At 40.8% G+C, this 144179-nt stretch overlaps 1 protein-coding gene across 3 annotated transcripts; it reads left to right on the top strand.

The window, feature by feature from the left end:
* Positions 1-32627: 32627 nt before the first annotated feature.
* Positions 32628-90320, top strand: LOC127656661 (EARP-interacting protein homolog). Of its 3 annotated transcripts, none has more exons than XM_052145080.1 (10): positions 32628-32758; positions 33219-33302; positions 38482-38614; positions 49610-49766; positions 56722-56821; positions 60804-60940; positions 81517-81684; positions 84399-84566; positions 86523-86702; positions 89918-90320. In XM_052145080.1, exons 1-9 carry the CDS (start codon positions 32711-32713, stop codon positions 86695-86697), a joined length of 1170 nt encoding a protein of 389 aa, XP_052001040.1. In that variant the 5' UTR covers positions 32628-32710; the 3' UTR covers positions 86698-86702; positions 89918-90320. The 3 variants fall into 3 exon arrangements, with proteins under 3 accessions (XP_052001040.1, XP_052001038.1, XP_052001039.1); XM_052145078.1 differs by having other exon boundaries at positions 89341-90320; XM_052145079.1 differs by lacking the exon at positions 89918-90320 and adding an exon at positions 88951-89333.
* Positions 90321-144179: the final 53859 nt, after the last annotated feature.

The following is a 144179-nucleotide window of genomic DNA, read 5'->3' as shown; positions in this document are numbered from 1 at the left end:
TCGCTGTTCCCTCAGCCTGGCTCAATATATCGTCCTCACCCTACTGATCACTGGTTCTGCATTCACTGTGGGGGAGGCGGACGCCGAGCCAGGGTTCCGTGCCATAGCCGCCACCAAACCAGAGTTCCACGTCATGGCCCCCGGCTCCAAGGTAACTCCACTACGTTCAACTCCCCTAAATACATGGACATGGGGAAACATAAGCCAATGAAAAACTCCCCAGCATTGCCAGCCTTGTTCATCCCATAGCCAGCGTTGCCAGCCTCGTCTGTCCCAGAGCCAGCGTTGCCAGCGTCGTCCGTCCGGAGGAGGAGGATCTGACCCAGACCCTGTTCTACAGCCACCTCCCAGGCCTCCCGACCCGGTCCCCACCTTGAGATCATTCCCTTGGTCTCCTGGCTGTCCATCTGGTCTGCTCTGGTTCCATTGGTCTCCTGGCTGCCCATCTTGTCTGCTCTGGTTCCCTTGGTCTCCTGGCTGCCCATCTGGTCGGCTCTGGTTCCCTTGGTCTCCTGGCTGCCCATCTGGTCGGCTCTGGTTCCCTTGGTCTCCTGGCAGCCCATCTGGTCTACTCTGGTTCCCTTGGTCTCCTTGCTTCCCATCTGGTCTGCTCTGGTTCCCTTGGTCTCCTGGCTGCCCATCTGGTCTGCTCTGGTTCCCTTGGTCTCTTGGCTGCCCATCTGGTCTACTCTCGTTCCCTTGGTCTCCTGGCTGCCCATCTGGTCTACTCTAGTTCCCTTGGTCTCCTGGCAGCCCGCCTGATCTGTTCTGGTCCCCTTGGTCTCCTGGCCGTCCGCCTGATCTCCTTGGTCTCCTGGCCGTCTGCCGGATCTGCTCTGGTTTCCTTGGTCTCCTGGCCACCTGCCTGATCTGCTCTGGTCTGGTCTCCTGGCCCCCCGCCTGATCTGCTATGTTCTCCCAGACCTTGCCTTGTTCCTCTGCACCCCTTGTGACCCCTTGAACTGCCTGATTGCCCCTGGTACCCCCTTGAAAAGCCTGTTTGCCCCTGGTACCCCCTTGAACTGCCTGTTTGCCCCTTGTGTCCCCCTGAACCACATCTTTTCCCCTACATGGACAATTTGCCTTTTATTTAAAAAAAATATTTTGGAGCGTATGGAATCCATTCCTTTAAGGGGGTGCCCCTGTCACATTCCCTGTTGTCTTTTGTTTGTGTACTTTTATTTTGAAATTCTTGTTAAAGTTCCTGTTCCCCAGTCATGTGATGTCCGGTTTTCCCGCCGTGTTCATGTGTCTTGCTTTCATTGGTTCATTGTTTGATTACTTTGTTATCAGTTCTAGTTTGTCATTGATTTTAGTTCATTGCCTTGTTATCTTGTTTAGAGTTTTGTTTTTTTCATTGGCTTATGTTTCCCCATGTCCATGTATTTTAACCCTCATGTTTGCCATTGTTTCTTGTCTAGTATTGATGTTAGCTTGTGTAACCCAGCTCTAGTTTTGATGTTAGCCTGTGTAACATAGGTCTTGTTTGTGTAAAATAGCTATAGTCATGTCTAGTTCATAGTCTAGTTCCTGTTTCGAGTTTTGTCTAGTTTAGTCCATGTGTCTAGTTCCTGTTCACAGTTTTTGATAGGGTTCCTTGTATTATCTTCATTTTTGTTAATAAATCTGCACTTGGGTCCTACACATCGTCTTCGTCATTGCCTTTGTCATCTACACTGCGTTACACGTGGACCATGCCTCACACAAAAAAAAAAGAGATCTCAGACGACCTACAATCAAGATTTGTTGCTTTGCATAATCTGGAAAGAGATACAAAGTTATCTAGAGCTTAGATATTTATACGTTCACAGTTAGACAAACTGTCATTAAAATGGAAACGATTTAGTACTGTGGCTACTCTCTCTAGAAATGTCCATACAGACAAGATTACTCAAAGGGCACATTGTAGAATTCTCAATGAGATAAAAAACACACTAAAGTGACAACTAAAGACTTGAAGGAATCATTGGAACTAGTTAACATCTCTGTTCATGAGTCTACTAAACGGAAAACATTCAAGAAGCATGATGACCATGGAAGGCCACTATGAAGGAAGCCGCTGTTTGCCAACAAAACATTGCTGAGCACCTGAAGTTTACCAACTTGACCACCTTGACACTACCGACGCTACTCAGTTTTGTGAGTACAGCAGGACAATGACCCTAAACATAAAAGTAAATCCACTACAGAATGGCTTAAAAAAAAAAAGAAAATCCACCTTTTGGAGTGGCCCAGTCTAAGTCCAGAACTTAACCCAATAGAGATGCTGTAGAACTATTTGTGTCCTTAATATTTTTATTATATAAAAAAGAAATTAGACAGACAACGCTGTGTTATTCTCTGCATGCTAAACAATATATTTTAGCCATGACTATATTCACAATATAGCACAGCCTCGCACATACAGTTGAAGACAAAATGATTAGCCCCTCTATGAAATTTCAATAATTTTTTTAATATTTCCCAAGTGATATTTAACAGAGCAAGGGGATTTTAGCACAGAATTTCTTATTATATTTGTCCTCTGGAGAAAGCATTATTTCAATTTGCCTGGAATAAAATAATTATTTAAAAAAATTAAAAAACTGCTAAGATCAATATTATTAGCCCCCTTAAGAAATGATCTGTTTGATTGGCTACGGAACCAACCACTGTTATCCAATGACTTGCCTAATTAACCGAATTAATCCCCCCAAGCCTTTAAATTGCACTTCAAACTGAGGATTAGTAACTTGCAAAACAACTAGTGAAGTAATATAAAACTGTCATCATGGCAAAGACAAAAGAAGTTTGTTTAGACTTGAGAAAAATAATTGTTAATACTCACAAAGTAGGAGAAGGATATACACGTTTATCAAAGCATTTGCAGGTGTCAAGAACTGCTGTAAGAAGTATTATCAAGAAGTTTGAAGAGACCCACACAGTGGAGAACAAGACTGGCAGGAAGCGAAACATTTCAAAAACCTTGGAAAGAAAACTAGTGAGAGAGGTTTCTAAAGACCCAAGAACAACTGCCAAGACACTAGTGAATGATTTAGCCAAGTCTGGGATTGATGTCTCAACGAAGAGCCCTGCACAGGACTGCGAGGTTGCAGACCACGAAAAACTCCACTTCTGAAGAAGAGACACCTTCTTGCTAGACTGAAAAATTATGCATACTGGAAACATGTCCTTTGGTCAGATGAGACAAAACTAGAGGGCTTTGGCCATAGAGGTGTTGCCAATCTTTGGAGAAAGAAGGGAGAGGGCTCAACCCAAAGAACACCAGTTCACACAGTGAAACATGGCGGTGGGAGCATAATGCTGTGGGACTGTTTCAGTGCTTCTGGAACTGGGAATCTCATCAGGGTCGAAAGAATCATGAAAAAGGAAGACTTTGAGAAGATTTTTGACCTCAGGCAATCTGCAACAAAACTTGGTTTGGGTCGATATTTCGTCCTTCCAGCATGATAACGACCCAAAGCATACCTCACTTCTGGTGAAGAACTACCTCCAATGAGCAAAGTTAAAGTCCATGACTGTCCTGCACAAAGCCCAGACTTGAATCCCATAGAAAATCTGTGGGCCACACTGAAGACTAGAGTCCATGCCAGGAAACCAACAAATCTGGAGGAGCTTGAGAGATTTGCTAAGGAGGAATGGGCTGCGACTCCTCAGGAGAAATGCCTAAAACTTGTTGAGAACTACAACAAACAACTAAAGGCTGTTTTCAACCAAAAGGAATACAATATTGACTATTAACATCAGAGGGCTAATCATTTTGACCTGTAGATTTTTTTTATTCTTGGTTATAATTTTGTTTCTATTTGTATTATAAACACTCTAAGTTGCCTAAATAAACTATTATGTTTAGAAATGCTATGTTGAAAAAAAATCTTTGCTCAATTAAACAGCACTTGGGAATTATTTGAAAAATAACTAAATATTTAATAGGGGGCTAATAATTTTGTCTTCAACTGTAGGCAGAGCGTGAATGATCTGTAGGGTAAGGCTATGTAAAATAAATAAATATGTAAACTGGAGCCATACATTTAATACAATATTTTTCAACTTGCAGGTACAACCTACTCTACAATGCTTATGCTCTATACAAAACAATCCAAATGACTAAATTGCTTTTTAGACGTTAAGATGGAATGTAGTGGAGAGAGTCTTCACCACAAGTTAGCAGAATGTGTCATTTAAAAGTAATTTCAGTGCTGGCTAGTTTCGCGTTTGAATTGGGAAGTTAACTGATTTAAAAATGAATGGATGTAATAAAAAATTTAGAACGTTACAAACTTTTTAAAGCTACAATAATCTAATAAATAAACCATACTGTATATTTTAGTCTCAGATTTACACTACTTAATTTAGAATTTGTTTTAAAAATATAATATTCTATCAGAAATTAAGACACTGTTCTTGCGCATGCATGCAACAATCTGCTGCAGGCGCTGAACCGATATATGATGAATTTGGCACAAGTAATTAGCCTCCTCTGGGATTCCTCTGGTCCAACGGCCAAGCAGCTTTGGCCCGCGATTACCCTTGGGCCAAAGAAGACCAACTGGGGATTGAGGCAGTGTCAATGTCAAAGGTAGAGGTTCACGGAGTCAGGTCTTGCTTTCCACCAAGCAAAGACCAAAATAAGCAAACGAATGGTTGCTTGAGCTTCCCTCTTGATTGTGAAGCCATTGTAAACCACTGACGGGCCAAATGAGGGCGTGCTAGTGCGTGCCAGGGCCAGTTGCATTCCCACTATCACTTCTGGGGCTTTATCGTGCCTCCACAGGGCTTACTCTGACCCAACGGCCAAGTGCCTTTGGCCCGCCAATTACCCTTGGGCCAACTGGGGATTGAGGCGGGGTCAATGTCAAAGGCGTGTCAGGTCTCACTTCCCACCAAGTGAAAACCAAAATAAGCAAACAATAGCAGCTTTAGTCTCCACCATGTACATTTTAAGGGCTAGCTAGTCTCCAGTGTCTGATACCTCAGCCTGAGCTTCCCTCTTGCTTGTAAAATGGACGAGGTGGGAATGCAGATCAATTTTGGTCTTGTGGCTCGAGGTTGGAGGCTAACTGGTCCCGACCAGTTGATATCCTTGCTCGCACTAATCTAGTGTCAGTTTTCTCTTCTCACTAGTGCTTAAGGTCTGAATTTGAGGAAATTGATCCCTGAACATCAGTCATGAGCAGCGCTATGCCAGAGTGGGAATCAGAATTCCGTACAGATACCTATATTTATTAATACACACATCACACCCATGGCTAGGGCAAACTTTCCTCCTTTAGCCTATCATACTTCAGTGTTTAATTAGTAAATTCCACCATCAATGCATTGAATTTTCATTATCAGATGAATAAATCACGGTACACCCTTGACTATCTAGAGGAGTTTTTCCGTGCAACTGTTGCCTTTGGCTTGCTCACTGTGAGGTTTGTAAAGCGCGTTGAAACAACTTAAAGCGCTAAACAAATTACCTTAACTGAATAGAAAAATTCAGTTGGTTTTAAAACGTGCTCTCAATGCTTCAGTCCCATGTCATGAAACTACATCTCCCATGTACCCCAGCTGTTTCACTCACCTGTAAGGAATCTGTGGTGTGGTTGGTGAGCTGTCCGCTTTTGCCGTAGCCTTGACCATGAGCTGTCAGCAGTCTGCCCGTCAAATCCACAGCCGCCCTCCAGTTTTTAGTGCTCTGTTTACCATGAGAGAAGATGAATGCATTAAACAAACAGGTGCTCACAAAGGAGGAAGTGTGACATCATGGGCATAAATAGTCATTATTGATAACCAATTCAAGCGCTGCAATAAGTATTTTAAATGATTTCTTTGATAACTTGATCCATACCTGTAACACTGTCAGTACTGGGATTTTGTTAGTTAGTGAATAAATACATGGATCAGCAAGGAATGAGCCAGAATGATTGATTAATCCCACTGTTAAAGTGTTTGCCTCTAGTACAAGGAATTCTGGGTTCTAATCCGCCCTTATATAATAATTATTTTACTTTTTTTAATAAACAAAGATTGCATCTGTACACCTCTGGAATATATATATATATATATATATATATATATATATAAAATGAGTGGGGACGCATCTGTTTGCATTTAGTTTTATGCTATAACTGGAAAGGAGCTCGAGCTGTGGAGCGAGTAGAGCCGATGAATCACCACTTCAAAAACTGAAGAGGTTTCTTCTGCACTAGACTTACCTGAGGAAATCTATTTAAAAATAGTGGTGGGGACAAAACTGGTGAAGGCAAAAATTGGTAGGGACATGTCCCACCGGTCCCACCCATAAATGATGCCTTTGCATGACAGAGACTCCTCAACCGGAATGATGACAAGTGCACTTTAAGCACTCACTTGACACATTAGTGGCCTTTATTACTCCATAAATCTATGGACTGCACTTTTTATATCAACATCAAGCTTTTAGGTTTAGATTTATATGAACGTATAAAGTGTATATTTTAGGTTGTGGACCCTTCTTAACTACGCAGCGCAGAACGTTATTAACAGCGATAAGAGAACCACAAGCTTGTCGTGTGATGGGGAACCCATGTGTATTCGGCACATAATTCACTGTTGAAAACCCCATATGAAAACCCAAAATGTTTTGGTGATTAAACTAGTTTAAACCAAATTAAAGTCCCGAAACTCTAAACAGCATTGACAAAGAAAGCAGGGGAAAACATTGATTCATGCACACTGCACAGATATAAATTAGAAAGAAAGCTTTTCAGTCCTCACATCACCACCATTACATATGTTTACCATACATTTACTAAAGTAACTGTTTTAACTATGGTATTTTGGTAGAAATCTATTCATACTGAATATCATCATATTATGAATAAAGTTTTATTAAAAGTATTTGGGGCATGAGGGAACATTATACATTTTCATTAGACCAGTTTCTAAATTGTATATTTTGTTTAGGCTACTGTTTTTCAGAAAAATGCCATTGTAATTGGATAGTAGGTTAGTGGATTAGGTGTTAACTTTTTACAGATGATATTGAGTTAATCAGTAAATGTACTGTATCCCATCTCAAAATTGATGCCTTATGGTCAAATGTGCATTTCACTACTTTATTATGTTTGTTCTTACATTTTTCATTTTATTGGCCCCAGACCCCCCCACCGGTGCTATAAAACTAGGTGAACTTTGGTTCTCAAATGTTAGTCTGGAGCCCTGCACTACATGCAGGTAAATTTAAGACGACCAACTTTTTAGATCGGTGTCTGATATAGGTCAAATTTAAAAGGTTGTGTGAACAACATTACGAATAAATGGATTTGAGCAGAAATTTGGAATTTTGGCATGCAGTGCGAGTACAGCCTTAGAGGGGATGCTGCACTGTAACAAATGTCTTTCTCTCTCCTCAGTCAGAGACCACAGTGGCTCTAAATCTTCATTAGAGGAGGAAATGAAGCCGAAGAGCACAGGCAGGAGGTGGGCAAAAGCACAGCCACCACTGAGATACAACAAAATAAAAGTCAATGGCAGGGGAAATGAGGGTGCTTCCTGATGTACTGCACATTTAGGCACTCCAAATGACCCCACAAAACACATCTTTGAGTTTCTGTTTACACATTATAAAGGACAAGCCTATACAAGTTGCTGCTACAATGCAGATCATTTTGGTATTTTTTTCCTCATTTAAAAAGTTTTTCTTCTAAAGAAATGAACTGTAATTTTTAAACATATGCATTACATCATGACCACTTAAATGAGATGAAGACTCCAGTCATATCAGTACATTTGTAGAAGCTGTTTTATTCTACAAGGAGAGCAGTGTAGTCCTACGATGGTTGATGTTAGTGATGCCCTGAGGTTAGTTACGATGATAGATACTGAGGCTAAACTAATTTTTAATCCAACTAACACTTAAAATAGTTGTTGTTTTCTGTCTAGATTGCTCGTTTCGGTAGTTTTTACATTGCTTATCATGGAGGCCAGAAACAGCTGCAATCAGAATCATCATGGTGCTGCCCGGTGATTGGTTCGAATTTTTGTGTGGATATTATCAAAAAGCAAGAGTTCATTGGTAAGCTCAGCAATAACAAACAATCTGCTGCACAAAAGACTGTAGCAGACCCTTATTAATTGTATGGAAAAGCCCCTCTTCAACTGTCAAACAGATCAAGAACACTGTCTGAAAGGAGTGTGAAGGACTACTTTGAAATCAAGACTGTGCCAGCCAAAACCTCAAATGCTCAAGAGAGTTTGAAGACAGAAAGTATAATGTCATTGACTGGCCAAGACAATCCAAACTTGACTTGAATCCAAATTCACTTGCAGTGGGTGAAACCCTGACCCTGAAGCAAAACCCTACAACAAAAAACTGCAAAACTAACAGGAACTTGAGACGGCTGCAGTACAGACCTGAAAATACAGTTGAAGTCAGAAGTTTACACACACCATAGCCCAGAGTGCGAATTACCCCACCATAATTGGGGGGTACTGCTCCTTCACTTCTTCTATGACCATCATGGTCCACTACCATATCAATCCCCACCGTGATCGCCAAGTGCAACATGTGTTGTGCAACACACATACAAGGTCTAAACATGCGACAAACTGATAATCAGTAGGCTACAGAATATCTCATTGTTATTATATATCCAAAAGAGAACTGTTTTGATCAACTCCCAAAAGTTAGAAGTTAAGTGCACTGAAATACCATTCTAATTACTAGTAAAAGTAATACCTTTACAAGAAGCCTATTGCCTATTTCATGAAATATTGATTTGGTTTATTTTTAGATTTCATAAGACCTGGAGGTAAGACTCAACCCTCTCATATACTGTGTAAACAGAAACCAATTTTCCATTATAGTCTATGGTAGTCAGTGTCAAATCAACACAATTACTTGAAGATATGTGAAACCTGAGCCATCTTTAATGTGATTAAGGAGCATACTATGAAAAACCATACTACCACAGAAGAACTACATAGCGGTAACACACAAGAATTAAATTTGAAACGATAATACTAACCGTCAGTACATTTTATAGTGGTTTATAGTGAAACCGTAATCGTCCCATCCCTACAGGTAAGTAGCCGGTAATTCAATATATGAAGACGTGACATGAGCTATGAAAGAACAAAACACGTTAATAAATGAAGGTTGTAAAATCAACAAGCTAGATGTCAGCTAGCAACTTACATTTATCCATGCACGTCAGCAGCAAACCGTTCTCTATCTCCATTGCTTCTAGCCGCCACGGTGGTTAAAAATGGTACAGTCCACAATAGGGGTGTCTGAAATCGCTTTACATTAAAATGTTCCTACAGTGAAAATAGGAGTTGACTTGTATTGTAACCGTAAATATATTTTTTCACAATATCAGAAAAATTATCTGACCCCCCCAAAACTGAAATTTCTGTCCCTTTGGGGGGTACTGGATCTTCATTGGGGGGTATAGTACCCCCCAGTACCCCCTGTAATTCGAACTATGCCATAGCCAAATACATTTAATCTCAGTTTTCACAATTCCTGTATTTATTCGTAGATAACATTCCCCGGTTAGGATTGATTTATTTCTACTTTTATTTCTTTCATCACATTCCCAGTGGGTCAGAAGTTTAGGCCTACATACACTTTGTTAGTATTTGGTAGCATTGCCTTTAAATTGTTTAACTTGGGTCAAACTTTTTGGGGAGCCTTCCACAAGCTTCTCACAATAAGTTGCAGGAATTTTGGCCCATTCTTCCAGACAGAACTGGTGTAACTGAATCAGTTTTGTAGGCCTCCTTGCTCACACGCTTTTTCAGTTCTGCCCACAAATCGTATTGAATACCTTGACATTGTTGTCCTTAAGCCATTTTGCCACAACTTTGGAGGTATGCTTGGGGTCATTGTCCATTGTCTCCAGGGAAAACCTATTTGCGACCGATCTTTAAATTCCTGTCTGATGTTTTGAGATATTGCTTCAATATATGTTATAATAACATAATTGTCCTTCCTCATGATGCCATCTATGATATGAAGTGCACCAGTCCCTCCTGCAGCAAAGCACCCCACAACATGATACTACCACCCTCATGCTTCACCCCTTTTCCTACAAACATAATGATGGTCATTATGTTTTCCCCATGTGCACTTCCAAACTGTAGTCTGGCTTATTTATGGCAGTTTTGGAACAGTGGCTTCTTCCTTGATGAGAAGGCTTTCAGGTTATATCGATATAGAACACGTTTTACTGTTGATACAGATACTTGTCCACCTGTTTCCTCCAATATCTTCACAAAGTCCTTTGCTGTTGGTCTGGGATTGATTTGCACTTTTCGCACCAAACTATGTTCATCTCTAGGAGACAGAATTCATCTCCTTCCTGAGCGGTGTGATGGATGCGTGGTCCCATGGGATTTATACTTGTGTACTACTGTTTGTACAGATGAAAATGGTGCCTTCAGCCATTTGGAAATTGCTCCCAAGGATGATCCAGACTTGTGGAGGTACACAATTTTTTTTTCTGAGGTCTTGGCTGATTTGTTTTGATTTTCCCATGATGTCAATCAAAGAGGCACTGAGTTTGAGTGTAGGCCTTAAAATACATTCACAGGTAGACCTCCAATTGTCTCCAATTAGCATATCTGAAGCTAATTAGCTAATACACTAAAGGCTTGACATCATTTTCTGGTATTTTCCAAGCTTCTTAAAGGCACAGTTAACTTAGTGTATGTAAACTTCTGACCCACTGAAATAGTGATATAGTCAATTAAAAGTGAAACAATCTGTCTGTAAATAATTTTTGGAAAAATTACTCGTGGCATGCCCAAAGTAGATGTCCTAAACAACTTGCCAAATCTATAGTTATAGTGTATTTAAACTTCTGACCAACTGTAGCATCACAAAACAGCTTGAAATTTGTGCTTCTTTGGTTCCACTTAAATAGGGTTGCAGAAAAAACAGAGCAGTAATTCTAACACGGTTCACAGTGTATGCAAACACTGGCGACATTTACGGTGAGATTTCCTCACCACATATTTGTTGTTGAAATTATTATTTTTTTTATATTTCTTATTGTATTGTTATTGTTTTTTTTTTCAGTTTTGAATTTTACTACAGCCCTTAAATAAGTTTTAACTCAAACTTTTTCTTTAACTCATTTATTTTTGGAAGTAAATAAAATTGTATTACAATACTGAATTATTATGGTGGGACCAGTCAAGTTTATCATTATAATTTAATACTGAATCGTTGTTATTGTTATTTTGATATTTAGATTTGTTTTATACAATAGTCATATATTTTTATAGTCAGTTTTACACTAAAATGGGATTTAATTTGTCCCAAAAAATATATACAATTTTAGTTGTTGATAATATGCAAAATGACAATAAACTAACAGACTAATCTTTAAACAATTATTCAAACATTTAGAAAAATTTATAAAACTTTATTAATTTAAACATGTATCAAACTTATAAAAGATACAACAAAATATACCCCAGCAGCCATATAACCCTGCAGCTCTTGCCTAGTTGCCCACTATAGCTATGCAGGGTTGAGCCTGGCCAGTTAGAGTGGATGGAGACCTCCTGGGGAAAACTAGTTATTGTGCTATTCTGAATTCTTCATGCTTTAGAGACTGAATCATTTTCCATGTTTTGGCCAGTTTAGGATATTTCATTGTGTGTAGCACATTTTTACAGAAACAGCATATTTACGCATTCTGACTAGCACGAAACTTAGTTCAAGTTCACCTGTTCATTGTCTTAATTGTCTATGCAGATGCGAGATGTAATATTACGTACATATACTGAATATTGTGTATATAGTGATCAATCTCATGTTGAAATAGGATCCGTTTGAGTGCAGTAATTAATATAACACATTAATAAATTGGTTTATTTAGCCAGTGTCCAGCTCTTTCTGTTCATGCAGCTCAAGCAGGAAAATACACAACATACAGGACTATTAGATTAGATGAATAAATTCTTTCTAGATACAGTGGAAAGAAAAAGTATGTGAACCCTTTGGAATTACCTGCATTTATGTATAAATTTGTCTTAAAATCTGGTTACAATAATGAACAAAAACAATCTGTTTTAATTAATAACACACAAATGATTGTATTATTGTATTGTCCTATTTCAACATGAGATTGGGAGTGGTGGTGGCGTAGTCGGCTAAAGCACTAATCTGTTAAGCAGAAAGGTGTCGGTTCGATCCCCACAGCAACCACCATTGTGTCCTTGAGCAAGGCACTTAACTCCAGGTTGCTCTGGGGGGATTGTCCCTGTAATAAGGGCTCTGTAAGTTGCTTTGGATAAAAGCGTCTGCAAAATGCATAAATGTAAATGTAATGTTGTACATGCTGAATACATCATTCAATGAATACATCATTCAAACCTTCATAGTGTAGGTTGGAAAAAGTATGTAAACCCCTAGGCTTTAACGTCAACAAAAGTTAATTAGATTCAGGAGCTGGCAAATCTGGCATCCAATTAATGAAACGATATTGGAGGTGTGGGTTAGAGCTACTTTGACTTATAAAAAGCACTCAAACATTTTGAGTTTGCTATTCACAAGAAGCTTCTGCTGATGTAGACCATCCCTTGCAAAAAAGAGACCTCAGAAGACCTACAATCAAGACTTTTTGCTTTGCATAAAGTTATCTTGAAAGCTTAGATATTCATCTGTCAACAGTTAGACAAATTGTCTATAAATGGAGATGATTCAGTACTGTGGCTACTCTCCCTAGAAGTGGCCGTCCAGCCAAGATGACTCAAAGGGCACACCACAGAATTCTCAATGAGGTAAAAAAGAACCCTAGAAGGAATCACTGGAACTGGTTAACATCTCTGTTCATGAGTCTACCATACAGAAAACAGGCATGTGTCCATGGCAGGACACCATGAAGGAAACCGCTGCTTTCCAAAAAAAAGCATTGCTGCACACCTGAAGTTTGCCAAAGACCAGCTTGACACTCCACAATGCTACTGAGAATTTTTTTGTGGACTTATGAAACTAAGGTTGAAATGTTTGGGAAGAACACAGAGAACCACATATGGCGTAAAAAGAGCACCACATACCAACATGAAAACATCATCCCCACGGTGAGTTACGGTGTAAGGAGCATCATGACTCAGGATTCACGTACTTTTTCCACAGCAATGTGAAATGTTTACTGCGATGTGTTCAATAAAGACATAAAAGATTATAATTGTTTGTGTGTTGTTAACTTAAGCATATATCTATACTTGTGGCTTTGATGAAGATATCATATTTTACGATCAATTAATACAGAAAACCAGATAATTCCAAGGGGTTCACATACTTTTTTGTTGATGTTTCTCTAGATGTTGCACTGTTAATATCTTGCTATATTAGTCATCACGATGCTTCTTTTTCATCTTTATGAAATAGAAAAAAACTCTTTGTCAAGGAACATTTTCATCAGGGAATTCATTGACGAGATTAACACTTGCTAAGCATTAGCCATTCTGTTACATCACAACCAACGTCTCATCCCTGTCTCATCATCTAAACCCTTATGGACTGCACAGAGAGCGAAATTAACAAGAAATTTAATATTTCTTGTTAATTATTAAGAAATAATTAATTAAGAAAATGAACAAGACAAACAGTATTTGCAATAGTTGTAGATGAAGACAGGATGGTGCAGAGAGATTTATTGAACAGGCATCAACAAACGGACTGATCCAGAGACAGAAATAATCACAGGAGCACAGTATTAAGACAAAAAGAGCCAGACAAAAAAAGGAGATGAAACAGACAAGAGAGAGCTGCAGCAGAATGAGTGTTGTCTCTCTCAAATTCAGATGAATTGCAGGTGCTGTGCTGTAACTGGAACTCTTTCCTCCAGCCTTCACTCTACAAACTGGCTGCACAGAGGATTTATTAACTGGATGTGCCGCTGCAACATTGCCTAAGTTGTGTTGGGGCTGTTATGGGGAGGCAGGCACATTATGTGCATATGTATACTTTAACATCAAACACAATGCGAAAAAGCGTGATGCGTATGGTGTGATCAGCGCCACACTTCACACCAAGACCAGAATACTTAATGTTAACACACTAACACCTTTACAATAGGTGCCGCTGATTGACAGTCAATTTTACTACGATAAGTGGCGTAACGCATATTTTAGCTGATCCACCCTCCATCTATCACTGATGAGAAGACTTTAAAATTTGCAAAGCACCATGGAATCACAGTACGAAAGACAAGCATGTGAGTTCTCTAACAAAAAAGGAAAACCAATGGCTAATAGCAGTTTTTTTTTTATTGATTTGCACAACAAGAAAGAAAATTAATTTCAATTCACCTGCTGGAAAACGTTTTATCAGATTTTAAAGGGATGACTCCAAAATTATTTTACATTAAAAGAGTTTGTCCATCCAAAAATGAAAATTCTGTTGTTCAAAACTAGTGACCGACTGATAAAATGTTCCCGTTTGGCCAATTAGTTCCTTAAGGCGCAAAGGCGTTGATAATAGCCTGCTTGCCCGTGAATTATATTGTAAATGACCAATCAATGTTTTTGTTTTTTGATATATAAACATTCTTATTCTAGTGAATATATGTAGGCTATTAAAAGCTTCATTTAAAAGGTAAATATTACACCCAGAGCATTGTAACAAAGCCATGTCTCTGTCATTTCAAAATAAGAGTCCCTGGTGTATTTCAGACTTGTTTATAGTTAAAAGTCCTGTGTTACGCACCAAATCTGAATTTGTCTGGTTATTATTGGGGTTTTGGTTGCAAACTGCTTTTGAGATTCTATTCATTTTGGACTCTTGTAGCCTTAATGTCTGTGTCTGTCATAGTAGGACATTATCACCTGATTAATTGGTTATAGTCCTTTTCCACCACCATAGTTTTCGGTATCAGCAAAAAGTTCTGATCCTGGATACTTGTAAGTCAATACAGCATAATTAAGTAATACACACTGATCAGCCACAACATTAAAACCACCTGCCTAACATTGTGTAGGTCCCCTTCGTTCCACCAAAACAGCACCAACCTGCATCTCAGAATAGCATTCAGAGGTGCTATTCTTCTCACCACAGTCGTACAGAGCAGTTATCTGAGTTACCGTAGACTTTGTTAGTTCGAATCAGTCTGGTCATTCTCTGTTGACCTCTCTCATCAATAGTATGTAAGGCGTTTCCATCCACAGAATTGTTGCTCACTGGATGTTTTTTGTTTTTGGCACCGTTCTGAGTAAATTCTAGAGACTGTTGTGTGTGAAAATCCCAGCCTGTCTGAACCGCACCCCATTGAGTGCGAGAACCACTCATCGCGACCACTAGGAGGTTACCCCATGTGCCTCTACCCTCCCTAGCAACCGGGCCAATTTGGTTGCTTAGGAGACATGGCTGGAATCACTCAGCACACCCTGGGTTCGAACTCACAACTCAAGGGGTGATAGTCAGCATTCATTCAGGGAAAAGAAATAAAAAAAGTCAAAGATACAGAAACAAAAGCATTCTACTGCAAATGCTGTGGAGACAAACAGAAACCCAGACAGTACCCAGCCTTTGTTAAAAATGTCTCCAATTGTAGAGGCCCGAATCATTATGCAAAAATATGTATAATAATTATAATAATAATAACTGGGAAAACGGAGTGCATGTAATTGATGTCACAGATGACAGACATGTTAAGTGATTTATTTTTGTTCAAACGGTGTCAAAACATGAGATAAAATATGCACAGGTAGAAGATTTTGATAAGTGGATTGCTCCTCTAGTTGTTAATGGGACTATTGTGCAAAGGCTAACTTAATTAGCATCAAGGATGTGAAAATGTTAAAAGAGAGACCTTTAATTCAAAGATGTATAGTCTCACTCAAACCTACAACGGGCAACCGATTGAGACACATGTGTAGGCTGAAGGTTCAAGTAAAAGGAAAGACTCAGAATCTGATATTTGTTGTAGTTCCTAATGAACAGGGCTTGTGAAGGACTTAAGATAGTCAAGAGAGTCTATAAAAAGAATGAGGGGTTGTGACGAAGTACCTGACATTGTGAAACAATTTTCAGATATTGCAAGAAGATGCTAAGCCAGTTGTGCATGTTCCCCGGCCAGTACCAGCACCCCTGAGAGCCAGTTAAAAAAATGAACTGGATCGAATGACACAGTTAGGAGTTATAAAGCAGACAGAACAACCTACAGATTGGGTGAACTCCATTACTTGTGTTAAAAGAACCAGTGGTGACTTAAGAGTGTGCTTAGACCCCAAAGACCTTAATGAGAACATCAAAATAGATCAGATTCCCACTTGTGAGGAGATCACTAGTGAACCTGTCCTTAATGTTTTTTGATCCAGCACATAAAGCTAAGATTTCGACGGATGTCTTTAAAGATGGTTTGGGAGCTGTGCTTCTTCAGGTCCATGGTGATGATTGGAAACCAGTAGCATATGCTTCTTGCTCCATGACAGAGACAGAAACGCTACTCCCAAATTGAAAAAGAAAGCTTGGGTTTGTTGTTCGGCTGTGATCAATTTAATGAATATATCTATGGATTACCTACCTTAACAGCAGAGACTGATCAGAAACCATACATCTCTATTATTCAAAAGAACCTGAATGATATGTCACCTTGAATCCAACGTATGATGATGAAGCTGCAAAGGTATGATATGGATTTAATTTATACATCTGGTAAATATCTATTGTTGCAGACACTTTTTCTAATGCCCCTGTACCCTCCACAGTCTGTGACATCTCAAAGGAAGTTGAAAGACATGTAAGCATGATTGCTGCATCTCTACCAGTCTCAGATGAGATGCTGAAACTGATAGCAGAAGAAACAGCTAAATATGATGTACTGCAGAAGGTAATGATATACTCTGCAAGGATGGACAAAAGGCAAGGGTCCACAGTATTTTCTCATTCGGGCAGAGTTGAGTGTGGTCAATGGAATGCTGTTGAGACAAAATTGTTATTCCAGGATCAATGTGACAGGACATGCTTCGCCGAATACATGAGGGGCACTACAATACATGAGAAGAGCGAGGCATGCCATTTATTGGCCTGGGATTACTCTTGACATTGAGGCATTAATCAGTAAGTGAGATACCTGTCTCAGACTCCATTACAAGCAACCCAAATAACCTATTGTAGCACCGTTCTAGTGAAGGAGGACAGGAAACAGGTCTTCCTCTCAAGGTAAGTCTTTTTAATTATATTTTCCTCACACTATTTGCACACACAATACAAATGACAAACACTGGGTCTGCTTGTGGTCTCTCTCCCCGTCTGGAGGCTCTGTGTCTGTTTTTATGCCGCTCTCCTCGTGCTCACTGGAATTAGAGACAGGTGTTTAGGCATAATTTAGCTCAGGTGTAAGCGCCCTTACCGCTTTCCTCTCCCGGACGGGCGCTTGACCACGCCCCGCTGCCACATACCCCCACCGCCCGACTCAGGCCGGGCACCATCTGGCCTGTCTACCACTCCCCCATTCCTGGAGAGAAAGTCGGCGACAACCATCTGCACCCCGGTCTGTGGACCACCTTGAATTTAAAGGGCTGGAGAGCCAGATACCAACGGGTGATCCGGGCGTTAGTATCCTTCATGCGGTGGAGCCACTGGAGTGGAGCGTGATCCGAGCAGAGGGTGAAGGCCCGCCCCAGCAGGTAATACCGGAGGGTGAGGACCGCCCACTTGATGGCCAAACACTCCTTCTCCACAGTGCTGTACTTAGTCTCCCTTAAGGAGAGCTTACGGCTAATGTACAGCACCGGCGCTCCTCCCCTCCACCACCTGCAGAGTACGGCCCCCAGCCCTCTGTCTGAAGCGTCCGTCTGCAAAATAAAAGGGAGAGAGAAGTCAGGTGCATGAAGAAGCGGCCCCCACAAAGTGCGGCTTTAACCTGCATAAACGCCTGTTGACACTGCTCCGACCATTGAACCGGATCTGGAGCCCCCTTTTAGTGAGGTCAGTCAGCGGGCTGGTGACGTCCGAATAATTAGGCACCGAACCTTCTATAATAGCCAGCCAGCCCCAGGAACTGCCTCACCCCTTTTTGGTCTTCGGTCTAGGGCAAGTCGCAATCGCCACGGTCTTATCAATTTGGGGCCGCACCTGGCCATGACCCAAGTGGAACCCCAGATACCGTACCTCCACACGCTCAATCAGCACTTCTTAGGGTTTGCCGTGAGCCCGCCCACCGCAGCGATCTCAGGACGGCCCTCAGATGTTGCATGTGCCGCTGCCAATCATTGCTATAAATGATAATATCATCTAAATAGGCAGCGGCGTACGCGGTGTCGCGGTCTGAGGATCCGATCCATGAGTCGCTGAAACGTGGCTGGTGCCCCAAACAAACCGAAAGGAAGCGTCACAAATTGGTGTAACCCAAACGGCGTAGTGAAGGCTGTTTTCTCACGGGACATTGGTGTCAAGGGGATCTGCCAATAACCCTTTGTTAAATCCAAGGTCGAATAAAATCGAGCAGTACCTAACCGATCGAGCAGTTCATCAACCCGGGGCATTGGGTACGCGTCAAATTTAGACACCGCGTTGACTTTTCTGTAATCCACACAGAATCGAACAGACCCATCACTCTTGGGAACAAGAACAACCGGGCTGGACCAATCACTGTGGGATTCCTCTATTACGCCCATATCAAGCATCGCATCTAATTCTTCCCGTACTATTTTCTTTTTATGTTCGGGTAAGCGATAGGGGCGGAAACGCACCACCGCGGCCGGCTCGGTCTCGATGTGGTGCTGTATGATGTTTGTACGGCCCGGTAGAGGGGAAAACACATCTGCAAATTCCTTTTGTAATTCAGAAACCTCTGTGAGTTGCCGCGGTGAGAGTTGGTCTCCACAAGTAACCGGAGTGTTGAGATTGTAGTTTTTGTTTACCTCCGGCCCTAGCTCCGCCCTCTCCGGAACTACCGTGGCCAACGTCACAGAGGCCGCCTCCTCCCTCCATAATTTCAGGAGGTTGAGGTGATAAATTTGACGTGCGTCCCCTCTATCGGTACGTTTAACTTCATAATCGAGATCCCCAACTCGTCGTGTGACCTCAAAGGCTCCTTGCCACTTGGCGAGTAATTTAGAGCTCGATGTTGGGAGTAATACGAGTACCTTATCTCCGGTGCAAATTCCGTAGCCGAGCACCCCTGTCATACAGCCGGCGTTGGCGTTCTTGAGCTTGGAGCAAATTCTCCTGTGTTAATCGCCCCAGTGTGTGGAGTTTTGCTCAAGATCGAGAACGAACTGAATTTCATTTTTACTATTAGAAGGTCCCTCCTCCCACGCTTCGCGGATGACGTCAAGGACACCGCGAGGCGTCGCCCGTACAGCAGCTCAAATGGGGAGAACCCGGTGGAGGCTTGTGGGACCTCTCGTACTGCAAACAACAGGGGTCTAGCCACTTATCCCAATTTCTAGCGTCCTCGTGTACGCAATTTACTGAATCATGTTCTTGAGCATTTTATTAAATCGTTCCACTAGGCCATCTGTCTGCGGGTGGTAAACGCTAGTGCTGAATCGATTTGATGCCCAAGAGCTCGTAAAGTTCGCGAAGTGTTCGTGACATAAAAGTCGTGCCTTGATCGGTGAGGATTTCTTTCGGAATCCCCACCCGGGAGATTATCTTGAAGAGTGCCCCTGCAACACTACGTGCGGAGATGTTGCTCAGAGGCACTGCTTCCGGATATCAGCGTCGCGTAATCCACTAGGACTAACACGGCGATGTCGCGTGCTGACCGTTCTAATGGCCCGACGAGGTCCATCCCAATTCTCTCGAAGGGGACCTCGATTAATGGTAGAGGGCGCAATGGCGCTTTTGGGGTGGCCGGTGGGTTTACCAGCTGACATTCACGGCACGCCGCACACCACCTGCGGACATCACCGCCAATGCACGGCCAATAGAAACAGGCTATTAGACGGAGAAGTGTTTTCCGTTCCCCTAGGTGACCGGCCATAGGATTGTAGTGAGCCGCCTGGAAAACTATTTCCCGGCGGCTTCGTGGAATCAATAATTGTGTCACTTCCTCCTTTGTTTGAGCATCCTGCGTCACTCTATATAACCGATCTTTAATCATAGCAAAGTATGGGTATGCAATGGCGACGCCCGGCCGGAGCTGTTGACCATCAATCACTCTCACTTGGTCAAGAGCATGTTTAAGAGTTTCGTCCCGCGACTGCTCTAGAGGAAAGTCCCCTTCAGGGAATTCCCTGAGAGGAGGGGCGGCCACCTCGCCCCTTTCCTCATCATTCCGAGCAGCCGAGGACGGTCCCGGCTCCGCCTCCCCTGCCAAAGCATCGCACACCGCACACCTCTTTATGCAGGACCCATCCGCACAAATACCCTCTAATATATCTTTAAAATTCGGCCAATCAGTACCCAAGATTAGCGGATGGGTGAGGCGGGAACTAACCGCTGCCTCCACACTATGTTTTTTCCCCTAAATATAATCGCCAACGTCACCATGGGATATTTGTGAACATCCCCATGCACACACCTCACCCTCACCAGTTTAGATAAACCCAAAGCCCGGGTTGAACCAAGCGTTGGTGGATGGTGGTCTGATTGCAGCCGGTATCCAGCAAAGCTTGGTAAATACCCCCTGATCCTTACCGGAATCCGGTATGCTCCAGCCCGATAGGGGGCAGCCTGCGGGACGTCGGAGACCCGCACCACCGTCCCCACCTCCATCAGCGGACACTGATCCCGGAAGTGGCCCGGGTCTCCGCACCTCCAACAGGCCGGCCCAGGCTTTGCGGCCGCACTTGTGCTGGCGGGCGCCCCCACCTGAGGAGGAGAGCGGCTGAAAGACGGGGAATGGGAGGGCGCATTCTCCCACGGCCGGGGAGCAGGTCTCTGGAACCCTCCACGCCTGCGAGGGGCAGTAACGGGCCCTGGAGCCGTTGGGCAAACGCTAACGGGCGATCGGACTTCTCCAACTTCATGCCCCGGAAGAGCTGGCGATTCTCTTCCGGGCTCCGACCGACCCGTTGCAGAATGGCCCTCTTCAGGTCAGTGTAAGCCAGGAGATTTGTCGCCGGCAGTTGTTGTGCCGCGAGTTGAGCTTCCCCGGACAGGAGAGGAATTAGATGGGCTGCCCACTGTTCGGGCGGCCAGCCCCAGATTTCGGCCGTCCGCTCAAACAAGTCGAGGAAGGCCTCAGGATCATCTGCTGCCCCCATCTTCTGTAACGTGGGCGGGGGTAGCGTAGCGCGGCTGTCCGGGGTCGCGGCTGTGGCCGGCTCCGTCTCCTGGCTGAGGAGGCTCCGGATGGCGAGCCGGTCCTCTGCCTGAGCCCGCATGATCTCAAAAAACCGCCGATCTTGGTCCTGCCGGAGCTCAAGCAGGGATTGCTGGTGGCCTTGATGCAGCGTCGCGAGGGATTGGAGGACTTCTGCCAGCTGGGAGGACTCTATGGGGCGACTTTGCTCCATAATATCCTGGGTTTCGGCACCAGTGTAGCACCGTTCTAGTGAAGGAGGACAGGAAACAGGTCTTCCTCTCAAGGTAAGTCTTTTTAATTATATTTTCCTCACACTATTTGCACACACAATACAAATGACAAACACTGGGTCTGCTTGTGGTCTCTCTCCCCGTCTGGAGGCTCTGTGTCTGTTTTTATGCCGCTCTCCTCGTGCTCACTGGAATTAGAGACAGGTGTTTAGGCATAATTTAGCTCAGGTGTAAGCGCCCTTACCGCTTTCCTCTCCCGGACGGGCGCTTGACCACGCCCCCGCTGCCACACCTATGTTGATATCTGATGTACCTGTGGAGCCATGGCAAAAGGTTGGAACAGATCTTTTTCATGCAAATGGTAATTACTTTTTGCTAGTAATCGATTACAACTCAAAAGATCCTGAAACTGCACAACTTCGCTACGGCAACTGATGTGATTCATCACATGAGAAGCATATTTGCAAGGCACGGAATACCAGAGATTGTGCAAAGTGATAATGGCCCAAAGTATAGTAGTCAAGAATTTCATCTATTTGCAGAACATTATGGTTTTAAACACACTACTGCAAGTCCTCTTTACCCGAAGGCTAATGGGAAGGCAGAGAAGGGTGTTAAAATTGTAAAAAGACTCATGAAAAATGGAGCTGAGTGTAACTCAGATCCGTATCTGGCCTAGTTAAGTTATCGTTCTTCTCCTCTGGGTTATGAATTAGCTCCTGTCGAACTCCTTATGAATCGAAAGCTCCGTAACACGCTGCAAAAAGTGGCATCTAAAAGAAAAAACAACAGCCAGGTGTGGAAACACATGCAGCTTTTGAAATGGAAGCAAAAAGTTTACCATGACAAGGCAGCTCAGAGCATGAAACCTCTTGCAGAATGAGATGTGTTGAGAATTGAAGAGTTGGCTTCATGGAAGAGTTTGCTTAAGACTCAAAAGACTTTCACAGAATCATTAGATTCTGAATTGCACCCTCTTGAAATACCAACCCCTGAAATGCAATTTGCTGAAACACAGTCTTTTGAACAGCAGTCCTCTGAACCTCATGAAATGCCATCTCCTGAACCTTCTCAATCTAAACAATTAAATTAAGTTCCAGTGTTATGCAGGTCTACTAGGGCTTGAAAACCCTTGACTTGTAGATAGAGGGACTATTAGTATATGAATTGTGCTTTCTACTTGTTGCAAAGATATTGAATACTTATCTACTCATTATTATGTTATGGAATTATGTATGTGTGTTAAATGATCTTGATGATATTCCTCATTTCTTAATATTTAAAGGAAAGGGGATGTAATGAGTATTGATGTCATCTAGTCCAGTAGAGGGCAGAAAGAGTTTATATTAAGCTAGGTACATTCCCAATGGAAGGGACAATGTAATTTACAAGTGCTGAGTGTGTGATATGAAATATATAACAGAGCACAATCATTTGAATTACTTTGATTTAACACAACCAAACAATGCACGTTTCATTTTGCACTGCACGTGCTGGCACTACTACTGGCTACAACACAAATAAACGGTTTAGAAAGGTTGTGTTGACGTATCCGGGGTTGACAGCCTCAAGCCTTTGCATCACGTCAATGGACGCTGTGCATGGTTTAAACAGGATGTCAGTACCATAAACAATCAAACAGTCGTGATATCTGAAATATTCATGAATGCAACAGTTAACTTACTGTTTTGCATAGAGTCCAAGTGTTTTTAACTGCCCCATCCTTCAATAACAGTTCCTTTGCCAAGCTTGAATCGTTCTATGACTGTTCACGAGCAATCCACATTGATATGGTCAGAATAAACATGCAATCTACAATGAAGACACATCCGCATCCAGTTTCCAGTATACTGGACTAAAATGCGCATCACTGGAACTGCATCGAAACAGTCAAAGACGTCCATCCAGTGCATGTTTTCATACACCAACAATTAAAAATAGCGCAGATGGGTGAAAGAACATGTCCATGAAACGTTTGTGCTCAAAACAGCAAGAGGCAGCAGCTGAATAACAGAGAATAGCTTCTCTTCAGTGTTGTAACTTGACATTGTGTCTTTCAAAATCGGCCTGAGATATGTATCAAGCGGTCAAAGACGTCTGTCTGTGCATGTTTAAATACAAAAATTATTTAAAATAGTCCAGATGGGTCCCCTTCGGTGTTCAGGAATAGTTCGGCCACAGCAGGCTTTGTTTGTCCCTCGCTCTGTGTTTACGAACTGAAGCACCAGTGGGAGGGGCCAAAGGTACAATGATTTTAAGTAGGCGTAAGTGTTTTTTCACTGTAGAGGTGGTCATGAATTAATGTACCCCCCAAATGAAGTAGGATTGTCACTGAAGTAGAGAATGAGGCGTTTTTGCAGCTTGGTTTCAATAAATGCTTTTATTGCATTGGGGATTATGTTTTGAGTTTACAGTATGTTTTTGTAGTAGAAAGACATGTTACATGTCCAATTATCAAGGAAAGTTTGATTCCTCATGATATGAACCCTTTAATGTCTTTCTCTCGAAAGTAAGTTTTGAACGGTGCAAAACATGTTAACGGTGCATATTATGGCCACGCATAGCATGCTAGCCTTACCATGAGCTTAGCTGCTTCGACCTTCTTTCTAGCTCTGAGCGAAAAACTAAGAAGTGTATCAGAGTCTTAACCCAGAACCTGAACCTACCCCTAAAAGGAAACGTTTTAGAATATCAGAAGTGAAATCCAAAATCTGTGACATTAAAGCTCATAATTCAACTAGCACTGCTACACTACAGGCTACTTCATTCTTCATGCTTACAAACTAAAGCTAGAGATACACATGCATGCTCTTGCACACACAAACACACACAATGTTTATCCTTCTATTTCAGAGAAGGACATGGGCACAGCAGTGTATCTTAGGCCTGTCTATGTGTATCTGATGAATGTGCTGAGAGGCAAATAAGTGAGGCCACAGCTACCTTCACTCTGCCCGACACAACACACACACACACACACACACACACACACACACACACACACACACACACACACACACACACACACACACACACACACACACACACACTTCAGCAGAGTAACACACACACAAACATCCCTCCTTTAGCGCAGATAATTTGATGATTTTTCCATTGTTTTGAAAAATTTGCTTAAAATTGTATTTATAAAAAACATTGGACATTCATGGAACAATTATTTAAAAATATACCTTTTGGTTGCATTGACAAGAGCATGGTCAAACAAAATGCAACCGTGTCAAACAATGATGCAGGCCAGATCAAAACTTGGGGGGAAAGGCACATGTCTGAAGAACGTAAAGAATTCTAGAGCAGATGAGAGATGAAATGTAACTCACAATTAGCCGTTTGAGACCCAGGAAGTTCTGCTCCACTGAATTGGCCGAAAGCACCTGTCTGTTCATGGCTGCCTGGTCACCCAGTAAGCGCTGCATCAGATCCTTCACAGCGTCGCCCTGTTATTAAGAGAGCTTAAGTTTGTTCCACACTGCCAAAAGTGACCATAAAAAGTATATTGACACTTAAGTAAGAAATGTCTGAATATCATTGCATTTGATAAAACATATGAAACCAGTACTTATTTTCAGAAGAATATTTCAGCTCTGTAGGTTCATACAATGCAACAGAATGTGTACCAACATTTTGAAGCTCCAAAAAGCACATAAAGGCATAAAAGTAATCCATACGGCTCCGGTTATTAAATCTGAATCTTCAAAAACAATATGATAGAGGGAGGTGAGAAACAGATCAATATCGAAGTCCATTTTCACTATAAATTCTCCTCCCTGTCCAGAAAGTGGCAATATGCAAGAAGAATGCGAATCGCCATAAACAAAAGAAGAAGAACGTGAAAGTGAAAGTGGAGATTTATAGTAAAAAAAAGGACTTCAATATTTATCTGTTTCTCTCCCAGAGCTCATCGCTTCTGAAGATATGGATTTTAACCACTGGAGTCAAATTTATTACTTTTATGCAACCTTTATGAGCTTCAATATTTGGGACACCATTCACTTGCATTGTGAGGACCTACAAATTTTAATTATTCATCTAAAAGTCTTTGTTTGTGTTCAACAGAAGAAAGTCAACTATCCGTAAATAGGAATGTTCCAGGTGCAATACAAGTTAAGCTCAATCGACAATATTTGTAGCATAATGTTGTTTGCCACAAAAATATATTTCAACTCGTTCTTCCTTTTCTTTTAAAAAAAGCAAAAATCAAGGTTACAGTGAGACACTGTAGTGAATGGAAGTGAAATGAGGCCAATTTTTTTTTATGTTAAAATAGTATAGTTCAAATAGCCACAACAAATTAAGGTTATGTGTGTAAACATGATCTTAGTGTGACAAAATCATTTATAAACCACATTTCTGTGTAAAGTTATAGCCAAATTGGATACTTCATTTCCATGACAATGTAATGTCTACAAATCCCTAAAATGACTGTAAAAATTAAAATTTAAACAACTTTACAGCTCAAATAATACACAAGTTTTAACAGAATAATTAATACAAGTAAAATTATAAGTTTCACATTTCTGTGTTTTTAAGCCCTCAAAAAATTGATGAGCACTATGCGATTGGGGGGAAGGGGAAGGGGATGGGGTTTGCGTGATATGAGCGCGAAGCGATCATCTGTGTTCAGCAACTGCTTTGGGTCCTTGAATAACGTATAACGTGCGAGTAAGGGCAGCCAGTGGACTTTCTGGTGCCCTCCAAGGGTAAGATGGTGCCCCCCTAGGGAGTTGGTGCCCTATGCTTATAGGGAGTGGCTGGGGTATGATTCAATGGAAGTCTTTTTAAGAATAAAGTAAATATTTGTATGATTATATTTAAATGCAATATGTACCATAATTAATCACGATTAACCACAGAAAACTGTGCGATTAATTAGTTGAAATGTTTTAATCGATTTACAGCTCTAATATATACACAGTCATTTATTGCAACTTAACATATCTGAAAAAAAATTTAACTGACCTGCAAGTTATCAAATTTGAGTCCGGGCATGGCCAGCTGCTCTTTCTCGATATGCACCGGGTTAACCTGCTGTGTGGCCACTGATATCAGCACTCTCCTGGTCTCCTCTGAGGGAAGCCAGGCATCATAACGCTTATCCACCTCACTGCTGCTCAGAGCACTTGCGAAGGGGTCGTCACCGCTTGAGAACACAGCCTGGAGCTTGCTCATGGACGCCGTAGTATCCACAGGACTCGCTTGAGGCTTCAGAACCGGGCTGAAGTATGTGCTGGCGGGCACAGCTTCCAGGGCTTCAGGGGTGGGCGCACTGCTGGCGCCAGACAAGAGCTGTGATTCTGAAGGGATCGCCACCTTGGGCGACTCTGCATTTGGGTTGCTAATTGATATGAAAGACGTAGAGGTTGTGAAAGAATCGAAGAAATCCGAAGCGGGGTTAACCGCGCTGCTATCCGTGAAGAACTTACTTAAGCTGGGACTGGGCTGGCACACCTGAGGGATGAGTTTGTTGGGGGTTTCTGTGTTGCCGATGGTAAAGCTTGGAGACTTGACCAAGGTGGGCTGGAAGCCGTCGGGTATCAGGGCTTGTGTTTTGGGTGGAACACCCTGGCTGAAGATAGTACACACTGGGATGGGCTCCTCTTTGGGGGTCGTACCTGTACCCACCTCAAGAGGTGTATCCTGAGTTTTGGGACTCTCAGGACTGGGGGTGTCTGGGGCATTATGGGCAACATTTTCCCCTTCATCTGTCTGATGAGCCTCCATATTCTTTTCTTCTTCTTTTTCATCTTTATATAAAAGTGCAGATGCCTCCTCGGGTTTAGCAGCATTGACAAAGGTGGCATTGTCAGTCTTCCCCTCTTCCTCCTCTCTTGACTCCAAGTTCTCCTCAACTTTGTTCTCCTCAACTTCATTCTGCCCCAACAGTGTGTCAATGGGAACAACGTCCTCCTCCTCGCTGTTGGGTGAATCTGAAATCATCACACTCTCCATCATCTGGTCGCACAACTTGTCTATGAAGCCCTCGGAGTTAGCGTTGTCATTCTGCTGTGAAGCAAACACTTCAGGGTCCAGGTTGATGCTCTCCTCTTGGAAGGGGGCGATTGTAGGTTGAGACTGGCCTGAGAGATCAGACTGGGGCAGGGCAGGTGATTCAAGCATCTCAGACTCACCTGTTCCATCTATATCGAGAGTAACAGGCCTCTTCGCTGGAGCTTCACTGCTGTCCATGACTCCAGCCTGAAAGTTCCCTGTGATTCAAGATCAAATGCAATCACTTTAAACAACCACTCTGACTGATAATTTGATCATCGATTAATCTGTTAATTATTTGTTCAAACAATCCATTAATCAGATAAAGAAGCCACATCTTCAAGATAAATAAAACATAAATTCAGTCAAATGTCCAAAAGTTTCTCTGGCATTGTACATATGCAATACATAATGAGCTAAATATATATAAATACATGAATTTGAATGTTTTAATGTAAGAGCACATACTCCACTGATGTTGTCAGTTGATGTTGAACATATGTTGTCAACTATTTTTATTATTAATTTATATTTCTATTGTATCGATTATTTGTCGCAACCCTTCTAACAGCCATTGCCGATATATACATTTTTTATATAGGGCCTACACATTTATATACATTGGCGGCCAAAAGTTTGGAATAATGTACAGATTTTGCTCTTATGGAAATAAATTGGTACTTTTAATCACCAAAGTGGATTCACAATGTATAGTCAGGACATTAATAACGTAAAAATATTATTACAATTTCAAAAAAAAATTCAGAACATTCTAGCTGTCAGTTTGTCCAGATACTCTGGTGACATTTCACCCCACGCTTCCTGTAGCACTTGCTATGGATGTCTGACAACTTTCTTCAATTAAATAGCAGTTTCTGATCGGTACCCCACACCAAATCCAGTCCTCCTCCCTCAGCAGTATATTCATTTTTGGTCATCACACCGCCCTGTCTACCTCTGTTACAAACCTCGGAATCAGATTTGACTCAAATCTCACATTGGACAACCACATCCGCCACCTCTGTAAGGTCTCCTTCCACCACCTTAAAACATTGCCAAACTCCGCCCTTCACTCTCCCAACCGGATGCTGAGAAGTTGATCCATGCCTTTGTCTCCTCCAGGTTGGACTACTGTAATGCCCTCCTCGTCGTGATCACTGGCAGAAGCCTGCAAAAGCTTCAGCATATTCAGAACTGCGCTGCCCGGGTCCTGACGAGGAGGCGCAAATACGATCATATCACACCTGTCCTGAAATTCTTACACTGGCTGCCCATTCAACACAGAATTCAATACAAAATCTGTCTCCTTACTCATCAGTGCATACATGGAACTGCCCCTGCCTACCTCACTGAACTTCTCACACCACAAAACGCCACACGAAACCTCCGCTCCTCTACCTCTACCTACTGCCTGTACCAACCAAGGACTAAACTATTCTCTATGGGAGACAGGGCCTTTCAGGCAGTCAGCCCCACTGGCTCTGGAATGCCCTCCCAGAGACCCTAAGGGTTCCACAAACTGTGGAGGTTTTTAAGAAGGGCCTAAAGACATTTTTATTTCAAAAGGCCTTTTAACTTTCATGATTTTTATTTTATCTTTGTGGTGTTTTATTGCTATTTATTGATTTTGTGATATTCCTCCTGGCACTGTGTTTAAATTCTTTGTTAATGTAGCACTTTGAGATTTAGTTGAAATGTAAAGTGCATTATAAATAAAATGTATTATTATTATTATTATTATGTGTCTGTCTTGTAGGGCACTTCTCATGCACCTTACAGTCTAGCTGATCCCACAAAAGCTCTATGGGGTTAAGATCCATAACACTCTTTTCCAATGATCTGTTGTCCAATGTCTGTGTTTCTTTGCCCACTCTAACCTTTTCTTTTTGTTTTTCTGTTTCAAAAGTGGCTTTTTCTTCCCATAAGGCCTGCACCCCTGAGACTTCTCTTTACTGTTGTACATGAAACTGGTGTTCCAACGTGCTTCAAGGCCACCACCATCGTCCCCATGACAAAGAATTCTTCAGTGTCCTGCCTCAACGACTATCGTCCCGTCGCACTCACACCCATCATCATGAAGTGATTCAAGAGGCTCGTCATGTGGCACATGAAGACCCAGCTGCCCCCCTCACTAGACCCACTGCAGTTTGCATATCGTCCCAACCGTTCAACAGATGAAGCCATCGCCACCACCCTCCATCTGGCCCTCACCCACCTAGATAAAAAGGCCTCATACATTCGAATGCTGTTCATAGTCTTCAGCTCAGCATTCAACACATTAATTCCTCAGCACCTGATTGGAAAGCTGAACCTACTGGGCCTGAACACCTCCCTCTGCAACTGGATCCTGGACTTCCTGACTGGGAGACCTCAGTCAGTCCGGATCGGGAACAGCATCTCCACCACCACCACACTGAGCATTGGGGCCCCCCAGGGCTGTGTGCTCAGTCCACTGCTGTTCACTCTGCTGACTCACGACTGTGCAGCATTGCACAGCTCGAACCACATCATTAAGTTCGCCGATGACAGGACCGTGGTGGGTGGGTCTCATCAGCAAGAACGACGAGTCAGCATACAGAGAGGAGGTGCAGCGGCTAACAGACTGGTGCAGAGCCAACAACCTGTCTCTGAATGTGGACAAAACAAGAGATGGTTGATGACTTTAGGAGAGCACAGAGTGACCGCTCTCTGCTGAACATCAACGGCTCCTCTGTGGAGATCATCAAGAGCACCAAATTCCTTGGTGTTCACCTGGCGGAGAACCTCACCTGGTCCCTCAACACCAGCTCTATCACCAAGAAAGCCCAGCAGCGTTACTTTCTTCGAAGGCTGAGGAAAGCACATCTCCCAACCCCCATCCTCACTACATTCTATAGAGGGACTATTGAGAGCATCCTGAGCAGCTGCATCACTGCCTGGTTTGGGACTTGCACCTTTTCGGACTGCAAAGCCCTGCAGAGGATAGTGAGGACAGCTGAGAAGATCATCGGGGTCTCTCTTCCCTCCATCAAAGACATTTATACAAAACACTGCATCCACAAAGCATCCAGCATTGTGGATGACCCCACACGCCCCTCACACAAACTCTTCACCCTCCTGCCGTCTGGCAAGAGGTACCGAAGCATTCGGGCTCTCACGGCCAGACTGTGTAACAGCTTCTTCCCCAAAGCCATCAGACTCCTCAATACTCAAGAGACTGGTCTGACACACACACACACACACACACACACACACACACACACACACACACACACACACACACGTCCTGAGTTGCACTTTAATTATTGTCACTTTATACCTGGCTGCTACCTCAATAACTGCTATGTCCATAGATCACTATCTCATAGTATGTTATGTTTACATTTGGCATTTTTAGAAACTGTCACCTTTTTGCACTACTGTGTACTGGTCGGCGCTGAACTGGCTCTCACTGTGTCTATTGTTCTGTTAATTTTTAGTAATTTATTGTACTGTCCCGTACTTTTTGCACACGTATGCCCGTGCACTTTATATAGGTATGCTATTTAGTCTGTGTAGTCTCATGTGGTTCTGTGTTTTCCCTAGGTTGTTTTATGTAGCACCATGGTCCTGGAGGAACGTTGTCTCATTTCACTGTGTACTGTACTAACTGTATATGATTAAACGACAATAAAAACCACTTGACTTGACTTGAGCAGGTAGAATTCAATGAAGCTGTCAGCGGAGGACATGTGAGGCATCTATTTCTCAAACTAGAGACTCTGATGTACTTATCCTCTTGTTTAGTTGTACATCTGGTCTTCCACATCTCTTTCTGTCCTTGTTAGAGCCAGTTGTCCTTTGTCTTTGAAGACTGTCGTGTACATCTTTATACGAAATCTTAATTTTATTGGCAATTGCAAGCATTGTATAACCTTCATTCCTCAAAACAATGATTGACTGATGAGTTTCTAGATAAAGCGGTTTCTTTTTTTGCCATTTTTGACCTAATATTGACCTTAAGACATGCCAGTTTATTTCATGCTGTGGCAACTCAAAAACAAACACAAAGACAATTTTAAGCTTCAGTTAAACGAACCAAATAGATTTTTAGCAGTGTTAAATATAATGGCAAGTGATTTTCTAGCACCAAATTAGCAATTTAGCATGATTACTCAAGGATAAGGTGTTGGAGTGGTGGCTTCTGGAAAAGGGGCCTGTCTTGATTTGATAAAAAATGACTTTTTTCAAATAGTGATGGTGCTGGTTTTTACATCAGTAATGACCTGACTATACTTTGTGATCAGTTGAATGCCACTTTGGTGAATTGACAACAAAAACCTGTACAGTATTCCAAACTTTTGTCCGCCAGTGTATATATTATATTTAATTGCCTGTAGCATGCTTTATTGTTGTGCATTTTATGGCATTGATGTAAGAATAACGTCAGATTTATGCAATATAACATAATATTTGACGTGAATATTTAATGTGTATATCATCCATCCTCTTGGATTAAGCTTAAACGTCACATAAATCTCTTCATGCAAGAAAATTACATTCCTGATTCCTGCACACCAAAACACTCACGATTAATAGAGAAATATAAATAGATAAATAAGCATTGAGTCGACACAATCAATCTATCACCCAATCAAGAACTTTAACAATGTAAATTTATATTTACATGAACATTATGAAAGGTCAATTTAACATGAATATTCATCATGTTTTAATCATAAATATCGATAAACCACATTGATTTTCTTAGCAAAGATTGTCAAGTCAATTATTTCAATCATTGCATTAACCATTATACAAGTCAAAACACTGGATGAGAAATTAAAAAGGATATATGACTAAAATGCACCTATTTAATCATCGACGAATACAGGATACATGTCCGGAGAGATCATTAACAAGATATATAGATAAATAAATAAATACAAAATAAGATGAATATTAAATTAACACTTATTTACTCCGGGGATTCAATGTTTACATAGGAATAAAAATACATTTTACCTTTAGTGAAATAGACGCAGGAATGACAGCAGTGTAAACATACGCATGCGCACTGACGTCAGAAAGGAAGCCGTACGGTGTACGAGAGGTGTCAAACATCTCTGGAACGGAAAAATTTGATATTCTCGAAAAGCAGTTACGTTCACGAAACCCACACCACGAGTTCACAGTTCTAAGTGTTACGCCATATTCGCGCGCTGTTTGCGTAAGTCTGATTTCGCTCTCGCGGAACTGTTGTACACGTCATTTGTAAATGATAAACTGGAGAATGTTTTTTTCCTCTGAATGTAAAGACAAATTTATGAATGCATGAAAATGGAGGATGATGCACCGGTTATTTATGGCCTGGAGTTTCAGGTACATTAACAAATACATTTTTATTCACACACACACACACTATGGCATTATATATTTCTAGATTGGCTTTTACACAAGTACCCGTGTTTCACTGGTAGGAATGTTTAAAGCTATGCTATCAGATGATGATAACATAGTTTTCAATTAATCATGACAAATTGAGAGAAAGATTTCAAATATGTAACATAATGTATAAGTAGGTATCACATTTGATATATGATTACAATATGGTATGTACCGTTTTGCTCTATCTTCTTAAAAAGCAATTTGGGGCATCTAAAAATTAGTTAAGGGTATTTAAATGAGCTGCCTACCTATCTTAGTGAGCTGACTTTTACTGTTGACCTAGAGCTCCAAACAGGCAGCTCAATAGGTTGTGAAACACTGACATTGTGTATCATCATGTATGTATTCAGTTATCTTGTTTGTTGACTATGCATCATCTGTGGTGTTTTTTCAGGCACGGGCTCTGACCGCTCAGACCGCTGAGACTGATGCCATCAGGTTTCTAGTGGGCACGCAGTCACTGAAATTTGATAACCAGGTGAGTGATTAAATGAATGGGCACATTGGATTGTATGTATACTGAAGGTATAGAACAGGCTGAGATGTATCGGATCAGTGTGTCTGGTTAGATTTTCAAGAAACCTTATATTTGGGGGCCTGGATGGCTCAGCAAGTAAATATGCTGACTACCAAAACCTGGAGTTGCAAGTTTGAAGGTCTCCTAAGCAACCAGGGAGGGTAGAGTCACATGGGGTAACCTCGTTGTGGTCAATATAATGTGGTTTGCTCTCATTGTGATGCATTGTGAGTTGTGCGTGGATGCCTCTGAGAATAGCGTGAAGCCTTCACATGCGCTATGTATCCCCGGTAACGTGATAAGATAAGCGGCTTGACGGTCTCAGATGCGGAGGCGACTGAGATTCATCCTCCGCCACCCAGATTGAGGAGAGTCACTACACCACCACGAGGACTTAGTGCATTGGGGAGACATTTTTTTTGGTTTGCTGGGTTTACTGTAATCACTGCAGCACAGATGTTATTGTACACATGTTGCAGGACTGTGGTGGGTTTGGGTTAGGGACTGTGATCCTTCTCAGATCTGATGACTGAGTGTATGTGCTTCACTCCATTATATCTAATCCTGTGTTTTTAGACATTAGCTCTTTCAGTCTTATATGCTAATATTAGCAGTCACTGTTTTCCAGAAGTACTTTTCATTTATGAGATTTTTGGAAAAGCCAAATAACTCCTAAAAGACAGAAGGGTGCTTAGCTACATTTACCCTAATTTAGTAGTTTTTAAAAATGTACTGCTACTGATGAGTCACACTAATGAAAATACATGAGGTTATGTACTTTTTAAGTACTACTTTCAGATTTGTGCTTTTATTATTGTATTAAAAAAAGGTGCTACAGTCAAACAAGAAGGTCGTGGGTTCAAACCCTGGTTGCCCCGGCCTTTCTGTGTGGAGTTTGCATGTTCTCCCCGTGTCTGCGTGGGTTCTCTCTGGGTACTCCGGCTTCCTCCCACCATCCAAAAGACATGCAGGCTAGGTTAATTGGTGTCTCCAAAAAAATTGCCCTAGGTGTGGATGTGAGTGTGAGTGTATGTCTGTCTGTGTGGCTCTGCGATGGACTGGCGACCTGTCCAGGGTGTCCCCCGCCTTTCGCCCAATGTTAGCTGGGATAGGCTTCAGCCCCCCGTGACCCTATACACAGGATAAGCGGTTGACGATGGATGGATGGATGGATGGATGGCTACAGTCAAACACTTTTGATTGTAAATGGCAATGCTGTGCTATGTAGAGACCTCAACAGCATTTCCTTTTTCATTTGGTCTTCTAAAATATAGAATAATGTATACATATAAATTATGCGATCCAAAGTGCATTTGAACAGCAGTGAAACACTTTCTTATGATGTGTTACATTCATACGAGCAGACAGAGAGTGGAAATGATGTCACTGAGGAAAAATATGTTGTTGTGTACACTCTGTGGTGTTTTGAAGTCAGTTTGGAGGAGCAGAAATAGTTAACCATGTGTAAATTGTCATGTGAGCATTTAGCTTTATGCTAAGCTAAAATGCTATTTTTCGAATCGTTTTCCTGTAAATAAAAAAAAAATAACTCAAAAAAATTGTTAAAACAAGATACATTTACTTTGCATGAGCTGTTTAGGCTTTTTGATTTTCTTAAAAAAAAAGTTTTTTTAAGATGAGTGCATTTTGTCTTACTATACTTGCAGATGTTTTGATTTTTTACTAATTCAAAGTATTCAGATTACAGTAATGACCTTGAGTAATCTAACAGAATACATTACAAATTAAATTTGACATGTATTCTATAACCTGTAGTGGAATACATTTTAGAAGTAACCCCCCAGCTCTGCCTGCATCACATTACTAATCATACAGGGCAAAACGCACTAAACAAAAAAATGCTAAAAGCTTTTAAAGTGAACTTTTTAATAGTGTATCATTATTAAAATGTGCAATATTGAAGATAGTTTTTTTTTGTGGTTGTTTTGTAATTACTTGCAAAAACAATTTGCAGTATTCCTCAATCTCTCTCATAAATAGTGTAATGTGAAAAACAAATATGCCAAAACTGCAACAAAAAAATTATTAAATAAAATGTTCTATAATGGTTTAAGTACCAAAAATGTATAGGGTCTCTAGAGAGTCGAGGCATGTAATAGTGTCTTCTTTTTTTTTTTGCACTTCCATAAATTATATTTTTATTATATCATATCTACTGTATATGCATTTACTATCAGAGGGTATCTATTTCTTTGTTTATTACAAGATAAATGAGTACTATATTCATACAAAAATACTATTACCTTGATTTTCTGTTATTAATTAGTAACTGAGCAATTATCAACAATGGTGAATTATCATTATTCTATATGCGTGAACAAATCCATATTATACATGATATTTCTTACTCAAGGTGGCACTGTTGTTTCATTGATTGACTTCCTTTACATTTGACTTTGCTATTTGATGAAGAAACAACATGGAAGTAAACTTTATCAAGTACAACACATGAAAAAAAAAAAGACAAGATTTGTCTCTTGTCATTTGGGTGTACCACAAAAATGATGTAAATTATATATGAATTATATATCTATTTAGACTCAATAAGTTCTTGAGAAATACTTGTGTAGCGTACGTGTTATATGTAGCTCAATATGTGTTTGACAGCCAGTTTTGTCTCATGAAATTTCAGTGTGAAAGTTTTGTCCTGATTTGCTGCAACTAAAACATAAAAATATTCTTTATTTTATTATTATCTAATTGTCTTGAAAATATTTCGAAAATTTGACATTTTCTGGGTATTTTGCAGATACATTTTTCATAGATATAAGTGCTGAATATGTAAGAGTAAATTCCCATGCATTTAAGGGTTAAATTGAGATCCTTATTCTTTTTAATATAGTGCTATAAATACTATATTAAAAATACATGTTTGTTCTTATGACAATGGGGTTATTGAACTGTTTTTTTAGCCTATGTTAGTGATAAACTTGCATCACATGAGCCTTCTCTGTCGTTATGTGAGATGAGAACCGGCTTAACAGTATAAATGACATTTTTATACATTTTTACAAACTTAAAGAAAAGACAAACACACACAGGTGTCGAAACAGCTGCCCATAACTCACTCACTCTCTCTCGAACTGCCGCCTTCAGTCACATGTATCCGTCATGAGGGCTTGATTAGCCTGATTAGGGGCCGGGTGTGCAGCATCACGACCCGACCCAGCCCTCCTCCTTGCCACACTCCTCCCTCCTTTCCTTCAATCCAGGTAGCCCCCGGCATGATGTTCTTTCTGTGCTTTTAGTACGGCAAACAATTCCCTTCACCCTTCGAGCTCCTGGGAGCCACACATACTAAGCTCTGTCATTACGGTGGCCTGTATTTGTCATTATAGTGCTACTTATATGATAGACATATTTCATCCCTGACTGATGCTCACTAGAGTCCTCTAAACTTAAGAGATTTACAACAGAAAAACAAAAGTGGAGGCCAATCCATTCTATACCTGAGCCCATGACATCACTGTGGAGTGATGGCCGTGGCTGAGCGAGATCTGTGAAAAGTGAGGCCGGGAGAGAGGGAACGGTAAGGATTGACACCTGGGGAAATGATCCCTGACAGCTGTTTGTATTAACAGTGAAAGCTGGAGGGAAATAAAAGAGGAGTGGAGTCGCAGTGAAGAGAGAGAGAGACTGGAAGCTGAAAACACTGTGGAAGGCAGCGTTTCTTTACGTTTATATGAAACCTTATAATAAGAACTTTATATTGAGTTTTGTGTGAGAAGGAGCTAAATAAATCACCCTGAAGTGTTTAAGCTTGTTCCTGCTTCCTTACGTGCCCTTTTAACTGACCGAGAGTGTCACACCCACCTTCACATAATCACTAGGGCAAGAGAAGAGGTCCATGTGATGAGTCACTCTGCATGTATACGAGAGGCTGATAAATCACAAGTGACTCTCTTCCCCCTCACGCTCATTACAGAACTTTCTAGCGCCTCCAATTATCCTGTCCAGCCATCAGAATTTATTTGTATTGCTTCCCTCCATAAAGTTATAACGTTGCCTAATAATTCTCCTCCAATGTGGTGCAACCCAAGGTTAATAGCTTCCTCTCCAACTTTCAGCAGCCTGAATGACAAAGTTGCCCTCATGTATGCCTGCGCTCTCGCTCCCTCTCTCTCTAACGAGCACACACACATACACACGACATACAGATACACAAGTGGCCAGCAAGACATGGCTCTTGGGCTATTTTTGGGTACAGTTAGTTGATATGCCATTAATTTCCTAAAAGATTTATTATATGTGGGGAATAATATGGAACACCTGCTGTGTCATAGAATGCACATAAAAAAATAAATTCTAAATAACAATGTTATTAAAATGTAACAATTACAGTTTTCTACCTAATGGCATGTATTCCTGACTACACTGCGACAAAAATGGTTCAGTAAAAATGTTTGTTATATTTAACTAGAGAATACATGTACTTTTTACAGTAAACTATTGTTAAAATTACAGTGAAAAACAATAATCACAACAAAGATACAGTACTTAGTTTTTAAGAATACGGTTTTCGTTTGTTCTTTTTACAATTTCTCAGAGTCATTTACAAGGTCATTTTTAATGGATGTAAGAAGTCAGTCCCCATCAGATTCACACAGGTGTGTTCAAGTTCATCACTTGAACTGTGGACATGATCCACTAATGTTTGACAACCACAAAGTGTCACAATACATCTGTCTTAATTGCAAAAACAAATATGTTTTATAATTTAATATCTAACAAACTTATTTTTGTGTAATGTTCTGCTTGAAAAGTGTGCTCGTGTTATCTTATAACTAGACTACACTTAGTTTGATATTTTGTTATCTAAATAAAATAAGTGACGCTTAAGTGTCCAAATATCTTTTGGAAACACTTTATAACCAAGGGGTAATAAAGGAGTCTACACATGAGGGGTCTCTCAGTACAACCAATAATAACTTTCCAACTGCCTTTTCGAACGTGTAATGCTTTTCTTAACTTGAAAGTTTTATATATATGCTTTGGAAATCAGTGTCAGGGGTTTGTGAATTTCATTTATTGTCATATTAGAGTAAATATGTGTGAGTCAAATCTCTTTGAACTGCAGTCAGGAGTCTCTCCTCAGTGCTGTGCGTTCTCTCTTCCACAGATTCACATCATTGACTTTGATGATGAAAATAATATGATTAATAAGAGTGTACTGCTGCATGATGCTGGTGAGATATGGCACATCAGTGCCAGCCCCGCAGACAAGGGAGTGCTGAGCACATGCTACAATAAGAGTGAGTCTTTTAATTTTCCTCTCTTTATGTGTATCCATATAGGATGTGTTTCTATGCCTAGCAAGCTGCCTGCTAGACTGCATTAATGGGCATTAGAGGCATGTTTAAAAAAAGCCACAACACGTTCATGATGCATTTCACCTTGACATAAAAAAAAAAATATATATATATATATTCAGACCCCCTTAAATGTTTCACTCTTTGTTATATTGCAGCCATTTGCTAAAATCATTTGTTCATTTTTTTTCCTCATTATTGTACACACAGCACCCCATATTGACAGAAAAACACAGAATTGTTGACATTTTTGCACATTTATTAAAAAAGAAAAACTGAAATATCACATGGTCCTAAGTATTCAGACCCTTTGCTGTGACACTCATATATTTAACTCAGGTGCTGTCCATTTCTTCTGATCATCCTTGAGATGGTTCTACACCTTCAGTTGAGTCCAGCTGTGTTTGATTATACTGATTGGACTTGATTAGGAAAGCCACACACCTGTCTATATAAGACCTTACAGCTCACAGTGCATGTCAGAGCAAATGAGAATCATGAGGTCAAAGGAACTGCCTGAAGAGCTCAGAGACAGAATTGTGGAAAGCCACAGATCTGGCCAAGGTTACAAAAAAAAATTCTGCTGCCCTTAAGGTTCATAAGAGCACAGTGGCCTCCATAATCCTTAAATGGAAGACGTTTGGGACGACCAGAACCCTTCCTAGAGCTGGCCGTCCGGCCAAACTGAGCTATCGGGGGAGAAGAGCCTTGGTGAGAGAGGTAAAGAAGAACCCAAAGATCACTGTGGCTGAGCTCCAGAGATGCAGTTGGGAGATGGGAGAAAGTTGTAGTAAGTCAACCATCACTGCAGCCATCCACCAGTCGGGGCTTTATGGCAGAGTGGCCCGACGGAAGCCTCTCCTCAGTGCAAGACACATGAAAGCCCGCATGGAGTTTGCTAAAAAACACCTGAAGGACTCCAAGATGGTGATAAATAAGATTCTCTGGTCTGATGAGACCAAGATAGAACTTTTTGGCCTTAATTCTAAGCGGTATGTGTGGAGAAAACCAGGCACTGCTCATCACCTGTCCATTACAGTCTCAACAGTGAAGCATGGTGGTGGCAGCATCATGCTGTGGGGGTGTTTTTCAGCTGCAGGGACAGGACGACTGGTTGCAATCGAGGGAAAGATGAATGCGGCCAAGTACAGGGATATCCTGGACTGAAAACCTTCTCCAGAGTGCTCTGGACCTCAGACTGGGCCGAAGGTTCACCTTCCAACAAGACAATGACCCTAAGCACACCGCTAAAATAACGAAGGAGTGGCTTCACAACAACTCCGTGACTGTTCTTGAATGGCCCAGCCAGAGCCCTGACTTAAACCCAATTGAGCATCTCTGGAGAGACCTGAAAATGGCTGTCCACCAACGTTTACCATCCAACCTGACAGAACTGGAGAGGATCTGCAAGGAGGAATGGCAGAGGATACCCAAATCCAGATGTGAAAAACTTGTTGCATCTTTCCCAAAAAGACTCATGGCTGTATTAGATCAAAAGGGTGCTTCTACTAAATACTGAACAAGGGTCTGAATACTTTGGACCATGTGATATTTCAGTTTTTCTTTTTTAATAAATGTGCAAAAATGTCAACAATTCTGTGTTTTTCTGTCAATATGGGGTGCTGTGTGTACAATAATGAGGAAAAAATATGAACTTAAATGATTTTAGCAAATGGCTGCAATATAACAAAGAGTGAAAAATTTAAGGGGGTCTGAATACTTTCCGTACCCACTGTATATACAACATTACATCCAGACGTTTTATTTGTGAGTTTCTTTAAAAATCCTATTATTCTCAATGGTGATTATAATCAAATTGCTGTTGCAGTAATACAGAAATTATATAAAGATCTGTCACATTAATAGAGAGATGCAGGACCCAAACACAGAGGCAAGAATGTGGGCTTTATTTACAAAGAACAAAAATACAAACCAAAACACCCATGAGGGGGAAAAACAGAATAATAAACTTGGAAAAACTCAAAAAGCAGAAACCGACCAAAGTATTCACAGGACCAGGACAAGACCGACTGGATACGAAACAGCACCACAATACAATAACAAACGATTTGACACTGAACTCAACGCGAGGGAAGCTTATATGGAGAGGTAATTCATGAGGGACAGGTGCCGTTGGTCCACTGATGAGCTAGGCAATCAGTGTTCCCATGGATATCCAGATCATCGATGAGCTGGCACTCAGCGTTCCCACAGAAACACCAATTACCCACCGGAAGCATCTGAAACACATGAGGGAAAACACAGACATGGCACACACTGACATGACACTCATACCAGACAGACAGACAGACAGTCAGGGGAGGCACAGTCAGACCCGAATGTGACGAAAAAGCTTTAATACACTTTCTTGGAATTGCGTTCAGGAAGAGAGGAGTGAGGGTCTGTTTTGGTGGGATAGCGACAACTGTGCTGTGACTGAAGAGGATGGAATTGGGTGGCTTTGGATGGAGAAGATAAGTCTTTACTCATAGATAGTGAGGAATGGTCTGAGTTCACACAAACTTTATACAGACAAAAATAGAGAATCGGATGACAACTTAACAGAAGCAGGAGGAAAAAAACAAGACAATGGAAGTTGAATACAAGGTTATGGTAACATTATCTATGATTGATTGATGAAAATAATAAAAAAAATCACTTGGCAATATTAAATCAGCAAGGTAAATGACAAACAATCGTGTCGAGTGCAGATTTAAATAGGATGGATCTTTAAAGTTGAAGGAGTAAAGAGGTGTAGCTATAAAATGTCCGTGACATACCGGGAGAATCTAATAATCTTAAAGGAGCGATCATGAGAGTGCCCATGTGTCTGTCAGATGATGTACTAAAAACACAAATAATGAATTAAATGTTGACAGAGTTGAGACATCTGTCCAATATAACTGGTATAAGAACCAAGTACTACTGTGATGATAACATTTAACTGCAAAAGTTTACCTGAAAGAATCAATATTGGATATATGTGCTATGCAGTACTCCCATATGTGCGATCAGCGTTAAGATGCTTTAATTGCCAAAGATTGGGTCATGATGCGGCAGTGGGCAAAGGGAAAATGAAGTGTTGTAAATGTGGTGGAGATCATGAGTACAGGCAATGTGGAGAGGGGGTTGAACCCAAATGCTGTAATTGTGGTGGGCCACACAGTGGAAGCAATAAAATATAAAACAATGTAATGTATCATATGCACAAGCTGTGAAGTAAGTTAAGGCTAATCATGGAGATGTTGGAAGAAATGGCTTGCCTCAGTCTAGGGCAGGTGTTGGCAACCCATGGCATGCGAGCCAGCATTGGCACGTGGATGTGTAATCACTGGCACGCCAGCAACTTCGAGAGAGGAGTTGAGTATTTTATTCAAATGAAATTCCACACTTGCATTCCAGTCTACATCTTGATGTCATCCTTCCTCATGATCACGCAGTGTGTTTTCGTGAGCTGAATGGGAGGCTAAACAAAAAGTTAAAATGTGACGAGACTGCAGTATACCCAACAGACTTGTGCAGCGTGTGCAAGGCATTCGCACATCATGAGCCGGCAGAGCTTCACTTTCGGTCAATTGCGGCACGGCCGGCGCTGAAGCAGCTGATCAGTGAGAGAGCGAGATAAAGGGGTGGCCTGAGACACTGGTTCGAGAGAGAGAGACGCTACGTGGCCGCACTGCACGGTTGTTCATGTTGGTTTTAAGTTTACCATTAAAGTTTATGTTTATGTTCAGCCGGTTTCCGCCTCCTTGCCGTCCTTATACTGTTACACAGTACAATTACAATACGGTTCCAGAAGCTTTGCTGCTTGTCTTCCAAATAAGTGCAGCAGAAAAGTCCATTCCTAAATAAAAGGGAAAGGGTAGGAGGAAGGTAGTTCATTGGGGGAATGATGAATGTTCTAAAGCTGTTAAAAACAGAAATGAGGCGTTCAGGGTGTTAAAAAGAACATTAGCATCAGCAACCCTACTAATATTTCAAAGGAAAAGAGAACAGGATTGGAAGATTATTAAACAATTTAAAAGGAAATACTGGTAAACATTTTGCTCTACAATACCGTAGAAAAGGAGACACAGTTAGGAGAAGAGTGGAGTGCTTTAAAAAGGATTTACCGATCATCCAAGTATTAAAAGAAGGGAGAATGGCAGTTACGGATGAGGAAAAAGAAGAACTGTTAGTCTACACCTTTCAAAAGGCACATGGTACAAATAATTTAGTTGAAGAAAATAGGAGAAAGGAAATTGTAGAACAACATCAAGGCATACTGTATATCATCAAACCTAGTGGTCAGTCAGATTTGCATGGCACTTTTGAAATGTGGGAATTAGAAAGCGTATTAATTCTGGTTAGGCATACTGCCCCTGGAAAAGACAGAATTTGTTATATTATGCTCAAATATATGGATGAAGTGATGCTTAAAACATTATTGGATCTTTTTAATAAAGTGCGTAGAAGGACAATTGTCCAGGACTTGGAAACAAGCTGTTATAATTCCTATTGGCAAACTATGGAAAGAGCCTGCAGTATGAGATACTTATAGACAGATTGCACTCACCTCTAACCTCTGAAAACTGATGGAAAAATGATAGTAAGTCAGCTGTATTATGTATTGGAGAGCAAAGGCTTAACAGCATTGTATCAGTATGGGTTTCACCCTGGATGGTCTACTTTGGAAGCCTGTATTTGAAATATTTAAATATTTGAAGGAATAAAGTCAGGAATCAGTACAGCTTCATACTCACTGTTTCAAAAGTATAGCCACAACAAATATAGAATATGGACCAAAGATAACGAGGTTCGCTGTCTTTTCTGCATATCGTGGCGCCTTTTTTTGGTCTGTTCTGCTTAACGCTACGGCTCATTTTAGCTTATTGCGGCCCATCCGGCCCGTTTCACGGCCGACCCCCTGTCCCGCTCAGTTCTTTAGATGGCCAGTCCACCCCTGATCGGCCCCAAAATGCATCGGCCCACCGGAAAATGCCCAGTATGCCAGATATCCAGTCCCGCCCTGAGCACAGATGCATTATGGGTGCTGTAAAACAACACCAATTGCAGCAATGCAGGTGTAGCTGGGAGAGACACCATTGAATAAAAGATGCTAGAAATGATCTATGGCTTATTTGGTTAACATACAGCGTCATAAAATAGATCATCCTGTAAGATCTGTAATAGAAGAAAGTTGGGAAACAACAAACCTACTGGGAACAGGATTTGTATGGAAAGCAAAGGAATGGGCTGTAAGAATGTAACAAAACATTTTACAATATCCCCAACAGTTATAATATCCACAATACCTCATTGGTTCTTCAGTCAACCTGAAATTGTTTTACAAATACATGATAGTATCCAAAAAGGAGAGATTGGAAATCATATTAAGAGTTACACATTAAATATTAAATCTGCCCACTACACATTTCACCCAGTGTACACAGATGCTCAAGAAACCCAGAGACAGGTCGAACAGCAGCAGCATTTTATATTCCAGAGTTTAAAATGGGAATTGATGGGAGATTAACAGATGGGACATCAGTGTTCTCTGTGGAAATGGTAGCGATTCAGATGGCACTTGGTTGGGTGGAGGAAGTGATGCCAAATAAAGTTTGATTCAGATTCAATGGCATAATTTCTCAGCCTTCAAACATCTCAAACATGCCGTTGTGATGTTTTTACAGAAATAATAGTAATAATGTATAGGACTAAGACAAGTGGGAACTATAGTTCATTTAGTTTGGAAACCAGCACATATTGGTGTGCCGGGAAATAAATAAAAAAAACAGATAAAATGGCTAATGAGTCACTTAAACTGGATTATCCATCTATAACAGTCACACTAATTAAAGAAGAAAATGCATAATTTTGGATGCATGTAACAAAAAAACCCACCAGAATTTTATTTATTTATTTTTTTTAACTAACCAAATATATAACCAAACAGCATTGGAGTTGATGTCAGAGATGTTGTTGGGTTTGGTAGATAGCTGTATTGCTTTGTAAGTGCTCTCTTGTTTGGTACACAACAATGTCATATTAGCCAGATAGCTAGCTGCTAGTTAGCAGCTAAAGAGCCTAATCTGGCCTCATTACCGGCTGCCTGCTATAACAGGCATTACACTAACTAACCAGCTGATTTCATGACTGTGATACAGTTGTGTGTATGACTTTGTCAAACTGCTTGCGTCTTTAGCGACACATACCTGACCCGACGTCTAGATGTAGAACAGTCTAAATATCTAAAAATATATTCAATAAATATCGATATTGTTTTATCGCCCAGCCCTTGTTTCAAGTGATGCTGCCTTAGTATTTGGCCTAAATGAGGTATCATAAAAGTCAGTATAATTGTACTACTTAATATTTGAAAAAGCCTTCACATTAGGATTATGCCTTTGATGCCTAAAATTGTTGTACAGTAGGGATATCCAATAACGATACTGGTATTTTAATCAGTTCCGGTATCGCACTCATAATCTTGTGCTCATAAACATGCTCCGATACCATCTGACATACGGATGTCATTCTATAAACATTCAGCACACAAATTAAAATCACATTAAGTCCTAGTGTGATTATTAAACTGCATAGGCTGTGATTTAATTTGATACATACATAGTTTGCATGTGCAGCATGCTTAAAAGTTAATGTGTGTAGTTGGTTTTGTGCCTACATGAAGTGCTCATTGGCTCATACACAGAAAAAAGTATCATTGCACACTTTGTTTGAAGCAGATGACAGCGACAGAGCACTAATTCACATTGGAGCACGAGGCACATACAGACTACATATTTATTTAATTAAATAACAGACTTTTGTGGTTTAATAATCACATTGGGTCATGCAGAAACATACTTTTCCGGAGGTGAGAAGCTGCTGTCAAAAACGCAGAAACGGAAAGGGATTTACTCCAAAATAAAAGTTTCACTCCTAAATAAAAGCTCCATTTAAATGGAAAAAAGTAGGACAGAAATATAGCACTACTGCTGCCATAGTCTGTCTGCTCCACGTTCAAGGACTCTTATTTTGAAGTTCTCTCCCTCACTACATTTCCCAGAAGTCACTGCCCTAATCACTCCATCATTAGCCCCACCTGTGTGTCATTCCCTCGTTTAGTCCCAAGTGTATACTGTATATACCCTTATATGTCTGTTTTCAGTCCTTGGATTGTTACCTTTGGATTGTTACGTTTGTAGTCATGTATTGTTATATTTAATATTCAATAAAATATTACTATTACTAAATAAAAGTAATATTAATAGTAAATCCATATTAAATGTATTATATTTAAGCAATATCGCACATCTGTGATGCTCTGTTTTGCAGCACTTTATTTGATAAAAATAACTAAAATGTTGTTTTTTGGATTGTGCTGTGAGGTTCTGTATAAAAGCACATAATTTGGGTCCAGTTTCTGTTGATCTATTTCTCATATTTGTCTCCATTTAGCGAGTGTACTCAGTCAAAAAAGCTTCTTTACATTAAAAGTTCTCTACATTAAGTATATTTTGCTATGGTCAGTTGCAGACCCTTGGAGAGGCACGAGACAGCTGATCCCTCAGATTGCTTTGTCCTTCTCTACATCCACAATTTTTACTATTTTAAATCTGGTACTAGGGCTGGGCTATATATGGAATACTCACGATATACTGTAATTATGATGATTTGGCTGATGATACAAAACTAAGCAATATTTTGAATATCATGATTTTTTTAATGTGCTTTTTATTTGGCTTATATAAGTTTAATAAAATCTAATTTCACTATCCTTCAGAACAGCACAATTAATTAAAATAACACCAAAATGGTAATATGGTGATATGTGATTCTAAAATTGCAATGAGCTTCAGAATGGGTGGTTCTGTGCACACGTGTGTGTTTTTAGTGCTTTTATAGCAGATCACATGCATTGTGAAAGAAATAAAGTACTGAATGTTCAAGAATTCGAGCAATTCCAAACTTAAGTAACCACTACAAATTATTATACAAATCTACAAAGGCTGCACAGTGAACAGAAAAGGAGTGGACAGCTGCGCTTCACCAGATGTTGAGCATTGTAAACTACATACAGCATTTTCAGTGTCAAAATAAAAGAAAATAAATAGGAAAAAAATATATTACATTTAAATGAAGCAAATCTAATTCTCAAAATAACAATGATAACTCAGTATTATAATAATAAACTTGACTGGGTCCCACAGTAATAATTTGATAATAATTTAAATATCATGCAATATTCAACTTATAGTTTTTGCACACCTTGCACAATCTTTTACAAAAAAGATTTGTAAAAATCTAAGAGGGTAAATAATGCTTTTTTTAAAAGCTACTATGTATCATTTTATATAAAATCAAAACATAAAAGTGCATATCAATGAAAATTATTAGATCTCATTCTCCTTTGTGTTCATTCAGTGCAAGGAAACATGCCTCTTTATTTTTAAATAGATTTTTATTTAATACCTATAAATATTGAATCTACTTGGTTACTGGCTGTTTTCATGAAATTATGGTTCCTCTGATTAACAATAAATGAACTTTTGTGCCATTTCAGAGCAAATACATATTTATCGAGATATATATATATATATATATATATATATATATATATATATATTGAAAATTGTCAATAGGCTAAAAAATATCAAGATATAATTTTTGGAGCCGTATCGGCCAGTCCCCAATCTGCAACCAGTTGGATCAAAAATTTCAAATGATTTTAGGGTTCCCACACCTTTAAAATGCCAATTTAACCCCTGTAGACATCTTATACAATAGGTGACTCTATACTTTCAATGTGGCTATATATGTTGAATCCACTCTAACATTCACACAAATAGCTGTTAATGTAATACTGTATATGACACATTCTAGTGCTCACGGCTCAAGGCAATTAAAAAACTTACAGAAACATGTAGAAACAATTGAAAGTAAAACATTTAATTAAGAATTGTGTTTATATGACTGGCGTACGTGGCCCCCGGCCAGATAGTTACAGTTCGGATAGTAACAAGCATTTCTTTTCCGAGTGAAAACTGGGATATAGCTTTTTTTTTTATTCATTTCTTCTTCCATCTTCATTATGATGAGGCCAATGTGCAAGATGTCACAGCGGAGTTCAAAAGAGGAATGTAATTACCGTGACATTCAAGCTAATGGAGTAGCTGAGCAGCGCAGAGTCTACCCCGCTACTTCCGCTCACCGCCTTCTGCCGCACTGAACGCTGAGATATCTGATCTGAGGACAGCTCTTATGCTGATGCTGCCATACGCTTCAACTCAACTAAACCAAAAATGTTACAGCAGCCTTATAGGGATAGTTCACCCAAAAATTAAAATAGTCCCATCATTTTCTCACCCCCATGCCATCCCATATGTGTATGACTTTCTTTCTTTCTTCTGAACACAAAAATATTTCAGCTCTGTAGAGCCATACAATGCAAGTGAATAGTGACCAAAGCTTTGAAGCTCCATAAAGCACATAAAAGTAGCATAAAAGTAATTAATTACACTCCAGTGGTTTAATACATTTTAAAGTGATCCAGTTTGTTTTGGGCAAAATCATAATGTGAAACTTGATTACACTTCGTAGTGCTTGATGTATGCGCAGAGAGCTAGATGGTCCTAGGAAGTGTAGTCGAGCTTGAAATCATGATCGCAAAAGAGACTGCTGTCAAAATATATAGTGAAAAGGAGTTATATTTTGGTCTGTTCTCACCCAAAACCGATTGGATCACTTCAGAAGAAATTGATTAAACCACTGGAGGCTTATGGATTACTTTTATGCCTTGTTTATGTGCTTTTTGGAGCTTCTAAGTTCAAATGTTAAAAACTCCTTATACTCATTACTAAAGTGCTAAAGAAGTCTCATTCTCTTCACTGTAATTTAGAAAATAAATATTGTTAAATACCAAATTTCCTGTAGGTGTGAGTGAGAGTGTGAATAGTGTCTGTGTGTGTGTTGCCCTGTGATGGACTGGCCACCTGTCCAGACAGCTGTAATAGACCCTTGAAGATGGATGGACATAATTACTGATGTTATTGTACATAATGGTTTTCATTTTTGTTCCGGATGTATTTTACACTGGATTAAATATAAAAAAACAACTTCAGACAGATGATTTTCATGGCTATATTATAATAATTGTCTTTTTTTTTCCTCCACATTACCATAATTAGGGGTATGTAATTGTGTGCTTAATTGTCTATAAATGTCACAATGGAAAATGTAATGGTCCTAAATTTGTCTCTATGCAAAATTTGATTTCTTATTTTTTCTTTTGATTTTGTTGTGAAATATATCCTGGACTTTTCTTGAGAGATTCACCCTAATGCATTTATAAACATGAGTGTGTAAATTGTAAAGTGTTATGAGGGATGTGGCCACTAGGGGCAGTATAATCTACTAGAGACTGAAGCTGCACACACCTGTACTGTAATTCACAATAATACACGTTTTATAATATTACTCCCGGAATCAAATTGAGTCCTATCATTGGCACAGTTGGTCCTCCAAACACACTCTGGATGTCTGAATTTAGTTTACTTAAGATTGCAAATGAGTTTCATCCATTCCTGTGTTTTTAAAGGATAGTTCACCTAGAAATGAAAATTGTATCATTAGTTACTCATTCTCATGTTGTTCCAAACCGTAATTTCTTTCTTCTTTGAAGATGTTAGGCAGAATGTAAGCTTCAGTAACCATTCATCTTCATTGTATGAAAAAAGATGTAATGAAAGTGAATGGTGACTGAGGCTAACATTTTTCTATTTTTGTGATCATTTAAAAAAAAAAATCATACAGCTTTGGAACAACATGAAGGTGATTAAATGGTGACAGAGTTTTCATTTTTAGGTAAACTATCCCTTTAAGTGTGTCTTCAGTGTGTGTGTGTGTGTGTGTGCACTCATGTGAGATTCTGACTGTGTGTGTGTTTTCTGTGGGCAGCGTCTGAGAGTCGGGTGCTCACATGTGCGACGGTGTGGAGGATGCCCCCGGAATGGGAATCAGGCAGCCATGAGTCCCCCGATGATTCATCAAACAACCCGCAGACCTTGGAGCTTCTCTGTCACCTTGACAACACGGCAAACAGCAGTGTGGCCTGGTACGGTGCAAGCTATCGATTTAACCCTGCAGCTCTCCCATCTGCCTTCCTCTCTTACTCGCTTTGTCTCTCTCCCAGCTTTTTGACTCGACCTCCTTTCAGTCTATTGTTCTGTTCTTTTCTTGATGTTACTGAAATCTATTTGCTGTGTGTTTTATCCACCCGTCTGTTTGGTTTTAGCTTTCACCCACTGCCTGTTTCTTTTGACTCGAAAGCTTCCTTTCATGCACCATAATTCACAATAGAGAATAAAAGGGAAACTAGATTGTGTTTTGAAACTTTTGGAATGAAAACCCAAATAAGTTGACTTTACTCAACTGACTGAGTAAACTCCTTTTCATCAATTGTTTCAATTTGACCAACAATCATCCATGTAATTATCTAATCAGCCAATCATGTGGCATTAGTGTATTGCATAAAAGCATAAAAGCAAGAGAGGTCAATGGAGAATGTCCAGACTGGTTCAAACTGACAAAGTCTACAGTAACTCAGATAACCGCTCTGTACAATTGTGGTGAGAAGAATATCATCTCTGAATGCACAACACATCGAACCTTGAGGGAGCTACAACAGCAGAAGACCACATCTGAATTTTTATAGGACCATAATGTTCCTAATAAAGTGCTAAGTTAGTGTATGTATATGTATAGGCTGTATGGATTCAGGGGGTCTTTCTGTATCTTTATGTGATGGAGTCTCAAAATGTGTCAGTTCTTCTGATATATGCTGTATAACATTTATTTACATTTATGCATTTGGCAGACGCTTTTATCCAAAGCGACTTACAGAGCCCTTATTACAGGGACAATCCCCCCTGGAGCAACCTGGAGTTAAGTGCCTTGCTCAAGGACACAATGGTGGCATCTTGGTGGTGCTGGGGCTTGAACCCCCAACCTTCAGTAACCCTGAGCCTCAACCACTGAGCCACCACTACACCCCTATAGTCTTTTCAAGAAACACCCTGGGATTTGTAATGACCACAGAGAGTGTCATCTGAAAGACGGTGTCTCCTTACAGTATTGTGTCCCTTGAGGCATTACGGTAAGACTCATACAGACTGCCGGGGGAGCACCCCCTCCTGGCATCACTAACACCTCTTCCAGCCGCAGACAAAGATTTCCCAGGAGGTCTCATATCCAGGTGCTGACCAGGCTCAACCCTGCTTATCTTCAGTAGGAAACCAGTCAAGAGCTGCTGGGTGATATGCTGCTGGCGGATGTTGAATTGTTGAAAATAAATGCACACCCCTAGCAGTGTAGGTTAGTAGATCGATTATTTTTATTACATTGCTCAGTAACAAGGTCGTACCATTGCTAATTTAAAATATACAGCAGCAGGTCCATCGCTGGCCAAATTGATGCCGTACGCAGTGTTCCAGGTGGACGGGCTATGGTTCGTGAGAAGTGATTGTCACGTGATATGAGCGCAAAGCGATCATCTGTGTTCTGCAACTGCTTTCGGGTCCTTGAATAACGTATAATGTGCAAGTAAGGGCAGCCGGTGTACTTTCTGGTGCCCTCCTAGTGTAAGATGGTGCCCCCCTAAGGAGTTGGTGCCCTACGCAGACTGCATAGTCTAACTATTTTAACAGGCTCTTTAAAATAACTGAAACAATTCGGTGAAGTGATATGGAATTGTAATACCTGGAACTAGTTTATAGCCACGCAGTTAGAAAATTAATCAACACCTTAGAATTAAAATAACTGTGGTTGATCATTTTTTGTGTCTGGCACAAAGCCAAATCTCACACAAGTACAGATACTACTGATTTGAAGACATTCCATTTAGAAGAATAATCCCCCTGAAGAGAACAGACAAAATATCAAAGGACAATGTACAGAAAGAGACTCAGCATGCCACAAAGAATGTAACAATGAGAATTTGTGCAGGGGATGTGCTGAGTGTGTAGTGAAGGCAGTGTGAGACAGTCTAATGGCTGTGTGATGGGTTATCAAAGCCACCGCTGCTAGATCAATTGGAGCCTGAGAAGAACCGAAAGCAAACTGTGTTATGTAGGCCAGTCAATACTTTCAGTAATGATGGAGTAATCTCTGTGCTATTCGGTGGCCAGTCGATGCTCACACACCTCTTGCATTGTGGACATTTGCTACACATGGGCTCCCTGCTCCTTTCTGACTAACCTCATCTTCCTCACCTAGCCTTCCTCCGTTCAGATCGAACTTAAAACATTTAGTTACCCTAGCATCAAAAATACATTTCTTTCTGGTTAGTTTTATATATTCAACATAATGCAGATTGTTTTAAATATTTAAACATTTACATTTGAAATGTCATCTCCATTCCTATAATGGTACATTGCTTCATTTAGGAGACATTTTATCCAAAGCAATTTACAAATGAGGTAGAATACAACACATGTAATTAATCATATGGAGCTAACAAAAATAGCAGTGTCACAATTTAATGTTGAAAGTTGATCTTAAGAGTACAAGATGTAACAACGATAGAGTGACTTAAATACATCATTGGACAATGACATTGTTGACTATATTTGGGAAAGTTAATTCTAGGTGCAGCCTGATACTGTAGTGGATCTTGCCCTTTGCTCTAGAATAAAGGTTAACTCTGCTAAATATTTGCAGATCTTGACCCTACTTGTCTACACTTTGTTTTTGAACCATCCTCTTTGTTTCATTCATTGTTCGTGTCCTAAATTATTAAGGTTCTGGGGGAATTTTTTATTTGGTGTTTGTAAAGGGATCAATGGAAAGGAGGAGGTGAGAACCGGCTTGATAATATAAATAATAGTTTAATATAAAACTAAAAAAAAAGACAAACACACCCATATGACGGACATGTCCGTTAACGATCTCTCTTTCCCGCACGATCCTCTGCAGTCGACCTTTATCCCTCTCGGGAGGCATGATTAGCCTAATACGGGACCGGGTGTGTAGGATCACGACCCGGCCCCGCCCTCCGCCCTGCCGCATTCCTCCCTCATTCTCTCAGGCTGGGGAGCCCCCAGCATGACGTTAATGCCCTCCCCCTCTTTCCCTGGGGGAGGGCGTGCCGTAAGCCCTGTCTGCTGGCAGGTCATCCCCGTCTACCTGGACGAGGGAGGGGACAAGGGGAGGGGGTACTTCCTGTAACAGTGTAGTACCCCCCAAAAAAACACTGTAAAATTTAAAAGAGAGGGAAAAGGCCAATGCAGAGCGGCAGTGAGAGAGAGAGATGGAAAAAATAAATAAAACTGTTACTCGCCAGTTCTCCGATACGCCGTAGCTTGTTCCTCGGCCATTCCTCCACCCTCTATCGGACGACAGCCGCGCCTCTCCAGGCGGACCAGAGGCAGACCTCCAGCCCCTGGCGGACGGAACACCCCGCCGCGTTCTCGGGGAACAGAAGGGGTCTCCCCCGCCCCTGGCAGCGGTTCTCCCGATCCAGTCAGTCGACAGTGAGCCCCTCCCCGCTCGCAGACGTCGGTCTTAAACCCTGCTGCGTTTCAGTGGCCGGTAGGTGACTCCTGCACCCCTGGCAGCGGCCCTGACAGCTCCAGGCAGTCGGTTAGGAGCCCCTTCTCCCCTCGCGGTCAGCGGCCATCGTCCTCTTTCAGGCGGCTGGGCTCCTCGTCCCCCGGCTGATGGCCGCGGCTGCTCCGTTGGGGTGGACGGTAGTGGCGAGAACTCTACGACGGCGTATCCCTCCTTCTTCCCGGGTTTCGGCACCAGTGTAAAGGGATCAATAGAAAGGAGGAGGCGAGAACCGGCTGGATAATATAAATAATAGTTTAATATAAAACTGACGGACATGTCCGTTAACGATCTCTCTCTCCCGCACGATCCTCCGCAGACGACCTTTATCCCTCTCGGGAGGCTTGATTAGCCTAATATGGGACCGGGTGTGTAGGATCACTGCCCTGCCATAGTGTCCTTCCCAGAAAACACTAAATGTACCACTTTACAGATTAACAATATAGCACTCTCCACGCTTTTGACCAATGAACTAATTGTCATAATTTGGATGTTAACATCTTCCCCATTCTATTGTCAATTTAGTTTTTGATGTACTGTTTGCCCTCAAGCTGGAAAATATCACATTTGGAATGAGACAGAAGTGTGGACTGGAATTCACAAAGATGTTTATCTTACCACTTGCAGTTCTCCAGAAAGTTCCTAGCTAAGAGTTTTCACCTAAAACCTATTCACAAAACAGCTAAGAGCAAGTTTTTCTAAGGAAATCTTAAGGTCAAGCGTAGTTGGCCTTGTTGCTATGGATGATGCACATTCTATGCATGCATTCTCTTTGCACAAAGTGATAGGTAGACAGGGATCCACTATTTTTCTACAAATGTATTATAGACAGACAGCGGGAAGTGACCATTAGTACATTTATTTATTTATAAACCAGCTTTTAAAAAGACTACTAGCATAAAATAGCTGTGAACAATACAGTACCCGCACTGAAGAAAAAGGAAGGTCATTGCTTCTTGCTTAACTTATATCGAAACACAATATTAAAGGGAAATTTTGAGGTATTATCACTGTTAAAGTGTAAAAGAAAGCATGGGAACAAATGTGTTTTCACATCAATGTGACATTTCTTTTGATTTTTTGAAATATCGAAGAGTGCGAGACACCCTCATATTGTGGTACTCTCTTCAGTCTCAGTCTTTAAGCGACTAACATCTGCAACAGGTAATTTGGTTCATTTGTTCTGTGTAATTGTAGTCATACACAGCATGTGTATGATTCAATATAGCCTATTTTCTGAAAATGAATATAGATTTATCCCACATTGGCTACATGAACTTTATGATACTTCACCCCAAATAGTTGGCTATGTTCTGTTGATATAATTGCTCAAATCCTTTATCTCCGGTGTAATTGGGTTGTTTCGATATGTGGGAGAGGTAATTGCATCCCTAACTAAGTTTACAATAATTAAAAACCCTCTTGATATTTAAAAGGTCATTGTTATTATAATACTCTAATACGGTTCTCAATTGTGACCCAATTGCAATTTGGATTGACAACAGTAGACATGCTTTGGATCATTTGTGATGAACTCTTAGGGATTTAGGAGTCCTCAGGACAGCTACATTGTTGTGGGTTTAGGAGTTGCTTTTAGCGGTAAAATGCTCCATAAATTACTCTTAGATGTCCTAAAATTAGGAGTGACATAGCCATAATTTTTGTGAATATGGCACTGAGCTCTTTACTAAGATATGTAGCCCTTTTAATGGTAGGGCTGTTTATTAAACACATGAATTCAGTACGATTTATTACATAAAAAATAAAGTGTAAAGTTTTTTACACAATTAATCATGTCCCCGGACCGTAATAAGGAATATTCCTTATATCTGAGCAATTTAAGCTTGTAGTACTACCTGTTTTCTCCAGGGGGCAGTAAGCAAAACTGCTACTGTATAGGCAATGCGCAGCTTATAAAGAACAAACTGCACTTACCTAGTTGAGAGTTCAAACACTTGATAGACTGCAAATCCAAATGGAGGGATCTCAATACGTGTTTTTCTAAGTTTCAAACGTAGTTTAACTTGACACAGCTACCTAAAAACGGTACGTTTATCACACGACAAAACCTTAAATAAGCCCTTATAATAAATCGGACTGATTGACGAATTCAGTTGCAAAATACATTGCTATGAACTGTAGGCCAATGATGGGCTTATGTTCAATAATATGCAAATAAACAATATATTGCATCCTAAAGACACTTTACGTGTGGTCTTTTTTTTAATGCTTGTGTGCCAAAATAATGTAATGCATTTTAATTATTTGTAGCCCTTTAAAATGTACAGTATAATCTACATTAAATTGGAATGGAGGGTGTTTGTGCACATTTTGTTCTGTTATATACATCTGTCATGTCATATGCTCCTCCACACAATTATTTCATGTTCTGTCCTGAGTTGTTCTTGCTATTATTCTACCATTTCTGGCTGGGAGTCAATCTTTACCAAATTTGGCTGATATTATCTTCAGACCATACTAGCAAAAAGTTGTTGAATAAACAGTTCTTGAGTTCTTGTATAACGCATTGAACGGCAAGCACAACAAACTTGGCAATGCTATGGCGTATTGTAATAAAAACATATTGTAATAAAATATCATAGCCGTCATGCCCTTAGATAACTTTTTGTAATTTTGGCAAAGTGCCACCTACTGGTCAAAAAATATGAAAAAGGCCTTTTTTGCTTAGAACTTTTCAATTGTTTGGCCTAAAATCATGAAAATGATGCACTTAGATTCCTTGTACAATGAAAAACATTTGACCATGGTCAGCCATACTTCCTGTACGCTGTTTTGCACTTAATTTAAAACATACTTTTTTATCTCCTCCTAAAGCGTTCATTGGATCTTCATAAAATTTGGCTCAGATAATCTTCAGACCATACTAGCATTAAGTTATCAAAAGCATTTTGAAACACTTAACCAAGCTCATATCATCATTGAATTTGATGGCCAGATACAAAAAACAATCTGAGGCTGTATCTCAGCAATGCTTTTATGTATTGACTACATGCCACCTATTTGTTTAAAGTGTATATTCAGTTTTATTTCAAGTATTTCTACTTGTACCATATCTGGTATAAGTAATCAAATATTATTGCCACTGTTGTCGTTGGTGTGCTTGGCCCAGTAATTACTTCTTGCATCTATATTTTATGATTTGATTATGATTTAAAAACATGGATGCTACAGTTTTGGAAATACTGAAATGAGATGCTAACAAATACAGTACAAAACAATAGATTGCAGAAATGATGGGTCCTGCAGGTTAAATTGATACAAATGTAACAAGTATCAGTCTAGTTTGGCTAAATCTGGATTTATGTCTGCAAAAATGTATGTGCGTGAAATTAATCCCATTTTAGCTACTTATATACAAACATTGTATTTTATGGTATGTCTAGTGGAGACAGACATTGATGATGAATAGTGTACCTAAATATCTTCTCTCATGTCTCCTGCAGTGTACTATGGGAGCCCATGAGTGATGGCAAGCGTATGATCTCTCTGGCTGAAAATCATGTGCTGCTGTGGGACCTGCAGGAGAGCTCCACTAAGGCCACGGTGAGATTCCAGCTCATTATTTTTTAATAGCTCTGTTTTACAGGCTCTTCACTCAGGCAGCACTAGAGTCAGGAGTAGAGGAGTCGTGGCACTGGCACTGCATATAAGTTACTTTATTCAGTTACGTTTTAGGGTAAGCTATCCCACAAGATTTAGGCTCATTCAAAATATTAAAGCTGAAGTTTGTAAATGCTGTGCCACTAGCACCAACATACGGAATTGCAAAAAACATTTTTTCAAACAGCCTTCCGAAAATATGGCACATGTCTGTCGTGATTCAAACAAACAGTTCCCACTCCCAACTCACGCCATTGGTTGAGTCAATGTTGTTGTGTCAAGTTGGATGGGCTACTCAAAATAAACAGATTTTCTTAGCGCCACAGTGACACTGTGTTTGTGTTTAACCGTGTTAAACAAATGGCTTAGTTGTCTCTGCATATTAAACATTTTAACCATCCCATCTTTCAATAACAGTCAGTTCCTTTGCAAAGCTTGAATCATATTGTGATGGTGATGTTGGGTGCTTTAACTGGCTTTGACAGGCCAAAGCAGAGACGCTGGCCTTCACCAGAGGGACATCTCGCATTTTCCTGGTTTGTTTACACTCAGAACGTCATGTGTTTCTCCCAGTCAGTGCAGCTGCAGAATGAGAAACGTTTATTAAAATTTGCGCTTGTACCGCTCCTTAAAACATGGCACACATCACCAGAAATGCATCAAAATGATCAAAGACATCAATTTAGTTAATGTTTACAAAAACCAACTATTAAAAATGGCACAGATGGGTGAAAACGGGCTTCAAAACAACACAACAGCAAACAGCAATATGAAACAGAATGGGGGTCTCAGAGTTCTAACTTGACATCACATCTTTTAAAAGCGGCAAGAGATGTATGATAGCAGTCAAAGGATTTCTAAAAAATTGTATGTAGAAAAACATTTAATTCTAACAGTCACAGTGAATAGCAACTTTAGGAGGGTCACTGAATGTGCCATTAGTAAGAACAGCTTCGAACAGAAAACTCATTAATAATCATCTGCAGTAATTTCTAATTAATGCCTTTCAGACGGGCACTTACTGGCTGCATTGTTACAGGCCCTTGAGAACATAACCTTGACTTGACTTTTGACAAACCATCATGTGTGAAAACACTCTGACTCTCAGTGGAGGCTGGAGAAAAGGCCCGCCATTGACATCACGCCTCGCCTCTCCACGAGGTCCCACTAATGTCAGCTTTGCATGCAGAGCTAGAGGAGGTTATCGAGTGGCAAGGCCTGCTGAGTGCAGCTCGCCCATTAAATTATGAGAGATGCGAAGAGGGGCAGGCAGAAACAGAGAGAGAAAGAGGATGTTTGAAAAGCTCTTGGCACAGCTAGATTCCAGCCGTGTCGCGAAGAATGCTAATCTGCCTCATGCAAATGTTCCCTCATACCGCCCCCACCCTCACAACACACACTCATCAACGCCCTCCCCCATCCTCTCATCCCTCTGTTCTTCTGAAAATCTCAGGTTGATGTTTTTGTCAAGCAATGTCTTCGTCCACAAGCGTTTTACTGAATTTCACTAAAAGAAAACAAAGTGAGAAACGTCTTCACATATCTACACACACAAATGTGAATCTGCTAAATCTACACAAATTTTTGGACAAACAATTTCAGATGTTGTTGTGCTGGCTAGCTCTGTACATCATTTAGCCCCATTAATGGTAATGTGAGCTCTCTTCCCTTCTAAGGCAGCATCTTTACTGAAATGGAAACTCAAAAGTGTCTGATTATGTTGGATGGACAAAGTCTGATGTGGTTTCTTGGGGGTCCAATTTGGTCTAATGGGATATGAATAGGTCTAATTGGGTCAGAAGTGGTCTGATGTATTCTAAAGTGGTTTATTGGAGTTCTGTTGAGGTCTAATGGGTTGTATATGGTGTGATGTTGACTAATGTGATCTAAAGTGGTTTTATGTGGATTCTTGGGGGACTGATGTGATCTAATGGAATCTGACATGGTTTGATGTGGTTTCTTGGGGTCTAATGAGGTCTAATGGGATCTTAAGAGGTCTAATTGGGTCAGAAGTGGTCTGATGTGTTCTGAAGTGGTTTATTGGAGATCTGATGAGGTATAATGGGATTTGATGTGGTCTGATGTTGTCTAATGTGATATGAACTGGTTTGGGGGGTGGGGTCTGAAGTGGTTTCTTGGAGGCCTGATGAGGTCTAATTGGGTTCTGAATGGTCTTACAGGGTTTTATTTTGCCTGAAGAGGTCTGATGTGGTTTCCCAGGGTTTAATTACATCTTTTAGAATCTGAATGGTCTAAAGGGGTCTGATGTGGTCTCTAGGGCTTATTATGTGGTATTATGTGGTATGAGGGGGAAAAAGTGGTTTGTTGTGGTCTGATGAGGTCTAATGCAATCTGCTGTGGTCTAATACACACTCATGTGGTCTGTCTGAATTTTTTCAGTCTGTTTGACATTGACTTTTTGTCGTGTTGACTTTATCTATCTCTGCCTACCATGCTCAGCAAAACTCTCTTCAAAGAGAGTAGTTAACCTGAAAGAGGAAACTGACTGTAGAAGACAATGTGAATTCAGGTGCACACTGGATGATTTTTGCCACGATTTTGCTGTCTGAGACACATTTTCGAGATTGTAAAAGATTATCAGGCTTTGATTGTTTAGTGTGACATGCTCATTGATGGATGATTGATTGCTTTTGGCAGTGCCCAACATTTTCTGCCGAAGTCCTACAGTGTGACTGCTTCTTTTAATTGCTGTCTAATAAAGAACCAATACGAGCACCGCAATGGATGACATAGGTGTGTGTTAGAGAGAAAGAAAGTGAGCATGGCAGATAGAGAAGGAGAGACACTTGTCTATATCATATGCTTTATAAGTATCTCATTATTTAAGTCCGCCAATCATGACCAAAATCAGCTATGATGTATATTGCAAAGTCTGACATAAGCATTAGCAACAGTTTATGTGTGACTCGTCTTTTACCCAAGATTACACTGGGGTCATATCGCATCTGACATGTAAAAAAAGCAAAGGACAGGAAAAATCGCATGGGGTACATCCGGATTAAGCAAGACATTCTCTGTATGTTTCAGTTCTAGCAGGAGAAAGATGATCTGGTGCTGACCTTGACTGACTTGACTAACCCTAACCCACATTTCCACCATGTGTTATATCAACACAGTAAGTAGATATAATTAAGAACAGACAAGGACATCTGCAGCTTGCATTATCTACTGCTATATATGCCTCCATAAGACACAAATGGACTGTCAAACATTGCCATGGACAACAAATGTTTGACAGAACACTGACAGAGTCTGTAGTTAAATTTTCTGTAAAGGTTCCTGTAGCAGGTTCGTTATCTGGGCAATGAAGGAGTCAGGAGGCAGCTATCTGTCAATGTGAGTATTTTTATTACATTTCATCGTCGTTCACAAAACTTAAAAAGGGCACTCAGTGGTCAAGAATGCTTCTTGTCATGCACACACAGATACAGTCTCTCTCTGGTCTCCATCTGCCACTCTGATGCCTCGTACGCCTTTTTATGTCTCCCTCCGCCATCACTACAGCAATAATCATGTGTTAGATATAATGACAACCCAGGTGGTGAGCCTTACCATTCTCTCCCGCAAAACGATACAGGACCACGCCCCCATCACCACAGCTCCTTATTGTGGAGACACACAATAGCTGCCTCACAATCTGAACAATGTGAAAGCCGATAAGGTAATTTCAGGCTCCAGAAGATTTTACATTGAATTTCCACTATAAACTGTACACTACTCTATCAGAATGAAACCCTGTCTCCTTGACTCGGGTCAAGATGAGTATTCGTCCCATGTGCGTTGATATGTTCATAGAACAAGTCTATTCTGTGAGCATCAGCGGCTGTGAGTAGGCTTGCCTTAGATTGCTGATGAGTATGCTAGCATTGATTGAGTAGTATGCGGATTTATTCTCCTCCTCCAGATTTCAAGCAATGCCACCCTGGAGGGCAAAGGGCAACTGAAGTTCACTGCAGGCAAGTGGAGCCCACATCACAACTGCACCCAGCTGGCGACAGCCAACGACACTTCCATTCGTGGCTGGGATCTACGGAGCATGAGGTAAGACATCAGAACCTCAGAGATGAGAACAGTATTAGAGTATGCATTGTTTGTCATTCATTTTTCATTTTTGGTTTGTTGGGGGAGAATTTAGCCTCTTTCTATTCTGACAAATTTAGCAGAGAGCTACAGGAAATTACATGTGAGAGACAAGGAATTAAATCTGGAAATGGTACAAGGAAGACATTACAGCTCAGTATGTCAGGATCACATGTCAAAACTGCTCCAATACTCCTCTTACATGGATTTTGTATTTATTTTTTCATACATTTCACTTCAATAAAAGCTGTGTTGAATTGTACATTGTTGCCACAGTTTTGCCATAACTATTCCAATAAAATAGTTTAGCTGCACACTTCAGGGAAATCTTTGCAGCAAACTGTTATTTAATTTGAGTTTTTACAAGGGAGCATTTCACTACATTAAGAGCATTCATGTATTGTCCATTGTTGCCACAGGTTTGCCATAACTGTGTAGTGGCAAATATTTTCCAAATGATCACTAAAGACATGTTTCCAGTAGTGGTAGATATTTACCAATGATTCGCTAAATAACTTTTTGTTCTTTAGTCAGTGCCAAATTTTTGTTGAACTGTTTGCCAGAAGTGGAAGATATCTGACAGAGGTTAGCTAAATTATGTACCAGTAATTCAGATTTTTGCCAAAGGTTCACCACAGAACTGTTTGCCAGTAGTGGCAGATACCTGACAAAGGTTAGCTGAATTATGTACCAGTAATGCAGATTTTTGCCAAAGGTTCACCAAAGAACTGTTTGCCATTAGTGGAAGATACCTGACAGGTTTGCCAAACTCTTTGCCAGAAATGAAAGATATTTGCCAAAGGTTCACGACAAAATTGTTACCAGTAGTGGCAGATATTTGGCAAATATTTGGTAGAACTGTTTGCCTGTAACGGTAGATATTTTCCAAAGGTTCGCCAAAGAACTGTTCACTAATAATGGCAGATACCTGACAAAGGTTCAACAAAGAACTGTTTGCCAGTAGTGGCAGGTATTTGCCAGATATTTGCCATATAACTATTTTCCAGTAGTGGCAGATACATGACTAAGGTTCGCCGAACTGTTTTCCAAAAGTGGAAGGTATTTTCCAAAGTTTCGCCACAGAACTGTTAGCCAGTGATGTCAGGTATTTTCAAAATAGTTGCCAAAGAACTGGTTTCCAGTATATTATTTGCCAAAGGTTCACCAAATACCTGTTTGCCAGTAATGGCAGATACTTGACAGGTTCGCCTAACTGTTTGCCAGAAATGAATGATATTTGCCAAATATTCACCAAAGAACTGTTTTCAAGTAGTGGCAGATATTTTTCAAAGGTTCGGCACAGAACTGTTTGCCTGTGGTGTCAGATATTTGCCAAATATTCAGATTTGAATATTCATATAAATGGTTTCCAGTATATTATTTATCAAAGGTTTGCCAAAGACCTGTTTGCCATTAGTGGAAGATACCTGACAGGTTCGCCAAACTCTTTGCCAGAAATGAAAGATATTTGCCAAAGGTTCGCAACAAAACAGTTTACCGGTAGTGGCAGGTATTTGCCAAATGTTCGCCACAGAACTGTTTCACAGTAGTACCAGATATTTACCAAAGGTTCGCCAAAGAACTGTCTGTTGTTGCCAAAGGTTTTATGCAGACTTACTGCTAGTTGTTAATGGCTGCAAACTTCTGGAAACTATTTGTGGCAAGCTGCCACCAATTAACTGTGAGTTTGCACATTCGCATATTAACAGTTTTTGCAAGGGTATCAGTAATTTGGCTGATCAAGTCTCTTAGCATTAATTCTGCATTTCAAAATATCACACCTTTATCACAAGTCAACTCTTAGTTTGACAAAAGAACAGTGGTGTGTTCCTTAGTGGTACTGCGGTCCAGATTGTCTTCATCATGTGTATGCAGCAAGCATAGTGCTCAATGTGTATGTGTGAGCAGGGAATGCTCAGGAATAGACGTGTGCTGGAGTGAAATGATTGTCCGTGTGAGATCTGTTGGAGGAATAATAATCACAGCACTATTGATCCCTGGATATAACACACAGACACACCTGATGAGATGAAATGAGAGTGAAATACAGCAGAGGAGAGAAATGAAGACTAGAATATTGAGATGTATAGAACATATATTATGTAGAGTTATGTAGGCTTATAGATAAAAACATACGTGCAAACTGAATGCTGAAAAGGGTCCATCTTAAGTCCAAGTTTTAGGCAGTGTCCAGTGAAGTATCCCATGTCTGACATTGTTGCTGGCATCAGTTCATCCTTTGTGAAGTCCATCGTAGTAGACTGAAGTGATATCTGGCTGATAAAGCCTGCAGTTTGTCATCATCACTCAGCAGCATGTAGTAGTGGGAGTCGGACATCAAGCAGGACCAGAGTCGGACATCAAGCAGGACCAGAGTCGGACATCAAGCAGGACCAGAGTCAGACATCAGGCAGGACCAGAACTGGATCTGACTGGATCTTGTAACCTCCGAGTTGTATCCCGAGGTTAAGACAGGGAAGCAAATACAATAATATTAGCGTGGATGCCATTCACTTTAAAACAAGATTATAGTATATGTAGTGTTTACGGTTCCAGCAGACCTGACTAAGTGGTTATATATAGCATAACTAGATGTTGATGGATAAATTAGGTGTATGCCTGGCTGAAAAGATGAGTCTTTAGTCTAGACATAAACTGAGAGAGTGTGTCTGAGTCCTGAACCATGTTCAGAAGACTATTCTATAGTTTAGGAGCCAAATAGGAAAAGGATCTACCTCCTGATTTTTAAATTCTAGGTAATATTAACAGGCCAGAATTTTGCGATCTTAGTGAACGTGATGGAATATAGTGCGGTAGGTCACATAAGTACTGTGGAGCTAGACCATTCAAAAAATGTTAAGTAGTTAGAAGAATTATAAAATGAATACAAAATTTAACTGGTAGCCAATGTAGCGACAATAAGATTGGGCTCATATGATCATATTTCTTGGTTCTAGTCAGCAATCTAGTTGCTGCATTTTGAACTAACTGAAGTTTATTTATGGAACCTGCTGGACATCCTCCAGCATTACAATAATCTAGTCTTGAGTTCATGAAGGCATTAGAAACATAGAGCATGTATTGTAAATTAGCAATATTTCTGAGATGGAAGAATGCTGTTCTACAAACATTGGAAATGTTATTTTGAAAGGACAGATTGCTATCAAATATAAACACATAAGTTGTTCACTGTAGAAGACGATGTGGCAGTACATCCATTGAGAGTCAAATGATATTTTAGCATCTTATTTTTAGAGGTTTTTGGTCCAATAAATTTGTACCTCTGTTTTGTCAGAATTGAGTAGAAGGGAATTTCTAACCATCCAATCTATGATATCATTGATACACTCTGCTAACTTGGAGAATTGTGAAATTTCTTATTGTATTTTCAGGAAATATAAAGTTGGTATAGTTGGCATAACAGTGAAAACTAATTCCACGTTTCCTGATAATGTCTCCATGGGGAAGCATATATAAGGAGAAAAGGAGAGGCCCTAAATCTAATCCCTGTGGCACTCCATACTTAACTGTGGAGTAATCTGACCATTCCTCATTTACACAGACATAGTTGTAAATAGGACCTAAACCAAGCTAATGCCTTTTCACAAATGCCAACATAATTCTAAAGCGTATCCAAGAGATCAGATGATAAGAGAAAGTCATTTGTAACTCTGATAAGTGCAGTCGCTGTACTATGATGGGCCTAATCCTGACGGAAATTAAAAATTCAAATTAGATTAAAAATTATTTTGTAAAAATTAACATTTTGAAAAATTGAGATCAGATGCTAATCCCAGTGTATTATTTTCTTTATCTATGTGAATTTTGAAATCACCAACAATTAAAGCTCTATTCACTACTAGTTCTGACAGAAAATCAGTACATTCTGTAAGGAAATCAGAATATGGCCCTGGTGGTCTATATACTGTAGCAAGAACAAAAGTCGACAGATTTCTTTATTTATATCTGACGATGTCACAAAAATTATTTAACTTATATTCTGACCTCGGAGTAACAATAGAAAGCATCACTGTAAATTGTAGCAATACCACCTCCTCGACCTTTCAGGTGAGGCAATATTAATTAATAATTAATTGTTTATAACAATAACCTTGGGGAGTAGATTCATTTAATCTTATATATTCATCAGGTTTAAGCCAGGTTCCAGTCAAACAGAGTGAATCTAAACTATGATCTGTAATAATTTCATTTAAAATTAGTGCTTTGGATGAAAGCAATCTAATGTTTAGTAGCCCAAACTTTATATGATGTTTATCTTAAAATGTTTATTTTCGAGTTTTATATCAATCACATTTTTTCTAAATGAGATTTTTGTGTTTCGTATTTCAGGGAACAGACACAGTCTCTTTATGATATCTAAGTGATACAGTCTCTGTGTTGTAGTTTATGTTACCTTTATGACGTTTCAAGGCAGCTAACAGACGTTTGTTGTAGCCAGGTTGTCTGCTTCCTGCTTATTCAAACACTATCACTATTAAGACTATGAGACAAATTACTAGAGAGGAGAGCAGCACCTTCCCTGGAGGGATGGAGACCATCTCTATTTAGTAGGTAAGGTCTACCTCAAAAACTTGTCCAATTGTCTATAAATCCTACGCAGTTCTGTGGACACCATTTAGACATCCAGCCATTCAGTAACGCGAATATTCTATCATTCTAGTTACCACAACGAACTCGGACTAGCAAAGCCGGGAATAGTTAGTGCCAACATGAATAACAGTCTTAGAAAATCTATGTTTAGCGTTAGCCAACACTTGTTACTTTGATTTGATGTCAGATGCTCTGGCTCCTGAAATGCATTGCACTATGATGGCTAGAGTCTCTTATTTCCTCGTTCTTTACAATAGAATCACCTATAACCAGGGCGTTTCACAAAAGCGTCTCAGGGGGTGCATTACTGATTGGGTAGAATCTGTTGGAAATCCTTACTGGAACTGGAGATTGGTATTGCTTTGCCCCACGAGAATGCTGCCGAGATGTCACCCAAACACCCTGCTGCAGGGGATCTACAGCTGAAACCCGAGGTGTGGGTGTTGCTGTACTACCTGGATCTGGAACTATATCAGCAGGCTTCACTTTTCATTGATCACCTCTAGCATTCGGATGTGTCTCTAACACATTAATCTTCTCCGTCAGCCTGACTAATTCCTTACATTTGTCACATGTAATTCCCTCATTGCTGTCGGATGAAATTATCATATTGCATGCAGTGCAGGTAGCAATAACGTGTGCTGATGTCATGGCTTACCGCAATTGTTTGTTGCTGTGGTACTTCTTGGGCTGCATGGGTTTGTGATCGATGTGAAGCCCTCATGCAATTGTTGTTGTGGTGGTTTCTGGTCAACAGTTCTCTTGAGATCGAGGCAGTAAAATAAAAAATGCACACAGGTTAGTTGCGATAAAAATAGAATGTGGATGCACATGGAAAAATGCATGCAGTTAAATCACAATAATAGTGTAATAAAGTGTGCTGAAAATTGCCAGATTTAAAAAATTAAACGCTGAAAACAGAACTATAAGCAATGCAAAAAAGGCTGTCACATTTGCAGCAGTTTTCACAAAGTGAAATATACAGTTGTGCTTGACAATATTTTATTTACAAACAAAATTCTGAGGAGCATATTGATTCACTTTTGCACCACTTTAGGCCACAGTATTTCAGCACAAAACCATGTTATTTATAAAGCGCCACGCTGAAATAGCACTGCGCTGTACTAAAATTAATACATTTTCAGCACAAATATGCCTCCTATCTATGGGTTGCACTGTGCAAGTTCTATTTTTAGCGTTTTTTATCTGCGTTAGCACTGTTACCTTATTTCTAGGTAGATCTCTTACTGAATCGGGTGCTTAAAAAAACGCAGCCAGCATGTGCATTTAAGCAACGCTATTAGCAGGTGCAATTCATTCTTCGGTAATTAACCGATTTTAACAAAAAATATCGGCCAATACCGATATTATGCCACTTACCTTATTTTGTCATCATATCACTGGAATTAAAACATTTTAAATGTACAAATAGGTACAAAAGCTTTTTTTTGTTCTAACAAAAAATAATCTCCATTGAACATAGATTGAATCTGGTGAACACATGAGAGTCCACAAAGAAAGATAAATAAAAAGATAAAAAATATTTAAAAAATAATAAATATCATAGCATATGATGATTGATGTGAAAAAAGGTTATTTTCCACTTCTGTTTTTGCAGTTCAAAACAACAGAACTGTACTTTATATAATAGAACATCACAAATTCATATTATAAATATGTTGGGAAGTTCCATGGAAATACCAACCACATCATGGAAAAATATAACATTTAAACCAAAGAAACAAAACACACTTTTAATTCTAAGGTGGTGTGATAATGGAACCGTCCAGACCGCTAGAGGGCGCCGCTTGATTACACAATTTCTGACAGAAGCACTGTTTTCAGTATATTTTGAATCATAGTCTTTCAAGCTTTAGTAATCGCAATTCAAATTTGGATGTGGGATATTCCTTCTTGATATCTCAGATCGCCGACCATAAAGGCATTCCATTGTCATATGCTCGGAAGAAGACTTGTAAGGAAACAAAACTGTAATGCTCCCATTAGCTTAGGAGGGGTTCAACTATCACCAGAGACTTATCCTAGCAACCCAATTGATAAACAAATCTGCAGTACTAGCATTTGTGCTACAGGTGTACGATTATCAAAAGAGAGTATAATTGACCTTTCACTAAGTCCTGCCTTAAAAGAGTTTCTGACTAATCCTGTTTTAGCAACTGTTGCCGGGTAACCATTACTCTGACATGCGTTTGCTATTTTCCAATGAGAAACTAGGGAGTGATGTGTGTTTGAGCAGTTTAGGTGGGATTTTATCAAAATGATCCAAAGGAATGAAATATAATTTCGTTCTTTAGAACAAATCTTTAAACAAATGTCGAGAAGAGCATATTATGGATTGAACTGGAATAGCCCTTGTTCCCAAATGAACATCAGCGAGGACACCTACATTTGCTCAGAGGTAAATCAAAGCTAATAACTTGACATTCATTATTTTATGTATTGTTTCAGGTCTTAGTAAAAGTAATTAGTAAATAAAGAGTTCACAGAATAATAGTGGGTGTATTATGAGATGTTATAAGCAGTTCAGTTCACCTACGTTAATGTTATCAGGTGTTTAATCGCTATTAAATGGCGCTTTTCTCTTTTCAAGTGACTGTGATAACCGTTTGCCTTTATTCTGATTCATAGTCACAGTTTAGTAAATTACTGTGTAATTTAATAATTTATTTTACAAAAAAAGTCTAATAAATAAGCCTTACAATCTCACTTTTCATTCCAGCCTACTTAAGAATATTATCCATTCAGTTTATGAGAATATTTTGCCAAAAACCACTTTGTTGATTCAGCCTCCCATTCATTCCAGTGGGAAGTTCTGCAGAACTTATCAGAGCGAGCAACCTTAACCAATGGGGATGAAGCTTAGCAAAGAGTCGGTTTATCATGTTTTTAACACCTGTTTTTGCAAACGTTTGTTAAACAAGCTTTAATACAATGTAAAAACTTTGACTTTGAAATATTATTTATTAAAAAGTGAATGTTTCTCACATTGTATATCTCCCTGGGTGCCGACATGTTTGTGTGACATCATGCAACTGCATCTCAGCGAAATCGGAGTTGAAAATCCGCACGAGTTTCCAAGTTCAGACTTCAAGTGGCATTCCATTGCACTCTTCCTAGTAGGAACGCTTTAAAACGCTTTATGTTTTACCTCATCGTTTATAGGTAAATGCCGCTTTCACAACTGTCATATAACGATGATTTTTCCTCACTAATGTGAGAACGTGAATGACAGAGTTTTAACACAGTGTGTTGATAATTCATTTTGAATGAACTATAGTTTTTTCATATCAGCTTTGCCGATGGTTTTAATTTGGTCAATAATTTGCTGATAAATATCTGCTAGGGATGCATAGGTGCAAATGGTGCTCACGCGAGTTTGACCGCTGGATTATACATTTGTGATTAAACTCCAAGGGAGTAACGCGAATCCACAAGTATTCCCCTTTCTCTTCGGAAAAGGACAGGAGGAGGGGCTTCTACGACTTGGTTCATAGTCAATAGTACGACCAATAGCTGGAATCAAGTAGATGCGCATATTTTCATATAGAACTTACCAGGTAGTCCAACTTCCTCATCATTTTCCTCCAAGCGATGTCTTTTTTCGTCCGGTCTCTGTACATGTATGATGTTGTGTCAAACAATTTTGCATGTGCTATAAAGTTCATGCAAACCTTTAGTAAATCAGGGCCTTAATTGTATGGGGAAAACATTTGAAATCCAGGGATTTACCACTTATTTTTTGTCAAAGACGATTGACCTACAGCTCTGGGGACATGAGGACATGACACTAGAACAATAATTGAAAATAATTTAAATTATGTAAAATATGACTTTTAGGCTCAGAGCAGGGTTTAACATTATAAATAGTCTTTTTTTTTCTTTTTACCAAGCCCATTCAAATTGTTATCGGGTTAAATTAAATATGATAAATATCACAACTGCTAGTGGAGACTTAAAAGGCACAGAATTTTAGGAATTAAACATAATTTTTGTCTGGTTGTGCTGTCTGTAATATTTGTTGTTGAAACCCCATTTAGGGAAGGATTTTTGTGTATAAGGAATTTGTCCATATCAGTATTAAAGGGGGTTCCTATATTCAAGACCGCAAGACATTAATAGATGGCAACTTCACACTTTCAGGACTTTTGGAATACTTTGAGTATTACTTGACAAAGATTTCTTTTACAAATCTAAAACAAGTTACTCCAAAAAGTCACACTTGTACTAGCTCTTTTCTTAATATATATTTTATTGTTTTTATTTCTATAACTATCCACTCCTCTTGTTATGATAAATGACATAACAAGAGGAAACCTGGCATATTTCCATCTTTAATGTAGTTTATTGCAGACTATATATTAAACCTACAAAGGTTTAAATAACTTTAATATGATCCTCATGTCTGTGGATAACTTTGAAAGAGAGCCCTCCGGTAGAAAGAATAGTGTGTGATTGATTGAGCTCATATTATCTTTCTCATGATATCTGTGGAGTTGAAATATCCTCTGTTTCATGGCTCTGATATCAGGTGAGGATGTGACTGTGATTTAGTGCTGGATATTCTGTTAAATCTCCATGAGTAGGTATTAAAAGATTACCTGCTTCATCAAAAGTTCCCCCACAAATTCTTGCTTTTGAGAATGAAATAAATTCATTCATTTTAATGAATGTTTACATGATTTGGCTGGCTACTACGCAACTAAGCAAGGAGTCAGGAGGAACAGATTTTCATTAGTCCACAGAAGATTTAGTCTCAGTTTACAAGTTTTAAGGCATTGACCTTTGAAAGATGTTTAAGATGTTTTAAACAACTTAACAGCTCAAATAATACACAAGATCTATCAGAAGAATGAATGAATGTAGGTACTTTTAAAAAGTAAATGATCTTTGCATTTCTGCCTTTAAACCCTCCAATAATTGGCTCCAATCACTTCTGTTCTAAGTGCTTATATAACCTCTTTTTTAAAACTATAGGAGAGACGAGTCGAAAATTTTTTGTGGTTATCAACATTATGCCACAAATGCTGTCAGTTGAGTTTAACTTGTATTGAACCCAGAATATTCCTTAACATGTTGGTCAGATAGTTCTTGGCCAGAATGAGCTGCAAAGTGGGACAGACTTTATGCCAATTGTCAAAAGTCTGGCTACATGAGACTAGTGTCATGTTGAATATAAATTATTAATATTTTTGCAGCAATGTGAATAGCCTATACATTATTAGCACTGGTTGAAAGGCTCTTTACAGCACGTCAAACAGCATACAGCTGCAGATTCTCTCTTGACTTTTTCTTTTTTTCTATCCCCTTTTCTCCAAATTTGAATGCCCAATTCCCACAACTTTAGAAGGTCCTCTTGGTGGCGCAGTTACTCACCTCAATCCTGGTGGCGGGATTAACTGCGCCTCATTGTGCATGACACCACGGAGACTCGAAGCATGTTGAGGCTCATGCTACTCTTTGCGATCCACGCACAATTTACCACACGCCCCTCTACCCTCCCTAGCATCAGGGCCAATTTGGTTGCTTAGGAGACCTGGCTGGAGTAACTCGGCACACCCTGGATTTGAACTCGTGACTCCAGAGGTGGTAGTCAGCGTCAATACTCGCTGAGCTACCCAGCCCCCCTCTCTCGTGACTTTTATATAACCCGTCACCTTCTGAAACTGCCATATCCTGCTGTGCATTTAAGACCTGTATGAAATCCACATGCTTTTAAACTGTCTTCCGTGTGGATTAAAGCAGACATCAGGCCTCAAGCCCATCCATCCAGCCCATCTTACTTCAACCCGTTGGGCCTAGCTGTTGCCATGGAAACAAAGGCCTGGCTTTCCATGCATTTCCGATCCACTCAGCCATGTCCATTTATCAGGCACTTCGGCCTTGCTGCAGTGTGGAACAGGGGCTCTTAATAACTTCTGTGGCCAGGAGAAGGGACTTCGGGAAGGGAATGCAGATTGGTCTGTGCCATGTCCACAGGCTTGCGGATCAACACACACTAATCTCTGTCAGATTTTTTGTGCCGTATGCTCGCCCAGGCTTTGCCTGATTGGATCTCAATTTCACATTTACAAGCATGATGGACTCAGAAACAGTGCAGCTAACCTCATTTCTTGCTCGATTTCTTTGGCCAGGCTGCTGTTTCCTACCCTTCCATCTGCCAGAGGTTTCCTCCATTATGTCTGTGTGCTTTGAGAATGCCAGCTTAAAGTGCAGCCAACAGTAAATGCTGTCTCACATAGAACTGACCTGCACGCATATAACAAACCCTGGCATGATTATGACATGTGTAGGTACTGTAATTAAAATTATATTTATCATTTTTTTCTCTAATATGGTTTATCTAATAATAAATACAGTAGTGCTGTCAGTCGAACATTTATTTTTTATAGCAATTAATAAGATAATTTTTTGTAGTTAATCGAAATTAATCACTGATTTTTAAAGTGATGAAATTTGATACTGTATATAATTTTTTCCTGTCAAAATACATTTATTTCCATCTTAGAAAAGAAAAGAAAAGAAAAATGTAACCATATAATTTTATAAACATTTTACAAACAAAGCGTTCCACAGTATTTAGATGGAAATTCACTAAAATAGCACCAATTCAAGTAACATGAAACGTTTCCCAAAGTCTTATTTGGAGGTTGACTAATTGAAAGAGCCAGTTTGCCACATAGGTTGCATTTTCATTGCAATGGGCATTAAACCTCCACAATATTAATCTGCCGGAAGACTGCAGCTATCCGCTTCCCTACAAATTTGAGGTTGTCTTAGAAAAACCTGGCCTGTAAATTCAAGAAGATTTAAGTGTTCAGGTTGAATGCTAACATGTTGTAGTGTGTAGCTCATTGCTAGCATGTTTTAGCATGAAGCTAGTCATTGCTAGCATGTTTTTGCATGTAGCTAAGCACTGCTAGCATGTTGCAACATGTTTTAACACTTAGCTTGGCATTGCTTGCATGTTTTAATAAGTTGGTAATATTTTGCTAGCAAGTTTTAACTCTTAGCTAGGCAATGCAAGCATATTTAACATGTTTCTAACATGTTGCTAGCATGTTTAAGCACTGAGCTTGGCATTGCTAACATGTTTACTTAGATAATCATTGTTAGCATGTTTATAACATGTTGTTGGCATGTTTTAGCACTTAGCTAGGCAATGCTAGCATGTATTAGCACTTAGCTAGGCATTTCTAGCATGTTTTGAAGTTGCTAGCATTTTGCTAGTGTGTTTTAACACTTAGCTGGGCATTGCTAACATGATGCTGGCATGTTTTAGCACTTAGCTAGGCATTGCTAGCATCTTTTAACAACTTAGCTTGGCTTTGATGTGGTTTCTAGTATGTATCTAGGCGTTTCTAGCATGTTTTAACATGTTGCTAGCATGTAGCTAGGTGTTTCTAGCATGTTCTAGCTAGATAGAGAGAGGGAGTGAGAGAGAACAGCTTAAAGCATATTAAAAGCCTTGTGTGAGTTGAAGAGCTATCTTTTCATGCACATATTTGACTATTTACATGTAATCCAAATGAATTGCTTAACCCAAGCCTTGAAGCCTTTAATTCTATTTTATATCCTTAAAAAGGAACTGAATTGGTTTAATAGAAAATATGACTCTAAATGTTATTTTTTAAAAGATAATATACCAAATGTTGAGTTAGATTGACCTTGCTGTTCACACTGAAGTTACATTGAAAAAATCAAATACATATCTGATTTATCTCCACATACTACAGAGCCCCTTATATCATGGTGGGCTATTTGTTTTGTTTTGCTTTTCCTCACAATACATTTACCATGGTTTTACTATAGTAACCATATTTTATCCTTGATATTCATAGTAATACCATAGTAATAATACAGGAAAGCCAAAACTATGGTTTAATTATTATGGTTTACAGTAAAAACATAGTCAACACAAGAATGACCATGGTTAGTAAAACAATGGTTACTATATGGATTCAGCTTACTGTATTAAAACTATGGTTTCTTGCAAAAAACAAAAACAAAACATGGTTAGCCAATGTTAACTACAATCTTACTTTAGAAAAAACATGATTTCTGACTAAAATGGTTACTATAATCTAAAGCATTATTATAGTAAAACCAGTTCATCTATGGTATTTTAGTAGTAAAATCATTATAACCACAAAATTATTATTTTGTTTTTCTGTATTATCACTATGGTTTCACAACAACGATCATGGTTCAAATATGGTTACTGTAGTAAAATCATGGTACATTTATTGTGAGGGCACGCAAAACTTATAGAGAGGGAACACAAAACTTATTGCGTGGACATGCAAAACTATTTCAGAAAAAACATTCCTGGAAAATTCAAGATTCAGTAGCTTTTTGCTTTTTACCCTGTCATCTAATTAAAAGATTGGTGTCACATGTGAGTGAAAAAAATCTGATTTCAGCCACATTCTGCTGTGGTGTAAATGTAGCCTATGTGACATTTAGGTGCGGGTAAATCTGAACTGAATTATAAATAATATAATAGACTGCCATGGCGCAGCAGTGCATGTGCATGTTGAAGAATGAAGAATTTAGCTGAAATATGTTTAGACTTTGTATTCAGAATTTCTGTCCGGAGGTAATATTTCTATGTACAAATTATTTCACAGATTATTTCCCAGATATAGTTCAAATGAAGAATAATACACTGTTACTCATGGATATTTAGTTTGCAACTTAAACAGAAATTTTTATATCTTTCAGGGAGTTTATTCCACAAACTTTGGTAAATCCAAGGAAGTGATTACTGCTTCCTCAAAAGCATTGTATCAACTTGGCCCTTTTCATTTCAGACAGATTGGTGCACCCTGATTCCTGAAAGTTGCGTTAAGCCAACCAAATTTGAATTGCTGGTTTTCAGTCAGCTCTTGTCCTTTTTGTGCATCAAACAGTCAGGATGGATAATAAATGGTTTTTAGGCATACCGTCTGAGGCTGAAACAAGAAGACACATGGCTGAAAACTTCCTTTATTCTTTGCTTCTGAACTTCTGACACCAAAATGCACCTTTACATTTTAACTAAGAGGATGGAGTATGACTTTTTGGCATCCTCTTCTCTTGATTTAGTATTTCGACTTTATATAATGGGCCTCTACATTTAAACATTGCTTTCCAGTGGCAACGTTAGACTTGACTTGTACCGAGACCTAACTGTAGATTCACACTCTCCCTCTCATCAACCTTTTCTCTTCTTGCTTTAGTAAGATTTTAATTAGCATGTTAATTGTATAATAAATGTTTGGCCAGCTAATGAGAGCTGAAAAAGGCAGAGGCAATCTGTCTGGACTGCATTTAGTCCATACAGATGAGCCAGAGGCCCTTCAAACCAGACAAGATCTCTAAAACACAGCTATCCGTTTAGACAAACCACCTTTTGCAGGCAAGCCCAATCCCAGCACGCACTCCTCGCCTGTAGTCATCGCCTTGTGTGAGGACGCAAGTATCCTGTGCTTTATGACTTGTAACACTTTAAATGATCCTTGATGGAGGTTGATCATCAGATCCAGACTTCCAGACTGCTTTTGATTCATGACAGGGGCTCTGTATCTCTGTCATTCCCTTCTGTCTCTTCTTTTCCTCTTCTACTGCTCTGTCTCTGTCTCTATCCCTTACTTACAGTCTGTCACAGTCTGCGACTTTTAAAGTCGATTTTGAAAATATCATGTAAGGGGGTTAATGGGCAAGGAGTAGTCGAGAACCGGCTTGTCAATATAAATAATAATTTAATGAAAACTTAAACCAAAAGCACAAACATAAACACACACATGACGGACATGCCCGTAATTCTCTCTCTCTCTCGAACCGTCGTCACCGGCCGCCTTTATCCCTCGCGTGCCCCATCAGGCCGATTGGGGACCGTGCGTGCGACATTGTAGCCCGGCCTTGCCCCCCTCCGCTCCACACTCCTCCCGGCGTTACTTCAGGCCGGGGTGCCACCGGCATGACCTACACCCCCTTTCCCTGGGGAGGGGCGTGCTTTGCGCCCCGTCAGGTCATCCCCGCCTTCCTCGACCTGGGAGGAGACAGGAGGGGAAAACATCAACAACAACAAAAAAATAGGCGAGGGAAAAGGCCAAAACGGTGCGACAGAGAGAGAGAGGAGAGAGAGTTAAGAAGTGGAGTCCGATCCTTGAGCCGCACACTCGTCCGCAGATGGAGCAGGGGAAACCAGATGCCAGGGAGGGTACCAGCCGCCCACTGGTATCTCTTGATGCGCATCTCGGATCGTCGGTCTTGGTTGGTTTGGTGTATTTGAGAGACTGCAGTGGCACAGTTGACCTGCCAGGCAGATCTGTCGAGTGCCAGTGATTCAAGCTGTGTGATGGGGATGTTCGCACGCTTTAGGATGTCCCTGGTGTAGTCCTTAAAGCACCGCTTTTGCCCTCCAGCCGACCGCTTTGCGCCCATTAGTTGACTGTAGAGGACTTGGCGGGGCAGGCGGTGTTCAGGCATGCGTATGGTGTGCCCTATCCAGCGCAGATGTTTTTTGGCCACAGCTGCTTCCATAAAGATTGAGTCAATGTTGCTGAGGATGACTGTATGGGGAATTCGATCTTCCCAGGACAAACTGAGGATCTTCTGTAGGCAGCGGATATGGAAGGCCTCTAGGTTGATGATGTGCTGGCGGTATGGGGTCCATGACTCTGCCCCATAAAGCAGAGTAGAGACACATACCGCGTTGTAAACAGCGACCTTAGGACTGACCTTCAGGTTACGGTTTTCAAAAATCCTGCTGCGTAGGTGTCCAAAAGATGATGAGGCTTTATTTATCTGGGTGTGTATTTCTTTGTCAAGGGAGCAGAATGAGGACAAAATGGAGCCGAGATAGGTGAAGTGGTCCACTGTTTTAAGTGGAACACCGTTTATATGAAAACTGGGGGGTATGGGGGCAGGGGTAGTGAGATGGGACATGACCTCGTTTTTTTGAATGTTGACCTGTAGGCCAAAGGATTGGTACAGACTGGATATTGTGTTAAGGGCGTGCTGCATAGAGTCCGGGCTGTGAAGCTCGCAGATTTGGCGGGTCTTTGTCTTTGTGCGGGCCTGGAGCCGACGTATGTTGAAGAGGCTTCCGTCAAGTCGGTATTCCACATGGACACCGTCTTCATGTCCCATAACACGGTGGAAGAGGCAGGTGATGGCAGTGAGAAGGATGTTAAAGAGCACCGGAGCCAAGAAACAGCCTTGCTTCACCCCAGCGCTTACCTCGAAGGACTCTGACTGGAGTTCTCCCGTGAGCACTCTGGCTTGCATCCCGTCATGCAGCTGCTGTAGGATGCTGAGAAACTTGGGTGGTACCCCAAGTTTGGAGAGGTGTTTCCAGAGCAGTTCAAGGTTGATGGTATCAAAAGCTTTGCTGAGGTCGATGAAGGCAACGTAAAGGTCTTTGTGGTGTTCTCGGCTCTTCTCCATCAGCTGCCTCAAGACAAAAACCATGTCTGTCGTGGATCTGGTCTTCCGGAAGCCACACTGCGTTTCCGGAAGCACAGCTTCCGAGATGTGCTCAACCAGTCTGCTGAGCATGATCTTGGCCAGGACTTTCCCTGCGATGGAGAGGAGAGATATCCCACGGCTGTTGCCACAGGCTGCTCGGTCTCCTTTCTGTTTGTAAATGACCATGATGTTAGCATCCTTCCAGTCCTGTGGGAGGGTCCCATGTTCCCAGATGGTTTGGATCAGGAGGTGCAGGCGACGCGTGAGGATGAATCCTCCGTGTTTGAAAACCTCTGCAGGGATTCCATCGGGTCCAGCGCTTTTGTTGTTCTTCAGCCCTGCAATGGCTTGCCGGAGTTCTGAGTAAAGTGGTGGGGTGTCCAGGTGCATGGTAGGTGGCAGGTCTGGGAGATTATCCAGAATATGTGTGTCGACAGGGTTGATGTGGTTGAGGAGACTCTCAAAATGATTTGCCCAACGGGCAAGAATCTCGTGGCAGTCCTTAAAAAGGATGGCGCCGTCAGCTGATCGGACTGGGGCAATCACCTGCTTCCTGGTGCCATACAATGCTTTTATGGCATCGTAAAAGCCTTGAATGTTATTGCAGTCTGCCAGGTTCTGGATTTCTCGCGCCTTTTGCACCCACCAGGTGTGCTCCATAATTCTGAGGGCTCGCTGGGTTGCTGTTCTTGCAGCAATGAAGGTAGTTTTAAGGGTGGGAGATCCAGGGCAGGACAGGAGAGCTTTGTGGGCCTCATGCTTGATTTTTAGAAGTGACTGTATCTCAGCTGAGTTACAGTCAAACCAGTCCTGATGGTGTTTCCTTGATTGGCCGAGCGCCTCTGAGGCTGCACTATGCGCTATTGGTCCAGTGCTGGCCAATCGGTTGATTCCTCCGGGATCTTGTTGAGGTTTTCAGCAAGCATCCGTCGGAGGTTGTCTTTGGAGGTGAGGCTATTCAGGGCTGTACAGTTGAGTTTCTTGTTTGGAGCTGTCCTCGGGCCACGGGGTTGAATGCTCATGAGTAGTTTGGATCTGACCATGAGGTGGTCAGTCCAGCACTCAGCTCCACGCATAACACGGGTGGTAAGGACATCTTGTCGGTCCTTTTGACGGACAATCACGTAGTCAAGAAGATGCCAGTGTTTTGAGCGGGGGTGCTGCCAGGTGGTCTTAAGCCTGTTCTTCATCTGGAAGACGGTGTTAGCTGGTGCTCTGCACAGAGGGAGAGGAGTCTGAGCCCGTTGTGGTTCATTTTCCCCACACCATGCTGGCCAATAACTTCATTCCATACCAGGTGCTCCGTGCCCACTCTAGCATTGAAATCTCCCATGAGTATGAGCCTGTCTGTAGCCGGGGTTTTCTGTAAGATGGCATCAAGAGTAGAAATCCTCTTTGATGTTGTGCTCTGCATCAAGAGTTGGAGCGTATGCACTAATGAGAGTGGCGAAGCGTTCTTTTGCCAGGGGAATGCGCCATGTCATCAGTCTTTCATTGATGCCGATGGGGGATTCCGGAATGCGCTGCAGCAGTTTAGACTTTACAGCAAAGCCAACTCCATGGTTACGACGAGTGCCTTCGGGGACCCGGCACCAACCTCTGCCAGGGAGTCCTCCCCATGTAGTCTGGTCTCGCTGAGAGCTGCTATATCGATATTATATTTTGCGAGCTCCAGGGCCACCAGTGCTAATTGGGCCTGTCAGGAGTTTCGACCAGGTCAAGCAGTGTGCGAACGTTCCTCGAAGCAATGCTTAGCTTATCGATTTTTCGACCGCAAGGGGGGATGCTCCGACGGTTGCGGCTTACAGTCCGGAGTGTGGGGAGCAGACAATTTTTGGACCACCTTTTCCAGGTCCTTCCCCATCACAGGGGTGAGCAGTGTGGGGCCGCTCAGTCGCAGTGGAAGCTGACGAAAAGACGCGCTGCTCCATCCCGCAGTCCTAGCGACCGTCACTCCATTGCCACCTGTGTGCATGGTTTAGCTAGACACTCCCAGCCACATCCTTGGCCTGTGCCCACCACCATTCCACATCGCCACAGGACTTTTGGGGGGGGGCAAGAAGCTTGCACATAGGTGTGGATTAAGGTGAGGGTGTGGGTGCGCAGACCTCACTCCCACCATCTTCACTCCTAACCAGATGACCTCCAGTGGCATGAGGGAACCCATGACGACCTTCGTCTGGCAGGAGTTGCAGGGGGCTGCCGGTGGTCCGGTCAGTTGGACTCCGCCTGTGCCTGTCCCCAAGTGCAGGTTTGTCATCGAGGTTTGCTCCCCTAGCCACTGTACCCTCCCAAGTTAACCCATGTGGCTTGGGGTAAACCAAAAGCACAAACATAAGCACACACATGACGGACATGCCCGTAATTCTCTCTCTCTCGAACCGTCATCACTGGCCGCCTTTATCCCTCGCGTGCCCCATCAGGCCGATTGGGGACCGGGCATGCAACAGTCTAGACCGGCCCCGCCCCCTGCCGCTCCACATATCTGTTTTATGTTTAGAGTTTTATTGAGTGCAGTGCATAGACAAAAATATTTCTTACATTAAACTCATATCAGATATATCACAAGTTTCACCTCTTGATAATGTAGTATAATACAAGCATAAATATACAAAGATAAAACACTTGAATAATCATAATAAAATGTACAGGTAACTAGTGGTGGTTCAGGAGAGTCCACTGTTCCAGAGTGTCAAAATAAAAGTGCATCTTAAAAAAAAACATGTAGCACTGTTTACGCGTTGCATTGATGGCATCACGTAGTTTGTTATTTGATAGATGCATCGATCCAGATTGATGGATCGTTACACCCCTAGTGCTTACCGAAATTGAAACCACTACCCCTAGAGGCCAAAGCGGGAAGTTTCTGGGTGAAATACCTACAGAGGTGCGCCAAAAGCAAGTTTTTTTTTTAGCTGTAAAGTATGTAAAACAGTAGGGTAATGTGAATTTTATTAACTCTACCCCTAAACCCTGAACCTAACCATCAGTGGAGTAAAAATTGATTCTTTGAGGGAAAATGATACCTCTGAATCGTGCTCATCACTGATTATTTGTTTAATTAATCGGGACACCATGTAATAAATTCGATTTAAAATTTGTATCAATTGACAGCCCTAATAGGGACTAGTTCTTTCAATTAGTCAACCTACCACTTAAACTTTGGGAAATGGTTAATGTTACTTTGGTGCTAAATTAGTGCATTTCTATCTTTATACTGTAAATAATTTGTTTGGAAAATGTTAATAAAGCATTATTTTTACAAATTGTTTTGTTTTCTAAGAAGGAACTAAATGCAGGGAAAGTAGTATATACTGTATGTATTCAAATTTCAGCACTCTTTAAATAATTAAGCGCAATTAGATTTAATGGACTGACAGCACTATTATGTCTGTCTGTCTGTCTGTCTGTCTATCTGTCTGTCTGTCTATCTATCTATCTATCTATCTATCTATCTATCTATCTATCTATCTCTCTCTCTCTCTCTCTCTCTCTCTCTCTCTCTCTCTCTCTCTCTCTCTCTCTCTCTCTCTCCCTCTCCCTCTCACTACTACACTACTAAAGCTAGGAAATAGCTTTAAATGTCTTTAAACTACCAACTTCAGCATTATGGCTCATCACAGCTAAGAGACACAACAGACTGATTAATGACACAAACTCAAGGTGCTTGCCTCTTACCGGACTTTCAACATTGGAGAGGACGTACTGTTTTAAATGGTGGAGAAGATTGCGGTTTCTATAGTGAATGACTCTTGCGCACCGGCTACCGTGAATTAGGGAGAATTAACCCCGCTTGGATGGCTATTTTTCCACTGAGAAATTTGATCTTCAGAAAGCCGACAGCATCTCTGCTTGGTGATCGCACATGCTCCGTCTCGCTAACTCTCTCTCTCTCTCTCTCTCTCACATACACACACACACACACACACACACATCCTTGTTTATCCAATTATTTGGCAGAAACAGCACAAGCCGTGATACTATTTCTGAAGTGACATTTCTGAATTACTAACTAAGGCTTGGATGCATCATTTGGTTTGAACCAGCAAAGGCTGAATCTGATCCGTCGTATAAGAAAATATTTCCATGAACAAATGCGTTTTTTATGACCGTACTCAGTTTCTCCCCCAAAATGTTTTATTTAAGCAATATCACACTCGCAATCATGCTATATGACCCTAAATCAGCACTCCTGTGATTAACCACGGCACTCTGCCTGCAGCCAAATCACAGCAGTGCTGATGTAGGGCCATATCGTACTCTTGCTCGTGTGATATTACTTAAATAAATATATATATATATATATATATATATATATATATATATATATATATATATATATAATGGTGACCTCCCTCACTTGTTGGATGACTAGTCGAACATCCTGAACAATCCATCTGTTTTCTTATTTGCATTATTTTGACGATGTGATCTGTTGTCTTTATTGTTTACAGTCAGATCTACTGCATTGAAAATGCTCACGGACAGCTGGTACGTGACTTGGACTTCAACCCCAACAAGCAGTATTACCTGGCCAGCTGTGGAGATGACTGTAAAGTCAAGTTCTGGGATGTGCGGCACATCAACGAGCCTGTCAAATCCTTGGAGGAGCACTCTCATTGGTTAGACACACACACACACACACACACACACACACACACACACATAAACAGCATAAAAAAGAATCCTCTGAAGTTGTACATGCATAGATTTAAATAACCATATCTCTTTAACTGAAAAATAAACATGGGTTGGATAGAAACACATAATGATATGTAAGGTATAATGTATTGTCAGCTGCTCGTTTTCTTAAAAGATTAAATAGAAAATGATTTAATGAATGGCTGACTGTATGTTATGAAGGTTAGTTTGTATCATTACATGACTAACCCGCAGATGATTGATATAGATATTTTTTCTCCTGCTTGAAAGTGTTTTTAGGAAGCCACTGGTTATAAAAATTACGATTTTTCATATTTGTTATTTGTTTTGGGCCTATTTGTGATTTATGCATATTTTGTTTTGCACTTCATTTTGGAAAAAATATTATCAATATCAACTTTTATAAATTTGAGAATTTTTCTAAGTGTAGAACATTTGCTTTTTTTTAGACAGTAAGTGGATGTTTTGAATTCACAGCACGTTTCAGGCTGCAGATGATGTTTGGATCACTCAACATGTTTGGCAGACATAGGAAAATAGTAATAAGAAGATTCATAATATATCAGTTTATTTTAATATGATTGGCAGTGATTGGATGATACTGGCCAATACTTTGAATCTGAATTATTTATGCTAATTTCTGATGCATTTCTGAGGCATTAGCCTGTTACATCCCATAAACATGACTAACCAACACTCCTGGAAACATCATAAACTATTGGATGTAAATCTGACTTTCTATAGCTTGTTATTATTTAAAACTTTACAACTTAGTCCCGCTGTCCACATATGTGGACATACATTTTTAGGGATCTGTTTGCTCTAGAATTTAGTATTTATTTTCTGCTTGCTTATTAGGTGCTACTAGTTACAAATCAAAAAGGGAAATGGAAATGTTAAACTAATGAAGACTAATCAAAATATTAATCATTTACTAAATTTTATATACCATAATTATCATAAAGATTCATTTTATTTATTTATTTTTAATGACTGAACAGCACAGATAACAGCTGAAAATAATTTTGAATAGTTTATTTATGATTACTGAATTTTTGGGAATAAAGAAAAACTTTGACCACAAATGTCATGCATTTTTGCTACGCTTAGGAACAAACATTTCTATGAAAGGAGATACTTTCTGGAAATGTTAACATTAGTAATTCAGTAAATGAAAATGAGAATTAGGAAATAAAAAAATACAGGTAAATGCATGTGAACTTTGCAATTGTGGCATCTAGCACAATGACCTTTTGTGTGACCTTATGAAGCTGACAGTTAGTGTGCAACCAAAACTGTTGTGATACAGTTCACAGTATCAGCTACTGTTAAGTGTAGTTTTTACCCATTTGCTTTTCGCAAATGTTGCAAATCTGCTATGCTGGATCTCTGAGGGCTACATTAATAAATGAATTGGCATTAAATATTGATTTGAGTTCAATTATTTTGTTATGTGAAAAGAAAGAGTGCAGAGTGGTGCGGGAGACCCTATCACAGCTATGTAAATCAGTTGCCTCTTTGACAATTAAAAAGTTTAGCGGTCAATATACAAAGATATAAGAAGAAATAAGAAATATTTATTTTCTCTGGTGTGATGTGACCATATGAACGTTACATGGAAACCTTTTAAAAAAACAAAAACAATATTTTGGAAATTCCGTTGGGTGACTCCAGTGGCGCAGAATGCCTTGAATGCCTTTAAGGCATTTTTTGCCTTTATTTTTAACAATTTCTAATTATTTGATTTAGAAGTGTGTGTGGCTGTGCGTGTCCTGTGTGTGTGTGTGTGTGTGTTTCAAAAGTAGCAGCTTTTTGAAAGTGTGTGAGTTTAAAACTCCCATATCAAAGTGTGTGAAATCTACCTTATGTGACACACCTTTGAGGCTACATTAATAATTATATTCTGTTAAGACAAAGATCAGATCTCTGCAAATATGCCTTCAACCATAGTCAGAGCTTGCCTTCCTTTGCTGTTTTATCTGTATGCGTGTGTGTCAGGTTTTAACATGGTTATTTTTAATATTAAAGACAGTGTTTTAATTAGAGTGTGAATATATGTGCTCTTGCTCTGGTTGTATGTGCTACAGTGCTCAAGGCTTTGTCAGTGTAGCTCATTTGAGCTCGCTGCTGATCTATTTCTGTGTGGTTGTGAGAGAGAATCTACTTGTAGATGTATATAACTGTATATAATTGCAACACAATCACACACATCACTTTCTCCACACACCAATCACGCCGTCATAGAATGTCAGTTACAGGATGCTATCTCTTAAAGAGACAGTCTCCATATATATATCAGTGCTGTTTTGATCCTATTTAGATAGGAGAGACCCACAACAACAGCATTCCAAACATTTCTCTCATTTATTGGTTGGGAGGGATCATGCTGAGCCTCGGAGTTGGAGGTATTAGGGAATATTTTGGGATAGAGACAGATTAGTCAGGGAGCAGTCTCGGCTGAGCTCGATTCTACTGCTGACAGCTGAGTTATCCTCCCACAATCCCTGGCTATGAGCACTCGGATCCATTCCTGAGCCCTGCCTGAGGCTTAGATAAATGCAGAGGAAAAAGAGGACCGAAATATGAGAGATTTTAGTGAGCGAGGAAAGAAACGCAGATGTGTTTGGAGATGGGTGGATGTCTCACTGTTGTTTGTGGTTTTGTTGTGTTTCAGGGTTTGGAGTGTGAGGTACAATCATTCTCATGATCAGCTCCTGCTCACGGGCAGCAGTGACAGCAGGGTGATCCTGTCCAACATGGTGTCCATCTCCTCTGAGCCGTTTGGACACCTGGTAGATGATGATGATCTCAGTGACAATGAGGAGAACCAACAGGAAGAAAAGTACACTTGCCCTAATGTTACCCCCCATATATGTGAATATAGCACAATTCTTTATAATTCAGGTCATTTTAGTTCAGTTCAATTCAGTCCAGTTCATGTATGTTTAAAATATTTTAGTTAAGTTTGATTCAGTTCTGTGATTACTTGTAGTCAGTACGATTGTTCAGTTCAGTACAGTTCATTTTAATTAATTCATAATTCAATTAATTTCAGTCCAGTTCAATACAATCCAGTTCAGTTTAAGTCACTTAGAATATTTGTAAAATTAAGTTCAATTAAGTTTGATTCAGTTCTGTTCAAGCCAGTTTGGTTTATTTCAAATCAATTGTCATTGTATTTAGTTAAAGTCAATTCATTTTAATTCAGTTTAAAACAATGAGGTTCAATTCTATTTAATTCACTACATTTCAGTTCAGTTAAAACGTTTATGTTTGATTCAGTTCAGCTCAAGACAGTTCAACTTAATTCAGTTCAAGTTCATTCATTTCAATCTCGTTCAATACAGTTCAGTTCAAGTCTGTTAAAAATATTTGTTAAATTCTGTTCAATTAAGTCTAATTCAGTTCAGCTCAAGTCAGTTTGGTTAACTTCAAGTCAGTTCCATTGAATTCATTTAATTTCAGTTCAGTTCAATATAATTCAGTACAGTTTAGTTCAATATATTTCAATTCAGTTGTTAAATTCAGTAAACAAATTCTGTTAAATTCAGTTTAATTAAGCTAATTTCAGTACACTTTAATTCAGTTCAAGTCAACTAATTTTAATCCAGTTCAATACAATGCAGTTTAGTTTCATTCAAAACATTTAAATTCAGTTGCTTTCAATTCAGTTACGTTTGTGTGAAATTTTTGAAGTTTGGTTTACTTCAAGTCAGTTCAATTGTATTTGTTCAGCTGAATAGAGTTCAGTTTAAGTGAATTCAAGTCAGTTCATATCAATATAGCTCATTCAAATTCAGTTCAATTAAATTTTATTCAGTACATTTCAATTCAGTCTAGTTCTATTATGTTAATACTTTTATGTTCAATTCTGTTCAATTAAGTCTAATTCTGTTCAGTTCAAGTCAGTTCAACAGCATTAATTTAAATCTCATTCAATACAGTTCAGTTCCATTCAAGTCAGTTAAAAATATTTGTTAAATTCAGTTCAGATAAGTCTTGATTCAGTTCTATTCAAGTCAGCTTGGTTTACTTCAAGTCAGTTCAATACAATTTAGTTCAGTTCAAGTCAATTAATTTAAATCCAGTTCAGTTCAATTCAATTTAATTCAGTACATTTCAATTCAGTTAAAATATGTATGTTAAATTCATTTAAATAAGGTCTAATTCAGTTCAGCTCAAGTCAGTTTGGTTAACTTCCAGTCAGTTCCATTGAATTAATTTAATTTCAATTCAGTTCATTATAATTCAGTACAGTTTAGTTCAATATATTTCAATTCAGTTGTTAAATTCAGTAAAAAAAATTCTGTTAAATTCAGTTTAATTAAGCTAATTTCAGTACACTTTAATTCAGTTCAAGTCAACTAATTTCAATTCAGTTCAATACAATGCAGTTTAGTTTCATTCAAAACATTTACATTCAGTTCAGTTACGTTTGTGTGAAATTCAGTTCAATTAAGTTTGATTCAAATCAGTTCATCAGTTTGGTTTACTTCAAGTCAGTTCAATTGTATTTGTTCAGCTGAATAGAGTTCAGTTTAAGTTAATTCAAGTCAGTTCATTTCAATATAGCTCAATGAAATTCAGTTCAATTAAAAATTTAGTTTAAATTTCAAGTCAGTTCAGATAAAGTCAGTTAAATACTTTTCTGTTCAATTCAGTTCAGTTAAGTTTGATTCAGTTTAATTCAATTAATTTCAATCCAGTTTAATAAAATGGAGTTCAATTGAGTTAAATACATTTTAACAGAGTACAGGATGTCTTATTCTGTTAACTGCCACATATTTGTTCTTTGTAGAGGGAAAGAGCCCCTTCAGGACAGCATCATTGCCACGTATGAAGAGCATGAAGACAGTGTGTATGCCGTGGAGTGGTCTGAAGCCGACCCCTGGCTGTTTGCCTCACTTAGTTACGATGGCCGGCTAGTGATTAACAGAGTACCGCGAGCCCTCAAATACCGCATCTTACTGTAGTGCAGGTGAGCAAACAAGTGAATGAACAAATAAATTGGAGAAAAATGGAACAAAAAGAGGGAAAATCTTAATAACGGAACATACTGAGTATGATTAAGATGGCCAGTGTGATGTTTAAAGAGAATAGAGGCTTTTTGAAGACTGAGGCTCTGTTCCAAACCATAGTGAGTTGCCTCGTTGGCTACTCTAAACAGAAGCAGAAACCTTATCAGGCAGCATCTAAACCAACATGGAACCGCATAAAGGAATGATTTTACCATTCAACATGGGCAGCAACTTTGTTAATGGTCATTCATGTGCACACACAAACAGCTCTCTTTACGGGAACTTCATTACAGACTCGACTAAAGGCAGATTTTAGCCTGGATTTGCAGTCAGCGCTAGTCGGCTCCAGTCTGCAGATTTTGGGCCAGTTTTATTTGACAGATTTCACAGAAAATTGTGTAGTATATGATGGGCACCAACTCCGATTTCTTACCCTCAGACTATGGTTCCATGAAGTCGATGGATATCAAACATGTTTGATATTTTAGAGCTGACTGTACATGAGGAAATCTCATGGTGAATTATGCTCCACGACTACAATCTGAAGTCTAAGACTGTTTATAAATCTCTCATATTGCGTATATTATCACAAGATTTTGCTTTAGATCTTTTTTTATTAATTATGACTTTATTTATGTAATTCAAGGTTTTGTACTCTTTTATTATATATATATATTTTTGTACATATTTATAAAAATAAAAAGGGTTATTGGAGTCATACCAGGGTAGTTGGTGTGTCATGCCCAGTTTGTTGTTAATAGCATGACTCTAAAAGTTGGCTATTTTACCCAATATAATATTTGTGTGCTCATTACAGTATTTGGTACAAATTGTTAGCTTAGCAACATGCTAATGTTAGCATGTATGTAGAATTAAAAAATGTTAGGAGACGTGTAGAGTAATTTAGCTTTAATACTCACATTCAAAAAGAGGCTGACATTAGCTTTTCGCTAAGCTAACATTTGCACATTTCTAGGCTAACATTAAAACGTTCGCTAAGCAAACAATTTTTACGAGATGCTGTAATGAGCACACAAACGCTTAGCACACGTATATTGGGTAAAATAGCCAACTTTTAGAATCTGTTTATATTTTCAAGTTGTGTTAATTCAGCCTTAATACTGAATTAATGTATGCCAGCCGCTTCCAAAAGAGGCTGGCATTAGCATGTTGCTAAGCTAAAATTAGCACATTGCTAGGGTTGCCAACTTTCTATCAGCTAAATATAGGACATTCCAGCTCTAAATACAGGACATTTTTTCAGTGGGGCTCTGGCGTGAGATGCTGCACAATATTTATAGGTCAACCTAGAGCTTGTTTACAGAGGAAAACAATAAAAAAAATAAATAAATTGTTCATACGAAAGCAAAATGTGTTCTGTGTGAACTGCACCATATTCATTTAAATTAAAAACGGCCAATAACTACCAAATTGAATGTCAATCTTCACTTGCCACTATTTTGTCAGTTTCCACAGTAGCTGCTGCCCCGAAGAATGCACCGATATTGCTTGCACCTTTAGCTAGTGTGGCCTTCTTGTGCATTTCTGTGGAAGCATGTTGAGTCAAGTCATTCTCACCTCCATGGCCAACTGAAAAGTCCCTGCGACATAAAGTATAGAAGTCTTTCGTTGAGTCACAGCAGAGGGGCTTAACCAATGTCTTTTTTACTTCCCATTGTTTATTGTAGATGCAGTCTTTTTTTTTTTTTTTTGCTGGGTTATCAATATTTGCAGTTTAATCCGTATGTCCACATACCAAATCAACTGAACAGTGTCACACATTGCCCAAATGTTGTTGTTTTTTGTGGAGGAATTTACTTAACGTATACTGATTCGCTTGAGGGGTCTGTGATTGGATGATGACAGGTGTCGGTGATCATTCTCAAGTGTCGTGATCAGCACTGCTACTGTTGCTGTTGTATCAGTCAGTGGTTAGATCAGCGTAGCAGTCAATAAACGGGACAAGGGAGGTCACGTATGGGACAGATCAATTAGGCCCAATATAAGGGACATTAATACGGGACAGTTGGCAACCCTACACATTGTTAAGCAAACAACTTGATACTGTAATGAGCACACGAATAAGTAGGACACTTATTTAGGGTGAAATAGTTCATTTTTAATTAGATTTAAGTAGTTCATTCTTAATTAGCTATTTTCTAATAATCTATTTATTTCTAATAATAATAATTCCTTATATTTATGTAGTGCTTTTCTTGACACACAAAGGGCTTCACATAGTATAGAGGGACTGTCATCAACCACCACCTCCAGTGTTCAGCATCCACCTGGATGATGCGACAGCAGCCATAGTGCGCCAGTACGCTCACCACACACCAGCATGAGTTTGGGACAGAGCTTCATAAAAAAAATAAGCATAAATGCTTTTAACACAACCAATTAAAATGTAAAACATAAAAAAGTGCAGTGATGTGTGTGTATTGATAGCTCTGGTTCATTGGAATTTCTAACCACACAACTGATTTTAGAGCTCAAGCATGAAGAAATCTTACACTGTCTTTTCACTCTATATCTGTCGGTCTTCTATCTCTCTGTCCTTTCTTTTTCACACATGTCTTGTTATTTTATTTTTTTCAGAATGAACTTTGTTTTGGAGCTGACCAACATCCCATGCTTCTTCAGATGTAAAGACTTAAAATATTGTTTTGACTTTATATGGGAGTTTCAGTAAAATCTACAGTGTCCGATGTCTACAGCAGCTGTACTGTTGCTCTAATGAATTCCATTTATCAGATTTATGCTGTAATTTCCTGACACCTGATGATTTTTTTGGACTGCACCAAGAGGTTTGCAATTCACCTATATCAAAATGAGTTTATTTAAAGACAGATATCTGTGTGTTTTTTTGTATGTCTACTGTGGGAAATCAGCACCCTGAAGATGAATTGTGATTATGTGTCTTATCATGTGTGGTTTAACAACAGCAGTGTTCTGTGGAGCTGTCAAAGAGCATTTAATTACCGCTGTATGTTCCCCATAAAACAGCTTAAATTAAAGAGCAGGACATCTCGGGCTTCGGTTTGATATCCTTCCTGTCTTTCTCTGCTTATCTGTCTCTCCTGCTCCTCCTCCTGTTTCTGTAATTGCAGGAGCTGAGAGTTGTCTGTGAGTGTTCATTAAAGCATTCTCTAGTGACGGTCTGTTTTAATTGTAGCTTGACTCTCCACGTCTCAAGCTGCCAGGGGAATGCAGCGGTCCAATCCATCAATACCAGGGCCAGCGGAACGACTTCATATGTGTAATGTCAGTGTTCGGTGTCTCGAGCGGTGTGTCTACCCTTTGCATACTGCATTCGCAGTGATGTGGAAAGGTTAAAATAGGTTTTGTGTTTTGGGACTCTTGCCCTCTCATGCCTTTTTCACTCTTAATGGGTCTGTCACGAGCCCTGCCGTCCCTGTTCTTCGGTTGACATGTGCTGTCATGGTGATGTGGGGCTCTAACATGGAGGATTTGCATGAATCCTTGTCTTCCAATAAAAAAATCCCGTGTGACTCCATGACATAGCAAGAGTTTGTGTGTGTATATCAGATTTGAGGAGAGTGTTGTAGCACGTTAACATGCACATTGAAGTGATGCTTAAAGGAATAGTTCACACTAAAATGGAAAATCTGTCATCCTTTACTCGCCCTCCTGTCATTCCAAACCTGTTTGCATTTTTTTAAGATTATCCTGGCCATTCCCTTTCATGTAATGAAATTGTGGACGAGAGTCATCCAGATCCATTGAAAAAATCAGACTCAAAAGAATCAAGAGGAAATTATTTGTTCTCAATGTAAAGATTTTCAGTGAAAAAGCATTGTTTCTCACACAAAGCTATTTTATGACCAGTGTTAATCCCTTCTACTAAATTACTGATGAAAATGATTAGTGACAAAGGTTTTTTAATTGTATTTTTTGGTCATTATTGATGAATAATGAAGACGAGACGGAAAAAAAAACGTAGGCCTATCTTGATAATAATCAAAGGGTTTTAAAGGAATAGTTTAACCGAAAATGTACTCATTTGGCATGAGGGCATTTACTCACCCTCATGCCATCGCAGATGTGTATGACTGACTCTCTTCTGCTAAAAAGTATATAGTGTCCAGAACTAAAAAAGCACATAAAGGCAGCATAAAAGTAATACACACGACTCCAGTGGTTAAATCCTTATCTTCAGATGTGATTGAATAGGTGTTGGTTAGAAAAAGATCAATATTTAAGTCCTTCATTTCTATGAAATTTCCTCCTTGCCCAATAGGTGGCGATATGCATGAAGAATCCAAAATCGCCAAAAACAAAAGAAGAAAAATGTTGAAATGAAATTGGAGATATATGTGTAAAAAATAAAAAAACAATATTGATCTGATTCTTACCCATATGTATCATATCGCATGAAGTGATTGAAACCCATCATAGTATTTTGGGGATTACCCATCTAAAGCTTTGTGAGCTGCAAGAGCTGAACACCTTAAAAACATTTCCTTTAAGGTGCACTCAGTCATTTTTTTCCTCAATAAACAAGTTGAACTCCTAAAAACATGAATTGTAATTTTGAAACAAGTATAACATCATGAGCACTCACATTAAAAGGAAGACTCCAGTCATATCAGTAACCTTATAAAAGCTGTTTTGTTCTACATGGAGAGGGTCCACACCCTGGTGTAATAGAGTAACCGAAGCAGGAACTGTCCTGTGCACAGCCCTCTTCCGGAAAAAGGGTGGGGAGCAGCAGCTCATTTGCATTTAAAGAGACACACACTACACGCCCCATTAAGGGCAGTGGTGGCTCAGCGGTTAAGGCTCTGGGTTACTGACCAGAAGGTCAGGGGTTCAAGCCCCAACACCACCAAGACACCCCTGTTGGGCCCTTGAGCAAGGCCCTTGAACCTATCTGCTCCCTGCACTCTGACCCCAGCTTAGCTGGGATATGTGAAAAATAAATAATTTCACCATGTATATGCAGAAATGTATGTATAATGTGTGACAATTGATCAATTTATTTTTATTTTTTATTGAGAGTGAGGACCACTAATCGTGACCACGAGGAGGTTACCCCATGTGACTCTACCCTCCCTAGCAACCGGGCCAATTTGGTTGCTAAGGAGACCTGGCTGGAGTCACTCAGCACACCCTGGTTTCGAACTCACGACTCCAAGGGTGGTAGTCAGTGTCGATAATCGCTGAGCTACCCAGGCCCCCATCAAAATAAATATTGACTAAAATTATAACTGGAGGTGACTTCAGAAGACTTGGAGAAATAGAGCGCAATTGTGCCCACCCACTTTTTCAGCCGTCTGGATTCTGTAAGTATTTTCCTCATTAATTTCTTCCATAGACTTTTTATTAAATTCTTTATAAAAGAGTTGAACCAAACCAACCAGCTCAGAGGAGAATCACAACATCACAAACATTGTCTGATTTTCAAACACTTTTTTGCCTATTAAACAAAGACAAAGATACAAGGCTGTGTACTTACCATCTTTCATGAGGGCACAGACTACAATCCCATAAAGCATTGCAAATGAAGTAATTGAATAAAAGAATGATGGGAATATATAAAACTATTTATTTTAGGTTGTTGATTAAACAGTTGAAGTCAGAAGTTTACATACACCTTAGCCAAATACATTTAAACTCAGTTTTTCCTGACATTTAATCATAGAAAATATTCCCTGTCTTAATCAGTACTTTATTTGAATAATGTAAAATGTCAGAATAATAGTAGAGAGAATTATTTCTTTCAGCTTTTATTTCTTTCATCACATTCCCAGTGGGTCAGAAATGTACATACAATTTGTTAGTATTTGGCAACATTGCCTTAAAATTGTTTAACTTGGGTCAAACATTTTGGGCAGCCTTCCAGAAGCTTCTCACAATAAGTTGGTGGAATTTTGGCCCATTCTTCCAGACAGAACTGGTGTAACTGAATCAGGTTTGTAGGCCTTCTTGCTCACACGCTTTTTCAGTTCTGCCCACACATTTTTGTTTTCGGATTGAGGTCAGGGCTTTGTGATGTCCACTCCAATACCTTGACTTTGTTGTCCTTAAGCCATTTTACCACAACTTTGGAGATATGCTTGGGGTCATTGTCCATTTGGAAGACCCATCTGCATCTGCGCTTTAACTTCATGGCTGATGTCTTGAGATTTTGCTTCAATAAATCCACATAATTTTCCTTCCGCATGATGCCATCTATTTTGGGAAGTGCACCAGTCCCTCCTGCAGCAAAGCACCCCCATAACATGATGCTGCCACCCCCATGCTTCAAGGTTGGGTTGGTGTTCTTCGGCTTGCAAGCCTCGCCCTTTTTCCTCCAAATATGATTGTCATTATGGCCAAACAGTTCCTTCTTTTTTTTTTTTTTCATCAGAGCAGAAGAAATTTCTCCCAAAAGTAAGATCTTTGTCTCCATGTGCACTTGTAAACTGTAGTCTGGCTTTTTTATGGCGGTTTTGGAGCAGTGTTTTCAGGTTATGTCACTATAGGACTCGTTTTACTGTGGATATAGATACTTGTCTTCCTGTTTCCTCCACTATCTTCACAAGGTCCTTTGCTGCTGTTCTGGGAATGATTTGCACTTTTTGCTCCAAAATATGTTCATCTCTAGGAGACAGAATGAGTCTCCTTCCTGAGCGGTGTGATGGCTACGTGGTCCCATGGTGTTTATTCTTGTGTACTATTGTTTGTACAGATGAACATGGTACCTTCAGGCATTTGGAAACTGCTTACAAGGATGAACCAGACTTGACAATTTTTTTACTGACGTCTTGGATGATTTATTTTATTTTCCCATGATGTCAAGCAAAGAGACACTGAGTTTGAAGGTAGGCTTTAAAATACATCCACAGGTACACCTCCAATTCAGTACACCTCCTATCAGAAGATAATTGTCTAAAGGCTTGACATCATTTTCTGGAATTTTCCAAGCTGCTTAAAGGCACAGTTATCTTAATGTATGTAGACTTCTGACCCACTGGAATTGTGATTATAGTCAATTAAAAGTGAAAAATTCTGTCTGTAAACAATTGTTGGAAAAATGACTTGTGTCATGCACAAAGTAGATGTCCTAAATGACTTGCCAAAACTAATTTGCTAATATTAAATCTGTGGAGTGGTTAAAAAATGAGTTTTAATGACTTCAACCTAAGTGTATGTAAACTTCTAACTTCAACTGTAAGTATAGAAACAATATATTTAAAATTTCTTGTAGTTTAAGGGTGAAGTGAGACCGATTCGATTACGTCATTCACAGTGCATAATGGGAGCGTGCGATCGCCCTGAGGTACGCTTCCCGGGTTTTGTTGGCCGCAGTTCTCTGATTGGTGGATCTTTCTCTGCTGTACCATGGCTAATGTAGTTGTTTACAATGAATTACACTATCAAATATGATTTTTAAAGAAGAATTTGTAATAACGCAGACGGATGGCTTCGACGGAGCATATACCATCGATAAGCAACCTTGTAGCTCACGGTAGGTCTGTCTTTAAAAGTTTATAAATTATCGCTGAAAATCAATTCTTCTATGGGATACATAATGGGAGTTTTACTTCTGGAACCAGACTGTTCCACTCTATAGCACAGAAGAAGTATGGACTGCTTTTATGAATGTTTTTATGGTGTGTTTGGAATGCAGAGTGAAGGAGTGTGGTAAATATGATAATTGGAATATGATGCATATGCTAGAGGATTCCTAAAGGAATATTCTGTGTTCAAGACAAGTTAAGCCCAATCAACAGCATTTGTGGCATAATGTTGATTAACATAAAAATTATTTTCTACTCGTCTCTCTTTTTCTTGCAAAAAAGCAAAACTCAAGGTCACAGTGAGGCGCTTACACTGGTTGTGAATGGGGTCCATTTTTGGAGGGTTTAAAGGCAGAAATGTGAAACTTGTAATTTTATAAATGCACTTAAATTAATTCTTCTGTTAAAATGCATGTACTCTTTGAGCTGTAAATTTGTTTAAATTGTCATTTTTTTTTTACAGTCATTTGAGGGTTTTAGCATTTGTTAACACTGCAGAAAGGGTTAGTGCTGTTAATGCTAATATTCATATTGATTATGTCTTGTGGAAAATGTGAGTATTTTCACTTCAGTTTTAAGTGTCTCGATGTAACCCAGACTTTTACTTTTCAAAATCAATGTTAAAATTATTGTTTGTGGCAATCAATATTATGCCACAAATGCTGTCGATTGAGCTTAACTTTTATTGAACTCAAAAGGAAAATATTCCTTTTCCATTTGAGTTGGTTTGTTCATTTATAACTTCAGGTTTGCATTCACAAATTCATGACAAAACTATGACTAATATACTGTTATCATTTTAACAACAACTTTTGCCAACCTGGTGTCAAAGAATCACATTTGCAAAATGATTTTTACATGGCTTGTTGTACATATCAAAATCAAGTTGCACAGTAGCTTAACTGATTAACTGCAACAGACTGTTTTGTCAGATAACTTCATAATGTAATTTTCTTCCACCAGTGTCCAGGATATATCTATTGAATGTCATACATCTGTGTATTCTGATTCTCTTATTGAATTATTAGAGTTTTTTCTCTCTCTGTTTTGGAGCTCTCTCCTGCCTCCAGTCATGTATATTTGTATCTGTCGTATTTATATACTGTTAAATCTATTGAATATGTTCCATATTAAAACCACTGGGTCACTGTTGTGCAGCTCCCAGAGGGCCTAGCCAAAATTGGATTCAGCTGCTCAAAATTGAATTAAATTAAATTAGACTTTATTTAATAATTTATGTACATCTCTTGTGCAGTAGAGCGGCCCCTGCGGAGCCCAGGTGATGATTTGGTTGGATTTGTGTTCAGAAGTAAGCCCCTCAAAAAGAAAAGATGGCAGAAACGTTTGGAGGAATGGAAGAGTGGGTTAAGAATGAGTAATCGAGGCCAGTCGGTTGGCCTTGAGAGAATGTAGACATAAAGATGTTTCTGAACTTAAAAGGAAAGTGTGTTTCTCTATAAGTAGAAAACTCATGGAAAAGACTCTTTCATAAGACTTTCACTGGATGGCTGCTACTGGTTCTCATTGTAGATCATTAGCATTTCAAAAGCAAAGTGCTTTTAAACCCTCTGTAGTAGTGAGAATAGTATCCTCCTCTGTTTGAAAAATTGTTCTGCTTGATAATGATGTCATTTCATCATATACCGGTTGTAAAGGGATTAAGGGAAAGAAGGCGAGGAGAACCGTCTTGACAATATAAATAATATTTAATATTAACTTGTACCAAATGACACCAACACATACATATGTCGGACAGCTGCCCATAAACGCTCTCCCTCTGTCGCACCACCATCTGCAGTCGGTCTTTATCCCTCTCATAAAGTACATCTCTTTCTGTCCTTGTTAGAGACAGTTGTCCTTTGTCTTTGAAGACTGTAGTGTACAACTTTGTATGAAATCTGCAGTTTTTTGGCAATTTCAAGCATTGTAGAGACTTTATTCCTCAAAACAATGATTGACTGATGAGTTTCTAGAGAAAGCTGTTGATTTTTTTTTTTTACCCAATATTGACCTTAAGAGATGTCAGTCTATTGCATACATTGGCAACTCAAAAACAAACACAAAGACAATTTTGAGCTTCATATAACAAACCTAATAGCTTTCATCTGTGTTTGATATAATGGTAAGTGATTTCTAGTACCAAATTAGCAATTTAGCTAAATAAGGTGTTGGAGTGATGCTGCTGTCTAGATTTGATTAAAAAAAAATTTTTTTTTCAAATGGTGATGTGCTGACTATACTTTGTGATCAGTTGAATGCCACTTTAGTGAATTAAAGTACCAATTTCCTTCCGAAACAGCAAAATCTGTACATTATTCCAAACTTTTGGTTGCCATTGAAGTTATATTATTATATAAAAAATATTACATAAAACTAATAGTAACTTGCAGTATTAATTTCAGTAACTATGATATTTTGGCAGATTCATAAATTTTTTTTGATCCCCTTTTTAATTTGGCATGCCCAATTTTTAATGATTCTAAGCTTATGCATAGAGACAATTTAGGCTTCTGGATATAGCCAAAATAACAAACGCTTAGAAAATGCTTTTTAATTTGCCAACAAATTAGAAGTGTTCTGTTTTCATAACTTAGGAAATGTGACTATTGACTGTACAAAATACTGTACAGCATAGAAATATTGCTTCACTCACATACCAAATAGATATAAAATAAAAGCCCAGAGAAATAAATTAGAGGTTATAATAGATGTTTCTTTTTGTTAAGTTTTTTTTATAGTAACTTAATGAAACATTAAACAGAATGTGAAAACAGCAGATGCTCCAGATTAAAACAAGCCCAAATACAATGTTATATGATGCATAGATCTTTATATAATCTTGTAAAAAATGTGACGCTACTTTATGATATCCTTTATATCATCCTGGGGATGCATCTCTGGTTACAAAGCGGACCAATTATAGTTATTGTGCTCTGTGTTGATTCGACACGTGTTTACACATTTGGAGAAGTGCACCTCAGGCTATGCATTGTTGCTTCGATGCAGAGTTTAAAATGCCTTTAGTTACAGTTGACACTGGGATAGGATTTTTTTTTAATATATATTTAAAAAAACATTTCACATCAACTTCAATGATCACTTTACTCCTGTGCTCCCAAGCATTGGTTAAAATTAGCTCTCGCTTGCATTTTCAAGTCATTATTACTGTTTTACGTACAGTAATTATCTGAATGTTTTTTCATGTTGTTGTTATTACCAGAAACCATCTTGCAGATTTAATTTAATGCAATAATTAATGAATGCAATATTTAAACACATCTACATTCTAAGCAGTTTTTAAAATCTTCCTCCCAAACACACACACAATGCTGGTGAGGAAATAGCGAGTGGAGTTGTTTATTTCGGTGAGTGTGGCGGTAGATCATTTCCCTGTGGTGTTTCCAGCCCCCTCCTTCCTCTGGAGCAGAACGTATCCATCTCTTCCCACCTATTGTCTCAGTAGAGCTTGTTATTAACTCTGTCTGAGCCACTGGGCTCATGATTCAATAATTAGTAAGGCCGCTTTGCAGGCTGAAGCTGCTTTATCTGCACTGTGTCTGAGAGCTATAATGAGAATTTTTCCCTCCCCACATTGCTTCCTGATCCTGTTTGGAGTTCCTATTTCCTGCAACAAGGAGGAAGTGACCTACATAGCCACTGCCTCACTTGTTTGAGTGCTGTAGTCTGCATTTCAGGAGAGGTTGAATGAAAAATGGGACTGCTTTCCATAAATAATAAATAATAAGATTTAATGTGGATTAATGGCAATGTGATGCTGAGGAAATACAAAATTGAAGGCAGGAAAGGTTTCATGGTTCTGTTGTGGTTGTTTCTATGATTTAAAAGCCAGATTGCATTCTATACATGCATACAATATTTCTGATCCAATGCCAAGTAAGCTACCTTGCTGTCTACATACAGAAGCCTGATACCATGACAGCATCCTAACTGACATGCAGGGCTGACGCTAGCTATAGGCAAACTAGGCAATTGCCTAGAGCCTCCACATTGCCAAAAGTAATTGTAATCTGAACTTGGTAGTTAGCCATACCAATTTTCCGAAATGTAAGATGGAAGGGGAAGGCTTATTCATATTTATGAGAACAGCGCTACCTGGTCAGTGAAATATTCAATTAGGTAGCGCTTTCTACATTTAACATCAAAAAATAAATCCTTCCCATGCCGCAACTCAAAATGTATATTTTTTGATAGGATAAATTAGTTGTCACTTGTAGTAAAACCAAACACTATCACAGATTCTAATTGGTCCCCACCCTCTGAATGTATAAAGAGGGACTAAAGCAGTCGGGCCGGAGTTTCCTTCACACTTAAGCAGCTCTAACAACCTTGTCCAGCTCCAAACACTGGTCGTCCATCTTGATTTTCCCCCTAGTGGCAGCTGGCTTAAATATAGAATTTTACTGCCCTAATTGGATCATACAATTATTTATTTATTACAATGAATAAAATAATAAGAACAAGAGTTCAAATAAGAGTTAAACAACAAATCCTACAATAAATAGGACAGATTAAAACATTTGCACATTAAAACAGTAAATATATCCTTAAATATCTCAAATGAGCAAAACCCCAATAAATATTGCAAAATGGTGAGTAAAACAATAAATAATTGTTCTAGCAAGCACTTCAGAATGTGGTACATGGTCATAGCATGAAATCCCCAAGATTCGCTGCAAGCACCTTATATGGAAACGCTCCAGCAACCTTAGGTGATGGCTATATATGACCCAGGCTTCACAGCTGTACAGAAGAGTGGTGATGCACACAGCTTTATAGATGGTAACTTTAGTGCCCAATTGAAGGTGCTTATTTTGAAAGACCTTACGTCGAAGTTTGCCAAAGGCTGCAGAAGCTTGCCTTATCCGATTTTTTATTTCGTAATCGAGATTGCAGTCCTCTGATACAATGCTGCCTAGATACTTAAAGGATGGGACTATTGAAAGTGGTTGTTGTTCTATGGCAAAAACAGGCATGGTAGGTGGAGGACAGATCCTCCATTAGCATATCACTTCAGTTTTGGTGGTATTAACTGACAGGCCCAGTCTGCTATAGTTCTTCACAGCAGCATCAAGGATAATTTGCAGTTGTTGTCATCATTAACCTCGAAAGCCTACAGCACCACCAGACAGGCCGCCTCCGCCCTGCATGCCAGATCTCTTCTGCAGGTCCACCAAGCCAAGGCACTCAAAGATCTGCACCTGGGTAGTCCCGATCCCGATGAGCTGCAGGAACTGCGCTCTGCCACCAACCTCTCTCTCAGAGCCAGGTCACAGCGCAGGCACTCGGGCGGGCGATGGCCACCCTTGTGGTCCAGGAGCGTCACCTCTGGCTGAACATGGTCGAGATGTGCGACGTTGACAAATCATGGTTTCTCAACGCCCCCGTCTCCCAGCTTGGCCTCTTCGGTGACACCGTCGATGACTTGGCCCAGCAGTCTCGGCAGTGAATAAGCGGACAGAGGCAATATCTCACATCATGTCGCCAAGCCAGCGTCGCCCCGCCTTCTCGCTGAGGGCGTCCCCCTGCGACCAAACAACAGGCAGCTCCGCCTCAACACGGGCCCAGCTCTCAGCCCCAGCATCGAGCACATTGCAGCCGGCGTACGCCCCCCCGTCCATCTTGCCTCGACACCGACCCTTCCTACGGTTCGTGTTCGTACAAGGGCGTATCAGTACAAGGTCCTCCCCTTCGGCCTGTCTCTGTCCCCTCACGTCTTCAGGAAGGTCGCAGAGGCAGCCCTTGCCCCTCTAAGGGAAGTGAGTATCCGCATACTCAACTACCTCGATGATTGGCTCATCCTGGCTCACTGAGTTACTATGGGCTCACAGGGACCAGGTGCTCAGGCACCTCAGCCGTCTAGGGCTTCATGTCAACTGGGAAAAGAGCAAGCTCGCCCCGGTTCGGAGCATCTCTTTTCTCGGCATGGAGCTAGACTCAGTCATAATAACAGCGCGTCTTACCGACGAGCGCGCCCAGCCAGTGTTCAGGTGCCTCGCTCTCTTTGAGCCCAGCACGGCGGTTCCTCTAAAACAATTCCAGAAGCTATTGGGGCATATGGCATCCTCAGCCGCAGTCACGCCACTCTGGTTAATGCATATGTGACCGCTTCAGCACTGGCTACAGACTCGAGTCCCGAGATGGGCATGGCACCACGGCACATACCGTGTGACAATCACCCCCTCCTGCCGTCGGACTTTCAACCCTTGGACAGACCTCTGATTCCTGCGGACCGGAGTCCCCTTGCAGCAGTTTTCCAGACATGTTGTGGTCACCACAGATGCCTCTCAACAGGATTGGGGCGCCGAGTGCAAAGGGCACGCTGCTGCTGGCTCCTGGACAGGACCCTGGCTGCATTGGCACATCAACTGCCTAGAGTTGCTGACTGTGTCTCTTGCCCTGCGGAGGTTTCTCCCGCTAATTCGGGGCAAGCACGTCTTGATCCATTCAGACAGCACCGCGACGGTAGCGTACATAATTCGCCAATGCGGCGTGCACTCTCGTTATATGTCACAACTCACCAGCTATCTCCTCCTTTGGAGTCAGCCGCGACTCAGGTCGCTGCGCGCCACACACATCCCTGGCAACCGCAACATGAAGGTGGACTGGTGCTGTGCAAGATCAGGGAGGACGAGGAACAGGTCACCCTGGTGGCTCCTTTCTGGGCCACCCGGTCCTCGCGACAGCACCTCCTTGGAAAATTCCCCTGAGGAAAGACCTTCTTTCTCAGGGACGGGGCACCCTCTGGTACCCGCACCCAGACCTCTGGAACCTCCGCGTCTGGCCCCCTGGACGGGACGCGGAAGAGCTAAGTGATCTACCACTTGCAGTCATAGACACGATCAACCAAGCCAGAGCTCCCTCCACCAGGCAACTTTACATCCTAAAGTGGCGCTCGTTTGCGAATTGATCTTCCCGAGCCGAAGACCCGCAGAGATGCGCAGTTCAGTCAGTGCTTTCATTCCTGCAGGAGAGGCTGGGGGGAGGCTGTCCCTCTCCACCTTCAAGGTGTATGTAGCTGCTATCGTGGCCCACTACGACGCAGTAGATGGCAAGTCCCTGGATAAGCACGACTTGATTATCAGGTTCCTTAGAGGTGCCCAGAGACTGAACCCTCCCCGGCCAAGCATGTTCCCCTCCTGGGATCTCTCTGTGGTCCTCACGGGCCTTCAGAGACCCCCCTTCGTGCCATTTCATTCAGTTGAGCTCAAGGCCCTATCCGTGATGACGGCCCTCCTGATCGTGTTAGCCTCCATCAAGAGGGTTGGGGACCTGCAAGCGTTCTCTGTCAGCGACACCTGCTGCGACCGGGCTACGTGCCCAAGGTTCCTACGACTCCCTTCAGGGACCAGGTCGTGAACCTGTAAGCGCTGCCCCGGCAGGAGACAGACCTAGCCCTTTCGTTGCTGTGTCCAGTACAGTACGTGCTCTGCATATCTATTTAGACCACACGCAGAGCTTTAGATGTTCTGAACAGCTCTTTGTCTGCTTTGGCGGAAACCACAATCTCCAAACAGAGGTTAGCTCACTGGGTCGTTGACGCCATCTCACTGGCCTACCAGACCCCTTGAGGGTCCAAGCACACTCGACAAGAAGTGTGGCATCTAATCGTAGTTGTGCTATTATTCTGAACAACAGCACAATTGTGAGTGTGATATTGCTTTTATAATTTTATACAAAAGCAATATCACACAGACAAAAAGTGCTGTTGTGGCTGTATATCAGCACGGCTGTGATACAGCATCAGCCTATTGCCACATGTAATCACAGCCGTGCTGATATATGGACATAACAGCACAATTGCGAGTGTGATATTGCTTTTGTACAACAGTTCAACAAACAAATAAATAAAGATCTAAGAAAAAAAATAAGGACTGTCCCAAAAAATGGGACAGAAGAGTTTTGGAGCACTTTAATGTAATCAATCATGGGACAAAAGTATGAATGTGTTAAGAGTAAAGATGACAGAACAGTTTGAAAATCAAAGATTTTTATATTTTGTTCAACTTTTGAGAATGAAATGAAAGCATACACTGCCACCAAAACCAGGACTGTTCAGAGAAGAGACCTAATATAAATTCATAGATTTTTAGTAGCTTAAAACTATACTAACAGTATTTGTGGCATAATGTTGATGACAACAGAAAATAATATCAACTCCACAATATTTAAACATAATATGTGTTAACATGACTCTAGTGTGATAAAATAGCTTATTAACTAATGGTGTATGCAACAACTAATTCCACTGATGTTTAAAAAAAAAATTGTAGTTGACTAGTCTAAAAGTAAGAAATCCTTAGAAAAAAGGCAAAAAACAAAGTGTACACAAAGTGTATCTTGGGGTCTTGTTCACGATTTAGGGTAAACTGGAGCATGAGATCGATACGCAGATCGGTGTAGCGGCAGCAGTAATATGGTTGTTGTACCGGACCGTGGTGGTGAAAAGGGAGGTAATGCTGTGGGCAAAGCTTTCAATTTACCACTCGATCTATGTTCCCACCTTCATCTATGGTTGTCACGATCCCCGGTTGTCTGCCCTGTGTTTCACTTGTCACCTGTCATAAACTACACTACCAGGGAATATTCTGGGAAGTCTACTACATTTGCCAGCTCCAGAAACTCGCGAATGTGATCCTCCACTGGACGGTCCTCTTGCTTGAGGCAGAGAAGTCTATAGTTCGCCTGTTGAACCGCTAGATCCATTATGGTCGGTCGTTCTGTTACGAAGGCAGACGAGAGCAGACGAGGAGTGGGGATCTAGATGCAGTTTATTGAAAATAACGGAGACAAACGACTGGAACAAACAAAACATCCACGTGGGGAAAACAAAACATAAACACGAAAAACATCCAAGGAGAACACAGGCAGGAGAAACATCCACGGAGAACAAGGACAACCATTACAATCTTTGCATTTAACGACCGACAAAGACTGACCAAACAACCAGGGTTTAAATACAGAAGGGTGATGATGATTAAACGACACACAGGTGAGAACAATGAATGACTGGCAGTGATGAGGGCAGGGAATTATGGGAAGTGTAGTTTATGACAGGTGACAAGTGAAACACAGGGCATACACAGGGGATCGTGACAATGGTAATGAGCTTTGGGTAGTGAAGAATTAGATTGCGGATACAAGCGGACGAAATTATCTTTCTTTTTAGGGTGACTGGGCACACCCTAAGAAATAAGGTGCGGAGCTCAGACACCCAGGAGAGGCTCGGAGTAGAATGTTGAAAGGAGCCTGTTGATGTGGTTCGGGGACCTGGTCATACCTTCTGGACTCCTTCCAAGGGAGTTGTTCCAGGCATGTTTAACTGGGAAGAGACCCTGGGGCACACCTAGAACTGGAGAGATTATATCTCTCGGCTGGCCTGGGAACACCTTGGGATCCCCCAGGAAGAGCTGCAGGATATGGCTGGGGAAAAGAACGTATGGGTTGTCCTGATAAGTCTGCTGCCACTGCAACCCGGACCCAAATGAGTGGAGGTAAATGGATGGATGGATGGATGTCACAACATTTCATAACAGTCAGCTCACTGAAAACCAAAAAGTTGCACATATTTTGAGAAATGCATATCCTCTACTACAAAATATGACCGCTGCTTGCATTTAACATAACATTATTAACATAAACAGTTAGCATCCAATAAAATGGTACTCACAAAAAACAGGAGCTTTGTTGAAATCTAACCTGCTTGAACTGGCATGGTAAAAATAATGTGCATAAAATAAAATAGGCATACCTCATCAACAATAATAATTTTAAAATTGTGCACATGGTCCGGTTAAAGACAGGACCTGAGGTGATAAACAATAATCTCTGCACTTGAAAAAACAGCTCTGCTGGAACTGAAATTGCAGGTACACAGAGATAGTGACTTGCAAGTCGGTAGAGCTATGGCAAGCATCTGGACTTCTCGCACCACCACTTAAGAGGGTTTTCACTTGGTGGGATATATGGTTCCATTCATAGTGCTCCAGTTCATGAGAGAGAGAGAGAGCACGAAAAGAAGCTTAGGCCCGTTTTCTTCTGTTTTGGTTGATTGGTGTTGTCGGATTCATTGGCAGTAGCGTTGTCTTCATAATTTGATGGGAGTCTGTGATACAGTACGGCAATATGTCCTCTCACAGCCCATTGCACATACACCTGGAGAAAGTGAAGGTGTTTGTTTCGAGGGTCGAGAGCAGAGGCAATTAGTGCTAACTTTTTCTGTACCTAAGAGACCCATTCTGTACTCCAGTGATGCTGCTACTGTCCTTTAAACTCAGCTACTTTTCTTGAACAGCCTGTTGCTGGGCAAAGATGCCTATAGTGGATGAATTAGTGAATAGATAAATGATATCTAGTACGTTTTCACCAAAACTTTTCCAGTAACCAACTAAAACCTCCAAAAGAAATTGTGATGGAGGGGTCTGTTACAGATTCAAAGCAAATGCTTTTCTGTTCAACTAAAAAGAGAGAAACCTCATGGCCAAACATTTACAAATTATGCAGAGCAGATTAAATAAATTATACTTTTTTAAATAATAATTAAAGATAATGTAAAGACTGCAATTATATTTAATGGAAATTTGTTATGGAACTGTGTTAATCTTGAAAATAGGCTGAAATGTTTTTTGAGTGTACCTATTTAGTAAACAACATAAAAACTGACACAGATGACTAGCTACATGATGCAGAAGTAGCACATATGAGGGACTCCAGTATGGGTAACATATTCTTGATTGTCAGCCAGTTCTCATCAGACAATCACTTATGGCAAATTACAGTGTATAAGCGAAGAAGACCACTGACTCCCACTCCCACTGACGTTCTTTGTTGGCTAGTACTAAGTTGCTTGCATTGTCATGGACCCAAGCTGTGACCTTGTCTTCCAGACCTGCTGAGTGCTCCACGGAGGTGCTCTGCCAAGTTCTCTGCAGTGTGTCACTCATCAAGTGCGTGATTCTGGAGCACCTTACAGATAAGTTCATTTTCAATGATAAAATGGCAAGTAATGGTCATTTTAGACTCCGTTGTAATTGATATCCAGCCATCTGTTGTTATTGCAACACACTTTGCCTTCTCCATATTCTCTTTGATGTTCACCATCATCTTCTGATGTGTTAGCTCCAGCCTTAGCATTATAATTTTCCTCCTTGGTACCGTGTACTCAGGCTCAATACAGTCCATTCATTTTCAGAAGCCGTCACCCTCAACAAACTGAGTGGTAGCATGTTGCTTGCAGGCTTCTCTGTGAGAAACTTTATTTATTCTGTTCGGACAGGATCACAGCGGTGGTGAGTTGAGGAAGTGAACGATGTAATTGTCATTTGTCTGCTTTGGCTAGTAGACTCTCCTGGGCTAATGCTTAAATACCTGTGATGAATATGGTTGTGCATGGCTCCAATGGAATTGTTATATGCTAGCTTGACATGACAACTTTACCATTTTCTAAATCAAAATTAAAAAAACCACAATTTGCTGGTTTTATGAGAGGAAATTTTTCCTACATGTGCCGCAAGTGAAATGGAGAGGCAGCACACATGGCCTGATGTGAAATTAAAACATCCACTCCAGATATCCATTTTTTTATTTTAAATTGTATTACTTATCCTTTCCACTAATTTGAGTGTAGACTTTGAAAAATATGAAACAAAACCTAAATGTGTGAATGAAATGTTGAAATGTTCAATGGAAATAAAATATTTAACCGACTAGTGTTTCTACTACTGACTAGCGGCAGCAGTACCGTTTAGTCCACTAGTCTATAAGTCCCACACACCCTAATATTAACCTTATCTGTGTAGAGTTATCCACTATTTCCGCTTCATTGTCTTGACGACAGAGCACCTTTGAACCCTGAAGGCCTAAATCCTGGTAACTTTTGAACAATGTAAAGGAAACCAAAGAGAGTGTTTATATGACTCTGAGTTTTTGGTTTTCATCATTGTCTTCTATTTTAGAACAAGCCGTTGTGTTATCCTGTCCATTACAGACGTACAGAGAAGATGCTATGTAAGTGTCTCTAAACAAACAGCTGCTTCTTGTTTAAAGCGCGAATAGCAGAACTTCGGCCAACATGTTCGCTGCGGTCCGGTTATAGACTGTGGTCCTTTTTGATGGATGATTCCGATCTTACCATGTTTAGTGTAGAAGTCTGCTCTCATATCTGTTCCACGATTGCTGTTGAACCGGCTAGGAACGGCTGTCTCATCCGTGTGTAATTTGAAATTCTAATTAACAAGCACAGTGATTGGATGGAAGCGTGGCTTCTTATCAAAAATGTACATCTGTTAACATCCCAAAAAATGTCTTTGAGGATTTCATGACCCTTTCAAAAATCAGCTGTGAAAAACTAAATGTAAGGAAAACACATCCAGCAGCACAAACCTTTTTAAAAATCACCAAAACAGCGATCATATTCAAATCTGCTATGATGGTAGACAGAAGAGAGGTCTATGTCTAAAATAACGACTGGACAATTATTTTAAATATATTCTAAAAATGCTTGTGTGATGATACAGTATTTTGTGCGTCTGATGTTTATATAGACAGCAATACGCAAAAAACGTATCAGCTTATTCAAGAAAACCACATTACATGAGATTTTAAATCATTGGGTATGCTCTGCTTTTGATGTCACTTGTGCACAATAGATAAGCTGGGTAAAGGTTTGATTAAAACCTTTATAATTTTATACCAATAAAGGAAAACCATCTGGAAAGATGGACAGGTAAGATGCTTAGAAAGCTGGTGAGGCTCTGAGGTCTCAAACTGCAGTTTTTACTCCAGACATCAAAGTCAAACTATGTGCGTGTGCAGAGACAACTAGGCTAATATTATAGCCTAATAATTAATGTATGTACTTATGTTAAAATCTCTCACTAAAGACATGACTTTGACTTTGTTAATATCTGTAGTGTGCTTTGTTACTTTATTTGATCAAAAATATCTAACACCACTTTGTGTTACACTGAAATTTGTCATTATTATTTTTGTTTACAACTGGTATCCACCCAGTCAAAGCTGGTTATTAGCTGGGCCAGCTTTGGTTTGAGTGATCAGCTGGTCAAGCAGCAGCTGAGTCCCAGCAAGGTTGGCCTGGTTAGAGCTGGTACACCCCCTTGGCTAAGCTTGTGGAGGCTGGGTCGAGCTGTTTAATCGTGTTCCAATACACACCATAAACTACTTGTATGAACTGTTTTGTCCTTCAGGACAGGGCTCTGAATTGCTCACATATAATAGATTATCTGTCCAATCTCTCTATTATTTTATACTTTAAACAAGTCAAGTCATTTTTATTTGTATACCGCTTTTCACAACACACACCATTTCAAAGCATCTTTGCAGAACATTGTGCATTAACAAAAAATGTAACTGTAATATCTATGAAGTCTTAGAGTCATCATTGTGTAGTTTGATTAAATATGATTGTCAATTGTGTAATAAATAAATAATAATTGTATTTAGAACCCCAGTGAGCAAGCCGAAGGCAACTGAGTCAAGGAACGCAAAACTCCATCAGATGTTGGTTAATGGAGAAAACATTGGGGAAACCAGGCTCACTGTGGAGGCCAGAACCCCTTAGGCTACAGTCATTCAAGTTTGTTGAGCTTGTGTTAGTGAGACTTGGGTGGTATAATGCCCTAGACAGCAGATATAATGGTGGAAATAAGGGAAAGAATTGTGAGTGTTTGTGGTTTCAGTTGTTTTATCTGACCGACAGCACTAAGAAGTGGAGTAAACTCTGTGCCTGCAGTACACATTTGGCCAGTGAGTGAAATGTCCCTGAGGTGAATTTTGAACACTGATTCTTTGACCTTGATTTACTAAAATCCCATATAACAGGTACCAATTTGCTTGTGCAATCTATCAAATTGTGTGTGTGCATATTACGGGTGATTTACAAAGATAAACTGTAATTACAACAAATGCATGCTCACTTAAAGTATGGCTCTCACTAATCATAACATTTCATTTTTTATTCAATATAAGTGTTGTAGTACTTGAGACCGGTCTCGAGACCACTTTCTGAAGGTCTCGGTCTCGTCTCGGAATCAACCACATTTTTACTCTGCCTTGTCTCGAACAAAGAGGACTCAGGATTTTATTTCAAGACCGGTCAAGACTGCGGTAATATCTCTATATTGTCTGTGCATTGTTTCATTTATTTGTTAATATAATTACTATTGGATGTAAAAAGTCACGCTTCAAATGCAACCAATAACTTTATTTGAAATTACCCACCACCCCACCCCGCACCCCAAAAGCGAATGAGGGAGATAAGTGAAGCAGCGGCTATCTGCCTGGAAGATGTCAGCAAAATCAGCGATAATTAAATTTGGTTACCTGAACCACAAAGAATTTACAGTTGCGTCCAAAAGAAAACACACAGCAGTGTGTAAATTCTGCAATGAGACGCTCACTGAGATGGCTGGGACCACATCAAACTTTTACCGGCATTTAGAAAGAAAACATAAAAAAGGTAAGCTAAGTAATGCTAGCAAAGCTAGCTACCTAATGTTTGCAATCTGCCTTTGTACCAAAACTCTTCAGAAATGTATTACCCCTTCACCCAAAGAGATTTAGTGATTATTAGCTACCTATGTAACATTATACTGTATGTTTCAGGGTGCTAGTTTCAGTTGCTTGCCAGCTTTTGTTTGTGATAAACAATGACGAGCCAGGCCACATAAAGCAAGGCACTACTTTTAAGAGTGCTAATTTTGAGGTCAAATACACCGTTACAGATAAAATCGAACTTTTTACCTAGTCAAACCCTACTGGTTGTGTGTTTTGCGTGTCATGAGCTCCTCTCTCTCTGGTTCGCTCAATCACTCAATCTTTCCCACACTGGGTGTTAAATATGGCCTTTCCGTGGTTTAATCACCTTAAAGATAATTATTTCAGTGTTATGGTAAGAAAATTTATTGTTTTGGCCATATCCTACCATATCAATCATATTCTTGTGTATTAAAAAACTTGGTTGTCATAATGCCCTTGCTGTGTTGTATTGTATTGATCCACATATTTGTGTTCTAATACGGTAAACAGATTTTACATACATTTCTGAAGTTTGATACTTTTGCTTTCTGTGCATCTTAAACCGTTATTTTTAAGTTCTCTCTTTTGATGTGATGTTCATGTGACCAGATATCTACCGATTCCTCTGCCCTCAATTTTAGGTTCTTGGTACAAGGTGGGGCAACAACAAACAGATATCACACAGCCAAATATAGCAACCTTTACCCAGAACGTGCAAGTCTAAAGCGTATATTCGCCAAGGCAACAAGCCATCAGTGAAGCCATTATCCAAGATTTGATAATTGGGTGTTGTCTGCCTTTGTCACTTGTGGAAAATTGACATTTTAAACACTTTCTTGAGATTATGGACAGTAAGTACACACCAATCTCTAGAAGAACAGTTTCTGAGAAATGGATACCAGTGTTGGTAAGGAAGATCAAGGAAACTGTTTTGGAGAAGCTAGAGACCCAGTCGTCTGTGTCATTAACAACTGATCTCTGGTCTGATCGCAGGCTATGCTCCTTCCTCGGAGTGACTCCGCATGTGTGCTATAAATCAAAGGATTCCTATGCACTCGATTCCTACTTGCTGGACTGTAGGCTTTACAGGCAAACATAGTGGGGAGTGAATTGCTTCTGCCTTTGACAAGATCATAAAGGAATATGTTATTCGTCAGAAGATATGTTATATCATCACAGACAATGCTGCCAACATGAAATGTGCTTTCAAAGTTCAAATGCCACAACAGCAGTCTGATGACAGTGAGAGTGAGGAAGAGAATCTAGATGATCAGCACTTGTGGGTGGACATGAATTCAGTGCAATAAAACATATTTAACATGATTAAATATCACATTAACGCATGTCATGTTCTGTGTATTCTCTTTTCTGAAAGCCTCTGTTTTGCCACTATGAGAACATGATGCATAGTAGGAATCAGATTAATACCTGCCTTCGTATTAATTTGCCATTGCGGTTTTTGTTCCTGAAATGACTTTATGGCAGGATAAATCACTTTGGCGGTGCAAGTAAATCAATTCACATAGACACCGGGCTTTATTTTTCACATTTAGAGGCACGCCTTTAAATTGCATATTCATTTCAGGGTAACATGCAAAAATTGCCAAGATGTGCACTTTTGCCATCTGACAGATGCAATCGTCAGATAATAGATCGTACGTTAATGGATCAGTTCGCGCCGCTTGTTGCGAATGCTACCAAGTTTAAACATGTTTATATACACGCAAATCTTTAGTAAATAAAGACCTTAGTGTTAGATAGGCTGGTCAGTTCACTTTCCATTATACTCTGGAAAAATAGATTACACAGGATGAAGTAGCTTTTCAAACGCATTCAGCCCTTCTGCAGTGAAAAATACGAGAAACATATTTTTAAACATGTTGTATATACAGCATTCTACAGCCTGATTACATGAAAATAATGTGACTGTGGCAAAAGTTTGCAACGTTACATTACGTGTTTACTTACATGTATCATGGCAGAGCCGAAGTAATAAGTTCACCGTGTGGTGCTAAAAGTAAGTGAAATGCTCTCCCAAACATGAGTATTTTAGGGTTAATGCTCTATCAAGTTTTAAATCAACAAAGCCTACCTTCCTACCCTAAGCATTAAACCTAATTCTGAACAATAGTGTAAAAAAAGCAAACTGCAACTGCTAAAATAATGCTGTACATTGGTGCTTTTTGAATTGCAAGTTCAATGCTCTATCATTTAAAGTACTACACAAGTTGGTTATGTAATTCAAATTTTCAAATGTATTGCCTCGCAAGTCATGTGCTATAGTAAAAGTGTTTAGATGGCATAATACAACATTGTGTGAGGAACAGGATAAAAATTCTTTATGAACTGCTAATCTGTCTCTAGTATTCATTTTATTAGCAAACTGCTGTGATACGTAAAACGAGCCACGTAAAACTAATTAAAAATGTTTTGGTATAGTTATGTGATTTTATGAGACCAGGCTGGGAAAATGATTGGCTATAATAATCTGCACAGTTGACCAGACATTTAGCTTTATGCAGAAATGTCTGGGCTTTTTTTTATCCTTCAGCGTTAGTATTTTGTGAGACCGAGCAGAACATCAAGCTCCTAAAGTCGTTGTTCAACTTTTAAAGCATCTTTGGTGTTTCTATGAATAGAACCTTCCAATGCTAAAAATATGATTGAAATATATTTCTTTCATAAAGAGTAGATAAGTTATCTATGTTTCACCCAGAGGGGAAAGCTGCTGTAGACAGAGAAGCCGTTTGATAACGGAGCACAAGCCAAACTAATCACGATGAATCTACACAAGTTATTACAGAAGTGTTAGGGCCCTTCTGTCTTCATCAACACTCCTGCAGCTCATAAGACACTCTACCTCTCTCTGTCTCCAAATTGTGCCATCTATCACACAGCATATAGTTAGTGGTGCTTGCAAAGCATCACTATTGTAATCTCACATACTTATTATACTTTTTATTTTTTATTTTTAGTGGTGCTTGCAAAGCATCACTATTGTAATCTCACATACTTATTAGTGGTGCTTGCAAAGCATCACTATTGTAATCTCACATACTTATTTTTATTTTTATTTTTCTTTTTATTATTATTCTATCTCCAGTACAAAACTTCGGCACCTAACTCGTCCCGCACCGTTTGGCGTAGACCCACAAATGAGGTGTCAAATCGAACGGCCTATTGAGGACACGTGTGCTATGACTTTTATAAGCGATCGGAGTACGGTATTTGCCCCAGGGGCAAAAAAGCGGCCGAAAAATCACATAGACTTAACATTGTGACAAACTTTGAGGCGTCACAGCTCCGAGCGAGGATTTCACAGAAACGTGTGATTTGCCACATTTGAAGAGGCTGGCAGGCTCTGTAAGAGCATACCTCAATATGGGGTAAAAGTTGCACCCCTGGGGGCAGGAGCTGCCCAAAAATGCCCCAATTGACTTATAATGGTGTAGGACGGCCCATGAAATGAAAAGGCATAGGGATTTGTATTGAACATAGCTCTGGATCACAGTGTCATAGAGACCAGGGGTGGGCTCATTTTACTCAGACGACCAATCAGTCTCTCAGGATCATTGTGAAGCTATCAAGCCACGCCCTAGCAACCATTAAGAGCACCTTAGCAACAAGTCCCATAGACTTCTATTGAAACAGATCAAAGGGATATCTCCGGATAGAAGTGTCATAGAAACACAAGGGTGGTCTCGTTTGACTCGGGACAGCAAACAGCCAATCATGCATCAAATCAACACTTCCTAGCCCCTCCCTAGCAACCATTGTCGAGCACCTTAACAACCAAAATCCATAGAGGGATATCTTCCATTCTGAATGTCACAGAGGCATGGGAGTTGGTTTATATCATTCATACTGACAAGCAGCCTTTGGAGATTCATGATTGGCAGCTGCCAAGCCACTCCCTAGCAACTAAACAGAGTACCCTAGCAACCGTTTAGCAGTAACTATATCTCTGCACCACAAAATCAGAGAGACTTCTGGGTTGATTTATTTCAATCAGGATGGCAAGGAGACTTGATTAGTATCACTATGGTAACTGCCTAGCAACCAGATGGGGTTACTCTAGCAACCGAGTAACAAATCACATATCTCTGCATCAGAAAAGCGTAGAGACTTCCGGGTTGACTTATTTCAATCAGGATGGAAAGGACACTTCATTAGTATCACTATGGTAACTGCCTAGCAACCAGATGGGCTTACCCTAGCAACCGAGTAACAAATCACATATCTCTGCATCACAAAAACATAGAGACTTCCGGGTTGACTTATTTCAATCAGGATGGCAAGGACACTTCATTAGTATCACTATGGTAACTGCCTAGCAACCAGATGAGCTTACCCTAGCAACCGAGTAACAAATCACATATCTCTGCATCAGAAAAACGTAGAGACTTCCGGGTTGACTTATTTCAATCAGGATGGCAAGGACACTTGATTAGTATCACTATGGTATCTGCCTAGCAACCAGATGGGCTTACCCTAGCAACCGAGTAACAAATCACATATCTCTGCATCACAAAAACATAGAGACTTCCGGGTTGACTTATTTCAATCAGGATGGCAAGGAGACTTGATAAGTATCACTATGTTAACTGCCTAGCAACCAGATGGGGTTACCCTAGCAACCGAGAAACAAATCACATATCTCGGCACCAGAAAAGAGTACAGACTTCCGGGTTGATTTATTTCAATCAGGATGGCAAGGACACTTGATTACTATCACTATGGTAACTGCCTAGCAACCAGATGGGGTTACCCTAGCAACCGAGAAACAAATCACATATCTCGGCACCAGAAAAGAGTACAGACTTCCGGGTTGATTTATTTCAATCAGGATGGCAAGGAGACTTGATTAGTATCACTATGGTAACTGCCTAGCAACCAGATGGGGTTACCCTAGCAACCGAGTAACAAATCACATATCTCTGCATCAGAAAAGCGTAGAGACTTCGGGTTGACTTATTTCAATCAGGATGGCAAGGAGACTTGATTAGTATCACTATGGTAACTGCCTAGCAACCAGATGGGGTTACCCTAGCAACCGAGTAACAAATCACATATCTCTGCATCAGAAAAACGTAGAGACTTCCGGGTTGACTTATTTCAATCAGGATGGCAAGGACACTTGATTAGTATCACTATGGTAACTGCCTAGCAACCAGATGGGGTTACCCTAGCAACCGAGTAACAAATCACATATCTCTGCATCAGAAAAACATAGAGACTTCCGGGTTGACTTATTTCAATCAGGATGGCAAGGACACTTGATTAGTATCACTGTGGTAACTGCCTAGCAACCAGATGGGGTTACCCTAGCAACCGAGTAACAAATCACATATCTCTGCATCAGAAAAACGTAGAGACTTCCGGGTTGACTTATTTCAATCAGGATGGCAAGGACACTTGATTAGTATCACTATGGTAACTGCCTAGCAACCAGATGGGCTTACCCTAGCAACCGAGTAACAAATCACATATCTCTGCATCAGAAAAACGTAGAGACTTCTGGGTTGGTTTATTTCACTCAGGATGGCAAGGAGACTTGATAAGTATCACTATGGTAACTGCCTAGCAACAAGGAGGGGTTACCCTAGCAACCAAATAACAAATCACATATCTCTGGATCACAACATCGTAGAGACTTCCTGGTTGACTGATTTTACTCTGGATAGCAAGGAGACTTGATAAGTATCACTATGGTAACTGCCTAGCAACCACATGGGGTTACCCTAGCAACCGAGTAACAAATCACATATCTCTGCACCAGAAAACAGTACAGATTTTTGGGTTGAATTATTTCACTCAGGATGGAAAGGAGCCATGTATTGTATTACCTTGCTAACTGCATAGCAACCACATGGGCTTACCCTAGCAACCTAGTAACAAATCACATATTTCTGCACCAGAAAATTATACAGACTTCTGGGTTGATTTATTTATGACCACAATTTCTGTTCTTTTCAAGCAGGCTATTTGACGAGTTTTGCCACGGCAAGCACCACTCACATTTTCTTCAGGAAATGTACCTATCTAGTTAGTGGTGCTTGCAAAGCATCACTATTGTAATCTCACATACTTATTTTTATTTTTCTTTTTTTTATTATTATTCTATCTCCGTACAAAACTTCGGCACCTAACTCGTCCCGCACCGTTTGGCGTAGACCCACAAATGAGGTGTCAAATCGAACGGCCTATTGAGGACACGTGTGCTATGACTTTTATAAGCGATCGGGGTACGGTATTTGCCCCAGGGGCAAAAAAGCGGCCGAAAAATCCCATAGACTTAACATTGTGACAAACTTTGAGGCGTCACAGCTCCGAGCGAGGATTTCACAGAAACGTGTGATTTGCCACATTTGAAGAGGCTGGCAGGCTCTGTAAGAGCATACCTCAATATGGGGTAAAAGTTGCACCCCTGGGGGCAGGAGCTGCCCAAAAATGCCCCAATTGACTTATAATGGTGTAGGACGGCCCATGAAATGAAAAGGCATAGGGATTTGTATTGAACATAGCTCTGGATCACAGTGTCATAGAGACCAGGGGGTGGGCTCATTTTACTCAGACGACCAATCAGTCTCTCAGGATCATTGTGAAGCTATCAAGCCACGCCCTAGCAACCATTAAGAGCACCTTAGCAACAAGTCCCATAGACTTCTATTGAAACAGATCAAAGGGATATCTCCGGATAGAAGTGTCATAGAAACACAAGGGTGGTCTCGTTTGACTCGGGACAGCAAACAGCCAATCATGCATCAAATCAACACTTCCTAGCCCCTCCCTAGCAACCATTGTCGAGCACCTTAACAACCAAAATCCATAGAGGGATATCTTCCATTCTGAATGTCACAGAGGCATGGGAGTTGGTTTATATCATTCATACTGACAAGCAGCCTTTGGAGATTCATGATTGGCAGCTGCCAAGCCACTCCCTAGCAACTAAACAGAGTACCCTAGCAACCGTTTAGCAGTAACTATATCTCTGCACCACAAAATCAGAGAGACTTCTGGGTTGATTTATTTCAATCAGGATGGCAAGGAGACTTGATTAGTATCACTATGGTAACTGCCTAGCAACCAGATGGGGTTACCCTAGCAACCGAGTAACAAATCACATATCTCTGCATCAGAAAAACGTAGAGACTTCCTGGTTGACTTATTTCAATCAGGATGGAAAGGACACTTCATTAGTATCACTATGGTAACTGCCTAGCAACCAGATGGGCTTACCCTAGCAACCGAGTAACAAATCACATATCTCTGCATCACAAAAACATAGAGACTTCCGGGTTGACTTATTTCAATCAGGATGGCAAGGACACTTCATTAGTATCACTATGGTAACTGCCTAGCAACCAGATGAGCTTACCCTAGCAACCGAGTAACAAATCACATATCTCTGCATCAGAAAAACGTAGAGACTTCCGGGTTGACTTATTTCAATCAGGATGGCAAGGACACTTGATTAGTATCACTATGGTATCTGCCTAGCAACCAGATGGGCTTACCCTAGCAACCGAGTAACAAATCACATATCTCTGCATCACAAAAACATAGAGACTTCCGGGTTGACTTATTTCAATCAGGATGGCAAGGAGACTTGATAAGTATCACTATGTTAACTGCCTAGCAACCAGATGGGGTTACCCTAGCAACCGAGAAACAAATCACATATCTCGGCACCAGAAAAGAGTACAGACTTCCGGGTTGATTTATTTCAATCAGGATGGCAAGGACACTTGATTACTATCACTATGGTAACTGCCTAGCAACCAGATGGGGTTACCCTAGCAACCGAGAAACAAATCACATATCTCGGCACCAGAAAAGAGTACAGACTTCCGGGTTGATTTATTTCAATCAGGATGGCAAGGAGACTTGATTAGTATCACTATGGTAACTGCCTAGCAACCAGATGGGGTTACCCTAGCAACCGAGTAACAAATCACATATCTCTGCATCAGAAAAACGTAGAGACTTCCGGGTTGACTTATTTCAATCTGGATGGCAAGGAGACTTGATTAGTATCACTATGGTAACTGCCTAGCAACCAGATGGGGTTACCCTAGCAACCGAGTAACAAATCACATATCTCTGCATCAGAAAAACGTAGAGACTTCCGGGTTGACTTATTTCAATCAGGATGGCAAGGACACTTGATTAGTATCACTATGGTAACTGCCTAGCAACCAGATGGGGTTACCCTAGCAACCGAGTAACAAATCACATATCTCTGCATCAGAAAAACATAGAGACTTCCGGGTTACTTATTTCAATCAGGATGGCAAGGACACTTGATTAGTATCACTGTGGTAACTGCCTAGCAACCAGATGGGGTTACCCTAGCAACCGAGTAACAAATCACATATCTCTGCATCAGAAAAACGTAGAGACTTCCGGGTTGACTTATTTCAATCAGGATGGCAAGGACACTTGATTAGTATCACTATGGTAACTGCCTAGCAACCAGATGGGCTTACCCTAGCAACCGAGTAACAAATCACATATCTCTGCATCAGAAAAACGTAGAGACTTCTGGGTTGGTTTATTTCACTCAGGATGGCAAGGAGACTTCATAAGTATCACTATGGTAACTGCCTAGCAACAAGGAGGGGTTACCCTAGCAACCAAATAACAAATCACATATCTCTGGATCACAACATCGTAGAGACTTCCTGGTTGACTGATTTTACTCTGGATAGCAAGGAGACTTGATAAGTATCACTATGGTAACTGCCTAGCAACCACATGGGGTTACCCTAGCAACCCAGTAACAAATCACATATCTCTGCACCAGAAAACAGTACAGATTTTTGGGTTGAATTATTTCACTCAGGATGGAAAGGAGCCATGTATTGTATTACCTTGCTAACTGCATAGCAACCACATGGGCTTACCCTAGCAACCTAGTAACAAATCACATATTTCTGCACCAGAAAATTATACAGACTTCTGGGTTGATTTATTTATGACCACAATTTCTGTTCTTTTCAAGCAGGCTATTTGACGAGTTTTGCCACGGCAAGCACCACTCACATTTTCTTCAGGAAATGTACCTATCTAGTTATTTTATTTTTATTATTATTCTATCTCTATACAAAACTTCGGCACCTAACTCGTCCCGCACCGTTTGGCGTAGACCCACGAATGAGGTGTCAAATCGAACGGCCTATTGAGGACACGTGTGCTATGACTTTTATAAGCGATCGGGGTACGGTATTTGCCCCAGGGGCAAAAAAGCGGCCGAAAAATCCCATAGACTTAACATTGAGACAAACTTTGACGCGTCACAGCTCCGAGCGAGGATTTCGCAGAAACGTGTGATTTGCCACATTTGAAGAGGCTGGCAGGCTCTGTAAGAGCATACCTCAATATGGGGTAAAAGTTGCACCCCTGGGGGCAGGAGCTGCCCAAAAATGCCCCAATTGACTTATAATGGTGTAGGACGGCCCATGAAATGAAAAGGCATAGGGATTTGTATTGAACATAGCTCTGGATCACAGTGTCATAGAGACAATGGGGTGGGCTCATTTTACTCAGACGACCAATCAGTCTCTCAGGATCATTGTGAAGCTATCAAGCCACGCCCTAGCAACCATTAAGAGCACCTTAGCAACAAGTCCCATAGACTTCTATTGAAAGAGATCAAAGGGATATCTCCGGATAGAAGTGTCATAGAAACACAAGGGTGGTCTCGTTTGACTCGGGACAGCAAACAGCCAATCATGCATCACCTCAACACTTCCTAGCCCCTCCCTAGCAACCATTGTCGAGCACCTTAACAACCAAAATCCATAGAGGGATATCTTCCATTCTGAATGTCACAGAGGCATGGGAGTTGGTTTATATCATTCATACTGACAAGCAGCCTTTGGAGATTCATGATTGGCAGCTGCCAAGCCACTCCCTAGCAACTAAACAGAGTACCCTAGCAACCGTTTAGCAGTAACTATATCTCTGCACCAGAAAATCAGAGAGACTTCTGGGTTGATTTATTTCAATCAGGATGGCAAGGAGACTTGATTAGTATCACTATGGTAACTGCCTAGCAACCAGATGGGGTTACCCTAGCAACCGAGTAACAAATCACATATCTCTGCATCAGAAAAACGTAGAGACTTCCGGGTTGACTTATTTCAATCAGGATGGCAAGGACACTTGATTAGTATCACTATGGTAACTGCCTAGCAACCAGATGGGCTTACCCTAGCAACCGAGTAACAAATCACATATCTCTGCATCACAAAAACATAGAGACTTCCGGGTTGACTTATTTCAATCAGGATGGCAAGGACACTTCATTAGTATCACTATGGTAACTGCCTAGCAACCAGATGGGGTTACCCTAGCAACCGAGTAACAAATCACATATCTCTGCATCAGAAAAACGTAGAGACTTCCGGGTTGACTTATTTCAATCAGGATGGCAAGGACACTTGATTAGTATCACTATGGTAACTGCCTAGCAACCAGATGGGGTTACCCTAGCAACCGAGTAACAAATCACATATCTCTGCACCAGAAAACAGTAGAGACTTCCGGGTTGATTTATTTCAATCAGGATGGCAAGGACACTTGATTACTATCACTATGGTAACTGCCTAGCAACCAGATGGGGTTACCCTAGCAACCGAGTAACAAATCACATATCTCTGCACCAGAAAACACTACAGACTTCCGGGTTGACTTATTTCACTCAGGATGGAAAGGAGCCATGTATTGTATTACCTTGGTAACTGCATAGCAACCACATGGGCTTACCCTAGCAACCGAGTAACAAATCACATATTTCTGCACCAGAAAATCGTACAGACTTCTGGGTTGATTTATTTATGACCATAATTTTTGTTCTTTTCAAGTTACAACATGCTGTTTGACGAGTTTTGCCACGGCAAGCACCACTCACATTTTCTTCAGGAAATGTACCATCGTAGTGGTGCTTGCAAAGCATCACTATTGTAATCTCACATACTTATTTTTATTTTTCTTCTTTTATTATTATTCTATCTCATACAAAACTTCGGCACCTAACTCGTCCCGCACCGTTTGGCGTAGACCCACAAATGAGGTGTCAAATCGAACGGCCTATTGAGGACACGTGTGCTATGACTTTTATAAGCGATCGGGGTACGGTATTTGCCCCAGGGGCAAAAAGCGGCCGAAAAATCCCATAGACTTAACATTGTGACAAACTTTGAGCGTCACAGCTCCGAGCGAGGATTTCACAGAAACGTGTGATTTGCCACATTTGAAGAGGCTGGCAGGCTCTGTAAGAGCATACCTCAATATGGGGTAAAAGTTGCACCCCTGGGGGCAGGAGCTGCCCAAAAATGCCCCAATTGACTTATAATGGTGTAGGACGGCCCATGAAATGAAAAGGCATAGGGATTTGTATTGAACATAGCTCTGGATCACAGTGTCATAGAGACCAGGGGGTGGGCTCATTTTACTCAGACGACCAATCAGTCTCTCAGGATCATTGTGAAGCTATCAAGCCACGCCCTAGCAACCATTAAGAGCACCTTAGCAACAAGTCCCATAGACTTCTATTGAAACAGATCAAAGGGATATCTCCGGATAGAAGTGTCATAGAAACACAAGGGTGGTCTCGTTTGACTCGGGACAGCAAACAGCCAATCATGCATCACATCAACACTTCCTAGCCCCTCCCTAGCAACCATTGTCGAGCACCTTAACAACCAAAATCCATAGAGGGATATCTTCCATTCTGAATGTCACAGAGGCATGGGAGTTGGTTTATATCATTCATACTGACAAGCAGCCTTTGGAGATTCATGATTGGCAGCTGCCAAGCCACTCCCTAGCAACTAAACAGAGTACCCTAGCAACCGTTTAGCAGTAACTATATCTCTGCACCACAAAATCAGAGAGACTTCTGGGTTGATTTATTTCAATCAGGATGGCAAGGAGACTTGATTAGTATCACTATGGTAACTGCCTAGCAACCAGATGGGGTTACCCTAGCAACCGAGTAACAAATCACATATCTCTGCATCAGAAAAACGTAGAGACTTCCTGGTTGACTTATTTCAATCAGGATGGAAAGGACACTTCATTAGTATCACTATGGTAACTGCCTAGCAACCAGATGGGCTTACCCTAGCAACCGAGTAACAAATCACATATCTCTGCATCACAAAAACATAGAGACTTCCGGGTTGACTTATTTCAATCAGGATGGCAAGGACACTTCATTAGTATCACTATGGTAACTGCCTAGCAACCAGATGAGCTTACCCTAGCAACCGAGTAACAAATCACATATCTCTGCATCAGAAAAACGTAGAGACTTCCGGGTTGACTTATTTCAATCAGGATGGCAAGGACACTTGATTAGTATCACTATGGTATCTGCCTAGCAACCAGATGGGCTTACCCTAGCAACCGAGTAACAAATCACATATCTCTGCATCACAAAAACATAGAGACTTCCGGGTTGACTTATTTCAATCAGGATGGCAAGGAGACTTGATAAGTATCACTATGTTAACTGCCTAGCAACCAGATGGGGTTACCCTAGCAACCGAGAAACAAATCACATATCTCGGCACCAGAAAAGAGTACAGACTTCCGGGTTGATTTATTTCAATCAGGATGGCAAGGACACTTGATTACTATCACTATGGTAACTGCCTAGCAACCAGATGGGGTTACCCTAGCAACCGAGAAACAAATCACATATCTCGGCACCAGAAAAGAGTACAGACTTCCGGGTTGATTTATTTCAATCAGGATGGCAAGGAGACTTGATTAGTATCACTATGGTAACTGCCTAGCAACCAGATGGGGTTACCCTAGCAACCGAGTAACAAATCACATATCTCTGCATCAGAAAACGTAGAGACTTCCGGGTTGACTTATTTCAATCTGGATGGCAAGGAGACTTGATTAGTATCACTATGGTAACTGCCTAGCAACCAGATGGGGTTACCCTAGCAACCGAGTAACAAATCACATATCTCTGCATCAGAAAAGCGTAGAGACTTCCGGGTTGACTTATTTCAATCAGGATGGCAAGGACACTTGATTAGTATCACTATGGTAACTGCCTAGCAACCAGATGGGGTTACCCTAGCAACCGAGTAACAAATCACATATCTCTGCATCAGAAAAACATAGAGACTTCCGGGTTGACTTATTTCAATCAGGATGGCAAGGACACTTGATTAGTATCACTGTGGTAACTGCCTAGCAACCAGATGGGGTTACCCTAGCAACCGAGTAACAAATCACATATCTCTGCATCAGAAAAGCGTAGAGACTTCCGGGTTGACTTATTTCAATCAGGATGGCAAGGACACTTGATTAGTATCACTATGGTAACTGCCTAGCAACCAGATGGGCTTACCCTAGCAACCGAGTAACAAATCACATATCTCTGCATCAGAAAAACGTAGAGACTTCTGGGTTGGTTTATTTCACTCAGGATGGCAAGGAGACTTCATAAGTATCACTATGGTAACTGCCTAGCAACAAGGAGGGGTTACCCTAGCAACCAAATAACAAATCACATATCTCTGGATCACAACATCGTAGAGACTTCCTGGTTGACTGATTTTACTCTGGATAGCAAGGAGACTTGATAAGTATCACTATGGTAACTGCCTAGCAACCACATGGGGTTACCCTAGCAACCCAGTAACAAATCACATATCTCTGCACCAGAAAACAGTACAGATTTTTGGGTTGAATTATTTCACTCAGGATGGAAAGGAGCCATGTATTGTATTACCTTGCTAACTGCATAGCAACCACATGGGCTTACCCTAGCAACCTAGTAACAAATCACATATTTCTGCACCAGAAAATTATACAGACTTCTGGGTTGATTTATTTATGACCACAATTTCTGTTCTTTTCAAGCAGGCTATTTGACGAGTTTTGCCACGGCAAGCACCACTCACATTTTCTTCAGGAAATGTACCTATCTAGTTTTTAGTGGTGCTTGCAAAGCATCACTATTGTAATCTCACATACTTATTTTTATTCTTTTATTCTTACTTTTTATTATTTATTCTTATCATCTCGTACAAAACTTCGGCACCTAACTCGTCCCGCACCGTTTGGCGTAGACCCACGAATGAGGTGTCAAATCGAACGGCCTATTGATGACACGTGTGCTATGACTTTTATAAGCGATCGGGGTACGGTATTTGCCCCAGGGGCAAAAAAGCGGCCGAAAAATCCCATAGACTTAACATTGCGACAAACTTTGACGCGTCACAGCTCCGAGCGAGGATTTCGCAGAAACGTGTGATTTGCCACATTTGAAGAGGCTGGCAGGCTCTGTAAGAGCATACCTCAATATGGGGTAAAAGTTGCACCCCTGGGGGGCAGGAGCTGCCCAAAAATGCCCCAATTGACTTACAATGGTGTAGGACGGCCCATGAAATGAAAAGGCATAGGGATTTGTATTGAACATAGCTCTGGATCACAGTGTCATAGAGACGAGGGGGTGGGCTCATTTTACTCAGACGACCAATCAGTCTCTCAGGATCATTGTGAAGCTATCAAGCCACGCCCTAGCAACCATTTAGAGCACCTTAGCAACAAGTCCCATAGACTTCTAATGAAAGAGATCAAAGGGATATCTCCGGATAGAAGTGTCATAGAAACACAAGGGTGGTCTCGTTTGACTCGGGACAGCAAACAGCCAATCATGAATCACCTCAACACTTCCTAGCCCCTCCCTAGCAACCATTGTCGAGCACCTTAGCAACCAAAATCCATAGAGGATATCTTCCATTCTGAATGTCACAGAGGCATGGGAGTTGGTTTATATCATTCATACTGACAAGCAGCCTTTGGAGATTCATGATTGGCAGCTGCCAAGCCACTCCCTAGCAACTAAACAGAGTACCCTAGCAACCGTTTAGCAGTAACTATATCTCTGCACCAGAAAATCAGAGAAACTTCTGGGTTGATTTATTTCAATCAGGATGGCAAGGACACTTCATTAGTATCACTAAGGTAACTGCCTAGCAACCAGATGGGGTTACCCTAGCAACCGAGTAACAAATCACATATCTCTGCATCAGAAAAACGTAGAGACTTCCGGGTTGACTTATTTCAATCAGGATGGCAAGGACACTTGATTAGTATCACTATGATAACTGCCTAGCAACCAGATGGGGTTACCCTAGCAACCGAGTAACAAATCACATATCTCTGCACCAGAAAATAGTACTGACTTCCGGGTTGATTTATTTCACTCAGGATGGCAAGGACACTTCATTACTATCACTATGGTAACTGCCTAGCAACCAGATGGGGTTACCCTAGCAACCGAGTAACAAATCACATATCTCTGCATCAGAAAAGCGTAGAGACTTCCGGGTTGACTTATTTCAATCAGGATGGCAAGGACACTTGATTAGTATCACTATGGTAACTGCCTAGCAACCAGATGGGGTTACCCTAGCAACCGAGTAACAAATCACATATCTCTGCATCAGAAAACAGTAGAGACTTCCGGGTTGACTTATTTCAATCAGGATGGCAAGGACACTTCATTACTATCACTATGGTAACTGCCTAGCAACCAGATGGGGTTACCCTAGCAACCGAGTAACAAATCACATATCTCTGCACCAGAAAACACTACAGACTTCCGGGTTGACTTATTTCACTCAGGATGGAAAGGAGCCATGTATTGTATTACCTTGGTAACTGCATAGCAACCACATGGGCTTACCCTAGCAACCGAGTAACAAATCACATATTTCTGCACCAGAAAATCGTACAGACTTCTGGGTTGATTTATTTATGACCATAATTTTTGTTCTTTTCAAGTTACAACATGCTGTTTGACGAGTTTTGCCACGGCAAGCACCACTCACATTTTCTTCAGGAAATGTACCTATCTAGTTATTTTATATTTTATTTTTATTTTATTATATCTCTTAACAAAACTTCGGCACCTAACTCGTCCCGCACCGTTTGGCGTAGACCCACGAATGAGGTGTCAAATCGAACGGCCTATTGAGGACACGTGTGCTATGACTTTTATAAGCGATCGGGGTACGGTATTTGCCCCAGGGGCAAAAAAGCGGCCGAAAAATCCCATAGACTTAACATTGAGACAAACTTTGAGCGTCACAGCTCCAAGCGAGGATTTCACAGAAACGTGTGATTTGCCACATTTGAAGAGGCTGGCAGGCTCTGTAAGAGCATACCTCAATATGGGGTAAAAGTTGCACCCCTGGGGGCAGGAGCTGCCCAAAAATGCCCCAATTGACTTATAATGGTGTAGGACGGCCCATGAAATGAAAAGGCATAGGGATTTGTATTGAACATAGCTCTGGATCACAGTGTCATAGAGACGAGGGGGTGGGCTCATTTTACTCAGACGACCAATCAGTCTCTCAGGATCATTGTGAAGCTATCAAGCCACGCCCTAGCAACCATTAAGAGCACCTTAGCAACAAGTCCCATAGACTTCTATTGAAACAGATCAAAGGGATATCTCCGGATAGAAGTGTCATAGAAACACAAGGGTGGTCTCGTTTGACTCGGGACAGCAAACAGCCAATCATGCATCACATCAACACTTCCTAGCCCCTCCCTAGCAACCATTGTCGAGCACCTTAACAACCAAAATCCATAGAGGGATATCTTCCATTCTGAATGTCACAGAGGCATGGGAGTTGGTTTATATCATTCATACTGACAAGCAGCCTTTGGAGATTCATGATTGGCAGCTGCCAAGCCACTCCCTAGCAACTAAACAGAGTACCCTAGCAACCGTTTAGCAGTAACTATATCTCTGCACCAGAAAATCAGAGAGACTTCTGGGTTGATTTATTTCAATCAGGATGGCAAGGAGACTTGATTAGTATCACTATGGTAACTGCCTAGCAACCAGATGGGGTTACCCTAGCAACCGAGTAACAAATCACATATCTCTGCATCAGAAAAGCGTAGAGACTTCCGGGTTGACTTATTTCAATCAGGATGGCAAGGACACTTCATTAGTATCACTATGGTAACTGCCTAGCAACCAGATGGGCTTACCCTAGCAACCGAGTAACAAATCACATATCTCTGCATCACAAAAACATAGAGACTTCCGGGTTGACTTATTTCAATCAGGATGGCAAGGACACTTGATTAGTATCACTATGGTAACTGCCTAGCAACCAGATGGGGTTACCCTAGCAACCGAGTAACAAATCACATATCTCTGCATCAGAAAATCGTAGAGACTTCCGGGTTGACTTATTTCAATCAGGATGGCAAGGACACTTGATTAGTATCACTATGGTAACTGCCTAGCAACCAGATGGGGTTACCCTAGCAACCGAGTAACAAATCACATATCTCTGCATCAGAAAAACGTAGAGACTTCCGGGTTGACTTATTTCAATCAGGATGGCAAGGACACTTGATTAGTATCACTATGGTAACTGCCTAGCAACCAGATGGGGTTACCCTAGCAACCGAGTAACAAATCACATATCTCTGCATCAGAAAAACGTACAGACTTCCGGGTTGACTTATTTCAATCAGGATGGCAAGGACACTTGATTAGTATCACTATGGTAACTGCCTAGCAACCAGATGGGGTTACCCTAGCAACCGAGTAACAAATCACATATCTCTGCACCAGAAAATCAGTAGAGACTTCCGGGTTGATTTATTTCAATCAGGATGGCAAGGAGACTTGATTAGTATCACTATGGTAACTGCCTAGCAACCAGATGGGGTTACCCTAGCAACCGAGTAACAAATCACATATCTCTGCACCAGAAAAACGTAGAGACTTCCGGGTTGACTTATTTCAATCAGGATGGCAAGGACACTTGATTAGTATCACTATGGTAACTGCCTAGCAACCAGATGGGGTTACCCTAGCAACCGAGTAACAAATCACATATCTCTGCATCAGAAAAACGTAGAGACTTCCGGGTTGACTTATTTCAATCAGGATGGCAAGGACACTTGATTAGTATCACTATGGTAACTGCCTAGCAACCAGATGGGGTTACCCTAGCAACCGAGTAACAAATCACATATCTCTGCATCAGAAAACAGTAGAGACTTCGGGTTGACTTATTTCAATCAGGATGGCAAGGACACTTGATTAGTATCACTATGGTAACTGCCTAGCAACCAGATGGGGTTACCCTAGCAACCGAGTAACAAATCACATATCTCTGCATCAGAAAATACGTAGAGACTTCCGGGTTGATTTATTTCACTCAGGATGGCAAGGACACTTGATTAGTATCACTATGGTAACTGCCTAGCAACCAGATGGGGTTACCCTAGCAACCGAGTAACAAATCACATATCTCTGCATCAGAAAACAGTAGAGACTTCCGGGTTGATTTATTTCAATCAGGATGGCAAGGAGACTTCATTAGTATCACTATGGTAACTGCCTAGCAACCACATGGGGTTACCCTAGCAACCGAGTAACAAATCACATATCTCTGCACCAGAAAACACTACAGACTTCTGGGTTGACTTATTTCACTCAGGATGGAAAGGAGCCATGTATTGTATTACCTTGGTAACTGCATAGCAACCACATGGGCTTACCCTAGCAACCTAGTAACAAATCACATATTTCTGCACCAGAAAATTATACAGACTTCTGGGTTGATTTATTTATGACCACAATTTCTGTTCTTTTCAAGTTCAGCATGCTATTTGACGAGTTTTGCCACGGCAAGCACCACTCACATTTTCTTCAGGAAATGTACCTATCTAGTTAGTGGTGCTTGCAAAGCATCACTATTGTAATCTCACATACTTATTTTTATTTTTATTTTTCTTTTATTATTATTCTATCTCCGTACAAAACTTCGGCACCTAACTCGTCCCGCACCGTTTGGCGTAGACCCACAAATGAGGTGTCAAATCGAACGGCCTATTGAGGACACGTGTGCTATGACTTTTATAAGCGATCGAGGTACGGTATTTGCCCCAGGGGCAAAAAAGCGGCCGAAAAATCCCATAGACTTAACATTGTGACAAACTTTGAGGCGTCACAGCTCCGAGCGAGGATTTCACAGAAACGTGTGATTTGCCACATTTGAAGAGGCTGGCAGGCTCTGTAAGAGCATACCTCAATATGGGGTAAAAGTTGCACCCCTGGGGGCAGGAGCTGCCCAAAAATGCCCCAATTGACTTATAATGGTGTAGGACGGCCCATGAAATGAAAAGGCATAGGGATTTGTATTGAACATAGCTCTGGATCACAGTGTCATAGAGACCAGGGGTGGGCTCATTTTACTCAGACGACCAATCAGTCTCTCAGGATCATTGTGAAGCTATCAAGCCACGCCCTAGCAACCATTAAGAGCACCTTAGCAACAAGTCCCATAGACTTCTATTGAAACAGATCAAAGGGATATCTCCGGATAGAAGTGTCATAGAAACACAAGGGTGGTCTCGTTTGACTCGGGACAGCAAACAGCCAATCATGCATCAAATCAACACTTCCTAGCCCCTCCCTAGCAACCATTGTCGAGCACCTTAACAACCAAAATCCATAGAGGGATATCTTCCATTCTGAATGTCACAGAGGCATGGGAGTTGGTTTATATCATTCATACTGACAAGCAGCCTTTGGAGATTCATGATTGGCAGCTGCCAAGCCACTCCCTAGCAACTAAACAGAGTACCCTAGCAACCGTTTAGCAGTAACTATATCTCTGCACCACAAAATCAGAGAGACTTCTGGGTTGATTTATTTCAATCAGGATGGCAAGGAGACTTGATTAGTATCACTATGGTAACTGCCTAGCAACCAGATGGGGTTACCCTAGCAACCGAGTAACAAATCACATATCTCTGCATCAGAAAAACGTAGAGACTTCCGGGTTGACTTATTTCAATCAGGATGGAAAGGACACTTCATTAGTATCACTATGGTAACTGCCTAGCAACCAGATGGGCTTACCCTAGCAACCGAGTAACAAATCACATATCTCTGCATCACAAAAACATAGAGACTTCCGGGTTGACTTATTTCAATCAGGATGGCAAGGACACTTCATTAGTATCACTATGGTAACTGCCTAGCAACCAGATGAGCTTACCCTAGCAACCGAGTAACAAATCACATATCTCTGCATCAGAAAAACGTAGAGACTTCCGGGTTGACTTATTTCAATCAGGATGGCAAGGACACTTGATTAGTATCACTATGGTATCTGCCTAGCAACCAGATGGGCTTACCCTAGCAACCGAGTAACAAATCACATATCTCTGCATCACAAAAACATAGAGACTTCCGGGTTGACTTATTTCAATCAGGATGGCAAGGAGACTTGATAAGTATCACTATGTTAACTGCCTAGCAACCAGATGGGGTTACCCTAGCAACCGAGAAACAAATCACATATCTCGGCACCAGAAAAGAGTACAGACTTCCGGGTTGATTTATTTCAATCAGGATGGCAAGGACACTTGATTACTATCACTATGGTAACTGCCTAGCAACCAGATGGGGTTACCCTAGCAACCGAGAAACAAATCACATATCTCGGCACCAGAAAAGAGTACAGACTTCCGGGTTGATTTATTTCAATCAGGATGGCAAGGAGACTTGATTAGTATCACTATGGTAACTGCCTAGCAACCAGATGGGGTTACCCTAGCAACCGAGTAACAAATCACATATCTCTGCATCAGAAAAACGTAGAGACTTCCGGGTTGACTTATTTCAATCAGGATGGCAAGGAGACTTGATTAGTATCACTATGGTAACTGCCTAGCAACCAGATGGGGTTACCCTAGCAACCGAGTAACAAATCACATATCTCTGCATCAGAAAAACGTAGAGACTTCCGGGTTGACTTATTTCAATCAGGATGGCAAGGACACTTGATTAGTATCACTATGGTAACTGCCTAGCAACCAGATGGGGTTACCCTAGCAACCGAGTAACAAATCACATATCTCTGCATCAGAAAAACATAGAGACTTCCGGGTTGACTTATTTCAATCAGGATGGCAAGGACACTTGATTAGTATCACTGTGGTAACTGCCTAGCAACCAGATGGGGTTACCCTAGCAACCGAGTAACAAATCACATATCTCTGCATCAGAAAAGCGTAGAGACTTCCGGGTTGACTTATTTCAATCAGGATGGCAAGGACACTTGATTAGTATCACTATGGTAACTGCCTAGCAACCAGATGGGCTTACCCTAGCAACCGAGTAACAAATCACATATCTCTGCATCAGAAAAACGTAGAGACTTCTGGGTTGGTTTATTTCACTCAGGATGGCAAGGAGACTTCATAAGTATCACTATGGTAACTGCCTAGCAACAAGGAGGGGTTACCCTAGCAACCAAATAACAAATCACATATCTCTGGATCACAACATCGTAGAGACTTCCTGGTTGACTGATTTTACTCTGGATAGCAAGGAGACTTGATAAGTATCACTATGGTAACTGCCTAGCAACCACATGGGGTTACCCTAGCAACCGAGTAACAAATCACATATCTCTGCACCAGAAAACAGTACAGATTTTTGGGTTGAATTATTTCACTCAGGATGGAAAGGAGCCATGTATTGTATTACCTTGCTAACTGCATAGCAACCACATGGGCTTACCCTAGCAACCTAGTAACAAATCACATATTTCTGCACCAGAAAATTATACAGACTTCTGGGTTGATTTATTTATGACCACAATTTCTGTTCTTTTCAAGCAGGCTATTTGATCGAGTTTTGCCACGGCAAGCACCACTCACATTTTCTTCAGGAAATGTACCTATCTAGTTATTTTTATTTTATTTCTATATCTCTTAACAAAACTTCGGCACCTAACTCGTCCCGCACCGTTTGGCGTAGACCCACAAATGAGGTGTCAAATCGAACGGCCTATTGAGGACACGTGTGCTATGACTTTTATAAGCGATCGGAGTACGGTATTTGCCCCAGGGGCAAAAAAGCGGCCGAAAAATCCCATAGACTTAACATTGTGACAAACTTTGAGGCGTCACAGCTCCGAGCGAGGATTTCACAGAAACGTGTGATTTGCCACATTTGAAGAGGCTGGCAGGCTCTGTAAGAGCATACCTCAATATGGGGTAAAAGTTGCACCCCTGGGGGCAGGAGCTGCCCAAAAATGCCCCAATTGACTTATAATGGTGTAGGACGGCCCATGAAATGAAAAGGCATAGGGATTTGTATTGAACATAGCTCTGGATCACAGTGTCATAGAGACGAGGGGGTGGGCTCATTTTACTCAGACGACCAATCAGTCTCTCAGGATCATTGTGAAGCTATCAAGCCACGCCCTAGCAACCATTAAGAGCACCTTAGCAACAAGTCCCATAGACTTCTATTGAAACAGATCAAAGGGATATCTCCGGATAGAAGTGTCATAGAAACACAAGGGTGGTCTCGTTTGACTCGGGACAGCAAACAGCCAATCATGCATCAAATCAACACTTCCTAGCCCCTCCCTAGCAACCATTGTCGAGCACCTTAACAACCAAAATCCATAGAGGGATATCTTCCATTCTGAATGTCACAGAGGCATGGGAGTTGGTTTATATCATTCATACTGACAAGCAGCCTTTGGAGATTCATGATTGGCAGCTGCCAAGCCACTCCCTAGCAACTAAACAGAGTACCCTAGCAACCGTTTAGCAGTAACTATATCTCTGCACCAGAAAATCAGAGAGACTTCTGGGTTGATTTATTTCAATCAGGATGGCAAGGACACTTGATTAGTATCACTATGGTAACTGCCTAGCAACCAGATGGGGTTACCCTAGCAACCGAGTAACAAATCACATATCTCTGCATCAGAAAAACGTAGAGACTTCCGGGTTGACTTATTTCAATCAGGATGGAAAGGAGACTTCATTAGTATCACTATGGTAACTGCCTAGCAACCAGATGGGCTTACCCTAGCAACCGAGTAACAAATCACATATCTCTGCATCACAAAAACATACAGACTTCCGGTTTGACTTATTTCAATCAGGATGGCAAGGACACTTGATTAGTATCACTATGGTAACTGCCTAGCAACCACATGGGGTTACCCTAGCAACCTACTAACAAATCACATATTTCTGCACCAGAACATTATACAGACTTCTGGGTTGATTTATTTATGACCACAATTTCTGTTCTTTTCAAGCAGGCTATTTGACGAGTTTTGCCACGGCAAGCACCACTCACATTTTCTTCAGGAAATGTACCTATCTAGTTTTTATTTTTATTTTTCTTCTTTTTATTATTATTCTATCTCCGTACAAAACTTCGGCACCTAACTCGTCCCGCACCGTTTGGCGTAGACCCACAAATGAGGTGTCAAATCGAACGGCCTATTGAGGACACGTGTGCTATGACTTTTATAAGCGATCGGGGGTACGGTATTTGCCCCAGGGGCAAAAAAGCGGCCGAAAAATCCCATAGACTTAACATTGTGACAAACTTTGAGGCGTCACAGCTCCGAGCGAGGATTTCACAGAAACGTGTGATTTGCCACATTTGAAGAGGCTGGCAGGCTCTGTAAGAGCATACCTCAATATGGGGTAAAAGTTGCACCCCTGGGGGCAGGAGCTGCCCAAAAATGCCCCAATTGACTTATAATGGTGTAGGACGGCCCATGAAATGAAAAGGCATAGGGATTTGTATTGAACATAGCTCTGGATCACAGTGTCATAGAGACCAGGGGGTGGGCTCATTTTACTCAGACGACCAATCAGTCTCTCAGGATCATTGTGAAGCTATCAAGCCACGCCCTAGCAACCATTAAGAGCACCTTAGCAACAAGTCCCATAGACTTCTATTGAAACAGATCAAAGGGATATCTCCGGATAGAAGTGTCATAGAAACACAAGGGTGGTCTCGTTTGACTCGGGACAGCAAACAGCCAATCATGCATCAAATCAACACTTCCTAGCCCCTCCCTAGCAACCATTGTCGAGCACCTTAACAACCAAAATCCATAGAGGGATATCTTCCATTCTGAATGTCACAGAGGCATGGGAGTTGGTTTATATCATTCATACTGACAAGCAGCCTTTGGAGATTCATGATTGGCAGCTGCCAAGCCACTCCCTAGCAACTAAACAGAGTACCCTAGCAACCGTTTAGCAGTAACTATATCTCTGCACCACAAAATCAGAGAGACTTCTGGGTTGATTTATTTCAATCAGGATGGCAAGGAGACTTGATTAGTATCACTATGGTAACTGCCTAGCAACCAGATGGGGTTACCCTAGCAACCGAGTAACAAATCACATATCTCTGCATCAGAAAAACGTAGAGACTTCCGGGTTGACTTATTTCAATCAGGATGGAAAGGACACTTCATTAGTATCACTATGGTAACTGCCTAGCAACCAGATGGGCTTACCCTAGCAACCGAGTAACAAATCACATATCTCTGCATCACAAAAACATAGAGACTTCCGGGTTGACTTATTTCAATCAGGATGGCAAGGACACTTCATTAGTATCACTATGGTAACTGCCTAGCAACCAGATGAGCTTACCCTAGCAACCGAGTAACAAATCACATATCTCTGCATCAGAAAAGCGTAGAGACTTCCGGGTTGACTTATTTCAATCAGGATGGCAAGGACACTTGATTAGTATCACTATGGTATCTGCCTAGCAACCAGATGGGCTTACCCTAGCAACCGAGTAACAAATCACATATCTCTGCATCACAAAAACATAGAGACTTCCGGGTTGACTTATTTCAATCAGGATGGCAAGGAGACTTGATAAGTATCACTATGTTAACTGCCTAGCAACCAGATGGGGTTACCCTAGCAACCGAGAAACAAATCACATATCTCGGCACCAGAAAAGAGTACAGACTTCCGGGTTGATTTATTTCAATCAGGATGGCAAGGACACTTGATTACTATCACTATGGTAACTGCCTAGCAACCAGATGGGGTTACCCTAGCAACCGAGAAACAAATCACATATCTCGGCACCAGAAAAGAGTACAGACTTCCGGGTTGATTTATTTCAATCAGGATGGCAAGGAGACTTGATTAGTATCACTATGGTAACTGCCTAGCAACCAGATGGGGTTACCCTAGCAACCGAGTAACAAATCACATATCTCTGCATCAGAAAAACGTAGAGACTTCCGGGTTGACTTATTTCAATCAGGATGGCAAGGAGACTTGATTAGTATCACTATGGTAACTGCCTAGCAACCAGATGGGGTTACCCTAGCAACCGAGTAACAAATCACATATCTCTGCATCAGAAAAACGTAGAGACTTCCGGGTTGACTTATTTCAATCAGGATGGCAAGGAGACTTGATTAGTATCACTATGGTAACTGCCTAGCAACCAGATGGGGTTACCCTAGCAACCGAGTAACAAATCACATATCTCTGCATCAGAAAAACATAGAGACTTCCGGGTTGACTTATTTCAATCAGGATGGCAAGGACACTTGATTAGTATCACTGTGGTAACTGCCTAGCAACCAGATGGGGTTACCCTAGCAACCGAGTAACAAATCACATATCTCTGCATCAGAAAAACGTAGAGACTTCCGGGTTGACTTATTTCAATCAGGATGGCAAGGACACTTGATTAGTATCACTATGGTAACTGCCTAGCAACCAGATGGGCTTACCCTAGCAACCGAGTAACAAATCACATATCTCTGCATCAGAAAACGTAGAGACTTCTGGGTTGGTTTATTTCACTCAGGATGGCAAGGAGACTTGATAAGTATCACTATGGTAACTGCCTAGCAACAAGGAGGGGTTACCCTAGCAACCAAATAACAAATCACATATCTCTGGATCACAACATCGTAGAGACTTCCTGGTTGACTGATTTTACTCTGGATAGCAAGGAGACTTGATAAGTATCACTATGGTAACTGCCTAGCAACCACATGGGGTTACCCTAGCAACCGAGTAACAAATCACATATCTCTGCACCAGAAAACAGTACAGATTTTTGGGTTGAATTATTTCACTCAGGATGGAAAGGAGCCATGTATTGTATTACCTTGCTAACTGCATAGCAACCACATGGGCTTACCCTAGCAACCTAGTAACAAATCACATATTTCTGCACCAGAAAATTATACAGACTTCTGGGTTGATTTATTTATGACCACAATTTCTGTTCTTTTCAAGCAGGCTATTTGACGAGTTTTGCCACGGCAAGCACCACTCACATTTTCTTCAGGAAATGTACCTATCTAGTTAGTGGTGCTTGCAAAGCATCACTATTGTAATCTCACATACTTATTTTTATTTTTATACTTTTATTATTCTATCTCCGTACAAAACTTCGGCACCTAACTCGTCCCGCACCGTTTGGCGTAGACCCACGAATGAGGTGTCAAATCGAACGGCCTATTGAGGACACGTGTGCTATGACTTTTATAAGCGATCGGGGTACGGTAATTGCCCCAGGGGCAAAAAAGCGGCCGAAAAATCCCATAGACTTAACATTGCGACAAACTTTGACGCGTCACAGCTCCGAGCGAGGATTTCGCAGAAACGTGTGATTTGCCACATTTGAAGAGGCTGGCAGGCTCTGTAAGAGCATACCTCAAAATGGGGTAAAAGTTGCACCCCTGGGGGCAGGAGCTGCCCAAAAATGCCCCAATTGACTTACAATGGTGTAGGACGGCCCATGAAATGAAATGGCATTGGGATTTGTATTCAACATAGCTCTGGATCACAGTGTCATAGAGACAATGGGGCGGGCTCATTTTACTCAGACGACCAATCAGTATCTCAGGATCATTTTGAATCTATCAAGCCACGCCCTAGCAACAATTTAGAGCACCTTAGCAACAAGTCCCATACACTTCTAATGAAAGACATCAAAGGGATATCTCCGGATAGAAGTTTCATAGAAACACAAGGGTGGTCTCGTTTCACTCGGGACAGCAAACAGCCAATCATGAATCACCTCAACACTTCCTAGCCCCTCCCTAGCAACCATTGTCGAGCACCTTAGCAACCAAAATCCATAGAGGATATCTTCCATTCTGAATGTCACAGAGGCATGGGAGTTGGTTTATATCATTCATACTGACAAGCAGCCGTTGGAGATTAATGATTGGCAGCTGCCAAGCCACTCCCTAGCAACTAAACAGAGTACCCTAGCAACCCTTTAGCAGTAACTATATCTCTGCACCAGAAAATCAGAGAAACTTCTGGGTTGATTTATTTCAATCAGGATGGCAAGGACACTTCATTAGTATCACTAAGGTAACTGCCTAGCAACCAGATGGGGTTACCCTAGCAACCGAGTAACAAATCACATATCTCTGCATCAGAAAAACGTAGAGACTTCCGGGTTGACTTATTTCAATCAGGATGGCAAGGACACTTGATTACTATCACTATGATTACTGCCTAGCAACCAGATGGGGTTACCCTAGCAACCGAGTAACAAATCACATATCTCTGCACCAGAAAATAGTACTGACTTCCGGGTTGATTTATTTCACTCAGGATGGCAAGGACACTTCATTACTATCACTATGGTAACTGCCTAGCAACCAGATGGGGTTACCCTAGCAACCGAGTAACAAATCACATATCTCTGCATCAGAAAAACGTAGAGACTTCCGGGTTGACTTATTTCAATCAGGATGGCAAGGACACTTGATTACTATCACTATGATTACTGCCTAGCAACCACATGGGGTTACCCTAGCAACCGAGTAACAAATCACATATCTCTGCACCAGAAAATAGTACAGACTTCCGGGTTGATTTATTTCAACCAGGATGGCAAGGACACTTCATTACTATCACTATGGTAACTGCCTAGCAACCAGATGGGGTTACCCTAGCAACCGAGTAACAAATCACATATCTCTGCACCAGAAAACACTACAGACTTCCGGGTTGACTTATTTCACTCAGGATGGAAAGGAGCCATGTATTGTATTACCTATGGTAACTGCATAGCAACCACATGGGCTTACCCTAGCAACCGAGTAACAAATCACATATTTCTGCACCAGAAAATCGTACAGACTTCTGGGTTGATTTATTTATGACCATAATTTTTGTTACTTTTCAAGTTACAACATGCTGTTTGACGAGTTTTGCCACGGCAAGCACCACTCACATTTTCTTCAGGAAATGTACCCATCTAGTTATTTATTTTTATTATATCTCTTAACAAAACTTCGGCACCTAACTCGTCCCGCACCGTTTGGCGTAGACCCACGAATGAGGTATCAAATCGAACGGCCTATTGAGGACACGTGTGCTATGACTTTTATAAGCGATCGGGGTACGGTATTTGCCCCAGGGGCAAAAAAGCGGCCGAAAAATCCCATAGACTTAACATTGAGACAAACTTTGACGCGTCACAGCTCCAAGCGAGGATTTCAGTAGAAACGTGTGATTTGCCACATTTGAAGAGGCTGGCAGGCTCTGTAAGAGCATACCTCAATATGGGGTAAAAGTTGCACCCCTGGGGGCAGGAGCTGCCCAAAAATGCCCCAATTGACTTATAATGGTGTAGGACGGCCCATGAAATGAAAAGGCATAGGGATTTGTATTGAACATAGCTCTGGATCACAGTGTCATAGAGACGAGGGGTGGGCTCATTTTACTCAGACAACCAATCAGTCTCTCTGGATCATTGTGAAGCTATCAAGCCACGCCCTAGCAACCATTAAGAGCACCTTAGCAACAAGTCCCATAGACTTCTATTGAAAAAGATCAAAGGGATATCTCCGGATAGAAGTGTCATAGAAACACAAGGGTGGTCTCGTTTCACTCGGGACAGCAAACAGCCAATCATGCATCACTTCAACACTTCCTAGCCCCTCCCTAGCAACCATTGTCGAGCACCTTAACAACCAAAATCCATAGAGGGATATCTTCCATTCTGAATGTCACAGAGGCATGGGAGTTGGTTTATATCATTCATACTGACAAGCAGCCTTTGGAGATTCATGATTGGCAGCTGCCAAGCCACTCCCTAGCAACTACACAGAGTACCCTAGCAACCGTTTAGCAGTAACTATATCTCTGCACCAGAAAATCAGAGAGACTTCTGGGTTGATTTATTTCAATCAGGATGGCAAGGAGACTTGATAAGTATCACTATGTTAACTGCCTAGCAACCAGATGGGGTTACCCTAGCAACCGAGTAACAAATCACATATCTCTGCATCAGAAAAACGTAGAGACTTCCGGGTTGACTTATTTCAATCAGGATGGCAAGGAGACTTCATTAGTATCACTATGGTAACTGCCTAGCAACCAGATGGGCTTACCCTAGCAACCGAGTAACAAATCACATATCTCTGCATCACAAAAACATAGACACTTCCGGGTTGACTTATTTCAATCAGGATGGCAAGGACACTTGATTACTATCACTATGGTAACTGCCTAGCAACCAGATGGGGTTACCCTAGCAACCGAGTAACAAATCACATATCTCTGCACCAGAAAATAGTACAGACCTCTGGGTTGATTTATTTCACTCAGAATGGCAAGGACACTTGATTAGTACCACTATGGTAACTGCCTAGCAACCAGATGGGGTTACCCTAGCAACAGAGTAACAAATCACATATCTCTGCACCAGAAAATAGTACTGACTTCCGGGTTGATTTATTTCACTCAGGATGGCAAGGAGACTTGATTACTATCACTATGGTAACTGCCTAGAAACCAGATGGGGTTACCCTAGCAACCGAGAAACAAATCACATATCTCGGCACCAGAAAATAGTACAGACTTCCGGGTTGACTTATTTCACTAAGGATGGCAAGGAGACTTGATTAGTATCACTATGGAAACTGCCTAGCAACCAGATGGGGTTACCCTAGCAACCGAGTAACAAATCACATATCGCTGCACCAGAAAATAGTACAGACTTCCGGGTTGATTTATTTCAACAAGGATGGCAAGGACACTTCATTAGTATCACTATGGTAACTGCCTAGCAACCATATGGGGTTACCCTAGCAACCAAGTAACAAATCACATATCTCTGCATCAGAAAAACTTAGATACTTCTGGGTTGGTTTATTTCAATCAGGATGGCAAAGACACTTGATTATGATCACTATGGTAACTGCCTAGCAACAAGGAGGGGTTACCCTAGCAACCGAGTAACAAATCACATATCTCTGCACCAGAAAATTGAAGAGAATTCTGGGTTGATTTATTTTAATCAGGATGGCCAGGAGACTTGATTAGTATCACTATGGTAACTGCCTAGCAACCAGATGGGGTTACCCTAGCAACCGAGTAACAAATCACATATCTCTGCACCAGAAAATCGTACAGCCTTCTGGGTTGATTTATTTAAATCAGGATGGCAAGGAGACTTCATTACTATCACTATGGTAACTGCCTAGCAACCATATGGGGTTACCCTAGCAACCAAGTAACAAATCACATATCTCTGCATCAGAAAAACGTACAGACTTCTGGGTTGGTTTATTTCACTCAGGATGGCAAGGAGACCTGATTACTATCACTATGGTAACTGCCTAGCAACCAGATGGGGTTACCCTAGCAACCGAGTAACAAATCACATATCTCTGCACTACAAAACAGTAGAGACTTCCGGGTTGACTTATTTTACTCAGGATGGCAAGGACACTTCATTAGCATCACTATGGTAACTGCCTAGCAACCATATGGGGTTACCCTAGCAACCAAGTAACAAATCACATATCTCTGCATCAGAACATTATACAGACTTCTGGGTTGATTTATTTATGACCACAATTTCTGTTCTTTTCAAGCAGGCTATTTGACGAGTTTTGCCACGACAAGCACCACTCACATTTTCTTCAGGAAATGTACCTATCTAGTTTCTTCATGCTATCTTCTCCTCCGCTCTCTCCATTTCTTCAGCAGGGTGGCAGAATGGCGGTGGATTTTTACATTATCAAGGAATTTGGCGAGCAGGGCTCTTCCTTCAAGGTGCTAATAACCAGCCCTTCTCTTCCTCCCTGCCTTTCTTTCTCTCTCTCTCTATCCTTTCTACAGTTTCTCTTTCATCATGCTGGTAGTGGACACGTGCTGTGCTCTCATTATAGCGGCCGATAATTATGTGAGAGACAAAGAAACCGGGTTCAGCCGCCCATTCAAAGCTGTCAGCTCGGGACAGTTAATTTCACTCTTACAGCATGCCTTTAATTAAAGAAAAAAGACAGGTAAACACCCATCTTATTCTGTGTGTGTGTTGAAGAGGGTAAGGTGCACCTGGGATAGACATGGAAACAGAGCTCCCACAAAATATCCTGTTCATAGTAAGTTAAACGCGACTATACCTATAATTTTGTTTTTGCTAATCCTTAGATAATCATTGTTAGCGATCTCCTTTCTTCGAAATGCCCTCCAAAAAGCCTCCTGAGCACAAAAAAGAAACCACAAATTAAGAAGCCTCAGCGCAAGCTTTAATGACAAGCACTGCATCACCCCTGCGTGGTTTCAAGCAGAGATATAAAGAGGCTTCTCAAAGATACAAGGCATAATAGATGGCCATCTGTGTGAAATTCAAGATTCTGTGGACAAAATACACAATGATCTCCAGGAGACAAGACAAACATTGACAGAACTTGTATCACGCCAAGATGATTTTGAAAGAGCCACTACGGATGTTTGCGAAGATGTCGCAGAGGTCAAAAAATGCACAGAAAGGGAAATGAACACCCTGAGAAACAATATTGATTATCTCAAGAACCGTTCTAGAAGGAATAATCTACATATTGTTGGCTTTCCTGAAGAGGTGGAGGGGAGAATCGCGGCCTTCTTTGTAGAAGAATGGCTTCCTAAAATTCTCGACCTGGTCCAAGAACGCTCTTTTGAGCGAGCTCATCGTATGTTTCGCCGCCGGTCTTCAGAGCATGATAAACCCCGGGCTATAGTGATCAATTAGCTCAATTATAGAGTCACGGTCATTATAATCGAGGCTGCACAGTAGAAAAGAGATCTCACTTATGGTAACTCCAATATCATAATCTTCCGGGACATGTCTATGGCCCTTTATAACAAGAAGCAAGCCTTCACTTCCCTCAGGAAACAACTTCAAGACCACAACGTTTCGTACAGTATGGTATACCCAGTAACACTACGGATTGACCTCCCTTTCATTTCAAAGGATACAGCTGAAGTATATTTGAAATCTCATCATCCATCCCTTCTGTCTTCAGTGGGTTAACGAGAAACTGTAGGTACTTTCGCTTGATTTGTAAGACTTTATTTGTTTACTTGAATGGAATGTGTCAGAACTGTTCACTATGTTTGTATCACTTTCCACGTTTGACTACTGGATGGTGTAGTTTGCGAATCGTGTATGCAATGTTACACGAGTGACTTAAGTCATGTATGTTCATTGAGGGAAGAATTGATAAGGAGGGGAAGGGTCAGTTTCTTATCTTTATTTGTGTGCCTAATTTAATCTCCCTATTTTCTCTGTCCTGTGCAAGTTTGTTGTGGTTATGTACCCTTTTAGGTGTCTGTCTAGTGCTGTCATGTCAGTTCTAGTCTTCCTTCTAGAGGAAGAACTGTCCTGGCCCTTTTCTCACTGCAGCCTTCCAAAAGGCGGCCTAGTGTGCTGCAGCTCGCACTCGGAAGAGAAGGAGAACTCCTGCCTCAATCCTGCCTGCAGCTGAATGCCATGAGGCCGAGCCCACAGCTGACCACCAGGAGGTATTGTCCACCAAGCCCGCATCTGACCACTGCCATGAGTCATCGTACGCCGAGCCCACGTCTGACCCCTGCCATGAGGCATCATCCACCGAGCCCGCATCTGACCCCTACAATGAGGCTTCGTCCGCTGAGCCCACACGCATCTGACCCTTGCCAGGAGGCGTCCGTCGAGCCCACCGCTGTTCTCTCTAGACACCCATCCTGACCGCTGTTTGCCAGGAGACACCTGTCCTGTCAACTGTAAACCAGGTTTGTCAGTATGACAGTACCATCTCCTGAGCCCTGCAATACATGAGCATCCTGCTGTCCGGACCTCTCCTGTCTCTGCAATAAATGCACAATCTCGGTAGAATGAACACTTCAGGTTCTGATTGACTCAAAATCTCCTTTAAAATAAACATAATTATCTACAGTTCCCAAACACATATCCAACTTTACAGCTGTGAAGGCAATAGCCTATTTTCCATCCACTTTTCATGCTATTTTGCTATCTTCAAAGTGAAGAAATAAGTAAACAAAGTTTGGGAAATCTGCCGTCTTCTGCCTGTTTCCATTCAAATGACTTTTTATTCATAAAAATGGTGTACGTGATGATGTCATGCCTAAAAAAATACTTTGTCACATAAGTTTTGGTTTTGCAAAATAAATCTGCCCTTAAGCCGTTTCCATACAGAAATGTGTGTATATCGCTAATTCTGTACTTTTTGCCTCCCATATGTCCCTACCCCAAAGCGAATAATCATGGCCCTGTTCAAGCTGGCAACTTGCATCAAGTAGTGGGGAAACTTTCAATCTTAGTATAAGGACCATCCATTAATGTGTATATGCTGTGTGCACAGCTATTAAAGAAAAATGTGTGCGTTGTAATATCAGGGTTTACATATGATACATTCCTGATATTCAGTAGGCTATTTTGAACAATCTAATCTAAAGCATCACCATCACAACTGCATTATGTCACGCATATTTGTCCAGCATCTTTTAATGACCAACTGAACTGACCAACTTGATTGTCTTCTCAAATTAATTTTTGTGTCATAATGCAATTTACATTTTCTGAAGAAGCTCAGAAAATGCAATCTGAGGTAAGAGGATTACATTTAAATATTTAAAAGTTTGAGAATCATGTGGTGCCATGCGAGGGTCGGACATGTGAAAGGCAAGCTCTTCGCACTTTGCTAGTTTTTAATACTTTTGTGTCATAAACCGGTGAGATTCCATACACCCAGTTCCATTGCTGTTCTTTGAAGATATATGTCAAAGAATTCAAAATCTTCGGGCTCTGGAGACATTGAAAGACATTTACGTGCTCAAGCTGATACCCCTGACAGGGCCGCAGACTAGGGATGGGCACGAGTACTCGAGTACTCTGGTATTCGGACATAGTAGCAATGATCGAAAATGAAAATGATGATCGATAGTGATCTTGCATGATGATCATGATTTTCACTTAATTCTAAATCCACTGACAATTACCTGACAACTAAACACACAAACAAAGAGGGAGCTTATTTTTAATTTTGAGATTGATAATAAAACACGTTTTATTATCAGATCACTTCAGATCACTTGACTCGTTAATGGATATTATTTAATAAAAGTAAATGTTTGTCACTGACTGTAAACCTCCCTGCCCTGCATGAAGTAACACACACCTGCATCTGGACGAAATGGGAGTTGAAGATTTCTGCATGAGTTTCCAAGTTAGATGTCCAATATAAAGTGTCATTCCATTGCACTTTCCCCAGTTGAAAGGTGGAAATTCAGACTCTCTGAGTTGAATGGAACACTTCATGAATCACAGCAACAATCCAGAGCATCACGGCTTTCCTCACAAGAACGAACATTTGGACACACACACCAGGCAGGTGTGGCGACGTACAGCAGGCGAGTGTTTCAAACAGTTAGACAGAGCACAGCTAAATGGAACACAATGCAGCGTCTTCAAAATGAACTTCAATTTAACGCATATTAAAAACGCAATGGATATGGCATCTCCTGTTATTTGAAAATAGACGGGTTCAGACGGTCACTTAAAAAACAGGTGTGTGCTTACTAAGATTACTACAGTAACCTGAAGGAAAAACAGACAGATGCGCATTGTGGACATTGTTTCATTGAGTTTGGCAGCGAATCTTCACATAATGATAAAATACGATGCTTTATATTTTGAATCTTTTGTACATTTTGTAACATATTATTTTATAACAGCCTATAATAAGGAATAGATGATACACTGGAACAACAAGGCACAATGCAGCAGCCATAGACGTTTGTCAGACATGTTATTATATATACAGTTATGAAAATGTACATAATCGCCCCTCGAGTACTCAACAAGTGCTTGAGTAATTATTCAGTGTACTCGAGTAGACAAAATGACCAAATTGCTCATCCCTACTGCAGACTGGGGACTTAGTTTGGACTGTGTGGTGGGAGATATTCAGCATCAACTGTCGGACATGACGGCAATGCTGGTGAAGGTCGTTGCTGACTTGGAGGATCTTGCTGTAATACGTCGATCGATCACTGCCATGGAGATGAAATTCTCTTAGTTGGCTACAAGAGTGAGATATGTCGAGAAAAGGATTGATTAACTTTAGTAATCAGAGAGGGAATTAGCTGCTAACATGCTAGTGACCAAGACAGACTTGGAATGCTTTTGGGAAAGCTGGAAGACCTTGAGAATCGTAACCG

This window comes from Xyrauchen texanus, chromosome 16 (assembly GCF_025860055.1).
Source record: "Xyrauchen texanus isolate HMW12.3.18 chromosome 16, RBS_HiC_50CHRs, whole genome shotgun sequence".
NCBI classification, from domain to species: Eukaryota; Metazoa; Chordata; class Actinopteri; order Cypriniformes; family Catostomidae; genus Xyrauchen; species Xyrauchen texanus.
The sequence above is the reverse complement of the archived record's forward strand: the minus strand, read 5'-3'. Positions and strand labels throughout refer to the sequence as shown.

What these genes read in the sequence shown, in the direction of transcription:
- LOC127656661 (XM_052145080.1), top strand. Translation starts at nt 32,711, where the DNA reads ATGAAAATGGAGGATGATGCACCGGTTATTTATGGCCTGGAGTTTCAG. An exon ending in GAGCACATGCTACAATAAGA is followed by an intron (nt 38,615 to 49,609) that starts GTGAGTCTTTTA and finishes TTCTGTGGGCAG; the next exon opens with CGTCTGAGAGTCGGGTGCTC. An exon ending in TTGGAGGAGCACTCTCATTG is followed by an intron (nt 81,685 to 84,398) that starts GTTAGACACACA and finishes GTTGTGTTTCAG; the next exon opens with GGTTTGGAGTGTGAGGTACA.